Genomic DNA, 144,179 nt, shown 5'->3' with positions numbered 1-144,179 from the left:
TTAGCACTAGCTAGATGTGAATGCGCGGTTTCCTCGCGCTATTGAATAATCTAAAACTTAAATAAATCAACCAGATTGCAGTTACGAAATACACGTTGCAAGATAGAATAGTTAACGTTTAACTCCTGTAGCATGTAATACTGTATTATTGCAATGACAAGAATCAGAGTAAATTTAAAAGAAATAGTCAAGACAAAACAACCAGTAGTGAGTTGTAATACTTTACTTCTTCATGTCATTGCAATTGGTATCAGTCTAAACGCATAAAATATTTTGTCACGAGATTGCACATGCAATGGAGTGGTGAATCAGTGTTACTGTACGGTAATCTGTACCTAGAGTACTTGTATTGAATAACAGATCATATCGTAATTCATAACTGTTAAAATTGTACTATCGTGAATATCCAATGCAAACTCAGAAACTCAATGCTAATTTCTCTCATTGTATAAAATATTTTGTCACGAGATTACAATTGCAATGGAGTGGTGAATCAGTACTACTGTACGATAGTCCTGATTCCTACTGCACTTGTATTGAATAACAGATCATATCGTAATTCATAACTGTTAAAATTGAACTATTGTGAATATCAAAAGCAAACCCAGAAACTCAATGCTAATTTCTCTCATCGTATCATCAATTAATATCTGATGAAGAGATTCCTTTACAAGAATTTTAAAATCAGATCTAATCCATAAAATCTTGCAATGAATTTAGTCAATAAAACATTCAATATGAAGCATACATTAGATATGATACTTGTCAGTATGAAATAAAAAAAATTTCAAGATTCATTATTAATAGAGGCTATGTATTTCGTAGTCATATTAAATATCTACATTAAAGTCTGATTCTTTATCTAGGCTGTGCAAATTAGTTTCCGGCGGTCTTCCACTAGTGCGCGGATCACAATTTTCTGGAAAGCTTTCATTTTTATACCAAAACTTTGTCATAATAACGTACACCAAAAAATTCACCAACATAAAGACTGTATAGTACAAAAAATTGATTTGACAGATTATGATTAGTATTCAAATTAGTGTAACAGTTCCAGGTGGCCAATGAAAACACTACAATTGAACTTATCGACTTCTTCTAATTCTACACATTTATAAAGTATCCGATTATCTTGTCATATATTTACTAAAATACCAATCCAAACGCTATCTAACCCTAACCAATGTTTAAAACCAAATTTTATTATTTTATTAAGACGCTACTATACGAAATACCTGCTAAAAAATAAAAATAATAATCAAGGTGACCATTATTAGTATTTTTAGGAATCCACTTGGAATTTACAACTTTAGGATCGTAGGTTATAGCATTAATTATCGTAATCACGAGAGGACCTATAAAACCACCTAAACCGATGGCCAAAAGGTAGAGTCCTGTCATAATCCCTTTTAGCTCCTCTGGCGCTTCAGAATATGCAAATTCAAATCCTGATACAGCCAAAATTAAATGACGGTAAATATAAACGGTATAAGTAAATATTGTACCCGTACATATGCAATCGCAGAGGAGCCTAAAATAAATGTATAAAGCATCTTCGCTACCTGTTACACTTGTGAAAGTTTCTCCTAATCCAATCAACGCAAATTGCGGTATTTGAGCTAGAATGCTAATATTGGCAGATGCATTGAAAACTTTGCCCGATATAATCTGAGGAAGAGGATTTTCATGAACATCTATAAGTCTGTATCGCTCAACAATTCGAGACACTACCATTGCAAGAGAAGCAAATACCATGCCGGTCCCTATTAATGATGTAATACACGTTTATACATATCTGTTTACTTTGACAAAATAGGTACGCCAATTCTATAAAAAAGATTATTAGCAAGATAATTTCTAACCAATTCTCTGTAGCGGTAATGGCTACGCCGAAAATTCTTTGATATAGAGGATACACACCATAATTGACAACAGGTATGAAAATCAACACAGCGATAATATCAAATGTTGTCAACGCTGCCGCCGGTAATTTAAGCTTGCCTAAATATAAATTCATAGATTCCCCTTGCAAAAACCATGTCGTTATCATCTTTTGGTTGTTAAGGTCAACAGTAACATTTAGTAAATGGTATGCATCAAATCACATTACGCTACACGGTAGTTGTTAAGAAAGTCCTATCAATTTAAATATAGATCCAATCAAATAAAGAATACATGAACACAAATAGACCCGAAAGTAATATTAGGATTTCTACCTGGAAGTAAATCATTCTAAATAAGACGATTAGTAAAAAGATAGGTACAACGCGTCCTAGAGGCTTTATTTTTTCTACTATGCTAGCGTCAAATTTCCCTCCATTTTCTTTTTTAGCGTAGTCAAAAAAACTTTTTATATTATTTGTGTCAACCAACACTGTTTTGCAGCCAAATTTTGATTTGAAACTTTGATAAGTAATTCCAATGATATCTCCCAATAACGAACCCTCTATAAATTTAATTTAACATACTTGTAGAGTTATTTCCGAAATTCATTTTATGATTAACCTAATAGGTAAGAGCAATAGCAGTCTATTACATTGCAGTACTGTACTTTGGCTACAAATATCAAATTGTTGCAATGCGAAAGAGAAAGCAAATTACAACATGCCAGTTAATCCAATTGAGCCAACTACACTTTAAATATTTCAAGACAAGGTAATTTATCTCGAACTAGACAACAGGCGCTTACTTGGATAAGAATTTCGATAATAGTTTCGAGGCAAGGCGAATATAGTAGTACCCATTACAAGAGCAATAGCAGGAATCATATATCCATAGAAAAAACTTACATTTTGCTGGACATAAGCTACTACTGTAAAGGAAATGAGTGCCCCAACGTTGGTAAAAAAGTAATACCAAGCAAAAAATCGCTGAATATAGATAGGATTGCAATTTTCCAATTGTCTTGCACCAAATGGGCTTATAATTGATTTAACTCCTATTCAATAAATCACAACCAGATTCAAATTTCAGATTTAGTAAGCAGTACAACAGCTTTGTGGGTATAGTTACCATCCTTAATTTATATCGCCTATTATAATATCCTAAATTAATTAATCAATGCTAAGAAATAAAGGATACTTATATGATAATAATAAGCCTATATTGCACTACCAGTATGTAGCAAAATTGTAACCAATGAGATATGAATACCGTTACGAATCTAATACTATAAGTACTAGGAAGCATACAGTAGCCAGTAAAAATTTTACTCATAAAGAGTAAATGTTAGAACATAACTTACGTAAAGTTTTAAATTAAATTAGTAAGAGTTAGCAAGTTCATACTTCAAAATATAGTTGTAAGATGCAAGCTATAAGTATTAATTTAGCCGAAATCGATGACCCTAATTATTTAAAATTTCATTACAAATGTGTCTAGATATGATATTTAAGTGACGAAAGATATAAAACTAAATGCAATTGGTCGATCAATTAGCCATAGCTGCAAATCTACAGCTGTGGCATAATTAATATAGAATCAGACTTTCTCTTTGAGTACATATATTATTAACAACACCGCTGTTTAATTTTAGTAGCGTTCATTTCTCGACATTCTAGAGATGAGGCTCAAGGAATAAAATCTCTAATGATAATTATTATAGAATTGCTTGATATAGATCTTTATGAGCATAATCTTTACCTCCACTGCCTGCAGCAACTAAGAATAAGCCTAGTAAATAAAAGGCTATTTTTGCACCATTGGAAAAAGGATCACTAAATGGGATAGTGACTGAAAATATAGCCATAACACCAAGAATGTATGCTAAACTGCCAGCATACATCATGTTATATTGTCCAAGAAAAGCATCTGCAACACATCCACCAAGTAGCGGAAATGCACAACGAATACCGGTGAAGATAAAATTTAATGTTACCGCTTGCGGGTTGGTGAATCCTAGGTGAGTGTTGGCAAATAATATTATATTGGCAGCTACACTACTTATTGCTATAGAATCGCTAAATTCCGTTAGTAGAATGCATAAAACTACCAATTTTGTTCTTAGAGGAACTTTATCATCATTGCTTTTTCGAATATTGATTTTAATAGTGGGATCTTCAAGATCATAGACATTACTAGGCGAATAAAGTTTGTCTACCAGTGATGATGATTCTTCAGAGCTAGCTATTATAGGCTGATTATCTGCCATGTTAGCTAAATGATTCTTATTCGAATCTAGCAGATCTTAGTTTTGAAAAATAGTTCACCGATTCTTACAATTATCGGCTTCATTACTCGAGTGAAAATAAAGTAGAATCTGGTTTGAGCTTGTCAAATGTTAATCAGGGATGCCCTAGTATATTGGAAGAATTAGGAATCAAATTTTCGATTTATCAACATTTTAAAGCTTTTCTAAAGCTAAGTGCTATCATAAACAACAAAATTTCGTTACTCCTTCCTACATGCTTCTGTAAAAAATAGTACGCTTGCGATTATTGTGTAAAAAAATCATTATATTGTAATTAAAATTACTGAACCAAGCATTACTGATAAAATAGTAACATGAAGATAAATAAAAAGAATAAAATCATTACATTTAAAGATTCTGAGAGAATTAAACATCCTGTCTATGAATTATTAATACACTTCAACACGGGCAATATTTCTTCTTCGTAATGCCTAATTAAGCTACACTTAAATTAATCTAAACTTGTACGTTTATGTAGATGTAATATACGAAAATTTACAGTACATTTCTTAACTGACATTAACAAACCTATGAATTAACTGTAATCTACTCTGCTGAAAAGACGAAACCAACTTTGTAAGGAGGATGGAAGTATTTATACTTATAAATCCTTATAAGTACAACGATCTTGTAGCCATTATGAAAATAATCGCAGCTGCTTTAATTCTAGTTAGCACTTGACTAAACCGTTTAGATAGAACGATCAAAACTCATCCCACTGGGTCAAAAAAGTTTAATTAATAAGGTGGGAATTTTCTATCTACGATAGCCGCCGATAAGGTCTATTGTAATAAGAAGTTGGAACTAGAAGTAGGAAGTTTAGTCTATCAAAAATAAACCACAGCAATACAATGTTTTAGCATAGAAATTGTTTAATATTTTCTCGGTATTAAGATATCAATCTATACTAAAGAGGCATAATATGACGCATTACGCCTAGAAGGTATAAGGTTATTATGTCTTATGGCTATTTGATAATTCTAGATAAATACAAGAGACTTTTGACATAAAGTATTTTACGTAATTAGCCTTGAACCAATAATTGTAGCTTATGGATCCTTTTGGCATAATATAGTAATTAATTATGCAAGCCTAAACTATTCTATAGAGATTTATAAATAAACATGAAGGGGGATTGTCTTTGTCATCACCTTGTAAAGTGAGGACACAATAAAAGTCTCCTAACGTGGCCAATCCTGCTTACTGTTTTAAAGCCATTATAACTAATTCAGTTAAAAAAATTATAACAATATTATTGGAAAATTCTAGTGATGAAATATAAGTGGTACTATTAAAATCGATTTTCAATTCTCTAAAATAATAATTTTCCTATAGTTTAGCCTAGCTAGGTTAGTCGCCTGACACTTGTTATAATTGAAGAAATCCTAATCAAAATATTGCAAGCAAAAGCGGAAAGGTAATTGATTGATAGAAAAAGATTTTGTAATGGCTGACAGCTAATGTGTAATTATCACTTTTCTAGAACTTCCTGCAATTAAAAATTACTACGAATGAATTTATTACAACTTCATTTCTCATACGCTGAGATACATCTATTACACATTTACCGTTAAATTGGCTGCGATCGCTGTACAACTTTTAGTGTTAATGAATCGCGATTTCCATGATAAATTAACCTGGTCTTTACCTTTTGTAACTTCTTATACAACGAAAGATAATAAACACATTTTACTTAAAATATCAACTAGTCGACGTTTTTATTCACAATGATTAAAATAATAAAAAATGCTGATATTTTAGCGTTATACAGTCATCAAGGCCACCGTTAATATTTCATATAGTTAGGATATACTATGTACACGTTGTATAATTTCGAACATTGTATAATGGCCACCAATGCTTAAATTTAGGCTATGGAAAATAATAATCCTAAAATAAAGTCTTTTAAAAATTACAATTTCTTGCTATTTCTATTACAAATGCATCGATCATTGCTCACTATCTGAAGTGCGAAAGATCGTCTCCAATACTAACTTAATATAAAAATATCAAGATTGGTTATTTCTGTAATATAACACTTCGTACACTACATATTTAAAGTATATTTTAGTATTAAAACTTAGCTATTATTACACTACAGGTAGCATGTTTACTTCTACTATCAAGTATTAACGTTTTCCTCTGGTATCGATAATATGTTTTGTGCATCCAAATCAGGCACTATCTCTTCCGTAGTTAGTTTATGGGTCATATATGAATTATCGTCTTTATACCAAAATGTTGTCATGGTTACAAAGAGGGTAAAGTTAAGCATCATGAAAGCTAAATTAAATTAAAAATAAAAAGACCAAATTATTGTTAAGTAGTCATGGAACAGTATTTAAAATTTTATCTTTAATCATATACAATCAAGTGTAAATGGTAAAATTGCAAAACGCTACAACTTTTAGATACCTGCAAGAAAATAAAAATAGTAATCGAGATGTCCATCGTTAATATTCTTGGGAACCCATTTTGAATTAGGGACACTAGGGTTATGAGTTATAGCATTTATGATAGCAATAACTAAAGACCCTGAGTAACTGCCGCAACCGACAGCCAGAAGGTACATTCCGGTAATAATCCCTTTAAGTTCTTCTGGTGCTTCAGCATAAGCGAATTCAAATGCTTCCATTTTTTTTAGCGTTCCCAAGTTATTCAGTGCATAGATAAAAATGCATATATTTTTTATGCTCAAAATTTTCATAATAACCATTTCTCACAGATATTCAACAATAAATAATAAAGGTAAAAAAGAATATTTAAGGTCGTAGGATATACCTGTTACACTAGTAAAAGTTTCACCTAGTCCAATTAACGCGAACTGGGGTACCTGAGCAAGGACGGTAATATTCGCAGAAGCATTGAATGTCTTACCAGAAACTGTCTGAGGTAATGGATTTTCGTATACATTTTTTAATCTGTTGCTTTCAACTATTCCAGCGACAAGCATAGCAAGAGCAGCAAATACCATACCGGTTCCTAGTAAATATAATCTGTATGTAAGTAAAATCTTACCTGTAACATCTTAGTAAATATTACTGTCAAAGTAGCTCTGTTGGCATAAAATTTGTTACTAACCCATCCTTCGAAATCGGGAAATGCGTTTGCCAAATATCTTTTGATATGCAGGGTACACGCCATAATTTACAACTGGGATAAAAATCATCACGGAAATAATATCAAAAGTAGAGAGTAACGCTACTGGTAGCTTGATATTGCCTAGCTGTAAATTCATGGATTCCCCCTGTATAAACCATGTTGTCGACATCTATTCAGGATATGAAACCAAACGTAGGATTAAGAGATTTCGCAAAATTTTGTCATTCTTAAACTTATAATTGTATTAGATATAATACATACATATCGTAAACAATTATTGAATTAGGCAATAATTTCATTTGAAATACTTAAGAGCTGTTGTTTATAGTACGCATATTTATCGGTTTTAGACTTCATTATTTACTATAAACATATAAATATAATTTGACTGGAATAATAGTAAAAGCATTGTTTACAATAATTTCCATTATAGCGAATGTGCTTAACATTAATTAAAGATTTAATAGCACGAACTAAAGTACCGAACAAAAATAATCTCATGCTGCAGGATGCTTTTCATACCTGAAAGTAAACCGTTCTAAACAAGACTATTAGAAGGAAGACGGGTATTACGCGTCCTAAGGGCTTGATCCTATTCACTTGATGAGCATCAAATTTTCCCCCATTCTCTTTTTTTGCGTAATCGAAGAAACTTTGGATATTGCTTTTATCAATAATATTAGTCCGCTTGGAGAGTCTAACTTTAAAACTTTGGTATGTGATACTTAGCGCTTCTCCAAGTAACGAACCCTCTGCAAAAAATATTAAAGTAACAAGAGACTTAGTGATGGAATCAACTTATATATCTATCTAGCAATAATATAAAGTACAAATTTGCTTAGAGATCGAATATTATCAAATGGAGTAATACTTCAATAATGACGTGAAAATTATTAATATTTTTTCTATCTTGATTTTAAGTTAATTTGAAATTCTAGTCAAGAATTATGAAATATTTACTTGGAGTATAGAGTTCGTAGTATTTTCGGGCTGATGCAAATACGGCCACGGCTAATATCATAGCAATAGAAGGAATCATAAAGCCATAGAAAAAGCTTACATTTTGTTGTATGTAGGCTACGACAGTGAATGAGATTAGCGATCCTAAATTAAGAGAAAAGTAAAACCAAGCAAAAAATCTTTGGACATAAACTGGGCCGCAACTTTCCAGTTGGCTTGCACCAAAAGGTGAAATATTCGATTTAATACCTGATCAAAATATACGTAGTACAACATTAGGACAAGAATATATACGTAAATTATAAATGCGCAAAGAAATGACATGATTTCCTGCCTAACTTTGAATATAAGCTATCAAATGAATACATAAAGCATTATTGTTATCATTCTGCTTTCAATTTATCTTTTAGTACATCTTCTCATTAGCGTGAATGTACGCACAAACTTATCATGTGCTTAAGTAGAAAAACAAGGAAATTCCATCGCCGATACGATCATCTTTTGCGATACGAATACGTGTAACTAATTTAACTTTATTAATCACTACGTATACTACCCATATATTTTTATTATTATGTGCTATCGTTCCAGAAAGAATTCACCCCCCTCCAAAAAAAAAAAATAAAATAATACGAAACTACTATACCCCAATTATACAATTACGATCGAATTCGTTTTATATAATTCTATGTGTCACTGGGTTTCTATTGATAGACCTATGTCGCTCGAGAATTGAAAGTCCTAGCATGGATACAGATATCTAATGAAGTTCTGAATAAAATCTTAAATGTAGTCTTGTATCGCTTGAACCCAATTTGCTAAGATTGACGAAGCTACTTATGAAGTAACTAGACTAATTTCTCTAATAATCTATGAATTGATATGATAGGCAAGTTAGCAGCGACACTGTTATTATAATTTTAGTTTGTATATCACGATAACAATTCCAATTAGGACATTACTATCAATAGAATAATGCAATTAGTAACTAGACTAATTTTCTCTAATAGTGAACGAACTAATATACTAGGAAAACTAGCAGCGATACTCTTATTCGAATTGAGTTTGTATATATCATAATAATAATGTTAATTAGAATATTATTATCAATAGAATAATGAGTTAGCAACTAGATTAATTTCTCGAATAGTGTATAAGAGCTGATACACTAGGGAAATTAGCAGCGTTACTCCTATTCCAATTTAGTTTAAGGATGTACATCGTGAGAGGAATTTTAATTAGAATATTTTTTATAAGTAACAGAATAATATAACTCGAATATCTATTTTAAAGAGACCCTTTTGATAATTGTTATGTATTCAATCCTAACTAGTTTCTAAGTGTATCATATCCACACTATTAAAAAGAGAAGTATAACATAGCAAGATTGAATAGGTTCAATTGATAATAAACTGATTATAGAATGATTGGTTGAAGATCACTATAATCTATTTATTGTGGAATATTAATGCAACCGTTATTAGATCATAATCGTTCATAGCATATTCATCATAGTCAAACGGCTAATTCATTGTATATATATTATTAATACAATTAATTGATACCGAATGTCTATTCTTTCGACTAGACAAGTTATCAGAACAATTTATCTTGGAAATGAGATTCATTCAATCAATGCCATACCTCCAGTCCCTATTGCTACCAAAATTAGACCAACAATAAAATAAGATGTTTTGGCACTGGTAGAGAAAGGCAGTTGATAGGGCACTGTCATTAAGAAGACGGTTAAGATACCCGCAATATAAATTAGGCCACCAAGATACATGGTGTTATACTGGCCAAGATGGGAATCCGCTAAGTACCCACTTAATATAGGGAGAGCATAACCTGTGCCAACGTAGATAAAACTTAATGTCGCTGCTTGTGTATTCGTAAAGCCCAAATGTGTATTGGCAAATAATATAAGATTGGCAGCAATACTATAAAATGCAATACTTTCGGCAAATTCGGTAAATAATATACACAAGACAATAATTTTAATCCGATTCGGAATAGACTGAGCATCTTTGGAAGGATTCACGATCTTCGCTTGGACAGCTTCATCGCTAGAGCTAATATTAATTTTGGCACATTCTTGCTGTCCTAGTAGAGTGGTTGTTTCTGTCGGTGTTTCAGCAGACATGGCCAATCAGTCTGCTCATCAACACAAGTTCAAGTTAGTAAACCTTGAACTTTGAAAGAGGAAAACTTGATCAATTCTATCCAACCATAACACTTTCTCACCGAGAATGTAGAATCGCAAGCTATTTCCTGCCACTCTAATGGAGTGTCACCGATAAGATAAAAATTCGCTCCAATAATCTTTGACCTCATTCTGCTCACGTGAGTCACGTGATGGAGACCAGCATTGCTGATCTGATCACATGTTGATGTGAGTGGCGTTGTGTTGAAGTTGATTGGTGCAGGACAGTTCTATACTGTACTGTAGTAGGAGATGACTATCCTGAAATATAATAAGGGAGTGCCACGATGAGTGCAAGACCGTTATGGATATAACTACTATCGACTAGTAGGTAATATGGCCAATCCAAAGATAGTCATGGTGTTGTCGTCCTTCTTATAGCTTTTAGTAATTTATAACTGCCTTTTTATCCCTGTGTTAACCTTTTCATTCACTGGTACAATAATGTTAGATAGACACCAGGTAGACGCGTATTTGCGGAGAGGGAGTCTACTGGTTGTCAATTAAAAGCATGCAAAGTGCCCAAGGGTATTGTGTATTCTTATATTCATATCATGGATGATTTAGCAAAGGTACTGTATAACATCGATACCTTGTATCGACAGTACACCTTTTAATTAACTTAATGCAATGACTCCTTAATTGACCTCTATCTCGAACAATTATTTGGTTGGGCCTGCTTCGTGTACCTTGAACAGGACTACCTGGCCTTCATAAATGAGGACTACCTGCCCTTCATAAATGAGGACTACCTGCCCTTCATAAATGAGGACTACCTGCCCTTCATAAATGAGGACTACCTGCCCTTCATAAATGAGGACTACCTGCCCTTCATAAATGAGGACTACCTGCCCTTCATAAATGAGGACTACCTGCCCTTCATAAATGAGGACTACCTACCCTTCATAAATGAGGACTCCCTACCCTTCATAAATGAGGACTACCAGCCCTTCATAAATGAGGACTACCAGCCCTTCATAAATGAGGACTACCTACCCTTCATAAATGAGGACTACCTACCCTTCATAAATGAGGACTACCTACCCTTCATAAATGAGGACTACCTACCCTTCATAAATGAGGACTACCTACCCTTCATAAATGAGGACTACCTACCCTTCATAAATGAGGACTACCTGCCCTTCATAAATGAATGCCAAAGGATATTCTGTATTCTCGTATTACATGAACGAATTCATTCATGAGTCATCAAAGTACGTATTGAATATTATGCAAAATACGCCATAAAATAAAAATAAGAAATGCCTTCTACAATCACTATTAGGTATCGCTATCATTGTATCGTAGTTTATTGTAGGCGTTGATTTCAGTACTAAAAAAGTACAAAATCGTCAAGGTGAGCTATTTATACTTTGTAGATCAGTGTGTACTTTGAAACAACTGCAAGTTAGGCCCGACATTTTATATTCATAATGCTCTACCATTTGATTTATTTAATGAATACATTGATTAAAAACAGCAACAACTTAAGGAATAGCGCAGGATGTTGATAACTGTGGTAGAACTCTACAGGAAGGACGAGTACGCTGTATGGACACTCTGGTAAAGGCTTAGCCGGAAATTTCTTTTACCAAACAGTACGGTAATAATACTGTTACAGTAACTACTGTACAGTACGGTACAGTATCATGGAATGGACCATGATTTCATGGGCGTGGCGAGCCGTATCTACAGTACGGTGCTGTACAGTGTACAGTACAATACTGTACAGTTGACACTGGAAACAGTTCAGCCATAGTGAAGCCCTTCATTAGGTCTTTCAATTTGGCTCAAGTTTCGCCTATGCAAATCATTACAACCTTGAGCAGTTCGTCCTTGATGTTTTTATTTATTTTTACTGCATTATTGAGTTCTTTCAGTACGTCGGTTTCAAACTATACTCTAAATTACTATTACTTTCATCCAAGTAGGGTCCTTGGAAACGGACAGTCGGACACCCTTCTGAAACTGATGAATAACAGTGCAGTACAGTACAGACAGTACAGTACAGTACTGTACTGTACAGTACAGTACAGACTGTACAGTACAGTACATGTACAGTGCAGTATGTACTGTAGGCTTGCCATAGGTGAGCTGGAAACGGACTGTCGGACACCTTTCTGAAAATGATGAATAACACTAGTACAGTGCTGTGTGCATTCACAATACTGTATACAGTACTGTACACTCAGGTACAGTACAGTATGTAGGCTTGCCACAGGCCACCTGGAAACGGACGGTCGGACACCTTTCTGAAAATGATAAAGAGCAGTACAGTATAATATACTGTAGCTTTACAGTGACTGTACTGTTAGCGCTACACTGTACACTGTACAGTACTGCCAGCGAGCGTGCGTACTAGACCTGTCAGAAGTTCGGTTCGGTTCAGAACCGAACCGCTTTTTACGACTGCGTACTGATACTATGGCCTGAAATTGTAGCGAGGATAGAGTAGCAAGTCGATGGTACGGTACAGTGTCGGATAGGAAAAATAAGCTTGGAAAAAGAGAGACGACGCCGCCGCTACTATTCAACACTTTGCCAAGAGACAAAATGGTAAGTGAGAGGATCGAATGGATATTCAGCTCTTTCTATTTTCTGGAGGAAAGACTCCATCATTTTATGATAGATTAGTGGAATAGCCAAGTCATATGGATCTAATGATAGGTTTTTCTTCTTTCTGACTAGTCCGGATTTTCAGAAATAGAAATTTCTGGTAAGTTAGTCTGCCAAAATTGGCATGGGCATTCATAGCCGGCCATGTCCGCAAGGGCATTAAATCTATTGCTGTTTATGCATTGCTTGATGCCAATGATTGTGATCGGCTATTTTAAAACCCTTAGGGATAGTCCACTAATTCTATTTATCCATCTAATATTAATCATAAACTTAAAATGCCGTAATATAGACGTTGAATACATAAATCAGTGATGCTCAATTTTCAACGACTAAGTACATGACGTATTACAACGTCCACACCCAAAACGTTGTTTATCTCTTGGCAGAAATCCACCAACTTGGTGGTAGTCAACGAGAGAAAGGGTCTCATAGCAAGTCATATGCCTCATCATGAATGCCTTTTACTTTATCTTTTAGATTTTAAGGAAGCTTACTCACTTTTCGATAAGAAAGGCGATGGAAAAATCGACTCTGCTCAACTAGGGGACGTTTTAAGAGCCTTAGGGATGAACCCTACTCAGGCAGAGGTGACCAAAGTTGTCAAAGAGATCGATCCCAACGGTAGGCTTGTGCTTGCAATCAATGTCTATACAAATTGAATAACTATTTCAAAATTGGACCTTAACAATTGGAATAGCTTGGTCGATTCGGTAGTTAGGCAATCAATCGATTGTAATATGAAATACAATCAAGGGGATGCTTGCTAATAATGTACAACATACTAATCGAGAAAAGGCTTGTTACATAGTAATGAATTAATTCCATGCCTGTCAAGTTGTAGTCAGCGGTCGTAAAATGAACATCAATCTGATCAATCTTGCTACATACTAATGTTGAATATAACGGCCGTTATAGGTGTTAAAAGAATCAGCTTTGAAGAATTTCTACCAATCCTTCAGGCTTCACGGCAGAAGCGTGATCAAGGATCTCTGGAGGACTTTGTTGAGGGTTTACGTGTATTTGACAAGGATGGCAATGGTACGATTAACTCAGCGGAACTTCGGCATGTGCTGACCAGTTTAGGTAACGCTTTTCGTTAAATAAGTGAAAATAGAATGCGCTTTTCCTTGAATAAGTGAAAGTACAATGCAACTCAATTTGTGTGATAGCACAACGTAGTATTCTGTCTATGTTGTGACTCCAATGCGAAACGGTTAGCTTTCGTATTAACTAAAGTAAATGTTGTCGGCAGTAATCGTTCAATCTTTCACAGTAATGTAATATAGTAAAAGTTGTTATTGTATTGTGTAACATTTATCACGATGATACATTTAGTTGCCATTTGAAGATGGTAATCATCCGCTAGAAAGACGCGCAGTTAACCGTCAAAGAGTTGTTGTATTCCATTTTCTCTACTTTTTGAGATAGAGTAAGACCAAGTCATTGAGTAACGACAATTACCGAAAACCTCACATCCTTTTGAGCTACATGACGATTTTAATGAAAGATTGCAATCTTTTTGCCCTAATTAAGGATCACTGTTGGCTAAATCATTTCATAATTTCACCAATGTAGGAGAGAAATTAAGCGATGATGATGTTGAACAACTATTGAGTGGTGTCGACGACTCCCAAGGCATGATTAACTACGAAGGTAAACGAAATTTTTTCATTTGCTATCAATTGAATCTAAAGTTTTCAATATTTTCACTGTATTTTGTAGATTTCGTCAAAATAATTATGGCTGGTTAAGAACTTATTCTACTAACTGGGTCTTCTTTGTTTGTGATTTTCATTCCATTATTTTAAAATTCTAAGGCATTAACATGCTTGTAGTTAAGCAGAAATCTGTATTATTTCGATCGGTTTTAATAACTTATATAACGTCATTTTTCTGGTTTTACTTTATTGCTTGATTGGTGTTAACTAGAAGCAGTTCTAGAAATAAGGTATCGTAATAAAATTTCAGTTTTTTCTATCATAGCATATGGCAGTCAAAATAAGTTTACTTAACCGACATTACAACAAAATTGAAAACATCCTTTTTGACAAATGATGACGACAATATCTGGTGTTGCTCTATTGGAAAGAGTGGATGTTGTACAGTATATATACACTCTTGTCATTATATAAAAAATGAACTTTTATCGTTATTGTATAACTCTAGTGCTATAGTCATATTCGTATCCTTATTACATGCATGTGCCATCTTGAATATGAGGTAAAATCTATTTAATACAACAAACAATATCATACTTTAGGGAGCAAATCATTCAGTTAACTGTTAGCTCGCCTGAGCTATTAATGATCCTAGATAGCTTGGATGGAAAATGAGATCCTAAATCTTAAATTAATTAGTTTTATCACACAGTTTTCAACGATGAGTTCAAATAACGTTCGTATATTACGCGCATCTATCGTGGCATGTCACCATATTCTTTGCTCTTCCAATATTTAAAGATTTCCTGTTTGCAAGACGTCAGGTGCATGCTTTTCAGTTACCATCATAGTGGAAATAATTGAGTTTAAATTTGCACACGCTATCCGCCACAAATCATGAACAGATTTGCTAGCTTTTGAAGATAAGTCGACAAGCGCCTTAGCACTTGTAGCTAGATCAAAATCGGCAACATATTCATTATGAAACATTTTATAACTACACGAGATAGATATACAGCTTTCTGCATACAGTACGTATGGTACAGTACATAAGTATGTACATGAAGGGAGAATCAATAAAATTTTTGAAATTTTGAATTACATAGAAATTACTTTAGGTTATCGCCCATGATAATGATCATGAATTTTAGAATATAACGTTAAATCAAGTATCTCTGTATAACAATAATAATAAGTACAATCATGATAAGCGCACTTTCTTTCTGGTCGATGTTACATCGGTTTTGCTATTGCAAGATCTTGCTAAGGTGCGGAATGCGTCGGTTATAAGGTGAGAATAACTCTTCAACAAATGTTGGTAGCCTTCGGTTTCAACGATTTCCAAGGCATGACTGAAAAAGATATTTAAAGATGTATGACGTCCATTAAGCCAATAACTGTATACCCTACCCTTACTAATCGTTATAGGTTAGCGATATGGTATTACCTGTTAATAAACTCCAAAACATTTTGTCTTAGTACTTCAGAATTATGCATATCGGCAATAATTAGCACTTTAGCCGCATTCTCAACAGTCAGGTTATTTGATATGGAATTTTCACATAAAGATTTTAACCTTTGTAAATCGTACTGTCAACCAAAAGGTCAAGAGGAAAGTGAATAATTTGCCCTTCATACTTTATATTCATATATTGAAGATAATTTTATTGAAAGCAGATATATTTCCGAAAGCAGCAGTTTATGATGCTGTACAGTAAATTACCTTATCCGCAGCCGCTAATATTTCCGCGGCTAGATCATCGATGCGCTCTGGTTCTTCCCCAGTGTAGATGAATTTGATCATCTCTTCAAATACATCGCTTTCTATGTCAGATACGTCTACTGTACCCTGTCAATAAGGACGCGATGATTTAATGATATCTTTTAATTATGCGTGCACGGTACTGTCGATTAATTAAAATCTTCCCATATTTATGATAATGTATCGATTGGTAAGTTTTGGATACAACTTACTTGGCGTTGCTCTTCCATACAATGCTTGAACATTGCATCAAAGACAGGCGACCTAGCTGAGATTTTTTAATCATACGTGGAAAGATTATTTCAACAGTCTACAACGTTGTGTATTCTCTTCGACACACAAATCTACAAAACGTACCGTATACAAAGTATGAAATTTGCTAAATTATTATCATACGCATACCAAGTTGGTCAACATTGCTAATTTAATGATGAAATGGTACCATATGACTATTATTATAATAATAATAATAATACTACTTGCAATACAATCAGCTCAATATTAGGATCAAGTAAAAGGTGTGAAATTCATGAACTCGCGATCGTTATCCGATTAGCACATACTATAAGTATCCTTATTACATAACTAATGCACAATTAAGTAGCAAAAAGGCAAACATCTTACCAGCCAATATGGCTTTATGAGCTTTCAATTGATCCTTTCCAATATTAAATGTGATATCGGCAAATTTTTTCGTTTTAAATAATTGATCCAAGTCTTGTGCTAATCGACATTTCGGTACTTCAGCTTCTTCTGCGGTAAAACGACCATCAAGAGTGACAGGATCAGATACAACATTGATCTAAAATGTTGGAAGATATTTTGGAAAATCAATCTACGTAAGAATCCGTCTAGGAACGAAATCTTAAAGCACGGTATTTTCGACTTAGCCATGTTAGAGAAAGTAGAGGGCAAAATTATGTTAATACTACATAAAATTGTATTATTTTACGATATCCATGTTGTGATCGAAATAACACAAAAACGTGTTACGAGTAAGGTAGATCATGTTACTATCAATGATAAAAGGAAAATGCCTTGATGTACGCCTTGCTACAGGGCGGATTCATTACTCTATAACGCATCAATCATAGAAGCATTGAATATCCCTTATAACTTTTCATGAACAACGATTACAATCAAGCCATGGTAGTTGTTTTGTGATATCAACTCCAGTCTCACTTACTTCACAAAATAAGGTTAGATGATCGTCGATTAACAATCCATACGATGTATCCATTAACATATCACGACGCACAAATTTTTTAAATCCCCAGTCTTTTCCTTGGACAAATCTGTACGCACGTTGGCTTTCTGTATACATACAAGAATGGAGAGATGAACCAAAAATTGATCATCTGTTTTATTGATTCTAGCATAAGGACGCGTATCATTGTATCCTATCCACTCGAATTGGAATATTCTTAGCAGTAAGTAAGCATGATTGCCTCAAGTAGTAATGAAGATAGTCACTAACCCATCGCTCTGACTTCCTCTTCGTTACGACTCAAGATGGAAAACTTGAATTTAGCTCGAATTTCTTTCTTATTGCTATATAATAACAATAGGTACATGGATAAATAGTCTTTACTTTCCTCATCCAATCCCCGCGGATTAATTCTCATGCACCTACATGACAGCAAATAGAATGATAGCGAAAATAGATTATGCAAACATCCATGTTAACACTTGGTTCCTACACGGTCTCATTCAATTGGGTGTGATTGATTCGTGTGCTTGTCAGAGTATCAACTATCCTTCATACCATTCTAATTTATCGGGGCCAGTTGTAAAAGTTGAACTTTTCAACGTTTCACCAGTTTCTTCACGACAATAACTAAAGTTATTAATTTTCCATAGATATGTATAGCGATCCACTGTCATTTTGGTACAGCACCAATTGTCCACTTGAACATTTCCTGCCATAGCTGTTTGAGAGCAACTTTTGAATGTCTATTGATGTGTGGTAAGATAAGACGAAGAGACCATGAATATTTCCACTTTGTTGTATTATTTTTATACAGTAGTTTGATACTGGTGTCATAAAATAAACTAACAAACTGTGACACATCGGTAGACAACGAAAGACAGACACTATCCATGGGCATGAAAATGTTGTACCTTTGTATGATTTTCGGTAGGAGCCGGAGATGGGATCTGAGAAGAATGACATCTAATGAAAATACAGTAGAAGAAATAATCAATTTAGAATGACGATCAACATTATTATTTTTATGATGCATAAGACTGGATTGTGTTTGATTGTATAGTATCATCATGGATCAGTTTACTATTACGATAGAAAAGATGGTGTATGTACGAGTATATCCAATTGAATGGAAATGCTAGTAAAGATATCGATCTCGGTAGGATTAATGGATCTAACATGACAGGATCGAAAGGATACTTGTATCAACAGCTTGGCAAGTCTCTTTTCTATCCTAGTGTATTGCTGGTGATGACGGAGGGAATCCAGTGTCATGATGATGACAAAGTTTGGCATTGTCGTTGTATCGTGTAGTATCTAACCTTGTCCTTTTCAGTAGTAAATGATCAGGTAGTTTGATGATTGTTGTGTTGTTGTGCATCATTTGACACGCTGACCTGGCCATCATCGATGATTGAAATCTCGAAAGACTATCAATAAATTGATTGTATTACAAAATGTTGCAGAAGCATACAAGTCAAGGATTGTTGATAGGCGTCAAAACGATGATTGCAAGACCAGTGAAGAATGTCCAATGCAATCATGAGCAACGCATTTATATTAGCCAAAAGTTGGCAAGCGTTGTTCAACTCTTGACTTGCATGAACTTGCCCAGTGATTGAAATCAACTTGCAAGTTCATGTCTCCACTCTCGACAACGATCAATCATCCATCAATGACAACGACTACTTGGCTATCTAGCATCAACTCCTTACCCAACTGGTAGACGAATTCAAATGTTAATCAACCCCGATATCCTGAAAATCATGTAGAAAATGGATTAATCAAGTAAGTTGGATTCCATTCCACTGCTACGGACGGAAAGGCTTCTTCTTCTTCTTCTTCTTTTTTTCTCTTGCCGGTCAAAACAACTCAACCCGATGATTCATTATTCAATTAATTATTAATATTATCTTGTATGGAAGGTGTGTGGATAGTAGGGTGACCCACAAGGGACAACAGCATCTCGATCAAGTCATACCAATGGGCGTCAACGGTTGAAAGTTGAAGGGCCAGTTGCAGTTCAGTACAGTACAGAGTGTACAGTACTGTACAGTACAGTAAACAAAAACGACATTCCAACCATGCTACAGTACAGTACTGTACTGTAGAGCACTGTACAGTACTGTAGTGTAGGGTGACCCACAAGGGACAACAGCGTCTCGATCAAGTCATACCAATGGGCGTCAATGGTTGAAAGTTGAAGGGCCATTTGCAATTCAGTACGGGCCATTTGCAATTCAGTACGGGCCAGTTGCAGTTCACTCCAGTCCAGTTCAAGTCCAGTACTGTACTGTACTGTACTGTAAACAAAAACGGCTTTTCAATCATGGTACTGTACTGTACAGTGTACAGTACAGTACTTTACTCCATGGACTACAGTACTGTACACTGTACGTACAGTACACTGCACTGTCAATCTACGGTATTTTTACTGAGTGAGCAAGTTGCATTCCATTCCACTGCTACAGTATGGATGGAAAGGCTTCTTCTTCTTTTTTTTCTCTCTTGCCGGTCAAAACAACTCAACTCGATGATTCATGATGAATTCATTATGATTACTATCTTCTATATGGAAGGCGTGCGGATAGTAGAGTGACCCAAAAGGGACAACAGCATCTCGGTCAAGTCATACAATGCACGTCAATGGTTGAAAGTTGAAGGGCCAGTTGTACTGTACCGTCCATCGACGGTATTTTGACTGTCCTGTACAGTGCACAGTACCATGTTCTACAGTATACAGTACTGTAGAGTAGACGGAGTAGGGGACTGACCCGGACTGTCTATGACGTCTACTGTACAGTACAGTATACTAATCCTTTCGATTTGGAAATGGCAAAGTACAGTATAGGTGATACAATTATACAGTATACAGTAGAAATTACAACGGTCTGCCCTAACTATTCTTACATAGACAATATCGACGGAAAATTCAGCCCTCGAACTCCATGTTACATTTTCCCTTTTTCTCTATCGAAAGAGCTAAAGAGAAAATAAACATGCTTGGCCACTGTACGGTGTACGCGTATTTCAGGAAAATCAACCACAGTTACGCCTGTTCACCACTTCAGTACACTTTCCACATTTTCATCGCCTGGTCTCATCTGGTCTGCATCGGTACGGTTGAGCGTCATACGCTCCAATTCTGACCTTTTCATCCCTACAGTAAACATGTCGTCCAGTACTTGTATGACATGTTAGGATTTGTTTCCCCCCTGGGGTAACGGGGCCTCAGCTTTTCTCTAGTTTGATCCCTGTGATTCGTGTATTTTAACACCCGTAGGGTGGCGGACCCCATCCCCCGCCCAGAGCTTTTTTTAGAGATACTGTACCCATCATGGGATCCCCGGGCAAGACTGGCCACCACACATCAGGCAAAGCATTTCGCCCTGAGGCTTAATTAATGGCGTACATGGCATGAATCCATTTGCCAAATCAGGGACTACTTCACCATTCGTTTCCCTGGTCAAGAAGAGAGGGAAAAAGATAAAATGATTGTTGAGTAGTCCCAGAGTAACACGGGAATGTCATGATATAAACTACTCGATTGCTTGTTTCATACAGTAATCTATCATCCATGATTAACCTCAAATGGACACCTTGTCAACATTGTCCCCCCAAAAGTACAACGAGATTAAGCATGTTTCGGTCTTGATTGGTAAATACGTACAGTAATGATAGGAATAAGAACATCAATCCAGAAAGATCAACAGTGATTCAACGATCCGTCCAAATGTGAACATAAAATAGATTTATTTATGCACGGATCAGTTCGGATATACGAGTAGGGAAGTCATTTTTGCATGCAAAAGTCAACAACGCTTCGAAAAGGATTGCATATAGAGAACAACAACAACCTTACAACTGCTAAATACCATGAATAGACAGTTTTAAAAAAGCACTATGGCTTGATACGAATCGTAATTTACAATAAATTAGCTTGACTAATAAATAATTCATGAAATCATTCCTTTCGTGGAATTGTCATTATAGTAAAATCTATCGCTGCATGCATTGATCCACCCTCCTAAATGAGCTATCACTAATCGACTGTATTTCTACTCCATTCTATGAATTCTACTAATAAATAAAGGCCAACGATGATGGTCTTTGGCTCAATCAATACAACTGAAGACAAGATGAACGATAAATATCTTCCTACAAAACTTAATACTTGGATAGAGCTCAGCCTTGTCAATAAATACTGATTGTAGTTGTTATATACATACGAGTATCAGTGACAGTAGAAACGATGGGCGCCAAGATTTCTTACTAAGCTATGATAGCAATAAATCAATTTCGATACTGAAAATTAAGGCTAGAATTCTGATGAGAAAGAAACTTGAATCGAACTCTACCTATGATCTTAACTTCGGATAATCTCTGTATTAAACTGATCGATCTTTCTATTGGAATAGAAATACTTCAAGCTTTGATTTTCATTTATATTAATGGCTCACTCATCACTTTCAATGAACTTGCCATTCAAAAATCATTGAAAATTCTCTTGTACATCACTTTATATCTTTGCTTACAAATGGTGATGAGATAGTAGCCGGTAATTATAGTAATATATAATACAAATAGGATATGTGGACAAATTTTGCAGCTAGATAATATGCTCGTTATATTCTTCCAATCTTTATACGATAACCGCCTTGTTGAATTGTAAGGATCAAAGGAAAAGGGATTTGTAGTTTTCATTACGGGCTAATCGAGTTTCAAGCTATAGTTAAAAATCTCTATTAAGATAAAATGGATGATGTTCGTTGTTATGTCGGTATACTGCTCAAATCTAGTGTAGTGATCTATGCAAAGAACGCAAGTCATAATTGAACACTAGGCTTGGAAATTGGTCTCCGTATCGTCTTCATTAGGATACTGCATTGATTGATTATAACTATTTACCAAAATAGGGGAGGACTAAGCAAATATTTAAAATAGCCCGATAATAAACTTAAATAAACTAAAAATCAAATCACATTAATGCGAATGTCCGTGTGTCACGCTGTTAGTACCAAAAGGTGTAGGACATTGATAGAAGAGAGTACCATCTTAAGTAGAATTAGACCTGAGAAAGTTCGGTTCGATGGTTTCCCTTTGTAGCATGATTTGGATTATAGAAGTGAATGATGATCTATTTGAAGAAATGTATTCAGTTTGATGACTAAAGTCAAATTGTACCTCATTATGCTGTCATCAATGGATTGAACGAAATGTATTTAAGAACTGTGGAGATAGACAGATATTAGCGATGGACTTCACTTCACTTTCAGCTGGGAATATTTTAGATTTTAGACTAGTTTCTTATACTAATGAATTATTGCTCTACTATTCCTAAAACCTTGTAATAAAAGCCTTTTAGAAAATTCCATTTGACTAGGACAATATTGGTGAAATTATTTTTATTATACGATGCCATTTCTATTAGATTTTAGATTTTAGACTAGTTTCTTGTAGTACTTCATTATGCTCTACTATTGCTAAAACCTTGTAATAAAAGCCCTTCTGAAAATTCCATTTGACTAAAACAGTATTGGAGAGATCAGCCTTATTATACGATGCCATTTCTACTGGATTTTAGATTTTAGACTAGTTTCTTGTACTAATGAATTATTGCTCTACTATTCCTAAAACCTTGCAATAAAAGCCTTTTAGAAAGCTCCATTTGACTAAGACAGTATTGGCGAGATCATTGTTATTACACGATACCATTTCTACTAGATAATAAAACAAGAACGCACTTTCTTACTTCAAGTGGTGATACGTCTATAAATGACTATGAAACCTAGCCTTACCGATCTGTTGAACCCTCCATCAAAAATCCTAATCCTTCATATCGTTGCAGTAACACAGATTAATAAATACAATTGGTTGATAAGAGCCAATTTTATTGAGGTTATTCAGCACACTCGAATAAGTCTATTCTGCTTGTCCTTACATATAAATCATTTAACATACGCTAATAGAACAAGAATTGCACCACAGTGTGGCTTTTTTTTTCTACGCTACTCAATAACAAGCAAGTGTACAATCAAAGCCGTTTAATAATGTACACAGATAGTCTAATTAGTATGCCAATTGTAGTTAGTGAAGAAATCAAACTACGTTATGCTATCCCTGCAATTCTATTTTTTGAAAAAGAGGTCAAGCTTACATTATTTTCAAAGCAGAGCTGGATGCAACTAAGTGCTACGCAAATATGGACCATTCTCATCTCCTGAAAACTTACCACCTATTTCTTTTGATGAGAAAGAGTTTGGAGGATCTTTTGCTTCGGAATCAAGAGTATCATTTTCTGAATTATTCGCTGGAGTTGAGCGACTATGATCCTTATTTTCCTTTTTATTAGCTACACAAATTTTTCGAAAATTAGTATTATTTGGTAAACTGTCGCGCTCTGTACATTCGGCTTGGTCAATGGTGTGATAAACATGCACTTGTACAGCAGAATAGTCTCCGTTCTCGTTATTCGATGCTGTATTCATTGGCTTATGTTGCGTGGCATTAAGGAACTTGTTTTTGGCTTCCTTACTTTCGCAGAATGGTTCAGCGCGAAATCTAATGTCCCTATTGCCCGAATTCGCTTTCACGACATGCAAAGCAATGTATCCCTTTAACTTGATAATTTTATCGTATTCATCTTTGTCCTAAAGGGAGGACATAACCGCGTATTCAGAGAAGGAAAATAAACTGTGAAACTTTTCTCTATAAAGTGTCTACTGTGGAAAATAAGTGGCGACACTGTATTTGATACATCATTTACAACACACCACCAGAAAACTTACCACAAATACCAAATTAACATAACTTCGACCGTCTATTTTGAAGCAATTTCCTTGAGGTGCAGTTACCTCTTCGCCAGCTAGAAAATATATTTTGTCGTCAATTTTGTAAGCTAAGCGATTTATTGCTGAACGCTTTCTACAGCTATTATCTGAACAGCACTTGGGGCCGTCTTCTGTAGGTGCAGGAATGTTTACAGATAGAATTTCAAATGTACCTAGCGGCAACAAAATAAATAATTATAATTAAATGAATTATAAGCTTAGATCTGTGCCTGTAAAATCATAAATAAGGAAATTACTTTTAATAAATGACACCCTGTTCACATTAGCTTGGAAAGCCTGAACACTGTGTCAACAACAACACTAGGTGATATAGCGTCAGTTATAGTCTGCATTGATATAAAGTATGGCCGAGTACTAAAATGAAAATTCCTATGTGTTTTCCGAAATGATGCTGATTAATTTTCAACGTTTAAAAATTAAATTAAAATCTATTGCAGATCGTCGTCGACTAAGCCATATTCCTTTTCACTGCAATTGAACAAAATTAAAATGTGCCATCATTCTATAAATGAATAAGAATGATATGACATTTTTATTTGTAAACTGATTATCGAAATAATTCTGGCTTAGTGTATATATGTACATTTAGAATATGAACATGAAGCTCAAATTTGATTAGGTGCTCTCATTGACTTATAGCAGTCACGCTATATCCAATTTCAGCTTATTAGCAAGTTCTATGAACGTGCAAAGCTTAAAAATAAAGTGACTTTGCACCGAACTGCTGGCAATTCCATTTGCAAAAAATTTTGGGCAAGATAGCATTTAATTTACTTACTTTAAAGAACGCGACTGTATCATCATAGACTATATAATGTTAACTTGCTGTTGCAATTTGCTTTTATTTTGAAACTGGTTCAATTTTGCTCGTACTTCATGAATATTGAAGCAATACTAAAGCGATCGATTGGACAATATTAACTTACTTTTGCCTACAAGATGATCTTCAACATACATGGTCTTCAATGTGTTATCGCCTTTATTACTCTTGTCGGGTAATACTATCAAATATCCTTTATCGCTAGCCTGTAACTTAAAGTACTTAATTATTTCAGCGCAATCGATTTCATCACAATTCAAATTATACACGGTGCTAGCAGGTCCGTTACCAGCATCAGAAGGCATGATTATTTCCTACATATTTCCAAAAATTGAGATTTAATATAGTATCATGAAATCATTATGAAAAGATTACATCGATTCTGGTTTAACATCTCATGTCCACGGTGGCCAATTCAAAAATGATTTATAGTAGTGTATCATAATATATAAATTAATTGACGCCATTATAAATTCAAATGGATAACTTTATTTTCTTCTACAGTGTAACATAGGCGTATAATGCTGTTTTATATTCAGAGAAATAAAGCAATATAAATCTACAGTATACGACAGATACAGCAGGCAATATGACTCGCATACCAAAAAATAATCATCTAATCAATTATAGAACACTGTAGATATCTATTTTGAAAACATTTACCCTTAAGGTAAAAAGTTACGCTGAATTAAAGAGAAAAATACTACAGTATAATCTATAGAACCGTCATTAGGACTGTTAGCCTCCACTACTTATTACTGGAATTGGGTTTAAAGTCATAAGCAAATAAAATCATCTGTGTCAATAGTAAATCTGAGATAAAATGGGCTCGTACAGCTAGGTAGTCAAGACGAGGTGTTCATCTTCAATTGAAGAACCGCATCGAAATTTTACTAATGTTTCATGGTATGCGTAAGACAGTTTCATCATATGTAAAAGTTCAATCTCGTTTAAAGTAGGTATGAAATGCAACGTCGGATTTATCAAAAACTAGCAAAACTGCAACCTATTCCTGACAAGAATATCATTCTGTACTTAAAAATAAAACTAAATAGAACACGAATAAGTACTTACGAGTATTTTCAGTGGAGTAGAGGTTGAATTTTTGGAACGGATTAGAGATGATCTGATCAACTCGCAGGTATTGCTTATATACTTTTCGGCTGAGCCGCGATAAACGGTACGGGACTACTTGTTTTTAGTAAATAAACGTATTAATTCCTGATCTACTGTAACTCTATTAATGCTGTATGTATATTTACTTTCCCTATATTTACCCACTGTTGTGATTAAAAGCAGATCATTTAATTGGTTATAATTAGTTCCCAGGTAAAAAATACCTTCAATTACAAAATATTTTTATTAAAGGTTGACGTTGAACACACCAAACATTCACTTTTTACATCCGTCAGTATTGGTATCACTTTTGATAGAAGTATTAGTAAAGCTATTAAATAAATTTCACCTAATTTCCAACTTTAATTTATGTAGTATATGCATCCGTTTTAGCAATTTCATTTGTCTTGAATCCGATAAATCAAAGTATAATAGTCCGAATACAGGGGAATCTCTAATCCGCATTAATTTTCGTGCACCCTTTTTTATGGGACATTCCTTTCAAATCAGTATCAAAATGAGTTATGATTGTCAACAAAATTTCATCTGTCTTGCCCTTGGTCGGAATATTATAAAATTTTTATTTGTTTAAATTTCGATCTTTTCCATTACATCATCGCCAGCTTTCATTAAACGAAGTGTGGTTATATGTACTATTTAAAAATATGGCAATGCCTGGTTAGTGATCTCCCGTAGAGATATTATAGCTTACCCTCTATTAAGATTGTTCGGTAAAGTACTTGAAATTAACTTGATTCGCCGACTAGCTGAGAAACAGTGTTGCTGATTCTATTAGTCTCGAGTTATTGGAAGTAAAGGATCGCGAGTAAAGAAAGCATAACAAGCGAACAAATTACTCGCTCCTCTCCATTTTCAATTCAATCTAAAATCTTGGCATATCCATACTGTAAAAATACTGTTTTAAAAGGATTGATAATGTTATTTGTCTCTAATCATTGCATCTTAAAGATCACACATAGGGTATGATTTAAAAGTATTACCGCGTTAATAAGAGTATATGACGAACACATTAATTGGTTAATTGGTATATGAATAACGCTACAATAAAAAGGCATCTACACCAACATTCTCTTTGAATCTATATTTAAACTCTATCATAATTTACAATTGGAGTGAACATAGGCTTACAGTAAGTTAATCTAAATATAGATCGCAACTTTATTTATTCATAGTTGGTATTAATTAAATCACATTTCATGAGCGTCTGAATTCAGTAATGAACAAATGAAGGACGCGAAACCTTCAGTGTTTACTTTAAATTTCTATCTGCAGAATATTAAATATTACGTAGGTATAACATGCATAATAAATACTTATTACTAGAGGTTTTGAGTTGATCAAAAAAGTTAATCTTCAAATCGAACGATTTTAATGGCGCTTATGTCTAATTTTTGGTAACTTTATTGGTAAGTAGGTGTTCAATAAGCTATCGAATTAGGCAAATTAAAAGCAGGATTTTATATGAGAACGATGAAAATCCTTTATAGAAACAAATGAATTATTTGAGATTGATTTGATGCATAATGCATTATTCGGTGTAAAACCTTATAAGCAGAATATTAAACGCTATGATTAATTGAGATTGATGAACATAAACATTTTTAGAATGTTTAGCATGCAATTTTTACATCTTGGCAATAATAAATATTGCCACAGTTAATTTATGAATATAAATGGCCAGGGTTGCTCCTAGATCCAAGTCTAAGTAAATATAAATAAATAGTATCTTTATAGGGCTATCATAATACATCTATTTTCTCTATTCTCGTAATTGCTAGCTGGAAAAATCTACATTATGATGCCTGCACGCCATTACTTTCGTAAAATTGCTTTTTATACCCTCTTACTATTTGTACATTGAATTCCATCTCACAAATTTTTGGATGTTTACTAGAAATTAAGGCTTTGGCATCATGTAGAGAATTACAGTCATTATTATGCAATGGATCGCACCATAAACTGTATTTTAATTTATTATTAATTGAACGATAAAATTAATAAGATAATAGTTAGTGATAGATTGATCAAGATTAGAGTTGCTTCTGCACGATCTTTATCATTTCTTAGTACTCGTAGCTTGATCAAAATAGAATCATTAGTTGCTTTATTGGATATCATACTACTCAGAAATTTACATCTACTGAAATTAAGATATGGTTTTTGCTATTATAAATAGCTTAAGGAAATGTCATAGCCCTTCGTGTATTTCCTAATTGAGACAAGACATTACAAACCGCTTATTTATTTCTCGTACTAATAATTCAGCGTTACTTAGTTGTTAATTTTTAAAACATTTAAGCTTTTTTCAACTAATTTTCTTTGCATTACTATTCATCCATGTTAGTACAATAACTATTCTAGTGGCAACAGTCGATAAAATCAAGGCTTATCATTTTAGCACTTTAAGCCTGGAACAATCTTCATATCTTGCTAGTTAAAATAATTTTAGACAATTATCCATAATCAAATGATAAAATGATGCTACTTAACTCAATAATTAATGATTTTAGCCTATTAGACTGATTGCCATCTTTCATCCATTCCTGACTAAGATTACAGGAAAACAATAATTAATATTCATTATAGACGATACAATAATATCTAGGTTGGCACTGTCGTTCTGATTCTAGCATTCTATACATCTTGCCAGTATTTGGCTTTCATTCACGATAGCACTTCTAAATGATGCGATGTTAATCGACTCAATATGCAAGATTCTAATTCAACTATTACCATCTTTCTATCTTGCTAAGTTTGATTAGCATATTATTCCTATTCCGATTTGAGCTACGTAATATTTATGATTCCACATTTCAGGCATGATGCGGCCCTTACAATGAAATTAAGTTGATGCTGATCAGGATTCATCGACAATATAAATATTCGGAAGTTGGAATAGTCACTATTACTGGCTGAAATTATCGTATTATTTAATAACACCACCAAGACGAATAATATCATCGAATGTGATGTTTTGCTATTCTAACACATTAGTCATACTTTCATCTTTGTCATCTATTGACTTTGAAAATTGTAAATGCAGTTATACTTAGGCCCTAAACAGTTCTTTATACATTGATTTGAAATTTCTACCAATCATAAAATATAATTTGCCGTTAATCTACCACCGGAACAGCTTTGATTCATAAATATAAATGTCGGTTTAGCGTTGTTTCTTTAGTTAATCGATGCATAAAGTCGATATTCAAAATCAAAAGGAATCTAGTTTTAATGCGATAACTTTACATGCGTAAATTATTTTAATGATCAATATTTCCTTAAAAAATAAAATCAATAGTAACAAAGACAATTTTTACATGATGCAACTAAAAAATATTGACATCAGTTAAGAGCTCTCAATCTTGGATTTTATCAGTTATGGCCTTCCAGCGATAGATATTCGCCCATAAGCCTAATTGTCTCTGTCTTGGCTATCTGTATTCCGAGTTGAAATTTTATGGTAAATTGGCAGGGCGAAGTAGAAGTTGTATTAAATTAAAGAAATTATTATTAATAATTTTAATATTTTTCTACTGTTTCCTAACCGCTGTTTAGTAGAAAGCGCTAGACTGAAATCCCGACAGAATTTTAGCCACGGAAAGTTGGCTAAAATGGATGTTCATTACCAATTTTAAGAATTTTTATTTACTATTTCAATTAATTTATTTTATGGCATTTTTACTATCCAGATCGTAATATAAATATCTTTGGCAATTGGACTAGTTATGAAGTTTTAATAGCAATAAAGTATACCTGTATGCGTTGATCTCTTTTCCTTCTAAATTGTCAATACTTATAAATACGATAAGAAGCTAAACTGAGTTGGATTGCAGTTATGGTAAAATGGCCAATGTGGGTGTTCGAAATTGACCTTACAGAGATTAGATTAATTATACAGTTCATTCTTTCTGGATTTTTATCTATTAGATGTAATATAAATTGATTCATAACCTACGTAGTTGCCTAGCTGTAAAATTTAAATGCTGTTGAATTACACCGGAATCTATCGATATCTTCCGATATCTAAACCGTCTATATTGGTAGGTGGGTTTGCAAGCTATATTGGAATTAAATACTGCAAAAGATAACGAACAAGGAAACGAAAAGATTAATCTATTTAGTGAAAATACATCCTATTCTCTACGATACCAATCATGAGGGTTTTTCTGATGTTAAAAAAAGGATAAAATATGGGATTTTTTCGAGGAAACATTAAGTATTCATGGTAAACAATTTAACGGTTATGAGAGTAGTTTACATGGAACATTCTAATCTAAACCTCGGTTTCTAATAGGGGAACTAGTAAGAAAGAACAGGAAAAATCAATCTATCACTTCAATACTAATCTGCAAAGTACTTCCCACGATCTTATGTCATGAATGATAGCTTGAATTTGTTCTACGGAAATCCTCTTAATACGAATCCATTTCTACTTGGTAATAAAGAATGTACCTTCTTATTCAAAGTGTTGATGTTCATCTGTAAATGACTATGAAACCCAACTTTAGCAATCTATTGAACCCTCGATCATAAATCCTAATCCTTCGAATCGTTGCAATTAACATAGATTGATAAACACACATAGTTAATAAAGCAAGTTTTATTGAAGTTGTTCAACAATATTACAGTCGCATAACTCTATTCTACTTATCCTTCCATATAGGAATATTCATTTTACAATAATAATATGTTCAGTATAAGCTAACAGAACTAGAATTGCACCGCCTTATGCCATTTTACTCTACTCAATAATGAGCAAGTATGCAATCAAAGTAATTTAATACTATTTATTGATAATCTAATTGGTAGGTCAGTTCTTGGTAATAAAGAAATCAATATACGCTTTGCTATTCTGGAATTGTATTTTTGAAAGCAGGTTCAGTTTCTACGAAGGGCTGTATGGTTTAGCGTAAGCTCGTTAAAGATCTAAGTATCCTTCTATGTCAATTACGGTACCTTATTAGCATGAATTGAGATCCAACTAACACGACGTAAATAAGAACAACTTATTCCATTAAAATATAAAAATACGATTTGAATGCCGGAAGATACTCAACTATGAGAATATTTCCTTTTGCAACGATGCAATCGGTCGTCAATATATCCTTACAATTCAATTGATCTTCTGTTAATTATAGCCACTAACATAGCCATTTACATCAAATTAACTTCTATAGATGTTGAAATTTGATCGTTGTTGTAATTATATATATAATTTATTAATACGATTTTAGTATTATGCGGTATCATTACTACGACTACATAACAAGAGTTAGTGAGTTCTGTACACTAGTCGGTTTTAGTTAATCTTTTGATCACCAGTCGCTTAGAACGTAAGTTTGTGTTAGTGTAATAATGGACAAGTATTTCATACCATAACACCGTACGATGAAGTATTTCTTGGAGAAAGAATCGGAGTATCATAGCTGTTGAGCAAATTTTCCAACGGAGTTCAGAAGATTAAAGCACTCAATCATACAGGCCCTCTTTAAATGTATTGCTTTCTTCTTCTAGTGAGCCATTTGTCTGAGAATCAAGTATATCCGTTGTTTTATCATTTTTTGAAGCTAGACAACTACAATCCTTGCTTTGCTTTTCATCACTTACACAAATCCTTTCAAAATGAGTATCACTGGGAAAATACTGGTTAGATCCACAATCGGCATCTTCAATAGTGTGATAAGTATGTACGCGTGTAAGACTACAATCGTCGTCATCGCTATTCGATTTTGAAATCTTTTGCTTGCATTGCATGGTATAAAGGAACTTGTTTTTGACTCCCTCTTTCAGGTAGAATGGTTCATGACGAAATATATAGATATTCGAATTCAAGTCTATCTTATACAATGCAAAGTATTCCTCTTTTTCCGTAGTTTTATCATATACATCTTTGTCCTAAAGGAAAGACATGAACGTAAGGTATATTTAGACAGCGAAAACAAATTGTGAAAACTTTTTTGTAAAGTGCTTACTGTGAAAAGCACCTACTGGTATTATATTTGCTATAGTATCTACGATACAGTATTATAAAAACTTACCACAAATACCAAATTGACATAATTTCGATCTTTTATTTGAAAGCATTTTCCTTTCGGTGCAGGTGCCTTTTTACCAGCAAGAAAATACGTTTTCTTATGACATTTCCAAGCTAAGCAATCTACTGCAGATTTATTTTCACAGTCATTACACATATTTTTGTCTTTCTTTTTAGCTTCAGAAAGATCTGTAGACTGAATTATAAATTCATCTAAAGTCAAGAAAAATAAATAGTTACAGTTAAATGAATTATTAACTTGGATCAATAGAGCTTGTAAAATCGTAATCAAGGAAATTACTTTTAATAAATGACATGCTATTCATATTAGCTTGAAAAATCTGAATATCAAAACACTAGTTTGCATAGCTTCAGTTCTAATCCACATTAATATTAAGTCTAGCCTAGTCTTTAAATAAAATTTCCTATGTGTTTTCCCATGTAAATCGTCGACTAGCCTATATTACTGTAATTGAACAAAATTAAAGTATAGCATCTTGCTACAAATGAATAAGAACTACATGACGTTTTCATTTTAAACTGATTATCGAAAGGATTCTAGCTTAATGTACGTGTATGTTTTCTAAAATATGAACATAAAGCTCAAATTTTAGATAGCGATAAGACTAGCTTATAGCAGTTATGCTATATCCAATTCAAGCTTATCGGCAAGTTCTATTAACAACGACTTTGCTGATTGGTATAGGTTCGATTATACTATGATGTAAAGCTTAGCGCTAATCGCCAGCCATTTAAAATTAGTTTTGATCAAAATAGCATTTAATTCACTCTCTTTAAAGAACCGTGACGACGTTATCAGAGACTATATAATGTTTGAATATTAAAGTAATACTAAGGCGATCGATTGCACAATGTTCACTTACTTTTGCCTATACGACGATCTCCAACAAACATGGTCTTCAATATTTTACTACTTTTATATTCTGGTAAAACGGTCAGATATCCTTTATCGCCAGCACGCAATTTAAAGTATCCAATTTTGTCAGGGCAATCGATTTCATCATCATTCAACTTACGTGTGAGGTTAGCAAATTCGTTATTCGTATCATAAGGCATGATTATTTCCTAAACATTTTTTCAAAATGGAGAGTTACTATAGTAATACGAAATCATTATCAGAAGACTACATCGATCCTGTTTTAATATCTCATATCAAATCTAGCCAATTCAGGGAAGCTTTACAGCAGTCTATCATAAAATATGAATTAATTGACGCCATTGCAAAGTGATAACTTCATTTTTTTTATAGTGTAATATGGTGTAGGATGCCTATTTTGAAGAATATGTCCCGGTAATATATATCAAGGTTATAGTTCATACTGAATTAAAGAGAATAAAACTATAGTATAAACTATGAAACTGTCATTAGAACTGTTAGCTTGCACTATTTATTGCTGAAATTGAGTTTAGAGTCATTTAAAAATTAAATCGTCTGCGTAAATAGTCAATCTAAGGGAAAATTGGATCGTAAAAATCGATAATCATGACGCAATACTCATCCTTAATTGAAGAACTACATACAGATTGAAATAAACTGCTAGCTGCTGGTATGAGTAAGAAAATAGAACATGAATACTTACGAGTGTCTTTGCTTTTAGTGGAGATAGGGTTGATTTTTATAACAGGTGGGCAGTAAATGATACGTCAATCGCTGTTTGTAATCTAATTTATAGGCTCTCAAGCTTGATTGACAATAGGGGTATCTTATTTTTAAATGCTTGATTAATGAAATTCATATAAATTTGTTATTGTTTACCTTTCCAGCATTACCCTCCCATTTACCCTCTAAGTTTTATCTAGAACGAATGAAATGATGAAGGGATGGAACTTCTTTGTATTTACTTGTGGAACAATTCTCAGAACTATGTGATGAATACTTCAGTTTCTATCTTTCCCCATTACATCATCGTCCATTTTTAAATGCCACGTGGGGAATGTAAAGTTCAGATGTGATGAATATTTAAATTTCTATTTTTTCTATTGCATCATCCTCCATTTTCAAATGTCTTGTGTGGAAACATAAATTTCAGAAACGGATGATGTCTATTTGTAAATACTGCGGTGCCTAATCGGTAATCTACGGTAGAGATAGAAAGAAATATTAAGTGCTACTGAGCCAATCCATTGCCGCTCTAGCTTACCCTATACTGTCTTGAAATTGGTTTGTGTAGTACTTTATTAACTTGATTTACTGACTCACTGAGAAACGGTATTGCTGATTCTATCATTATGTAATTATTGAAATAAAAAATCGCATGTAAAGAAAGCATCACCAGTGAGCCTATTACTCATTCCTCTCAATTCAGCATTCAATTTACTATCTTGGCATATCCAGACTGTATTCTCTATTCGATCTACTATCCAGACATATCTATGCTGTAAAAGTAGTGTATAAATAAATTTATTTAAAAGGGCTGGCGATGTTATTCGTCTCTCATCATTAAAACTCAAGGATGACACCAAGCATATTCAAAAGTGTTACCGCATCATTATATTGCTAACATGGTATCCTTCATGCAAATAAGACTCTAATCAATATAGCATCACCATTACCGTTCACTTTAATTGAAGTCTACCTTTAAACTCTGTCGTACTATAAACTTATATTGAGTGAAGAATTATGAATTTAAATATAGATCTCAACTTTATTTATTTACATTGCGATAATAAATGCAGGAATGAGCTTAAGAAAGACAAGAAGTCTGCAATAATTTTAAGTTTCAATTAATAATATCGTCACGGTATGAACCACCGTAATGAATAAATGACTAATTAATGGTTAACATATATATTTTTGTAGATAGCTGATAATGACTTACAGTAAGACCTACGGCAGTTATTATTTTGTTACAGTAAATTATGCTGTACTGTAGTAAGAGTTCTCATAAGGAAACTAATGTTAATTGACTATAAAGTAGTATTATTTAAGCTCGGCAGATAGTGGAATAAAGGAGAATCCTATAGTTGATTAAGGTAGAAGCAAAGAGATTCTCAATCCCGGAGACTACAGTAATTTAGAGATTTGTTTTAAGTTATCTTTGTCACATAGCTGATTTGTGACAAATATCTTTAAATATTACTGCAGTGGTTAACGGGAACAAAAAATACTCCTTCCGTAAGGTTTTATACACGCTCAAGAATGTAGAATTTATAGTTAGTGAACTCTTATAGAAGTTTTTACACACAATTATACCCTACTAGCATATGAACAGATTTTTCTAAATATGTAGATAGAATCATGTTTAACATAATATCTGTAGTAAAATATTAATGTCATGATCAAGTTTATTTTAGCAAAAAGTAAAATTTTTTTCTAATAGGTTTGTCATCATCCTTAACGATAGCAGTTCACAGTTTTATCTTCTAAATAATCTCTAAGTTACCTGTATATATAGGAATGATTGTATAGATAGCAATAAATTTCATTTATACTTTTACTGAAGTATTTGATATAAAAATAGCATTGCGATATGTCTACTTTGGGAAATGGTAGTGGTAGACAGCCATTTCATAAGCTTTTGTATTGGAAAAAATTACAAATTTCACGTGAAAACGACGAAAATCTTCTATATAACCAAATGAAAATGAATTGATTGACACTGGATGTATTATGCCAGCGTAAAACCTTTTATCATTCCTTACCACTCGTAGTTTGATCTAAATAGAATCGATGATTGCTCCATTGGATATCAAAGTATTCAAGAAATTTCCAGCTACTGAAATCAACAGACGATTTTTACGATTATAAATAGTTTTAAGGAAATAGCATCGCTCTTTGTGTATTTACCTTGGATATGGCATTACAAACCACTTCCGACATACAGTATGCGCCAAATTCTTCAGTCAATAGCAACCATAACACGAAAATTTATTTCTGCTTCTATACATGAATTATTAAGCACTACTTTATTCTTAATTTTGATTAGCAAATAAGCTTGATTCAACTCAATTTCTTGACATAACTAGAACCAAACCTTCGACAGGTGTAAGTACAATACCTATTCTAGTGACAATGATGGAAGAAATGGAGGCTTATCATTGTAGCACTTTAGACCTGTAACAATCTTTATGTTGTGCTGATTGAAAATAATTCTAGGAACTAACCGCTACCAACATACGCTAATTTTTCAATTGACAAACAGGAAATAACATGGAAATTTATTTCTCGTATTAATTATTTTTCTAAGCGCTACTTTATCTCCAACTTTTATTTGCAAATAAGCTTTTTCCTACTTAATTTCTTGACATTACTATTGATCCATATTAGTAAAATGTACATTCTAATGATAACAGTAGATGAAATCAAGGTCCATGATTTTAGTACTTTAAACCTGGAACAATCTTCGCATCTTGCTGTCAGATAATAATTTTAGGGATAATTATCCATGATCAATCGATAAAAATGGCGTTATTGAACTTGACAAAAATGATTTTAAGCCTGTTAGACTAATTGCCATTTTTCCACTATTTCTGACTGAAATTGTAGAAAAGCAATAATTAAAATTCATTGTAGGTGGTGCAATTGTATTTAAGTTGGCTCTGTAGTCATGATTTTAGCATTCTATAAATCTTGCAAGCATTTAAATCCCTTGCCGGTAAAATGATCGATTGGCTATTATTTACGATTGCAGTTCTAAATGACAAGATAATATTCGACTCCATAAGCGAGATCCTAATCGACTATCACCATCTTTCCATCTTGTCGCTTAAATTAAGACAAATTTAAATCCCTTTAAAATAAATACTCTTTCAGCTCATGTTTATGATTATAGCATTTCGTGTGAGTACTGTCTTTATATGCAGCTGGTTAATGACAATTATCAGATAATTATAAATTATCATACCGGTGAAATAATCATGATTGCGTTGGTTGGCATGAAAATTAACGTCAAAACATGTTTCGATGTGCCGGCTAATTTACGGCAAAGCCATGATTAATTATTATCTGGCTGAAATCATATAATCTGATATGATTTCTACGATAGCTGTATTTCAGGCACATAAGTAATTACGCTAATGGTATCTAGTCGGTTAAATAAATTATAGTACAGATAATCAATAAAACTCGTATAAGAGGACCGGCTGTTATTTTGGTAGTTATTCAATATTAAGATAGCTTTTCAGATTATTAGATGTCTCCAATGTTGCCCTTTAAATTTCAGCTTGCCAATTATTCATTATCGAGTACTAGATAAATATTAACCCGATTTGAGCTGATTATTATTGATGATTTTGCATTTTAGGCTAGTTGCCATCTCAATGTTATCTTTTTCCGGAAATAAAATTAACTTGATACTGATCGTAATATATTGATAATTTAGACATTTGGAAGTTAGAATGATTACTGTTGCTGGATGAAATTATTGTATAGCAACCACCTCATCAAGACGAAATAATGTCATTAAATGTGATGTTTTGCTATTCTAACACATTAGCCATGCTTTCATCTTTGTCATTTATTGACATTGAGAATCACATGGGAGTTATAAATTGTAAGTACAGTTATCCTTAGGCCCTAGATGATTACTTTTACATTGATTTAAAATTTTAACTCACTATACAAATATAATTTACCGTTAATTCACTACCGCGACAGCTTTGATCCAAAAATGTGGATGGCATTTTAGCGGCGTTTCTTTATCTAATTAATGCTTAATGTCAATATTCAAAATCAGAAGGGTTCTAGTACTAGTACTTGGGACTAGTTTTAATATCTGTACCTTTACATACGCAATTATTTTAATTTTAAACATTTCCATAATTAAAATAAGATTAATAGTAATAAACAATTTTCGTTTGGTGCATTTGAAAGAGATTGACATTAGTTAAAAACTTTCAATTTTCCATTTTATCAGTAATGACCTTTCAGCTATAGACATTTGCCCACAAGCTTAATTATCTCTGTGTCGGCTATCTGTATTCCGGGATGAAATTGTACGGTAGATTGGCAGGGTAAACTAGAAGTTGTATTAAATTATAGAAAGTATCATAAGCAATTCTAACATTTCTCTATTATTTCTTAACCGCTGACTCTGGTAAAGTCCTCAACTGAAATCCTAATAGAATTCCAGCGACGGTAAGTTGGCTAACGTGGATATTCATTAGTAATTTCAAGCAATTATATTTATTAGTTCAAGCAATTTGTTTTATGGCGTTTTTACTGACTAGAAGGCAATATAAATATCTTTGGTAATCGGACTAGTCATAACTTTCAATAGAATTTAATTATATCTACAAGCGTCGATCTATTTCCCTTCTACAGTAAATTGTCAATACTTATAAATATAATAATAAGCTAAACCAAAATAGATTGCAGTTATGGTAAAATGGCCAAAGGGGTGGTGTTCATAGTTAACCTTACAGGGATTAGATTAATTACACAATTTATTCCTACTGGGTTTTATCTATTTGACAGTAATACAAATCGTTTCACAGCGTATGTAGTTGCTTAGTTGTAAAATTTAAATACGGTTAAATTATATCGGAATCTTTTGATATGCTCTCATATCTATACCATTTTTATCGGAAGGTGCGTTTGCAAGCTGCATTGGAATTAAATAATGCAAAAGTTAACAAACGAGGAAAAGAAAAGGCTAATCCATTTAGTTGAAAGACATCCTATTCTATATGATACCAATCATGAGGGTTTTTCTGATGTTAAAAAAAAGGATAAAATATGGGGCTTTATCGGGGAAGCATTAAGTATCCATGGTAAGCAATTTTAATGATTGTAAATGCAGTTTCTAAGAAACATTTTAATCTAAGCCCTAGTTTCTAACAGGAGAATTAGCAAGAAAGAATTGGAAAAATCTACGCGATTCTTTTCGTAAAAATGCCAAACTCACTTCGCCTAAAAATTCTGAACCAAGCGCCGATCAAAGTAACCCCATATCCATGTCTTATAAATATGGCGAGGAAATGCAATTTATTTCATCACATATAAAACCAAGAGGGTAATACTCAAATTCTGTGAATTAATTAAGCAGATTCATAGTTGAGAGTAAGTGAATGTGGCCAAGTAATTAATATTATTAAAATTTAAATTTAAAGAAAGGAATGTATTTATAATTTCAGTAGTAGAATTTCCAATTCGGATGACGGCCAAACTGAGGAAAGTGCTACATTATGGGATGTACTAGTATCTGATCAGAGCGATAAAGAAGAGCCAACCATGGAGATAGCACCTCAGAAAGTAATTCCATCATTATGTGGTACTAGAAAGAGAAAAATAGCAGTTAAAACAAATGATCGAGGCGTGCAAACAGATACTGTAGAAGTGAACGATACAAAAGCAGAAGAAATTAACTTCTACGAAGGAGAAACAGAAATGTTAAAATTTTTCGAATCGATCGCCACCGTCACTGGCCATTTTCCACAAAGAACTCGTAGTATTATACGCTTTAAAATTAGCCAATTAGTTTACGAAGCAGAATTACAAATCCACCCTACCGATTCTGCCACTTTATCAACACATGGTAACCTTTAAATTTTATCGCACTACATATACCATACAGTATCGCCAATGAAAATTATTTTCTACTAGACCTTTTGGCTCGGGATAGTTTCAATTCTCCTTATCAACGATATTTAGAAAGGAGCTGATTTCATTTGCAGATATATCATATGTTGTAATATAATATATTAGCATATTCATCAGTCGATGCTATGGATATACCAAGAACTCATACGACTAAATCTTTTACTCTAATGATGGAGATTGATCCACTCGTAAAAGTAATACGGTAGTTAAGTTAGCAGATTTGTCATGATTTTTAACTTCGAATCTAGCGAACAAATCTTACACATAAATAGAACTTTGTATTGCACGTATGCTTTATAACTCTTATCGATCAATAACATTTCAGCTAAACAGATGTTTATATTTTTGACTGTTTTATCGACAATAACTATACCGAAAATAATTTTTATAAGTTCGGTGGAGTACCTAACAGTGCTTTAAAAATCGATTCCAAATCACAACATGATGATGTAAGAAGAATAAAATCCTACTTGTAGCTTTCCTTCATGCTGTATTGGCTATTAAAGAGGAAGTGTAGTAGCCTAAATCTACTATTTGCTCCAATTGTTTGTAAATAAATCAAAGTTGGAATATTTAATCTTGTAGAAAGCGTACAGGATGATAACTAACATATTTATCAATGTTTTAACGATATAAAGTGTCCAGAAGTAAATAAAATTTGAAGTAGTTAATCATATAATAAGTATTCAGGGTGATAATTTAATATCAAAGCTGATCTTTTTTATAGCTAATTTGACGATATTTGACGCGGAAACATGTCATGAATAAAAAATTGCCTGGTAAGTCATAAAAGCAGAATTCAAACAGAAGTAGATATAGCTTACCTACTGTACTTGCGTATATTTGTACTTCGGATTTTAAACCTATTCATACCATTTATTGACAACCGGGTTCTTTTTTGGATAAACTTTACTGATCGTACTTACGGTATTCCTCCTAATCCTAATCCCTAGCTCATATTTTATGGTATTGATTTCAACTAATTGCCGTGGTTATGTATTTTTAAAGTATATTAACACCTATATACTGTAGCATAGACTTTTGTGATTTATAAAGTATTTTTAGATAATGGCTCAGTTAGGGTTTCCAAACCCACGTATGATATTGCTTGCTTTCAGCTTCTTTTTCTTAACTTTACTCATCGTATTATGCTATTGCTCCTGATCCTAACCGTAATCCCTAGAAACTATTTCATAGTAGTAATTTTAGTGAATTACAGTAGCTTAAGATTAAAAAGTATGCTAGTAATGTAAAATAAAGCAATATATATTATACCGTAAAATGCTGGCTGAACTTAATAAAGTAATTGTTAGCGATGATTTAGGCTTTCGAAACTTATTCATGACATTGATTGCTACCAGTTTCATTTGATTCACTTTATTAATGATCGCATTAGGCTATTCTTCCTAATCCTATCCGTAATCCCTAGACACTAGTTCATAGTAGTGGTTTAATATTTTAAAAGTATGAAGGTAATGTAAAATAAAGCAATATATACTGTCTAGCGTTGGCTGTGCTTAATAAAGTAATTATCGACAATGATTTAGGGTTTCTAAGCTATCCATGGCATTCATAGACTTGTAATAACCACTACTATTAGACTATCTTTCGCTACTCCTAAATTGATTTCAATGAGTAGATTTGGCTAAGAGTAATGTTGATTATATGCATTCAATGAGTTGCACGTAGATCTAAATAAAGTAGAAGCAATCAAGCAGCTGATAGATCACTGTTTTATTCAATCAAATATTCAAGAAGGAACGTCTACGATCTCGCTAGACATTGTGGAAGTGCAGTGCAATATGAAGTGCTTGATGTGCATCCATCACTTTCTTGGCTTCAGTAATTACTATATGAACTAAGTAAATATTTCTCTCTCTCACTTAATCAAATCACCTAATGTTATTTTGCATACCTATGCTGTTGACATGATTTTCAGATCCATTTCCCCTGACACAGAGGGTATCCATCTTCATGCTGTTTGTGTAAATTCGGCTTAGTGTTAACTTCCAATGTCAATCATTGAATTTCTCATACTAACTTATCTAACGCTAAGGTAACAATTTTACCTAGCACTATTTCAATATAACAACCTATTTACTAATCATAGCTAATCATAAAGCAGGCATTCATAAATTCCACCTTTACTTCATGAATAATTCACATTTCTCACGGAATTTTCATTACCACCAGTAATGATTGTTTAATCCATTTCGGAATTTTTTTCTATTCTAATTTGGTAGTAATATTACTCAACGTTATGCTGTAGCATAAGTATTCTAGCATAATCATTTTCTTATTTTGATAGTTGTTAGAATTACCTAGCTTTGTTGTAGCTAGTAGATTCGATATAGTGTTGATGAGCCGGAATAAAGGTATATTCCCGTAATAGCGCAGTTTCTGTGTACTTTTTGCTTTAATGATTGACTTTTTAAAATCTCGATATTACTCCATCTATCCACCTTGATTCTTACAACTGTTCAACATATCTAGCCCTAATGAATTAGTTAACAAAATGGTTGACTCTATCTCCGATGTGCAATATCTAAACTGTAAGACTACGAACTTTTTTATTATAAACTTTATTGATCATACTACAGTATTTCTCAAATCTTGATCCTAAATCCGATCTATTGAATCTATCCTAGTAGTAATTTTAGCAAACTGCAGTGATGATGTATTTTATAAGTGGACAATTAATATAAAAATAAAGCACTCTATGTTATAGAATAGCAGATTATGCTTAAGAAAAAAATCTTAGATGATGATACTTAGGGTTATTAATAGCTTTGGGCTAATTATTACTACAACAGTAATAGAATCTTGCACTTAACCTAGCCAATTATTTTTGATAAAAACGAAAGAATGCAAATAGTTTGTAAATTCTCGGCTATTCTCCATGGATTAATTAGACCCAGCCATGAATATCAAAATCATCTTGATCACAGTGTTATTGATCGCCATAGTATTGGCAGCAACGATTAACAACGTGCAAGATAGATTGCTTCAGGAAAATATCAATGAAACATTCGAATTACAGCTCTTACAAGAAGCGATGGCTTTATCCAACCTGAAAATAGCCATCAAATATTTGGAAAAAAGATATGCCAATTTGGTCCGTGGTCTCTGATCTACTGATGAGATAGAAATCAAATCGGAAAAGGAAGAAACTAAATCGGATAAGGAAGATACTCGAACACTGGCCAAGTTGACAAAGCCTTTAAAAATGAAATTTAAGAATTAAGATAGGGAGTAGAAAAGCTGACAGTAGGAAAAGACAAGATCAATCCAGAACACTCATTCGTTTCCATGATATCACATAGTGATTAACATAGCAAGTTAGTTGACCTACCCAGGCAAGGCAATCGATATCGTAGTAGACTAGCAAGTTCCTTTTTCCTCTAGACAGCAATCATTTCCGTAGCTTAAGAATGGAATCAAGTAATTCTACAAAACATTGAATCTACTAATTTTGCCTCATTCCATACAACTATTCTATTTCTACTTTCAACGAGGATATAGCTCATATTAGCTCATTTTAACTATCCAATAGCATGTTGAAACTCCAAAAGCTCCTAGACTAGATAGAAGGAAGCTTTTTTTGTTTTCGTCCTTTCATCAATTCTACTAAGTAATTCAAAATGACTTCAATAAGATATAGACTTGCTAGTTTCCTTTTTATAGCCTAATTAGCTTTTGACATCTATATAGCTCCCATTTTTGAGATAGCCTTTATTTTTTAATATGTATTTCTTTCATCAATTCTATGATTGGTATAAATTAGAGAAGCTATGAGTTATACTCTATCTTGTTAACGACTCTGGTGTTCGTTTGATGTGGTAAACCAAGATATGTTGCTGTTAATATAAAAGCCTTATTCCCATATTTACGTCTTCTGGTTTAAATAGAGGACGTAATATGATCAATAGAGTTTATATAAAAGTAGATGCTGTTGGCACTGTCGTATTGATTATCATGGAGAGGTTTAAAATATGGTTAAAATATTATTTCTACGTAAGGTACAGCTAAACTTTAATTCCACCTAGCCAATCACAGTTTGTCGTAGCCTGGTATAACATGGCTAAAGTTTTATTTCTATGGCCGCTAGACTATGCACCAGTCAACTTTAACTCTATCGATCCAATCGCAATGTGTCAAAACTAGAAAAAATAGTTGGGAATAATGGCCTAGACGGTATTCCTCTTGCCGTATATTGGAGATAAGTTGTTAATGAAAATGAGCAATGCATTAAAATGGTGATGTTATAACTACGATTACTGATAGGCTTTGATACCTTTGACATCAATCACTACCATTTTAGATCATAAATGAGGGAAACCGAAATATCTAAGATTGAGCTAATTAACATATAGTTTATTGCATGGTAAGGTAATAAATTAATCAATCAATCAATCAATCTTAGGACAGTAAAGAGCTATCGATAACAAATGGATTCCTTGATGGATCCCCTTTTTGTAATGAACAAACATCGACACAATTTCCTATCAATTTACACATAGTAGAACTATTTCGATATTGAAAACTGCTCATAAGCTTTCATTGAGGCATGCTATCCATAATGAATTAATTCAAGATTTCTACATGTTAATACAGAATAAACTTGCCCAAGTCAACGATAAATAAAAATCTGTATGCTACCAATAATGAATTAATTTAAGATTTTATTTATTAAATAGACGATAAACTTGGCTAAGTCAATGATAAATAAAAATCTGTATACCGATAATAATGAATTAACTGAAGGTTTTACATATGAATTATAAAAGATATACTTGCCTAAGTAAACGATAAGTTAGAAAATTTACATGCCATCAATAGTAAATCAATTGAAAGTTTTAAATATTATTAAAGATAAACTTGCCTAGGTTAACAACAAGTAATAATCTTCCGTCAAGATTATGGACAAGATAAAATGGTTTAAATCGACTGGAGAGCTAATGCTAGCCTAGATAAAACGATGGCCTGTTCCGTTAATGTATGGAATTTACCATCCAATAATTTTAAGCTAATTCAAAAATGACATTCTTTTCTATACTTCACTTGCTATATTCATCTCAATGGTGATGATTACTCTACTTATTAGAGAAGAGGATACCAGCTACACCTATCGCCATTATCTGGATTATTTAATTGGTAAGATGGGCTAATATATGAGTTTATTGAAGTCAGTAACGGCCAATTTTATTTTTTTCCTTTCATCTTCTTCTTCTTTCATATTCTGATGTTCTTTTTAAAGCAGCAATTTCGCTTTTCAATTGATCAATGACCGATAATAAAGTATCAGAGAATTTTCGATTACTTTTAACTTGATCATCTAAGAGGGAAAAACGATCGCGGAAAGAGATCATTTCTGTCTGCAGAGAATCCTTGCTTTGAGCTTGTTTTAGATTGGCTGTTATCCAAGTAACATTTCGCTTGCAGCTTTCAAGATCTTTTTGCAGTTTTGCAACCCTAGAGCTAACTGCAAGGACAGTAGCATTAGAGCTCCTTTGATGAGATTCAATAGTCTTTTTCAAAACAGCCAAAGTGGATTGAGTTTGCTGAGCTGTAGTAGTTAAATCAGAAGATTGAGCATATCCAGATAGCTCAATATCCTTGATTTTTTGGCATGCTTGAAGAGCAATATAAGGAGGCATGTTGTTATGAGGTCGATTGCCTCCAGCATACCTCATACGAGCACTGCTAATTCCAAGATGATAATAGCCACCGCCAGAGTATCCAGGGCCCTCATTAGGTGTATTTCCTAGTAAGACACCTTCGCCAATAGCCCCATTCTTGTTAACTCGAAAATCATGCTTATGATGAGGCATTTCATTGATAGTAGATCTATGTTTAATTTCTCCACCTTTTTGACCAGTACTATAACTTGCAGATTCTACTCTACCGTCATAACTTCGACCACGAAATGATCCAGCAGCAATGACAAACCGACCTTCAGCTTGGACGTACTTTTTCCATCCTTCTGGACAGCTACCTTCAAAATAAGCAATCTGTCCTACATCAGTAGCCTGTGCTGCAGGTAGTATTTGAAACATTTTACTCATTCCACGATCCAACAAGTTGAAACCTTGCGTTAAAATGTTCAAGGTTGATTTTGCAACAGAGAGAGTTGCATCTAAGACAGGTCTTACGATTTGCTCTCCGATAATCTCTCCTGGTGTTTTAGGAAGTAATTCTATGGTTCCATTGTATTTTTTGATTAACCGACTACCAGGTATCAATTCATTATTGCTGACAGTCGATGGATTCTGCCAGCCTTCATGTACAAGATCAAGCGATCGCATCATCGAAGTGTTCTCCTGAGCTAATTCAGAAGCAATTCCTTTAATACAAAGACTCATATTGCCAGCCTGAAAGGTAATATCAAAGTAACAAGAGTAAATGAATGAGATACTTTTATTTTGATATCATTTTTGCCTAAAGGCATGGAAAGAAAGACTTTACTAACGTCTCGTTATATAGATGGCATGATCATTTAGAATCTTAAACGAAATTGATAGCTTAATGCTTTGTATTGATAGACATTTTTGCCAGGGCAATAACAAAATTTAATATTGTGGCAGGTAGAAAGCAAATCTCAGTTCAAACACGAACATCATTTTTACCAGGATAATACGTATTAACAGGTTATAACATTAAAGATATCTTCATCTAATTCTGATATTGATGCTTGCTTAGATAGAATTAAAACTAAATTTATCAATGCGTTAGACAATTTAGCATTCATCAAAGTAAGAAAATGTAATTAGAATAATAAGAAAATAAAATAACTAAATCGACGTAGATTCATTTATCATAGAAAGTTTCAATGACAAATTGGAGTAGTGCTGATATTGATAGGTGTTAATAACATGATATCTAATTAAATATGTATATCTTTCAATATCATTCAACATCCTCTAGGAATAATTTTAATGCCTGTTTCCAAAGAAATTTTTTAGTACCGTAAAATCGAGTTGCCTTAGCCAAAGACTGAGACTAGACAATATCGTAAAGTATGTGCTGCAAATTGCGCCTATAAAAGCCATCTATAATATTACTGTTACTATTATTGAGAATCTTAAGTCAATTTAGTATTATATTTAGTTATTATGCATAAACATGAAAGGGAAAAAATTAGAATAAATTTTCTGCATTAGGAGCACATTAGTATCAGAATGGTAAAATACTGCTTTAATTTCGATGCTGTTTGGTTAGCATTTTGACATAATACTCCGTATAAAGCTAACTTTGAAGGCGAAAGGATGATCGTTTAAATCCTAGAAAACTAATTATTTATTGAAAAAGAAGGCATTTCGTATTATAAATGGGATAAATAAACATTAAAGAATATCGTATAGTACGGTATGCAAATTGCGTTTGTAATCCCGATGACGATATTTTTTGCAATCATAGGCACTAATTATAAATATATACAGAAAAATTAAAATGAAACTTTATCGTTACTAGTCAAACAGCCAAATACTGCTACCGTCTCAGTGCAATTTGATTACGGCTGTGATCTAATATACAGTATGAAATTTAACTTTAAAGACGAAAGTGATGCAGTTTAAAATCTGGGAAATATATCATTTATTGGAGGATGATGTGTTTTTATGTTACCATGGGGTGTACAAAAAGGATCATGATATTCTATCTCAAGAAAAGCAATGTAAAATAAAATGAATGGCTTATGACATAGATGAAATGCTTAATCATCAGCTAGGAAAATGATGGACTCGTGAATCATAAAATTCTATAAATCAAGATAGTTTCCACTTACAACTAGCTAATTGTAGTTCTTTCTTGATTCGTAATGCCCAGAGTGTTAAACAGGACGTGGTGATAAAATTATAATTAGTAACTTGAACTTCTTCATCTCCTTTTATATCTTTAGATGGCATCTTTGCTGCGTAAACAGTGAAATGAATCATCACTCAGTTTTAACTTTTGTTTTCATAAAGGAACATTCCATGCACTTTCGGGCACAAAGTGCAAATATTGCTGAAACATAACCTTCCTGGATCTCCTGTGATGTTTCGGAAGATGGTGTGATTACCATAATTGTAAGAAATGACAAGAGGATAACTGGTGAAAAAGTAATCTTTCTTGCTAGGTGTGTGAATAGAAAATTGTGCACAGTTATAGCGTGTGTAACGACGTGACTAGTCGAATAGTCATGATAAAGTAGAATAGATTATAAAGCGTGCAAGATTACCTTGTAACTTGCTACTAGGACTAATTCACTCGATAGATGCACAAATATCGACGTTATATTACTAGAAGCACAGCAGGAGATAATATTTATAACGCGAATGACTAATAAGAATATCTTACTTCTATGTTTATACTAATGTAGTTCTATGATATAATTTAATAAGAATGTAAACAGATTTACACAATATAAAATGTTCAATATAGATTATACATACATACGAATATATGGAGTTATGCTACGGAGTAGTGAAAATAACTTAAACTAAGCTCATAAGCAAATACAGTAAATTGATCAGCTATTCTATCATAATATAGACTAGTGGAACCACCCTCATTCTACTCCGTGTACTGCACAGTATGCAGTCTGTATATATCTATACTTTTTACTTTACATTATCACCTGTTACTTCGCACTGAGTATATGATATGCATATGACTTAATCTGATTTTTGCATTTACACGAATTATTACATTTATTTCGGATTATTCTGATCAGTATGGATATAGATATAGTTATAGATATAGACATAGACCCTTTAAATAAATAATTGATAAGCAGCGATAAATAGCTAAAATTCAAAACTTGCCTTATAACATATCGATGAAACTGAACTTTCCAAGTGCTCTGATTTGCAAATATCTTATCATTGTTTCTATAATAAATCGAATCTTCCCTACAAGGATAACTAATAATAATTAATCTTTCAAAGGTTCTGCAAAGATTTTCTTCTCTATTAAAATATCAAACTGCATCTACAGTACAACAAAAAATCAGCACTTTCCTTGAGTACCCTAGCAACTGCTATATTGTTTCTGAACATAATACTATATATACTGAAATCATATACAGTAACATCGATCGATGTTCATTAATACGAACAAAGTCTAAAGGCATAGAGTCAATGGAACAGAACTCCAACAAGAAATACGAGAATCTATAGTTTCGTCTTTTAATATTCGCATTTCTCTTGAATACAATCGTTAAGTCTAGGTAATGCAATTTTATAGCATTATCCACCTAAGTAGAATATATACGATGATTAATAACGAAGAAAAATTTTAAAACTGTGATAAAAATTCTAGGACCTAAACGATTTTGTTAATAATTAAATAGACTTGTAGTTTATCGACCGAAGCAACTAGCTATTGCAGAATGTATCGATATTTAAAGGTTAAGATACTATACTAATACTACTATTTTTAAATGTAAATACTCTAAAGAGATGATAAAGGAAAATAATATTTAACTAATAGTAACCAGCTACAGTGACGCTTAATCGGAATCTATCTATCTCATATGAGATGATTTAAGCTCACGATCATGTAGGAGGTAAGTGAATCTTAGCTTACTATCATATCTTCCTGGATTCAATCAAATAAATGAAGTATCAGTTAAGATCTCCTTTATAGGTTGGATTTATGAATGCGAGTGACATAGAAATGGAGTAACATACGCATATAATCAATTAGAATGTTAACATTTTTAATCACTTAGTGATAGAGTAAATTACAGTAAGAAATTATATCATCTACTTTGATGATAGCTTGTTGACAATTATTCTATAAGAAGTAGTTTCCTGTAAATGACTACGATCCTCCTTCATATCTCCATTTTACTCGTAGATATTATTTTATTTATCTGAAGCTTAAACTGATCCGTTGGCTATTATCCAAGTGAAATCATTATAATATCGATAATTCGATTCTAAAATGGATTGCGTATTTCTTAATATTTATTTCAGTATAGTGTATCTATATCTCATTTTATGCTAAATAGAGAGGTAGATTAAAGTGATTGGACTAGAATAACTCATCTGCCTAGACTAGAGATAGGGTAATTTGCCACGAAATCGATTGTTTCTTTGAACTCACTAGCCGCAAAACTATGTCAATTTACTGTTAGTTACTTTGAGCATTTGCATTTGATTTATGTGCTGTACTACGAAGGACTATTTCGGGAGATCTCTATATACATATATAGGGTGTTTAATAATATTTAAAACGCTAACGTTAGAGACAGTTAATCTCTAAATTGATTTCCTAATTTACCCTATTCATGGTGCGTTATGACTTGGGAGCAAGTAAATTTGTGCTAGTTCAAGGATTGATATATGTGATAAAGTGTCTTCTCGAGAAGCTTACGAGAATTGCAGTTTCTTGTCAACTTTACTTACTGCATACTAGGTTCGCCTAATTATAAAGTACTACCAAGGACTTTCTCGGGACGATCTCTATATACAATCTTACATACAATTTATCGATTCTCCTACAATCCAATAATCTTAATCTTCGATATATTTGGGGCTTGTCACACACCACTAGTGACAAAGTAGTCTACACACGCCAATCCTTGCGGAGAACGCCACTTACTAACTTAAAGAGGCGAGATTAGCTATATCACCAACTAATTCAGTTCCAACAACCGAATACTATGGTATAATTATAGCGTCACAGATGATGTAGACGAGATAGTCAGAGATTTACTATCATTTATTACTGAAGGAATCTTGGCACCCAAGATTATAGTCTTCACAATTAAATATCAATTGAAAACTAGTTGACTATCTAACCGACTAACGAACTAAAAAGGAATCTTCAGGCATCAGCCTTTTATAGTCTCGTCAGAAACTCCTGGTGCATATAATATAAAAGTATCCTTTTAAAAATAATTATAATTTGGACGAGCTTACGCATCGTAACAGGGCTATACTACAATCGAGTAAAAATATTTTGTAACATGTTGAAGCGTTTGTTGAAGAAGTAATCGGAATGCTGCAGCTGTGGAGACCAACAACAAACTTACAAAGTTGAGAACAAAGGCATCTATAAGATCAACGCCCTTGCTTTCCTAACCTAATGCAGGATTGGAGAAAGTCAAAATTGGGCGTTGCATGTGGGAATGATGGTTATGAATTCATAATTAGTTTTAAAATATGATAATTTGAAACGTGTTCACTAAACAAAATCAACGATTCTGATAGGCTTAGACTGTCCTCTTTTAATTATGCTTAGCCACCACGCTTGGAGCTTATTTGAGCTAGCGAAGGATTACAGGTGGAGGACTATCATGATCAATTGATGGTGGAGCTTTCCATATGCCAGTTTCATCAAATCAAAGTAAGATATTGTATTACTAACGGAGGAGTATGGGATATTTTCATCATAATAAGAATGATTACAGCATCAGTCGATTATATCATAGAGATTGAATAGAGTTCATTACAAATAGTCATCATTGCTACGCTGTCTACCATGATGATTGGATAGTAAAGTTGGAGAAAGAATTACGTGCGGATCAGTAAACAAGTAACGGACTTATTAGGGCAGTTATTATCATCAATACCAAGTTAGAATACACTCTAACAGTTTGATGCTTATTTCGGAAGGATTTTTGTACTCTCTAAAACTGTATACTGTAATAATCCTTACAATAACGACTTTTCGTAGTCAAAACGATAGATATTATGCTGTTTGCATTGCTGAGTTCTTATGACGTGAATAATGAATCCTTTTTCTGGAGGTTAGAATTACAGTATAACAGGATGGAGTAAATGCTAAGTTGCAAATGTAGATTTTTGTTTTACTGTAGTAAGCGATGATAGAGCTAAGGCAAACAATTCCAATTTCAACGATTTTTTTAAAGTCGTTTCTAGTCTCATTGGATAATTATTGACAGCTCTTGCTCATTTGAACCTCAGTAAGAAGACAAGACTTGCTCTTACTTAGCTCTTAAAAGAAATTCGTATGGGTACTAGTCTGCTTTGCTGCTGATTATGTTTTAGCAATCAGCTTGTAATATAGCTTACAAGGAGTATTAACATACAGTTTTTCAAGATATTGTATAGGATACGAAAAAATCTTTCTAGCTGCTTTCAATTGACGTAAAATTGCAAAGTATCGACAGTATTTAGAATCTCACTAGTGTTGTTAGTTCTTTTTAATCCTAATGTTCTAGTTCTTATTTTGAATTTTTTCTTGACTAAATCAATAGGTAACATGTCTGTATCGAATCAAAATCCGACTAATAACAACGAATATCAAGGTTAGCCCCTCAACAGCATCAATAAAGTACTACTACATGTATTATTCCTTAAAAAAGAGCACTGTTTTGATTGTATTTATTGTCCTATTTAGCTAAGAGATCGGCAGTATTACGTGCTATTTGAGTAGCTAAGGCTGCTATGTTTATGCTAAACATATTTTCGTTAGGATGGAATAGAGATTAGTTTACACTAGGCAGATATTCATTCGTGGTAATTAGGAAAACAATGATTCATCGATTATTTCTAAAACATTTTGAATTGCAATGCATGAAGTAGAAGAACCGCTGTAGCTTTGATCCGTATGTTGCAACTCGGTCCCTTTAACTCCTTGAACAGAATATATGCCTTCCATTAGTTTTGAGTCATGTTAGATGCAAATTTACAGTAGGAGCCGTTATAGCATCCTACTCGTTGCATGCTGTTATAATAGTTTTTCATGAATATCTGTCTTCTATCCATTAATTGTGCATAGAATGTTTGCAATTAAACTTTCTCCATGTTACAGATTTATTACGACATGTTATGAAAGTTCCAACTAATCGCTGCATCATCAGGCAGAATTTCCTGTACAACATCTGCAGTCGATTACAAGATATCGATCAGTGTGGAGGCCACATTTGGGTTCATGGCAAACGAGGCAGTGGTAAAACTGTTGCAGTAAGCCAAGCAGTTAGAATAGTAGTAGAGCAAAAGAAAGCTTTTCACCCAAATGGCGTATACTGGATCACAATCGGTAAGCAATATCATTTTGTTTGTAATAGAAATGGTTAAGCTAGAAAAGCATGGATTGGTGTAGTCCTACAATTATCGCTATCAAAAGCTCCTTGCCTTGGATATATCTGAGATAGTCGATTTGAATAAACACGAATGGTGAACTAGTGGATTATTTTTAATCGTTATGTCGGCATAGTTTCCCAGCTAGAGCTCCTTACTTTAGATATACGTATGTTAGACCTTGCATTTAGATTCATTCAAATGAAGAACTAACGGATTATTTTCAATCTTTATGCTGCCATACTTTTACAGCAAGAACTCATTGCTTTGCATATATTATATACCCTACATTTGGATAATCTCTAATGGAGAACGAGTGAATTATTTTAAATCGTTAAGCCGGCATGCTTTTCTAGCCAGAGCTCCTTACTTTAGATACGTTTACGACCCAGTATTAAGATAAATTCTTATGGAAAACTAGGAGATTATATTCAATCTTCATGCCGGCTTACTTTTCCACATTTAAACATGATATGTGTTCATTCCTGTCTTGTTTATTTAGGAAATGCTAAAAATCAGCGGTTATTTTTAATTTTGGAAAAGTTATGCCTCGAACTCGGTCTCCAAGGCATTGATCTACCTCAAAAATTAGACGATGTTGTTGATCGCCTAAACCGTTATTTCCAAGGTAGTTAATCATTCATTTATAGTTCGTAATGCAGCTCCTATCTTTACATCAACGAGTTCAACGACTGTGCAATGTGCATCCTTATGGACGTACTTATCCATTTTTGGTCTTGATTTTCTTGCAATATGTTTATCCTTTTCCGGCATTGCATTTTAATACCGTGCTGCATGCTGTTTTAAGCGAATAAGAATAAATCGCAAGCTCTATTTATCTTCGATGATGTACAAGAAGAATCCAGTCTACAGTATATCCAGTTTGCAAAGAAATCAGTCATTACAGCACCTTGGATAGACGATGAAAAACAGGAGACATGGACTTGTTTACAATCACCTGTAAGTATTGATACGATTAAAATAACAACATGGAATTAGCTCTGCCACTGAATTTGTTCAATCTCAACAGTTGGGTTGATATTGCCATATCCTCTAGCACATAAATTAGTATATCCTTTTCGAATAGTAGAAATTTCGTGTGGGACTTCCATTAAATTCGTTTCATTTCAACAATGCAATTAATTTGGCCATGTAATCTTGGGATTGATTTATATAATATATCCCGTTTTAAATATTAGAAATTCCTTGCTTAGGAGCACCTAATAACAGTGTCATCCATTGGTGTATTTAAATAGCGTTGTCGATACACTTAATTTCATACTGGATAGTGCAGGTGATAGCGTTTTCGCCGTATTACTTCTTAATGATCTATAAAGATCGTAATGTATGCTTTATTTATTGCTCCTGAAAGCAAGACTAAACTAAACATGAAGTATCAGACTTAAGATTAACTTTCTTCAACTAGTAGGGTTGTTAGGTTAGACTACATTTAGAGAGAAGATATAAATTGTCTTACAATATGTTTCATTCACAGCCAGGGTTAACGCAAAATGAATCCATGGAAATTTTAGCACTATATCAGCCTGTAGAGGTTATCCAACGCTTAAGTTCTGAAAATGTAGTCAAACAAGCTGTTGAAATATACCAAAATCTACCAATTGCAGTTGCTATTATGGCTGGACTGAAATTAAAGACTGTCAACGAGTGGAAAAACCTTGTAGACAAGTTACAAATTGATGAAGAAGATGAGAATGAAGAATGTGATCTCCGTCCACTCATTCAATTCAGTTTAAGTCAGATGGAAGAAAAAGATTGTCAATTAATTCGATTGCTTGGTGTTTATAACCCCATTCCCATTCCTATTCAATCAATCTACTGTCTATGGAGACAAAATCAAGAAGATACGATCCAATTACTGAAGCGTCTGGATGAAAAGTCTCTGCTTCTGTATCAAGACGATGATGGGTAGTTATACCTTATTTGATATATTATTCTTTATCCATTACCTCATTGAAGAGATCGGTTTTCAAGCCAATACCTACTTTTATTTTTAATAATAGATGCATCTACTTCCAAAATGCAGTGATCGACTATCTCCAATATCCTATCGATGAAGAACAATCTCAAGATTCGTATATCAAGCGATTAAATCAAACATTAGTAGAGCGCTATTTACAATGTTATCAAGGCGATTGGAATGCTTTCAAGGAAGATTCTTACTTTTTTGATCACATAGTAGACCATGCCATCAAGGGAGATTGTTCAGCTAGTTTGGAAACTATGATGGCAGACTGGAGCTGGATTGTATCGAAATGGAACCTATCCAGTACACAGCAAGGACTTATTACGGATTTAAAAAGCTACAAGAACTATTTATCACCCGTTGATGAGGTATCAGAAATCATATTAGAGAGTCCGTTGCAAGTGAAATACGGCCATAGTTTTAATCAGAATTTCTTTTTGTCAAAATGTTAATCCATTGCTATGGCGTCAATTTTTACAGAAAAAGAAAGAAATTAAGAAAATTTATAGCATCATGAAAGAATTTGGTTCCTATTTGAGCTTTAAAAAGATCGATTTGATTCAGTTTCTCCTGTTGTGTAGCAGTCGTTATAGCCTCTATCGCAATAAGGCCTTGAAATTAGCTGAAGAAAAAGCGCAGATAGATCATTTGCCCTATGCCTACATTGCAAAGTAATTACCTAGAACCGATATTATCGATCATTTTTCATCGTTCGTTAATTAACTTCTCTTAAACCCTGATGAAGGTATCCAAAATGGAAACGATGGGGTACGGGGTATACGCAAACGTTCATGGATTTTTCCCGCAAGATCACTACGTGTAGTAGCGATATTGCTGATCGATGCTCGACACCTTATGAACGTGGAGGGGTTTTAGTTCCTGCCACCATGAACAATAAAACTGAAGAATGCGAAGTTGTGGTAAAGTTCCTTTCATAGCTATAGCTAACTAAGCTGTTATGTCTCTGTTAGGCAATAATGAAGTTCAATTATAATTTGGTGTAGCTAACGGTGGTTAAGGAAGATGATGAAACAGATGAGGAATTCAATATCAGCAGTAGAGTTGAAGTTAGCAATCAATGGGTTACACAAATTCGAATTGGGCCTAAAGGACATCGAGATGAGACGATTTGTTTTGCCTTTGCCATATCCGAGGTAACCTTCATCTGTTGGACTAAATGTAGAGAAAGGAAGTAATTCATTTAACAGAGTAGTCATTTAACCTACTGTAAGTCTAAATTTGAGCCTGACTTAGGTTGATATGATTGCCCTTTCGATGACGGCTTTCTCCTAAATGTACCAACGTTCAGAAATTTTGTCATATATCTCTTGGGAACATGTATCAAAATGATTCACACATATACGTACTTTATGCAGTGTGTGTATTTTAAATTAAATTAAATGCAGTATCTCTTTGCAACATGTGTATAAATAATTCGGATATACATGGGCGGCACTTTGCTTAGTCAGTAGAATATATAATTTCGAAGGCGTTTTTATTTTCAGTATCGATATTCTGAAATTTTTCTAAATAGCTCTTTGCGATATGTACAAATGCGATAGATACATGTACAAACTTTATGCAATTATTGTAATTTGGAAACTGATATTCAGCCATTTTTGAATTAAATGAATAAAGTGGAAGGCAGATATCGGGCAATACTCTGACACTTGGAAAGTCTTCTATGGTTATGGCAGAAGGGAATACGAATTTGAAGACGAGGACGGGAATCATAATCCGTCCAAAACTTTAGCTAACCTTGAATTTCCAGCAAAGTGGGATCTTGACGAGAAATGGTACATTTTAACGCTGGCTAGCGATAGGAAAAGTATTACAGTAAGTCTGAATTTGAAACTTGTTGCAGCAAAGATCATTTTTAACGGTATTCATCAACTCTTTACATACAAAACGAAGCATTGCATATTACTATTTGGTTCCACTCTAAATTTTTTGGATATCTACTCACAAGATTGCATTTTGCCTATGTAGAAAAGAGTAGCTGTGTTGCATAACTTATTCTGTTATGATGGCATTCGCGTAATACAGTAGAACTTGTTGTTAATTATTAAATTAATAGATTTTGATGAAATTGATTTAAAACCATGTTTTATCGCTTTAAGATGCCTATCATGAATGAGAATGTATTTAGAAGGACAGAGAAATCAATTACGTCTGATAATGAAATCCAAGCATGCAAATACTTGGCAAATGATACCAAAATTATGTTCTGGTATCATTATGGAAAGCCATCAGAAGATCTTGCTGCGACCAGCGCTATAGAGGTGGGTAATGAATCCTGTATTTACTGATACAGTTAATTGATCCATTTTTTTCAGATCAACGCATTATTAACCACAGATAAAATAGCAGCACCAGTGCTATTCTACTAAATCATTTATCCCCTTGTAAGATTAATTATACAATTTTAATAGTGTTAAAATATCTTAAAGATAAACTTGTTATTATGAAATTCATCAAGAGAATCGACTGTACGCTATTCATCTAATAGTCGTTAAAATATAGTTCTTGCTTAATGTTCTTAAAACTCTAGTGTGTTAATAAATGTGAAGAATTGTTATTAGCAAAAAGCTAAGCTAAGCTAAGAAAGGGCTGTGAGTTCATCTAATTGGCAATCGTTGTAATTAATACTATAGGTATGGCAGGTTGATCCATTTGGACACCAATATACGTGTCGTGTTCAACAAAATATTCAATATGCAGACATGATATCATTCGATGGAGCACAAAGTGCCAATCAACTTAGACTCTTTCGTGTCGAATGTGTTATAAGATTGCGTATCTATACCATTTTATGGTATAAAGGCATTTCTACCAATACTTCTGCTATCGGATTCTTGTCCAGCGCATTGAAAGATAATCGAGAAGATTTTGTTCCTTCCTTTAATCATCGATTCAAGCCCTTGTATTCTCATGAAGAGGGTATTATTGATTTGGCAATATCTGATGTAGAGTCTTACTTAGCGATTCTCAATATGCAATTCGAAATTCTGGTAAGTTTTCAATTTATGTAATTTTAATTTTACCACGGGACTTGTTAATTTTTACCGTAAACCAGGCATTTTTCAAATACATATAATGCAATTCCTAGAAATTTATAGCATACAGTTATCAATAACTTTAAATAAATACAGTAATATCTATAAAAAGTTGACCGGAGATTGCTAGGTTTACGGTACTTATTTGTACTTTATAGTACATACCTTAATTCACTTAAATTAAATATTGGATTGAAATAGATCTTTAATCCTAGCCAACTCGGAACCAAGCCTTATAAAAAGCTTTTTAGTGCCATGGGAACCATAAAACTATTTTTCTGCCCGACGACGGTTGATTTGTATACTTATAGTAATGATAGCCGAGAAGCCTACAAATATATAGTCGTAGGTAAGGGAAAAACTTTCTTCCTCCAGTGTACACGTGTTGATTTTAAAACATTCGAGCCATCTATTGCTACCATTATTATTCGAAAATAGAAAATAATGATGACACCTTTACGAATAAAGAAAGTACCATTCCTTGGCGACCTGCAAAACGTCGAAAATTAACGAAAGGAGAGAATGAAGATGAATATTACTCTGACAGCGGTAAAGATGGGGATGGAAATGATGGAAGTGATGAAGATGAAGACGATGATATGGCAAGTCAAGGGTATGATGCAAATGATGAAGACGATATTGAAAATCGGAGTGATGAAGATCCAAATTTTCCAGGCGCAGTTAGTGGTAAGAATAGCAATAGGGCGATAGGATACATTCGTGCAATACTAACGGTGATAATCATGAAATGGTATCTAAAAATAGTCACTTCAATATATATACGCAAATATTCAGCTTCAAACAAACCTTTTACATTTGAAAGTTATAATTTCGAAGGTAACCATGATGATCAATCTTCAAATTATGATGAATGCGACGATGAAATGATGGATGATGATGACTGTGATGAAAGAAGTAGTTTGGCGGAAGAAAGTGCAGATGAAATAAATAATAGGAAATCGAATAAAGAGGAAATAGTCTATTCTTCTTCTTGTTGTTACATCAATAACATTCCTTATGTTGCAAAATTGCTCGAGATGAAAAAGTGGCGATTAAAATTACAGGTATAATGATGTTAAAACATTTATAATTTCCTTACGGAGTCAATTTTTTTGTATACTTAAAATTAAAAAAATGATATTCATGAAATAACATTATCTTCATGGTCTAACTTTAAATATTTCTTAGATTTATCAAGGCGAGGAATTAGAAGAATTATCCAGTCAAGATTTCGATGACCATAAAGCTATTAGTCAATTCTGGTGCTTTCTCTACGATGATTTAAATTCGGTTATTTTAATAAAGCAGTGCCGATCCTATGAAGCGAGTGCGTTGTATAAAGATCGTTGGAATCGTCACAATCATATTTCTATTCGCCAGGTACTGTCCATGTTTCTCAGAAATATTTAACTGGAAAGGTGATATTGCCAACCAGATTAAATGTTCATCTTGAATAGTGCTATTGTTCTGCTAGTTTATGTTATAAACGATATTGATTTGCTGGAATGATTTACGAACGGAATGAGAAATATTCTTTGAAAGACATTTTTTGCTATATTAGCACCATAATTATTTTCTTTACCCATACCGCTATAAGTCTGAAAATTGCTTTAGCTTTTTGAAGTAATTTACGCCATTTTAAAGCCATCTCATGTTAGATTAGATGTCACACAGTTTTTCCTATGACATGCTATAGTAATCTATATCACCTTTGCCAACGGAAATGGTTGCAAGTTAGAAAAATTTAAATTCTTTTAGAGCAATCATGTGTTAGTTTTATTGCTTTTCTTCCGGTATCAGATTGTGAGATTAATAATTAATTAATCTACCTTTGTGCGATTGTAGTTTAATAATCTGCAGAGTATCGATAAATGTTCTTGGTTGGTAGATGAGCTACTAGTAGAAGGAGCAACGATAGAAGTTTTAAGCTCAAGATACAGAAGGGCGGATAGTAAATATCTATTTATTATAGATATTCAGGTAAAAGAATAATATTTACGATGCTGTCATTCAGTTTTTATCTTGACTCATCGCGCTAATAATAACATAATATAATATTTAATCTTGCAACTCGACTTTATTTAACCGCTATGAAAATAATATTTTATTATTGTAGCATTCTGATGGCACTAATCAGACTGCGGTTATGGGTATTCAGCGCGATAATGGAAAACTGGAAATGTATTACGACCCTAATCGAATCCATCGTAAAACACAAATTCTGCATTTCGACGATTCTATCTTAGCCTTACAACAAGAATCTTTCGATCGTCGACGGAATCTTATTAGGGCAAGTTAGATTAGATTTATTGACAGATTTATAACGTAAAGTAATTTCTGTACTGAACAGATACCTTTTGGGTTATTTCATAAGTGGTCAGTAGTATTAGCTATAAGTCAGAAATTTATTCTTTCAGGCAATTGTAAATTCCAGTAAAATGCATTAGTATATTTGGTTTCCATACTAAAACAATTACTATCTTATTCAATATTATTTCTGTAGTTAACTGTAGCAAAATTAAATAGCTATAACAATCATATGGCCAATCTTTCAATATTTTTATATCCGTTAGAACAGTTATTCATTAATAAATTATATAGATGTACCGTAATTAAGTTTTACACGTGTTAAGCTTTATATAAAGCTTTAAGAATTGATTCCTGTAATGTACGTTTGAGCAGTATTAATTTAAATAGTGCACCAGAATGCTATCTTTGTGCTTTAAAGTATTTATCATCCGATACTGGCTACTATTACAGAATGCTTAGGCTGTAGATATTTATTATAATAATTTCAGCTATCGGTTTTTGACCTGATGATATTGCAACCCTGTAGTAATCTATAATATCTAATCTTTCCTATGAACTTGTAGCTCTTCAAATTAGAAGATAATATTATGGAGACCAAACTATTTCAGTCACAACAGTACTACAAAGATGCTAATGGATTTGCTTGTAAAATCAATATTGGAGAGACGGAAGCAAATATTGTAACGTCTAGTTGGAAAAAGGAAAATATGATTAAGAATTTTGGTCACTACACTACAGACTTATTTGTTCGTACAGGCTTGAATAGAAAACAGAATACGATTAATGAAATTGGAATATCAGTACTATCATTAATTTTCTTTTTTATTTGTCTCTTCTCTCGACAGATGAATTACGCTAGTGATTTGGATGGCTGCTATTTCATACAGAAAGGAGAAGACGTGATAGTAAGAATATAATCGATTCCGTTTTTAACATCTCCTGTTTTATAACAGAAATATTTTTATGTTTATGTTCAATAGATGATCGGTGCAGACGGTAAACTCAACGTCAAAGGATATCAAAATGCCATTAGACATTTTAATCTTACTACCAATTTATGTTGGAATAGTAGTACTGAATCTCGATTTTTCATGGTAGTGGAAAAATTGACTTGCAAGATACAATTGTACGATAAAAATACGATGCAGTTAGTTCGAACTTTCCAATCTCCATTACTATTTGGACAACTAGAGAAGATTTATGTAAATCGCCAGCAGTCTTATGTCATATGTCGATATGATTCTCATTTATTTTACATTATTAAATTAATCAAATAAATTCTTGAGCAATGTTATAGAGAAAAACGTTAACTTTTCTATCTCTTAGATTCGACTCAATTTGTAAAAATAGGATAGCAAGCTAAGGCTTACCGGCTACATGATTATTAGGTTAAAGCATTTAAGATTGGATAGATTTTGATTTAATATCGTTGTTGTTAATAACCACAAGATTAACCATATTTTCTCTGATTGTATGAGTTATTCAAATTTCAAAAAATGAAACTAGTTAAACATGGTTATACTTCTATAACCCCTAATTATGGAAGTATTTGTCAACAGTTGGCTGTATCGAGTTTTTAACCTATGTTCGTATTGTTTATAAAACAAAATAAATTGAAATTTGCTATTTTAATCGTACAGTGACTTTCCTTCATTAAAAATGAATGTACTTGTACTTTTTTAGTAATACTGCTGCATTAACTAAACTTTATGATTGTATTAGATAATGAAATGTACATCTTAATAGACAAGCTTACAGGTACTACTAGTTAGGTTTTAATTTTGTTGATTTTACGCTATCTTCTTTGCCGCCTTGTAGTATCGCTTACTCTCATTATTATTATGGAGATTTATAGTCGCTACTACTAGATTAGATGGAATACAGTACAATGCCAAAAAAGCCATTTAGCAATAGCTGGAGTGCTCGAAGAAAGTATTAATTTCTTGTCCCAGATCTAGCTTGATATTTGAATAGAGTATTCTAAGCAGAAATTTTAAATGATGCAATGGTTACCCTTCAGTTAGGACGTAATTCTAGAAATAGGGATAGGAAATGTATCATTGAAGTACTCTAAATGTTTGGTTAGATCGATGAGGGTTTTATTATAATTAATTTTAGATATTTGCTATCTTATATTAATCATCCTCTTTAGTATTCTTAATAATCACCTTCTATTTTTACCGAGATATTAATCTTTTTTATATTGAATTAAGTACTAAAGCAACCGTAGCGATATGAATTAATATCGGAAAAGTCAAATATTTCATAACAGTATATCCTAAGAAATTGTGCTGAATTTAGTTTTAATGGGCCTATAAACAAATCTATTCCAATTCTTGATCGGATGAAGTAATCTAACTGCTAAACCGTATAGATAAATGCATTTAATAGCTTACATTCTAATGGAACAAGTGATATTTTATTACATGATTCATGATTACTTGGATGATTAAGTTTAATAAATTAACTGATCGAGTCAACATTAACAACTAGCGTAACCATATTCGTTGAGTACGGCTTATACAATCATTTTAAATGAATTAATAACATTCAGCAATCATTACTCATCTATAGCATTGATTTAACGATTATATATAGATGTTATTCGTTTTCTTGTTTGCAACTGTTTATACCTGTGTTAGAGAAGCAGAATTAATAAATTTGAAAGATTTTCCAATTTAAGATTCATATTTTATGTCCCGTTTCTCAGTTAAGTTATTAATCACTTTACCGTATTTATTAGACAAACCTTCCATTTTTCAGTGATTAAGAAGGGCTAAGAGATGTTTCAGCTGGAGCAGAAATATCTGTCGACTGATTTGCTTCGCTACTGGTCAAACTCGTATTATCGCCTTCTGCATCTGTAAATACAGAATTGGCCTTTGTGATAAAATAATGATACCATTAGTGTTCCAATTTAAGAAAATTCACGGTTTTATAGTATATCAAGATTTAATATATTGCTTTTTCAGTCGTTATTAGTGATAAAATATCGTCAAAATAATCTGTTCATCTCATTCAACTTTAGAATGTAATATTTACAGAATTATCGCCTGTAGAAGATAAATTTTGAGACTCTTCCGTCATGGTAGATACAGAAGTGCTATCATAAAATGGGTTATGATTCCTGACAGTAAAATACTAGAATAAATTGATAGCATTATTCATTAGATAGCAGATATTAGCCTTAAATATTATAGCTGTAGTGATCGATCAGTTTGCCGTTAGTAGGGTAGAGAGTTAAGTGTTGTTTTCGACTAATTAATTGACTTACATCAGCTGCGCTATATTGAGGCTGTGAAGTCGCAGTTAGTGGCGGGTTAGAATTATCTACGTTAGTATTGCTGGCATCTGCAGTAGTATTATGCTCTTGTGGTTGCCTATCGGAAGACTAGCAATTTTTAAAGCAATGACGCATAACCTGGTTAGTTTCGATAAAGAACCATTGAACTACATTAACATCTGCTTCATTGTACATCCTGTACTGTAGGTAGCTAGAATCTGCATAGACAATGTCTACAGATCAGTCCTAGGAGAGTCGTTTGTGAATCACTTACTGGAGAATGGTTCTGATTCCTCGTACCAACCACGTTACTATTCGTGTTAGTATCCAATAGTGATATATCAGGAAGCTAGAATTTTGGAAACAATTGATAGAAATTTAGCTTATTTCAGTACAGTTATTGTAGTAGATAATATATCACTGCTTACCAAGTGATGCAATGAATATTGTGGGTGTAAATAACACCATGGTACAAAAGTTAGCCGGTGCAGATCAAATTTTAATTTTATACTACGCCTAGTTTTAAGATGGATATTAACTTTGACTATGTTTGCTACGTTAGAAGAAGGACAATTTTTTTGTTAATAATTAGCTAAGAATTGTTAGTTAAAGTAAAAATATTCATTATGCACATGTAGTCCTTTTCTATTCTATACTGTAGATATCTATGTAGGTAATCTTCTTGGATCAATAATACTATTTGAGAGTATTGGATAGCTTACGGTACTCAATGACAGTTAAGTTATCATTCGTGAGCTAATTGGAAGTTGGACATGTTGAGAAATGATGGAATTTATTTTATCTCATATAGATGGTATTGCATTGCATATTGGACATATTCAAAATCTGACGTAGAAGTGCAAGTACTGTACCATTTCTTATACTGTTCCTTTATCTTGCAATATCAATAACAGCAAGTTAAAAGAAGCACTGTGGTGTACTAGTTGGGAGTTTCCTATACTGTTTCTGTATCTTAGAAACACCAACAACTATTGTAAGACCCGCTTCTGTTACATATATAACGAAGGATTAAGCTTGATAATTCTAGACTTCTATAATGTATTGATGATTCTTAGTAAGTACGTAGATTAAATAAAGTTAAAATGCTCAATTACAATATAGTTAATCCTTCATTGTTCGGGAAAAATTAGCTCTTATGGATGGATATCGATAGTAGTCGATTAAATGATTAAGCAAGTGTTGTTATACTGAAATATTATAAATCAATTTTAAACAATTTAAGGTAGTCAGTTCTGATTGTATTCTAGTTGTTTACATCAATTTCTTATTCGTCATCTTTACTACCTAACATACTAATATTCCTAGAACGAAATGTTTACTGTATACATTTTGCATAAACTTACTCATCAAAGTAAAATGCCATCAATACCTACGGTGATATAGGCTACTACCTATCTCAACTAATGGCTTGAAATAATTCAAGTTTAATGGTGACTTTGAAATTCGTCAACAGCGTGAGTTCTCTCACTAGAAAGTCTCTTCAATTCGTGCTAGATATACTTTTTTTAACTAACCTCCTCAAATCCAGCATTGTTCGCGGCTATAGGCATCGGCATCCTCGGCAGCATAGGATGCATTAAACTGTGATCAGCAGTTAGTATAGAAGCAACTCTCGGATTAGTGTTCCTTAAAGCATTTTGTAGAAATCTAGGTATGGGTAAACCTTGCTGATTATTACATCTACCACGTCCAGGACCACCATTGAGGATAGATCCAGGCGCTAATAGTTTTCGACGAAATGTAAGGCTTGGATTTGGTATAGGATTCCGCAGGGGTTCAAAGGCAATGTGCGTCTTGCATTGATGAAGATGACGAATTAATGGATCGTTTTCCCTGTTCGATGGAGCATTTGTATTTCTTATTTGATTAAAGCCGGAACTTTGGTGCCCTTGATCAGTGATGAATTCCCTTCTCGTACGAGTTATCGGTGGCGATGATTCCATTGACTCTTCATTATCCGACTTTTCAGCTTGATTTGGTTGAGATTCAGGAAGCGTATTCGATTGATTCTGTTCATCAACGGTTGATTCAACACCATCAACATGGCCAGTTTCATCATATCTCGATGTTCCTTTTTCTACTTTTTGGTTGTCTACTCTGCTATCATGGGTATTATCTCCCATGGTTTGCTTGGATAGTTTACGAGGTATCTCTTCATCGTTGCTTGATGAAGAATTTGCTGTTGAAGATTGAAGTGATGTACTAGTTGATAAATTTGTTTCAGACATGGCTGGACTATTCATGGGAAAGGATGAGATTGGGTCGTCGATGTCAGCGCTGTACAGTTGCTGATATAGGTCCCTTATTAAATGCTCTTGGTTAGAGCTGCGAGTTGAGTTTGCACGAATTAAATTCTCAAGGTCACTATCCCACAAGTCTTGTACATTTGAAGGCTGATTGTCATCTTCCATTTTTATTCTGCTGTCTTCACCATTAGCGTTATTCAAGTTAGCAAAAGTTGTTTTATAGATCTACTCTCACTTGGGTGCAATTAGAATAGCTCATCGTATTGCAATCAAAATTATTAATAAGGGCTGGAGATGGATAGGATGAGATTTTGCATTGACGCTTTCATCGTGCAAACATTGAGATGAGTTGCTGTTTGCCATTTCGTTGACTATATTTGAATCGATGTGAACTATATGGCTTAGGTCAGCAAGTGAAAGAAAGGAGAGAAAAGACTTATATGGTATCGAGCCATAAAAATACATGGTCATAGATGACTTTTTGCTACTATATCGATAAAGGAATGGATATCGGCGGGTGCCATGTACAGATAGGATGACTATAATAAGGAATGGCGTTTGTGGAGACATCGATGTGTCAAATGACAGGTTGTAGAAATCAGCCGGTATCTTTTTTGATGATTGTCATTACCTCAGTTCACGATTGGTGGCTTTCAATTTAGACCAGTAGGAATTTATATTATGGGAAATAATTGCTCCTGCTCGGCAATGTAGTTGCCAAGGGTTATGATTAGTTGATTTTGATATTAAATGCCTGTAACAGAAGGCCGACAAGAAATGATGATAGTGATCGCGATACGATTTATATACGCGTATATCATGAAATGTTTCTAGCGCGTATATCTGCAATTTTTTTCTCTCGAGATGAAGTCGATTTTTGCCCGACGTCGTAGCTATTTCAATACTACTGCTAGTTCGTTTTTATCCTTATTGAGTGATGTTGATTTGAAGAACTTGATGTGTCTGCTATGATTAGAAACCATGAAGAGTAGGTATAATCAACTATGCGGTTAGGTAGCTGGAAGGACTTTGGTAAAATGGAGTCTATCAGGAGTCTCTTGATGAAGCACATTTCCCTTTATAGATGACTAGTTTTATGCTTACGGAAGTTTTAGCCGTCACAGTCTTTTTGAAGCTACTATATTTATAAAAATTTATGATAAAATTTGGATATTGGATTCTAACAACTTTGAAATTGTAATTTAAAGTTGATATCCTTGTTTCTATGCTGCAACAATCCATGGAGTATCTTAATGGTTATTGGATAAACTAATAACAAGAGAAACAATTTGCATATGACTAACTACCATTTTTATGCTATATCCTGCAATAGAACGGTAACATTGCATGTTGCAGAGATATTCGTATACGATTATTAAATTAGGAGGATAACCATTTCAAATAAAGCTTATACCGTAGTTACCATAGCAATTTGATTGTACCTTGTAGGCGTGAAGTATCGCTATCGTATGGGAGGAAATCGTCTAGTATACTACGGGTAGGAAATAGATAGCGATCTCTGCTTCAAGGTATTTTATATATGCTGTCATCATTATTGACAACTTTCTGAGTAGCTTTTTGATAATTGGATAAACGAATAAGTAGAGAAGCAAGTTACACATAACCAACTACCGTGTTTACACCATATCCTACGTGTGAACGGTATACACTTTATATTAAATTGAAAGATGTACTGTTAAGTCGGAAGGATAAGTATTCAAAAAAGACGAATGGCGTAGCTGCCTTTGCGACTTGATTGTGGCTTGTAGGAATGAGGTATTACTATCGCTTGGGAGGAAATCATCTACTTTACTACGGGTACAAAATGGATAGTGATTTCTGCTTCAAGGTGTTTTTACATGCTGTCATAATCAGTGGCAATTTTTTGGAGCATCTTTATGATTACTGGGTAAACGAATAACTTGAGAAGCATGTTACACATAACTACTACCATGTTCACGCCACCGCTTACGATTCAACGGTATAACTTATAGAACTATTTCTACTCTTAATACTACCCTTAGTAAGCAAGACATACTAGCAATCAAAAGATGAATAGATTGCCAAGTGTAGCGCTATATTAGGATATAAAAAAATCGATTCTTCGACCTATTCAATGCTAAGGGCTGGGTTTTGTTATTAATAGATATGGACAACTTGATACAAACTATATCGTCTTTTATTTATAAACAAGAATGGACGACTTATACTACTTGGTGATTTATTCAAAAATAGGAATGGACAATCCCGGTCTACTGTGTAACCTTTTCTTAGCAATTGGTTTGTAAATAGCTAGTATGGCTATCATTGCTGCATGGTATTATTACATGATTGGCGTCTTCGATCCGGCGAGATAAAGATGCAAGCGATTCTTGCCAAATGATATTCAATATTGACAGTCTACAAACGAATAGATAATCACCAGGGCTTTATTAGCGATTACTCTGATCCAGCGCCATAGACTTGATGAAAGGCATATGTGCAATATTGACTTTAGTCATGTTTTGCTTGCAAACTTGACTCTATTGACTACAGCATGTCAATAATAAAATTCATGTTACCCAACGCTATTGCAGTTGTAATGACGATGAATTCGAGGGTCAAGACTTATTGCTACAGTAATTGATTTTCAAGTCATCGCTGATGCATAGCCTTTAGTTAGTCGATTTTACTCGCAATCATACAAACTTCTAAACACGATATACTACAGTATAGGAGTTGTTGAGTGCTGCAGTGGCTACTTCTCCTATCCTATTCTTGATCTAGTATAGGAGTTTTGACTACTGCAGTGATAACTCTCCCTATCCTATTCTCGACCTGGTATAGGAGTTTTGACTACTGCCGTGATAACTCTCCCTATCCTATTCTCGATCTGGTATAAGAGTTTTGACTACTGCAGTGATAGCTCTCCCTATCCTATTCTCGATCTAATATAGGAGTTTTGACTACTGCAGTGATAACTCTCCGTACCCTATTCTCGATCTACACGTAGTATAGGAGTTTCCCACTACAACTCCAGTTGCCTCTCCTCGAGTCCTAATATTCAATTCTTGATATACTCGTATAGTAGTAGAGGAATTGGACTCTCCTCTAAGGCATGGACATGAAACTTGAGCTAGCAATATTAAACTAACGCTATCACCGGTACATTGTCTTGTTTACTATCTATTGCAGTTGCTACTTTGAACGTCCAATTCTCGATATAGTCTAGAAATTTGAACTCTTGGCTAGCGACTGGAAATCAACCTGAAATTAGTCATACGAGTCGTCTCTCTACCTACAGTAATCGCTGTCTACACGGTAACCATGGATTATTCCATGTTCATGCGGAGTAATACTGTATATGTCATATACAAGTCTACGACTACCATTGCTACACTTCATGTCCAATTCTGGATAGAGTATCGCAATTTCTGCTCTACACTAACGATTGGACATGAACTAGAAAGTCAGTATGCCGCCATCAACTCGTCCAAAATTGGCGATCTGCAGTACTCGCTGCCTACACGGTAAGCATGGACTATTTCCATGTTCATGCGGGGTAGTACACAAGTCTCTACGACTGCCATTGCTACTCTTCATGTCCAATCCTGGATAGAGTATAGCAATTTCTATTCTACAGTACACTAACGATTGGACTTGAACTAGAAAGTCAGTATGCCGCCATCAACTCGTCCAATATTGGCGATCTGAGGGCCTATCTTGCTGGATCTAATTTAGAACTTTGTTGAACTTTTCATTAGGCACTGGAAATCAAGTTGAAACTAGTCATACCATTCGTCTCTCGACCTGCAGTAATCGCTGTCTACACGGTAAGCATGGACTATTTCCATGTTCATGCGGGGTAGTACACAAGTCTCTACGACTGCCATTGCTACTCTTCATGTCCAATTCTGGATAGAGTATAGCAATTTCTATTCTACACTAACGATTGGACTTGAACTAGAAAGTCAGTATGCCGCCATCAACTCGTCCAAAATTGGCGATCTGCAGTACTCGCTGCCTACACGGTAAGCATGGACTATTTCCATGTTCATGCGGGGTAGTACACAAGTCTCTACGACTGCCATTGCTACTCTTCATGTCCAATCCTGGATAGAGTATAGCAATTTCTATTCTACACTAACGATTGGACATGAACTAGAAAGTCAGTATGCCGCCATCAACTCGGCCAATATTGGCGATCTGCAGTACTCGCTGCCTACACGGTAAGCATGGACTATTTCCATGTTCATGCGGGGTAGTACACAAGTCTCTACGACTGCCATTGCTACTCTTCATGTCCAATCCTGGATAGAGTATAGCAATTTCTATTCTACACTAACGATTGGACATGAACTAGAAAGTCAGTATGCCGCCATCAACTCGTCCAATATTGGCGATCTGAGGGCCTATCTTGCTGGATCTAATTTAGAACTTTGTTGAACTTTTCATTAGGCACTGGAAATCAAGTTGAAACTAGTCATACCATTCGTCTCTCGACCTGCAGTAATCGCTGTCTACACGGTAAGCATGGACTATTTCCATGTTCATGCGGGGTAGTACACAAGTCTCTACGACTGCCATTGCTACTCTTCATGTCCAATTCTGGATAGAGTATAGCAATTGCTATTCTACACTAACGATTGGACTTGAACTAGAAAGTCAGTATGCCGCCATCAACTCGTCCAAAATTGGCGATCTGCAGTACTCGCTGCCTACACGGTAAGCATGGACTATTTCCATGTTCATGCGGGGTAGTACACAAGTCTCTACGACTGCCATTGCTACTCTTCATGTCCAATCCTGGATAGAGTATAGCAATTTCTATTCTACACTAACGATTGGACTTGAACTAGAAAGTCAGTATGCCGCCATCAACTCGTCCAATATTGGCGATCTGAGGAACTTTCTTGCTCGTTGAAATCCTTCCTCGCCACCCGACAAACCCTAACATTGACTCAGCGGCGGCAAAGTGAGCATACTGGAGTGTAGGCTCATAGACTATCTTGATACCCGATACTCAATGCTATGGACTATCGTACTACAGTACGTCATGCAGCAAGTGGGTCATTATCAGGGTGCTCGTTCACTACAAAAACGTCAGTCTAGGACTATTCAATGCTGGCAAGTATTTCGGAGTCTATGGCAAGTACGCAGCACGTCGTGTCGTAAGTGTCAGTCACTGCGCTAATGTACTGTGTCACTTTGGACCACGGTACTGAAGCGTCCGCGGGTGACCCCTATCCAAGAGTGACACAGTATGTTGGTTGAACGGACTTGGTAGGCGTCAATGCAAGTACGAACGTACTGTAGCACACTGTCAATCGGTGCTTCAGCTTGCAGTATGTGTCACTGTGTCAGTGTGTCACCTACAGTACGAGCAGACCTAAACAAGCAGCTGCAAAACTTTGGAAGCAAATGGAGATGATGGCTAACAAGGCCAATTGCATTTCTTGAATTCTCATGCCAAGGCTGCTGTAGGAAAGCTTTTCAAGGATAATTTGAACACCATTGAATGTCAATTTAACCGAATAGAATAATTAGTATATGGATACTAGTGGATTGATCTAGAATTTTATTCCATCTTTTACTGCAACGGTGAGTAAACAGACACTGTACCGGTATACCTTTGGTTAAGGCAATGGAGTACACACGGTGTTGTTCTGCTGCTTCTTGTCTAATTTGCAATAGTATTCTCTCATGTTATCATGCTATCAAATACAAAGTTTTCCATTTGCTTTTGTGATACTGACTTGGTCCTTTGATCATTTCTATAGTTGAGCAGAACGGATTACAACTAGACTAATCCAGTGTAGAGTATGAGCGCAAGGCCACCGTCGAAAAATTCATCCAAGCGTTGGCATTCATCGTCGGATCATCGTTATCATGGGGATGCTGCTGGTAATCAAAATGACGATGAGAAGAAATACCGTGGACGTCGCGAAGTTGATGCAGATGGCCATGCAAGTTATAGTAGAAGTGCAACGAGGCATCAGGCACGCCATCAATATACGGCCAAAGACCATCCATCAAGTAATCCAGGTTGTTATTGTGGAAGACATTTCAACCGCTGTTTGTAGACTTATTACCTTCGTTGGTTGTCAAAGTAACGGGCAGTTCCTTCCTCTATCATGAACAATTGATATCGTAGACGCTCTAGTATAGAGTAAAGAATCCATGACTATCTTTGCTATACTTCGTTTTGCCTACAGTATAACTTGACTCCCAGAAGTAATTTGGATCGTCACTGATATTAGTATTGTTGTAAAATTCTTCAACCTTGTTGGCTTGAAAGCGATCCCCTTCCTTGTCCATGCACTGTAGTTTACTTGCACTATGGCTTGATTTGGACCAATAATCCACGTTGTAACTATGACTATTATTGTAGTAACATCATTTAGTCATCATTTAGCCATGGTATTGTAGGCTGTAAGACCTACCAAGGTAGTTGTTAGACTAACGAGGAGTCGTTTCTACAATAATGGAACAATTATAAATTACATTTATAATTAGGCTGTTCGATCTTGTAAAGTGGAAACCTAGCATGTTGATTGTCAAAGGTACAAGTAGTCATTTGCACAATAATGAATAGTTTAGATGTTATCATAAGCATGTAACCAAGGACTGCCCTTTCCATCACGCTTACTTTGTCGACAGTATTACTTATTTCACTTCAATATGACATATTAGACGGTTATCATAGGTAGAATAGTTAAGGTAAACCATATTAAATAGATAACCTGCTCTGAGAATGATCCTTACGGTTTACTTTTGATGATATAATGTATGACTACTCTATTTCAATGCAATCCATTTATAAACAATGTTGTATTTTTAGGGCTAGTGAAAAGAGCTATACCCACTGTCGATGCTATTCCTCTCCAGAATGCTGAGATATCACGATTTTTAAAGACTATTGTTAGTAGTGACGATCAGTTATATCGTAAAAAAGCTGCTATAGGATTTCAACAATGCTGTCTGCTGCCGGAATCGATCGAGGTAAAGTCGAAATATGAATACTCTTTGCTATGGATGGGTGCTACACAAACAAACTGAACGTTCCGTCTACTCTAAATCTTGCTTGATTATTGAGACTAGCCAAGATGATGATTTCGTAATCGAAAATAAGATCAAATTCTCCTCTAATTAAACCTAGGTAATCAGAAAATATGCTTCAGCCATTACCAGCTCTTTCGAAGATATTCTATTACATCAAAAGTTAGTATTTGTAATGGATACGAACATTTCTTAATCTAACTAGAATATACATACGGTGTATGAACTTAATTGCAGATTTACAGTAGAAGCTAACAACTTTTCTTTCGTCTTCTCTTGGGATAATAATTAGCAATTCCAATGAATTAAAACAGGAAACGTCGTTGTGCCTGGGATATGTTGGCAAGGCAATGGGCAGAGATAGTCAAATGTAATAGGATGACTAACATTATGCAACTTTCAATATTCAATATTTCCCGATCTTAGCATTCTTTTACTTTCGACGTTACGGTAAACAATTTTATGTAGGTTCTTTGATAAATTACTTTCCAAAGCTGGAGATGAAAATTTACCTCGTCAAACAAATATTTACTTCCTGCAGGCTATTATCAAGGTGAGTTAAAAGCTATCCCTATCTATGTTTTGTAGGATGTGTACACGTAGAGAGTACCTCCAATACAAAATCCATTTTTACATGTATTTATGGAAATAGCTCTAAATTGACTCCTTGCTATCAAATAGTAATAATAGTATTTATAAAGAAGTGATAGACATAAATCCCATATGTTGTTGTTTTGTTAATTAAATTTTTTGCAAATAGGCTTTACAATTAGATGCTACGGAACAAACTTTTCAACCATTGGCAGCGGTAGGAGTCTTAATTAGCTTTTATTCGTAATGGTGATTTCCTAAATATTAAAGTGCATGATTATTAGTTAGCTTATTTTGTAACGTATGCATTGGAGCAGGGGAATAATTTCTGAAATCGATTATACATGCATAAACATGTTTCTCGTCTTGCTAGGTTATCATGAACAAAACTAGAGACTACTTGGAAAGCGCTGATGACAGCAGTAAGTTAGAATACAAATTATTTCCCTTCTAATTTTATCAATTCCAACATTTTTCTCTTCCTTGGACCTTGCCTGAAGGTGTCTTGGTATGCCTGGTACAAATTATTGATGGATTGAAGCATTATAATCATATATTTAAAAATCACTTCAAGGTAAAAATTTTAACGTTGTTATACTCTACAAGAATACGCAACTGTCCTATTAATAAAATTTAGGTATTGAAATTTAATATTTGATTACTTCACGTAATTAAACTTGCTCTCTTGGTTCCTTTGTTATAGAACTTTGTAGACATCTTAATTGGCTGGTTACTGGATAATTCGCAACCAGCGATTGTTAAGAAATGTATTAAAGGTTGGTTATTGAGTATCAAATACTTGATAATATAAATTTTAAAATAAAAAAAATAACACAGTAGTTGTTTCTATTGCTGTTAATAAATATTAAACCGACTTATCTGATATTTTTACTTCAAAATGCAGATACTCTGATCAACTTCAAAACATATTGGATCTTAGAAGCATCATTTTCTTTAAATTTACTGGAACAGTTTGTTGAAGATATGGAAGCCTATGTTAAGGTCTACTTTAATTAACTGAGCGTGTATCTATTATATTTCGATGCAATGATAAATTTAGAGGTCATAGCTAATAATGGAGCTTATCATGGAGCAGTAACAATTGGTCTTAAAAGTGAACAGCTCATATTTGTATAATCTTAGGAATTAAATAATAAAGCTACCACATCAACGTCATATGCTGAACTACTCGTAAAAGTTCCCGCATTGTGCAGGTATGCAATATCTGCTGTAGTTATGCCGTTTGTTTAAAAGGAACAATAATCGTTATCTTATCTGTGATAAAAGCTAGAGTTTGATCGTTTATCTATATTATTTTGGATTCTGTAGCGTCTTTACTATTATTGTTCAATGCCTCCATGCAACCCCGGTGATATCGACTCAAGTAGCCCACTTTCATAAGGTTAAATTCATACTTTATTTTGAGTATTATCAGTAATTTTTAATCTGCAGGACATTGTCCCTCTGTAATACTTGCATTGTTGTAATAGCTTGGTGGACGTATTATTCAATGTGGAAATAGTTATCTAAAGCGTTCACTGCAAGAATGCTGTTTAGCAAGTAAAGTATAGACGACATGAAAAAATTGGATATTATCATAGACAGTACTGTAGATTACAGTCATCACGGTTTGCTAATACTTGAGTTTTTCTCATAATTTTTTTTTAATTTTAGCAAATAATTGCATAATTGTTCTGGCTAAATATCAACAAAAGCACTTTGTATCATTGTGTGAAACCATACTGGATTATGCTTTCGATCAGATGCAGAGCCGGTGGTGTAGATCTTCTGATGCCGCTACCTTGTCAGTATTACTATTTATTAACGAGGTTGGTAATATTCCATAATGGAGCATGTCTAAATCTTATTGCAATTAAGAAATAAATAATGTTTATATGTTATAATTATATCCTGCTGATGTAGGTGAAAGTGATCTCGGTTGAAACCTGGAAATTTTCTTTAATAAAACGTATTAAATCAGTATCAGCATTGATAGAGTTAGAATGCTCCAGCAATATGAAGGTAAGTTAGCAAAAGCCTACAATTGAAATAGAGCACTTTATATAGAGATATACATAAATTGAAATGATACAAGTAAATTTTATGTAGTAATGGCTAACAAATATAATCACTACACAATTCAGCTGACTTTAGCAGTTCTTCTTAGTTTAGAGTAACAGCGTGTTGATTCGTTGCCTTACTAGGAGGTTACATTGCTGTGCTTAGATGGTGAATGGGATATCTACTACTGCCTTCAGTAAATTTTAAAATATTATGGAAATTACTATAATCTTTGTATCTCATTACTGAAGTGTAGAAATTTACATTGTACGTAGTTTCCAGTGTTAGGTCTTAAATTAACATTTTGAGATAGTCGCAAATATGGAACTTCTGTCACAGGTGACGGAAACGATGGAGTAGGAATATAAAATAAATTAAAAAATCAGTCCTTCGTCATTACAATGTATGTACCAATCTATCTAGATTACCTGTGTACTGTACGTTTCATTAACGATGGGTTTAGCTACAACCTTACTGTATTTGTAAAATTGAATCATTCTTCTAATATTAACAGCACGCATTGAATTGAGTACAAGTATAATAAAATTAGCTTTCCCCAAGAACCTTATGTAATCATCGTTATCTATCATTAATTATGCACTGCCTCTCTACCGCATCTGAAGTTGTTTCAGTCAGTACCACTACTGAACCTGTATGCATAACCGAGCTAATACAGGTTGTTTTTGTTCCTAGGTGCTAATGACATTACTGAATATCTACGTCTCGTTACTTTTGGAATCCTCCGATTGTATCAATGACGATATATTTAGGTAGTTCTATGGTGATAAAAATTTTGCTTAAAATTGTGTTCTTAGCCTTTGTTTCTATCAATAGTATGATTGTAGATCGTCTAATGTCTCGGGTTAAAGAATTAAAGATGACCGCAGTTGACAAGCTTCGTGGAAATCACGACAGTAAAATAAATCGATCGTCATCTAGTGTAAATCAAGCGATTGAGCATATTGGCACTTCTGATATTGAAAAATCTATTGTCTTTTACTTGCAAATCTTATCCACTAAAGATGTCTTAAATTTAAAGGTAAAATGAAATTCTAATTCTTCTCGAAGTAAATTTTAATTTTTCTCTTTACGTAAGCTTAATATTGTGTCTTATCAGTGGTATAATCTCGAAACCACTAAACCATATATATCTAAGCCTAATAGCTAGTCTGAATTGTTGTAGTTTTCATACGTTAATATATTTTGTACTCAATTCTTAAATAGTAATTATAACTTTATTGAAATTTTAGAAAAAACAGCTACCGTTGCTTTATTTAAAAGCCTTTGAAATGCTTACTGAGCTAGCCCTTAGATATCCCGTGGCGCACTTTACCCTCCTATATTGCATGCATAATTTATGTAAAGAGTAAGTTATCGCTCCAAAAACGAATATGATTTATGCATAAAATGCTATTTATTTGCTCAAGGCAATAAGACGTTGACATGGTTCTTTGATTTCAGCATTTCAGTACTAAATAAGCACTTAAAGGCTACCGTTACCTGCGTTTCCAACGTCCTACGTCAAGAATTGGTTTCAGTGGATAGCAAGTAAATATTGATACAGTTATTGTTACTTCACATTTAGAACCTAAAATTTTCTATTCAATTTTACTGCGTATACTAGAAAGTTTTGTTTAGGTTGGATTCTTGAAATAGCAGATTTAGTTGCACGAAAAGATGTCGATCTACCTTGCAACCTTGACATTGTGGCTAATCCAATACTACCTATACGTAAGGACTTCTACATGATGCTTAATTTTTTAAGCTATATTACATTATTATCGTTTAGCAAATAGTAATATTTTCATTCTTGGACCTTTCTATATCAGTATTCCACACGGAAGAAAGTATGCGTTTGACGGCTACGAAATGCATCCGTAAATTACTGGAATTAAAGAGTGTAACGGTGTCTTTTTGCGCTCGGTAAAGTAGTATACCTTAATCAAAAGTCGCGTACTGCTCGAATTTTTATTAGTAATTAATGAATCGCTATTCTGTTCTTTATCTCGTATCTCAGATTTGTTCAAGAATTGCAGCCTTTATTCCATAGCTTTGAGAACAGTTTTAAAATTCTAATTGAATGTTTACGTCTGATACCTCTTGATGTAGCCACTAGGTAAGTATATTGTTTCTGGATTTATCTATTCAAAGTTGGACGAAATAAAATAAATTTAATGTTTAGACATCCGTGGTCGCAAACTATCAATTCTAACGTATCAGTAAATGGCGCCACCATTTTCGCAATATGTAAATCTTACATGAACAAAACTTCGACTGGAACTTTAAGCCCTAAGCAATTTCATCACATTATGAATTTTATGCTATATGGAAGGAGAGCCGAGTAAATAAATAAGCTACAATTTACGCTGTTAATTTGATGCAGATGTTGTGCTGTCCCATTACATATGCTTTCTATCAGAGACGTTCTAATTTGGATTTAGCAGTAGAGTTTAATAGATTGAATTTATGTCCCTTAACCTATTAACGTCATCTCTTTACGTGTGAATTTTCTAGTGAATTCTTGGAAAACGATTATTTAAGACGACTGTTCCATTTCTCTCAGGGCAACGTTAAAGAGAAGACGTTGTTGCCTATGCTGGTACTATTCTAATGGAAATACTTAAAATAGTATCCTAAGGGATTATTACTGAACTTAAAATCGATTGAGATTTAAATTAAAGCAAATGAAATAAGCATGTACCATTTTTAATGATCATGGTCTGATTTTAATCGTGGTTTATCGCTTAATTTGTATGACAATGTAGCAGCTAAATTTAGTATTGCATCTTATATAGATCAAAAAATATAAATATTTTTAGTCCAAAATTTGTTCTATAATGATGTAGTTTGCCAGTGATTACTTCCATTTTTTGTGAATCTTAGATTGATTTATGTAGTTGTTATCGATGGTTTTGGTGTTCATGGGAAACAGCGCAATTTTGTGTCCTATCCCGACTTCGGACACCTTTAGGAAAGGCTCAGGCGGATACTTTTCAAGCTATTGAAGGTATTGGCAGTAATATTAGAACAGAAATGTTGTAATAGATACATTAGATATTAAATGACTATTTTTTAATAGGTGTTTTACGAGAGCTTGCAGCTGATGTTGACAATCAGGCTCAAGTCACTTCTAGTGGATCGCAACCGGCTTTAACCACTATGAGTAAGATGCGATACTTCATTATATTTGGTGTCGATTAAACTTAAATAAATACTTTGCTGATTTGTATTAATATACGCAGAATCTTCAAAGGATGTGGCTGAAAAGAAATTACGAGTAGCATTAATGTTACAGTTTTTTGATTGCTTGGAGAAGTTAATGTATAATGCTTTTGAAGGCTTTGCAACTACACTTGCCCCGACAACGAAGGTAATATAATAATTTTGCATCCTGGTTTGCGATTCTTTTATGAGTCCAAATACCAACTAAAGAAATGACTATTTAGGCTGCTCGATTATTTTTCCGTACGAATCGACCAACTTGTCAGGAGTGGTTAACACACCTTAGAAGACCTGTTGCCATTTTAGCTTTAAAATCTGGCTATCCAGCTACTGCAGTGCGTCAAGGGTTTTCATATCTAAATGGCATTAAAAGTTCAACAGCTCAACAGGTTGATTGGAAAGTAGTTTTTGAGAGATTATAGAAAGATCTTTAACCAAATTTGGGTGCTCACTAAATTCGTTGCGAAATATTAAGACTACTACAAATTGTCTTTAATAGGGATTAGAATTTGATCAGGTAGTTAGTATAGTATCAGATGCATTATGTCAAATGCGTTCCCCTGAATCAATCAAAGGACTAAACTGTTGGCTTCGAGATTCTCCTAATATAGTACGAATGCCATGGATAGCTGGAGGGTACTTAGTGGCTCAGGGAAAGTAGGTTTAAAACTTTTTTTTAACTGTTGTAGAACTACATTATATTTCATGATGCTGCTGTGATTTAGTAATTGCCGCTATTTTCATAACGCAAATAGGTTAGAGTATGCGGCTAAAGAGTATCGCGCAGCGTTGAAAGGATATTTAAACCTGGACCAGCCATTAAGATGCCGAATTGGCGGAGATAATGAAGAAGTGTCAGCTAAAACTCCTGGTTTACTTATACGAAATCAGATAAAATTAGATAAATCGATTGTAAAGTATCTTGTTGATAAGGCAAGTAAAGATTTGTCTATGTGCTTTCAGAATCAATTGAGTAAAAGTAATAGAGCATAACTATTTAAATCTTTTATACATTACAGGTTGTGTCATGCTATATTGATTTATCCGATTGGAACGAATGTGAATCGTGGCTGAAAGAACTATCCGAACTCAACAGTCAATACAGCGATAGTTTATTTCAAGGCTCCTTAGTTTGTGATGAAAGCAAATTGAGTATGATTGAGTAAGTATAATGCTAAATTAATTATTAAATTCTAGCGTAAGATTAGATGTAGTTACTCAATCGTGCTATATTATCTTCCGTAAATGTTAACTATCTATACTTTGTCCTACAGAGCATTAACAAAGTTTGACAGCAAAGATTATGCTGGCGCTAGTAATAGTTTTGACAGCCTACCCTACTATTTACCAAATTCATCTGGACGCTACGGTATACTGTATACAGTTATCAACAATATTGGTATATGTTCTTGTGGTATCGTAATTCTATGACTTATAAGTAGTTTTCTACTACATTTAGAGAATTGCAAGGAGTTGTATAATCCACATCAGTTCCGAACCCAACAATTCATGTATCTGCTGAAAAACTTTGCATACATCAAATGTAACGAGATGAACATGACATCGGCAAGTGCTAAAATTTTACCAAATTTGGATCTTGTGATCGAGTCTATGCATGATCAGATAAGATCGAACGTCATGCCATGGTTATCTCCAGTTGGTCTGGCTGATAGCATGGTTTTAAAGTCGATCTTTCTTATTCAGTCCTTTATCCAAGGGCATGAGGTAGGTAGGATCTCCATTGGCAAATATAGGGTTTAATGTTATATGTTATTTTAAAATATAAGTATGTCATGTACTAACATAGGTTATGTGCTTACATCATCTATTTAGGGCAATATGTGGGGCTGTATGTTAAGTGGAAATGAGTTTTATCAGGATATTTCATTATGGCAACACATTTTACGCATTTCGGATGCGATTTATGATATAAGTAATGACCCAGCATTTTTTGAGCATTTGCTTAATATCAACGTTAGAACGGCACATATTGCACGCAAGCAAAGTAATTATGCACTGGCTAAACGTTTGCTTACAAAGGCGATGTATAGAGTTATTCATTTTGGTCAACAGTTACCAATGGTTTCTGAAGCCTTAGATGATGTACAAGAATTAGTTAATAAACTAAATGACTTGACTTGTAATGATCAGGTAAAATTATCGAACGAAATGATGATATTACAACGTGAGACCGCCAAATATTTAATGGATTATAGACAAGAAGGCCAAGCTATAAAATTATTGATCCACTCTGTATGGCAATTTAACAAATTTTATGAAGAAATTTCAACTTGGCCTGATCCTGGGCGAACTTCGTGTGCAAAATCTTGTATTGCTATAGCTAAACGCTTACAAAATAACCCACAGTTATTTGCTGATATTAATTCTAATGCCGACAGCGATCTTACTAGGGCTCATCTGATAACTTTGAACCAATTAGAGGATAAATTAGCCGTTAATGGGCTTGGTTGGCCAATAGTTCGTCAAAATCACGAAGACAATTCTATCTCATGGGACACATCGTGTGGAAAACTGTTTCATCTTAGCTGTATTATGGCCCCTAGACTAAGTAAAGCGTGGTTTTATCTAGCTGGATGGTGCTATCGCTTAGGTCGTAAGACTGTTGATCAAGCTAGTATTGATTTCTTTCCGCAATTGATAAGACAAGAGAAAGAGAAAATTATATCGCTACTTCCATCTGCATTAAAAGGCAATGAGCAACAGGCTATCTTTAATGTATTATCAAAGCCATACTATTCCGTTAATGCTACCGAAGATGAAATGAGCAGTGGAATTGATGAAAAATCAGTTGTTGAAGGACCTGATCTATGTCGTCGACAACTTAAGTTAGCTTTGCCTTCTCATCTTGTTACTGATTCTACGGATTTAATCGACTCCTTAATTGCAATTTGGCAAAATGCGCGTTCTCGATTGTTTGAATATTATAAGTTATCTGTTGTTGCTTACTTTAAGTACCTCCAAATTGCTAGTGATGATAGTTCTATAACAACTCATAGTATTAAATCATCGGATAACCATGTCACTTGCACCCTGAGATTATTGCGTCTTCTTGTCAAATATTCTAGTGAATTATCTAGTGAATTAGATATCGGCTTTAAGCGAACTTTGGTAATGCCTTGGAAAGATATTACACCGCAATTATTTTCACGTTTAAATCATCCAGAAATTTATGTTACGACTAAAATATGCCAGTTATTGTGTCAGATTGCACAGGAAGCCCCACATTTCGTTATATACCCTGTAGTAGTTGGTCATGCCACATACTCGCAGAATCAAAAGAAGCAAACAACGTCGGAAACAGTCATTAAGAAACTACGCGTACTTGGAAGTGTTCGAGCTAATAGTGGTGCCGGTGATGTTGAAGATTATCAAAATGATGATGACGATGGCGATGTTGTTGACGATGGGTTTGATGATGACGTTGGTGATGAAAAGTTTGCAGACCCACATCAAAGTAGTCAAGAAATAAAAGAGTTAAATATTATGGAAGTTAGTTATAACAAAATTTTAGATTTCTTCCTAAAGCAGCATCATTTGATGGTCTGTGAAGTACAAATATTTGTACAAGAGTTACGTCGTATTACATTACTATGGGAAGAGTTATGGCTTGGTACGGTGGCACAATATAATGCTAGCTTTAAGCGCCGCATACAACAAATTGAGGAAGAAATTGAACGAATTACGAGAAATGAAAGTTTAAATGATAAAGAAAAAGCAGACATTATTCACGATAAGCATACAGCTATAATGAAGCCTATTATTTATGCTCTAGAACAGATTGATCGTATAACGAATCAAAAATCTGAAACTGTACATGAAACCCGCTTTCAGGAACAGTTTTCTTCCAAAACTCGTGATGTATTAAGTGCTGTGAAAGATTCGCTAAATCCACGTGACAGCTTCCTAGCTTGTGGGCAGTTATATCGTCAGTTACAAAAATATACACTAAAGCACTCGAGGTTAAACTTAAATGAAATTAGTCCACAATTATGTAAGTTAAATCCATCTGTTATTCCTTTACCTGGCGTAACTGATTCGTCCACAGATAAAATCGTAACTGTTCAGTCATTTCTAAATGACATTGTCATTTTGCCAACTAAGACTAAGCCAAAAAAAATTAAATTGCTTGGTAGTGATGGTAAAGTATACACTTACTTATATAAAGGTTTAGAAGATTTGCATCTTGATGAAAGAATCATGCAGTTAATTGCTGTTATTAATAAAATGCTGGCACGTGCTGAAAAAATACCCAAACCCTTGTTTCGAGCTCGCCATTATTCTGTCACGCCGTTAGGACTGAAGTCTGGCCTAATACAATGGGTCGATGGAGCAACTGCGCTTTATTTAATCTATAAACGTTGGCAGCAGCGTGAATTAACTGCATCAAAATCTTCACAGGTCAATAATGCTGGTAAGCCTGCTGTTCCTGCCACAGCCCCCGCCGGACAGCTACCATCAGCTACTACGAAACCATCAGAATTATATTACAATAAACTAAAGCCTTTGCTTGAAAAAGAAGGTATTTCATCGTCTGCCCCAAGATCTCAATGGCCAGTATCAATTTTGCGACATGTTTATGATGAATTAGATGCTGAAACTCCGAGTGATTTATTAGCGCAGGAATTGTGGGCATCGTCAATTGGTTGCGCTGATTGGTGGCAGATATTGCAATCGTATAACAGAAGTATTGCCGTTTCGTCCATGATTGGTTACATAATAGGCTTAGGTGATCGTCACTTGGATAATATCTTAATTGACTTAGTAAGTGGTGAAGTCATCCATATCGATTATAACGTGTGTTTTGAAAAGGGAAAAAGTTTAAGAGTTCCTGAAACTGTACCATTTCGATTGACAAACAATATTGCGACAGCGCTAGGCATCACACAAATCGAAGGGACTTTCCGTTCATCTTGTGAACATGTATTAAAAATTATGCGGCAAGGTCGAGAATCATTGTTAACCTTACTAGAGGCATTTGTGTATGATCCATTGGTTGATTGGACGTCAGGTAGTGTTGGAGGTATCGCTGGGGCATTTTACGGCGGTGGTGCTACGACAGATGACCATAAAGGTAAAAAGGAAATGGAAAGAGAAGTTACTGCTAAACTGTTTTCGTCAACCGTTGCCGAAAAGAAAGCAACTTGGTTAGACGTTGGGTGAGATTAAAAAGCTCTTAATGTTTTATCTGTTTCTTCTCTTTGAAGGCGAATTTATGAATTGTTAAAATATTTTGATCTTAGAGAAAGTACTTTTGAAAGTATCAATTTACTGAACCAGCGTCTGGATTCTCTCTGGAACATTTGGCTAAATGCTAAAGAGTTCTTCTTACGAAAGGAACGATTAAAAAAATTGCAGAATTTCTTAATTGCTGCTTTAAATATCCCAAATCATCCACTTAGAAGTGCATATGAGAGGTAATTAGTCTTCCATGTATATATATACGCGTATATTTCATTCACAGTTTATTTTGTAAATTTTAATCGTATTATAAAGTGATTAGTGGAAATAGCTTTACTATTTCTGTTATAACAGGATATTTACGGCTACATCTATGGTTGTCGAAAATACTTTTGATACTGCTGTAATATTTGTTATGTTTACCTTGTCGTAATACCTTCCAAGACTGCATAGCAAACGATATTGTGTTTAGAAGATAGTTACATTGTAAAATTTGTTGCTGAATTGTTAGGGTGATGAAGGCGAAGGGTATCACTTATCGTATTGTTTTCGCAGTGCTTCCAGTATTTCCATAAATATTACATGACGTTTTGTAGTGGTTGTTTATGTAAGTTTTGTATCTATGCTTTTATAGAATTCAGGAATATCAAGAGGCCATAAATAGACGCGATTCAGTTACAAACGAAATTCGTAACGAACTTGAAAATAGCCAGGCAATGCAGACAAGTTTCGAGGTCGTTTTAATGTCACAAATTTCAATATTTATTTCCTCTGGTTTCACCTCCTAACCTAATAACTATGATAATTTTTGTAGACTTCAATTGATACTATCATTAATCATAAGGAAAGACTAAACGATTACGTTAAATTAGGAGAGTTCGGTAAGCATTAAACTTTGCGTTGGTGTCTCGTACTACTATGTATAATATCTTCAGCTATTGTTTCTATCTATAGGTTCGCCTCCTTTCAATGTCGTAACGCATTTTTTGCAAGATATTAGTAAAGCTGAACTAATTTCTCAAGTTTGTATTTAATCTTCGCTTTTTTACATGACACCAGCATTGGATTTCTTATACTTTGTATGTATTAATAAACCTGCAACCACATCCTAAATTTATAACGATAGTGTCAAGAAAAGGAAGACGAATTGATCAGCTTATTTCAACAGCGTAGGAATTATATTAAAACTTCCGTTGATGTTCTTAAAAGTTATGGTAGCATTATATCCTTGGTAATTACGGAAAATTTGAACGTATAGTCGGTATAGATAGCTTAGAGTGGCTATTTGCTCATTCGGATTCTTAATCAAATTTTAAATCCAGATGCCACTCTCTGGTACAACGTATACTATCAATTGCGTGTGCATATCATGGTTGAAGGATATCTTGGAATGCTCAAATATTGCAGGGTGAAACATCATTTCATCTTGTCCAAATGTTGTTCTTACTAATTGATGATTTGCAGTATAAGGAAATGATGGAAAGGTTATGGTTACTATTTGATTCATCTTTGTTGTATACTTACTTATTTATAGGTTTAGTGATATAGTAACCGGGGCGAAAGAATCTATCCAGGAGCTTGATGAAGACGACATATACGCAAATGAAAATAAAGTTGTTGTATTAAAGGCAATACATCGAGGCTTGCGTTCGACATTTAATGAATTCAACCTAAAAGTCAGAAAGGTACCTTTGATATTGAATCAACTTTATTTTATTGTTTTAAAAAACATTTACTGAAACAGCTATTGTTACTTTAGAGTATGGAACTACAGAAAGAACTATCAATTCGTGAGGAGGATACTGGTAGTGTAACAGGAATGACAGCAAAAATCAATGAAATTGCTACAAGTATTAGCACAATCGTTAATGATTTATTTATTATGTGCAAAATGTACTATTAGTAATCTTCTGTTGCATATTTGCAGCCTTAAGTACGGGAAGATTATCTATCCTTTGCGCAATTTTGATACCTATGAGTAATTTATGTGAGCGTATTTTGAAATTGGAGACAACTATAGCAGGTATACAGTTGTTTATTTTGTGAAGTATACATTAGCGAAAACAATGGTTTGACTTGATTCTATTGATTAATTGCCTTGTTTTTCCTTGCCGATACAGAAACGCTAGAAGTAACGAACCTCAGAATTAGCAGCGAGTGTTGGTTCTTTAACACATTATATGATGTAGTATATTGTATATATCAAAATACACTAATTGCGCAATTCCTTCTTTCGGTTAGTTTTATTTGGTATAATGAACGCGACTTTACGTGTATTTCAATTTAAAATTAATGAACATTTTTTGAATTATCTTAGGGTTCCGATTTCAAGAATGATTCTTTGCAGCCTAGTGAGATTGCAAATACTATCAGTGTTGTTTGGAACATATACAATCATATGGAGGTAAATCAATATATCACAATATCACAAATTTTAATTTGTAAGGGACAGCGAGGGTGATAACTGATATGTATATTTTCTGTTAGGACTTTATTGTTAACTTTAAATCGGTTATACTATCCGAAAGTGTTAAACTGGTACAGATACAAAATCACGACGTTTTAACAGCGATAGATTCATTTGAAGAGGTGCTGAATAATTGTGATATTGATATTGAAATCCTAATGCAAATGATAGTCCGGAAGTTATATACTGATGAAGACACAGAAATGGTAAAATTACAGCTTTAAAAATCTTACATTATAATTTCTTATACTTACGACTATTTTAAATTTTATAAGGACATTGAAAGTGTGATAGCAATGATAGATCAGCTACATGACAACTATTCCACCTTTCGGAATTCAGGTACGACCATGATAGTTAGATGAGTCTGTACAAGGAAATGCTTCATTATAATAAAGGATGTCTGTTTCGTAATCGAAGTCTCTTGTACCCATTTTATTTCCCACAGATTCAACCAGCAACCAGGGTTACACGCTATTTGCAGCCTTCGATGGCTTGTTTACTCGATTAGAGAACGAGTATGAAAGTCTGAATCAATTATCCAGCTATACTTTCGATATACCTACTTGGGCTAAATCAATTAGTGTTGTCAATGTATCCCAAAAATTGATTGTAAGTTATTCCTTTTGCTAATTGATAAGTAACAATGAATGGTTAGATACATAAAGAACCTAACATTCATTTCTTCACGCGATTATTTGATAGAAGAATACAAATCGCAGCATCTCACTGGAAAGTCAATTGTTTTTTGTCAAGCGTCTAGTTGCCATGCGCAATTTTTTTAGAAGGGTCAGGTCTTATATTTCTTATACTAATTTAAATGCTGATGAGATATGGGAATTACCTTCAAACCAGCTAAGTCAAGATGAATTCACATTGGAAGTTTTAAGCGATAACTATTTATGGTTTCCAATCAAAGAATTCCTTGCAGAGTCTGTCAAATATAGGACTGTTGGTTATTTATCTAGCCTTCTTAGTAGGTATCTAGTGTTCAGTATGGATGCCATGGATATTAACATTGCGAATGAAGTGGAGAGTCGCTCTACCAACAATGCACTTATCACTATTAATGAAATAGCAAAATATGTAAGATAATATAACAGCTTGCTTCGATATTGAGTAATGATTTGCTTCACTCTAAATTTTCTTTGTACTTGAAATACTATTGAAAGGTTTTGGATTACAGTTTATGTATTGGTACAGTAGATCCTCATGAATTTTCCGAAGCTGTTAAAATAATAGATCAATATGAAGTATCTTTGTCTAGTGAGAGTCAAGCCAGGTATGCCAACTGATTTTAATGAGGACATAAAACCTTAGAAATGATATATCGCATATTTAATGATGCATATCATGAACCTTCCGATATATAGCCGAAATCGACATGATTTGACTGTAGCTGACAGCTTACTTAAAACTTACTGGTTGCAGTTGGCGAGATTTCAGGTTAGAAAAAACGGTTCTGATATCTAAGGATTTAACATTAAAAAATTACGACTGAAACGTAAGAACGAATGTATGTAAAGTTGCTTACAGATTTTGTTTTATTAATGTTACTATCCGTGTTACTTCACCATAAAATTCTTATATAGTGGATGTATGAAAAGAATCTAGTTAAAACTGGGGAAAGTCACGCATCCGAGGTATCTGGTATTCGCCGTAATATAGTTGACAAGTTACAGAAGGTAAGTACATACGAAGAGCAGTTTACTCCATTAAATAGACTAATAATATGTACGTTAACCACAGTCATTCCGCTTGTATTTGTTAATCAGTCTTTGCAAGGAATCAATCTGATTGGTGAGAAAATTAATGATATCCTACTTGGATACGATGCTCATGAATCGGTTATCAGTCAAAAGCTACGTTGGGCTGCAGGTGCAAACCCTTCCATAGCTGCAACGCTTCAAAGCTTTCAAAACAGTTTGGAATCTAGAAAAACGCTTATTTCGGTACCTGATAGAGATATTATTTATGATTAAAATATTACCCCACACTTTGACGTTCGTTAAATCTCAGGACTATACTATGATATTATTACTAACAGAAAGAGAATGAAGCAGTTTCAGAAATGCTTGCTATGTGTAACAGGCTGCTATACTTCGACAATTTAAGAATTAATATCGATCTTCGAATACCTGTTGTATCTGTTTTGAATGACTTAACTTCAAGGTAAGCAAATTTTAGCATACATAATGACTTTAGTCATAACCTAACCCCTGAAGAAGAAAATTTCTCTATTTACTCTGAGGTTATAAATTGCGTAATCTGGACGTCAGTATTAGATTTAATTGGTTGTATGTAAATTTTGCAGATATGAGCAATGTCTACTTAATGTTGACCGCTGTAAGGCAAATATTGACATTTTAGATGAAGCCCTTGGAGAAGATTATGTAAGTGCCATACCCAAAAAGCAGAAGAAATTTATCAAATACCAACTAAGTTTTTAATCCATTTTCCATTAGCACTCGTTAATACAAGAGCCGGTTTCAATGGGCTGGATACAAAACAAACTAAAAGAAACCAGCTTACAATTAGCCGAAAACAACAAAGAGTTTGATCTGATCTTTATATCAATGAAATCATCTCAGGTTAAATTTTTTTACACCGTATATAGCTTTCATTTAAAATGGCCATTATTTAACCTAACATTTTCACATTATCAGGAAACTGTGTCTAACGCAATAAGCGATTTGTCCAAGCTGGTAGCTGAAGAGCAGGCGTTGATAAGCGAAATCCGTAATTTTCTTGATTCAATTGCGCAGGTGTGTGACAATGAAGTATTTTCTTAGGAATTTCTAAGTTTAAAGAATGGATTGCGTCATTTCGATAACTATTATTTAATAGGACGAAGGAGCACAAGGGTCTAACATAGCGCGTTCAGTAATAAATTCTTTTAAAAGCTTTCATGAAACCATGGATTCATGCCTAAAAGATATTAAAAAGTGTTAGTTCACGAAAGAAAACGTATTTACGTTTCGCTGTTCTCGTAATGTGTGTTTATGCACAAGTAAAACCATAATCGGCTAATTAAACAAGTTGTGCACTTTTTATCTTACTAGTGTGTATGCCTAAAGATGCCTTGAATCCTGAAGACTTAAGCTTTCTGAATGATGGTAACTCTATGAAACTGTTAAAAAACCGAATGGAGCATTTAGGGGACGTCATTAAAGGGTATGATCATAGTTTCTTAGCGTAGATATCGAATCTCGACTGCATGATACGCCCCTAAAACCTCTCATCATAGTGATAAGTTATCAATTTATCAGTATAACTAACCGTTCTTTTACATTTTGTTATAGGATTCATAACCAAATTGTCAGTTTGGCTCAGACTTTATCATCCGGTCAGTTAGTTATCTTATCTTGCATGATGTTAACGTTTGATCTGGAGAAGTTATCACTACATACCATGTACTCGCGTACAAGCTGGGTTTACATACAAATACTTATTCTTATATATATATATATATATATATGATATATAGATTCCAGAAAAGATGGTGATCCTAATGTAGAAGCAGAAACTGACTCTATGATAGTAAATACAGCATCCGTAGACAGCGCTCGAGATAGCGGTAATATATTATTTCTAAATCACTTGAAGTAATGACAAGTCATTTTTTATCTTTGTCAAACTTGTCGGATATTTGCAATTGATAATACAGCACTATTCAATTCCCGAAGTTCTGTTATTAAGTAGTAGATGCCTAAAAGTTTTAACAGATATGCCTGCTGATGCTATGTTGTCCTAACACCTGAATTATAGATAATGTCAATAAATCTAACCAACTTGCTAGAGACCCTCAAACTGGCAAAGGTAATTTAAATTTAAGTTTTGCTTGAAATTATGCTTGAATATAATTGCTAACCTTAACAGCTAATGCTGTTAATATGATTTATTCATGAATTGTGTATATCACCATAACAGTAATTCAAGCTAGAAATGTCTATGCTGTCAATGTCTGGTGCCGAGTGAAGGTAAAATTAGATGGGCGTGATATGCACCAGGATAAGAAACTTTCTGTCGCTGAACAAGTTAGTTGTTGAACATATTGGATAAAAATCACATTCGATTATTGCTGTAATATTTATAGATTTCTTTTTCATTAAATTAAACGTACTTTAGGTTGATAAAGTATTGCAGGAAGCAATAAGTAAGGACAATTTATGCAAGATGTACGAAGGTTGGACTCCTTGGGTTTAAAATTATAAAGTTGTCTTGTATTAAACGATCGATTATTAGATTTCCTATTGTAAAAATTAATTATCTCCGACTTTATGAATATTTTCGAATACCTGTAACGCTAACAATAGAAGCGTTGTAAATGGACTGGTGAAATTTTAATTTACAAGTTTTGTATTTAATTTTTGATTAAGGAAGTTGTAACAGTTTAAATGATTATAATTTTAATGAAACAATCGCTTGATAGAATTGGATAACAGGACGAAATTATGTCAAATTTAAAATTTCTGGTTTTTTTTTGCTGAATAACGTAATACTTTCGCATTAATACCTTACTGAATCATTTTACGGAACTAACTGATTAAAAATTATATCTCTGGCCTAGACTTTAGGAGGTATAATCTAATTAGGTAATTCCAAATTATTTTTTATGTCAAACTGACAATAAAAGGTCATATTTAAAAGGTTAGTTTTATTCCTTAAGCAATATACCTTCAAGCGCAGATACATGACGTAAAACTACATAATTATTAGAACAACGATGAAACTATCCTTTATACTGTAGTTCAACTGGTTCTACTTTTTCATCAACACAAGAGTACAACACAGTTTTTGCACTGGCATCTTGACCAGCAGCAGATTTAATGAAATAAACGAAATTTTTTCCGTTGCAAGTACGCTATAGTACTGCACTATAAAATTAAAAAAATATTGCTCAACTTTATTAATAAACATTGTACACAAATACCAGGAAAACTTAAGTTCAGAAACAGTAGGCTGTTGCAACCGAAGCCGTTTTATGACATTAATTAATATTTTGCGACGCAAAGAACATCAAATGCATCTACTGTGAGAAATATTTTAAATTAGTATTGTAAATTCTGCTGATGAGTACAGTATTGCAGCGGCTAAAGAATTATGCTTATAAGGCTATAAAAATTATCGCTTTCTTTCTTAAAATTGCAAAAGAGAAAATCAGTTTCGTCACAGTAAAAATTAAAGTGAGTAATACTCAACTTTATTGATAATTAATTAAATGAATAATTGTCATACCAGAAAAAAATAGGTTCAGTAATAGCTACGATACAATCAGAGCAGGTTGCAGTTACTCGAGCCGTTTTACGGCCTTAATTGATATTTTGTAGCAAATATTATACCTGTGTCCATTCAATCACTACTAATGACAGAAAGAACATCAGATGCATCTATCTATCGTCCGAATTATCGAAGAACAATATTGTAAACTCTGGCAAACTTAATTACTATTAAAGTCAAAAGAGTTTTGCCTATACTATTATAAAAATTTTCGATTTTAATTCCAAAAATTGCTAAAAAGCATAAAGAGTTTTCATTTACGAATCACCGAATTTTTGGACAAGGTCTCCAGTAAAACTTTGCTACAGGTGACGGATTTCGTAACATTGGCATCGATATCTTGCTGTGGAATATCGCCCATAGGAGGTGATACTTTCGAACGTTCTATTTCGGCCGTTTGATCATTTAATTTTTTGATTCTTCGCAAGCGTTCAACCCAATTCAAGGTGTACGACATAACAGCTGCTTGGGGATTATTGTAGACCAGAGTGGCCAACATCTGCACAAACAATATAAACGTCATTACGTTACTACAAATTTCCGTACTAACAGCAAATATATTTATTTCTGTAGGAACTAACATTGTACTGAATAGCCATTTGTCTGACTATATTAGCCAAGGAAGCATCAGATATAACTAATTGTTGCCGTAAATTAAATTCCTCCACTGCTGCTTTGCATTCGTTTTTAACATGAACCATAATGGTGTTTAATCCATGACTAATACTTCTGATAACTATTTCAACAAAATTAAATTGACCCTAAAATTGCAGATAATATAATTTACTTTAATTAGTTTAACGCTCGAGTTGAAACATAACTTATCAACAAATAGCAAAACGGTCACTGACTTACCGTAACCGTTTCAAACTGATATCCTGCATCAGAATCATCATATACGATGGTAACAAAATCATTTCCGATGTGCATTTTCTTGCTACGGCAAGAGGAATCTGTTTCTTTATTAGGCATAAGTGTTGCCACATGAAAAATAACTAGACCAGAAGGTATAACAAAGTCATAGTAATTATCATCAATTTTTGTATTAAATCGTACGTTTTACAACATATGTAGTACCTTGAGTAGTGGCGTCTTGCCATGCACAAGCAAAATTACCATCAGCTCCACTGCGATCAAGACCACCCGTATAAATATGTAAAGTTGAAGGGTTTTGCAAATCGATTAAATCGGACAATTCGTTCAAAAAATTTTGATAATTTTTGGATCCAAAAGTATTCTTTAATATAGCCTGCTCATTATTTTCCTAGATGTACATAATTATTATATCTTGGTATTATAAGCGTGCAGTACTCAAAAACGAAAGTCACAACATTTATGATAAAGCAACTCCTACCTGCCCTTTATCTACATAAACTAAACCAATTTTATGGGTACTAAATGGTGGTATTCGATCGATTTGATTAATTGCTCGATTTAAAACCTTAATAATTAATTTTTGAAGGATTTTAATCCCTTTGAGAATTATTTATTACTCAGAAAATTACACTAGAAAAATTAGTTAATAATTACAGTCGTATACCTCGACATTCGGAACGACTGTTATATTAGAATAGTCCATTCCAACGATAGGTAGTTGAAGGATATGAAACAATACATAACTAGGAATCAAACAGATACATGAATTGAAATTTTAACTCGGCTTTCAGACACTATTATCATTTCCAGCTATTTGCTAACCTTGGTGTAAGTTCATTATGCAAGTCCTCCTTAGTTCGCAACGATTGCCTTATTTGAGCTATTACATTAAAATCAATAGTAAAAGTTAAATCATTTCCTTTAGCTGCAACCCGATCCTCTTAACGTAAGCACACAGATTTTAATTATTACATTTAAGCACCTGATTTGGTTTTAGTATAAGTGGGATTTTCTTCAACGATAGCAGCATTTTCCTCTGAAGCGTCTTCATTTAAAATAATACTACTTTTATTCAAACAGGCGTCATCTACTGGTAATTTGTTTGGTCGCTCATTGTCCAATGATTTTGCTCGACCGGCAGTATCTCCTTTTACATCCTCCTTCATCATGTTGACAGAGATATGATCGCTTGAAGATTCGCCTAAGAATATCTACAGAAATTCGAATTCACACAGTTATATGTTAGCATTGAACAACGAAAACAAGACCGTGCGTAACAGCTTCTTAATGTTATAAATCTTTGTTAATGCTTCATTGAAATTAACCAATTAGCAATCAGATAAATTGGTTCATCAACAAGTCTTACTTGATTATCTGAATCTGGTTGCAACTGTTGCAATCGGCCGCTAAGTTGATCGTATGACGATGATTTAACTACATAAAAAAAAATAAAGTGAGCTAAGAATGTTTAAAAATATTAACAATTAATCATATACTGTACCAGATAAATCGATACTGGAATAATCATCGAATGAATTACTACTCGATACGGATTGTCTTCCCTAAAATTTAAGAGCATGTATGATTATAATGATTATGAAAAGGATATTTATGTGACTTCTTACCAAGCGAGATGCTGCATTGTTAGATACATTTGGGTCAGTCATCTGCTGAAATTTCTTTTCTATATCAGTAGTCTTATCTAATTTGGGATTCCGAAAGGAAAAGTCTTACTAAAATTAAAATTAAAGGATTGGAAACACACCGTACGAACCTGGAATTTGATGCTCCTCTACTTCTCTAATTTTGTTAAATCTTCGCTCGGACTGGCTGCCTTGACGGAAATCGTTCACCTTGGTAAGTTCTGTTAATTCAGGAAGCTCAGTTGTACGATTCTTTAATCCTGATCCTCGCTTCATCGTGAATATATCATTTTCACAGAGGATTTCATTAAGTTCCCGATGAAAGGGCTGCTCACTTAGTTTGTTATTAGTTTGTATCACCCAGGACACATTGCCGGTGGCTCGACGTATTACAATTTCTGCACAACTACAAGATAAGTTCTTACGGTAACCAGTATCTTGACCTTCATATCCGAATGCATCTATAGTTGAACTTGGCGAGATATCCGATGTCCCTTGTTGACGATTTTGTTCTGAAATAAAGCTTTGCTTATCATCTTTAGATGCAGTAGAGATATCAGTAGTCTGAGGACTAGCTCGTGATGTTGTAATCGTAACAACTGATCCATTTATAATGTAAGTCTGTGATAACCCATCACGTAATAACATCTCCATAGATTGCGATCTTTTGCTACAAGTGGGAGAATATGAAGCAAAAGTAACACGGCAAATAAAGTCTAAAGAGATTTCAGTCATTTCTTGATGCAACTGTCTAGCTTTACTGACGGATAAATTTCCTTTTGTTGCAGGGTTTTTGTAGCTTTCCGTGGCGACAGTTAAAGGAACCATTGTGTTACTAACATTACTTACATTAACCGTAACACTTCTAGGTCTATTATCACGAGAGATGTGACCGGCTATTAAGGCATCATCCATCTGCCTAAGAGATGTTGAACGCCGAACCGAGGAACTACTGGAATCTGTGGACTGTTGGTGACACTCAATTTGTAAAGCGTTCATAAGGTTACCCGCTAGAGCTTGGCGAACATGAATATTACACTTTGCAAACCAATTAAGAATAACATGATACGATAAAATAGCAATAAAGTGAGCGTAGCTATATGGATTAGCAAGGGGGACCAGAGTAGCGATAATGTTCATGTAATCATCTTCCGATAAATTACTATAGGAGTATCGACATGTAGTTAAAGCGGAGAAAAATTCTAGAATAGCTTGAGCAACTGATGTTGAATGCTCTAAGCTTGCAAATATACGAAGTAAAGCTGGCACCTGTTTCAATGTTACATCTGGCATTTCTAAAAGACATAAAGTTAATGACCTAACGCATAAATCAGCTCTCTTTTGACCTAATCCATTCTCAAAGCACTTCACAAGTGCGCTTTGCGTACTCACATCTAGGCGTTCGTGGTAACATATAATTACCTCAAGAACACATGATACACATGCTCGAAAATCTTCCATCGATACTCCATAAGGGACGCCTTGAATTCGGCGGAAAAACATTTCATTATCGTTAATCATTAAGTGTAGTGATCTACAAATTGAGTTTAAGTTCTTTCCACTGAGAATTAATTCCTTATATTGCAATAATTGTTCCATATTTTTTAAAACGATAATTAAAACAGCCCAATCGCGCTCCGTTTCTAAACAATGTAATATCGCATTTGTAGCCTTTGCATATGATATTTTTGCCACTTTCCACAATTCATACCGATGATCTGCTTGGGTCGCGTCTATGACTTCTTCCCTATCTATGTTTTCATCTACTTGAAATAGTAAATAGGGACTAAATTGAACAATATCTCTACCTTCGACCGTTTTCATGACACCCACACTTCCACGATGGTTTATACGCAACTGCAATAGCCATTTAAACACAGTACAACGCAACTGACAAGCAGTTAGTCCATTAAATTTCCGTTGATAATGCAGCAGTAAGTGATCTAATAGGATGTTATATATCTTTTGTGCAAATTCCGGAGGTTGTCTGAGAAATAATTCTTTAAAAGCATCAATTAGACCAACGATAGCAAGATTGACATCCTGTAGCAACATCTCCCCATCCTCCACCACAGCGCTTGTATCGATACGGAGGTACGTGCAGACTATACATTCCATAGTATTGATAACATCTGATCTTATGCGAGCATTCGAATTAACTATGATATCAATCAAAAAGTTGATCACTACTACACGAACCCCATGATCTCTTTCGTCAATAACGCATTGCAACAAGCACGGGCCAACAATGTCTCCAATAATTTCTTCTTCGTAAATAGATTGATGCATACGGTAAATATCAAATAGCACACTAAGCATTTTACAACGAACTTCAGTCCGAACATCAAATTTAAAATATTTGTCCATCATAGCAGCTAATTTACCTAACCAGTTATCGGTAGTAGGGTGAAGATATTGAGAATGGTAAGAAATTTGAACTAAAACACTACTTGTAGGTCGAGTATCAGAGTTGGCTTCCAATATCGCAAATAACTTTTTAGTTGGGCCATTGTAACTATTGGACTCATAGATCTGCTCAATATGTGTTAAAATGTCATGAGTCACCGCCGTTAATCGTTCATCAGACAATTGCGAATCTTGACAATAACGAACTAAAGATTCAATGATATCTAATAAAATATCCCACGTAACAACTTGTAAGTTGCTGCTATATTTCTTGATCAAACGTTGAATTGATATCGCAATTTCATACGCAACAATAGGCTGATTACAATTAAGAACTTGTAAAAACGACGGAAGAACAGATGTAGAAGAATATTTCATGGCTTCAACACTGCGCTGACCCCATAAACAAATACCAATGAATGATACTGCACCTCGTAGTAAGTTTATGTCTTGATAGTTGTCACTGTAATAGCAATATCAGATGGAGTTCACTAACAGTCAAAAATAATTATCATTCCTCCAAATGTCGTACTATGGGTAAGCAAATAAAAATCTCATGAAATTTTACCTGTTTTGTAATACACAGCACATAGTATAAATGCTGCTATGACCCAGATGAGAACCAATTAAGTTTCTCATAATCTAAAAGCAAATAGATTATATAAATTGCAAAACACAATTGTTTTCAATAATAAACTTAATCTAGTTTAAAATTGAAGTTAATTCATCTTACTTGCCAACTTGAATTTGCAAAATCTTTTAAATTTACCACACGACATAAGACGGCGACTAAGTCTTCTAAGGCATTACTAGGGACACTGCTATAACGAATAACTGCATCCAAGACATTCAGTCCCTCCTATAAAATTGTACGTGCATAAATCAAATTTTAATACATCCTATTAGGGATCAATATTTTGCAGGCTATCTTAACGGTTGTTATAATTACTACAATACTATCGATAAAGCTTAAGCATCTCAGGAACCTTCAAATTGACGGGATTTTCAGTTAATCGACAAAGATAACATATTTGGCTGTAAATTAAAAAAAACCATGTTGTCATTTCACTCATTAAAATAAAAACAATTTACAGTAATTATTACACTAAAATACAATGAAATCCAATTTAGATGGCCTCTTACCTTAATATATTTTCTACTTCATTATCATCGAGACAGCAGGAATTGAACCGGAAAATATTAGCGACAAATTGTAAGAAATTATGCGCTCTATGATTAAGAGCAGATGGAGTTAAGCCAGATGTTACAACCGGATTTTATGGTAATTATTAATCGTGCAATAAAAGTGAAAACTAAATTGAGTGAAATTGTAATAACAAAAAAATTTCTCTACATACTTTCCAAGTGATATAATATCCTTAGTTAGTATACACAAGAAAGGGCCTAAAAAAATGAAATAGGGAAAAAGTATTTATCTTTGTCACATTTACAATTACTGTTTCGACCTAGTAAATCACATTATCCTTTAATGATCCGTTGTGTGAAATGAAATAAAGTAAAGTTTTTTAAGTATACTTATTCAATGTTAACTTACCTATCTCTTCTTGAAAGTAGCTAACATCTTTTCCACAATTTGTTAAAGCTTTTAACATCTCAAGCCTAATTTTTAATAAAAATTTAATATAAGCATGATTCATTCTATTTAAGTTCTAGAAAGGATGGTACTTTGAGTTATAGAAAGTATTTTACAAAATTACGTATTATATGTATTAGATAAGCCAGTCTTTAATGCATTATATTTACAAGTTGCCATACAACGCAGCATATATGGACATAAACCAATTACACATAGTAAATATTAACAGTGTTGTCACTTTAAACATTGTCGGAGACGTTAATTACCGATATGGCATATCCATACTATCCGTTAATTTTTCTTTGATAAATCTAAAGAAATACAGTCGAAGGATTTCCAATTGATCTCTCTGCATATCAATTTAAATAAAACATCAATAATTAGAATAGATTGTGTTTAGTTCAAACATATAATAGAGGAGAAAGTAGTTGATATCGTTTTTCGTTCAATCTTTCAACGTTAACGAATACAATATACGTATATTAACAACAGCAGATTGTAAGAATGTTTCAAACGGTGAAAGATCATTTAAATAAAACTACATCGAGCATTCAATGAAATGCGTTGGTATCGAATTAGATATTTTTCTCAGTAAGTTTTTCCATTAAGATTTGGATATTCTCCACCGGCTATTCAGTAGATACTAGGTCTACAAATCATAGTCATCTCGATGTCAATTATTATTACAGTAAAGTGTGTAACGTTGATACAAGTCCGATAAGTTAAGCTATGTTGTACTTGTATTCCTATAAAGACTTGAGCTCTAGGATTGGCTATTCCACAGTAATAGAAATATTTCGCACCATATCAAGCAATAATACTGAACTATTTTAAGTAAACAAATCAAATTCTATCTATCTACCCATGATTTGAATACTCTAACCAGTACGGTATTAACAAATGAAGATAATTTTCTTAGAATTACTCCACCTATTCACAACATTCAATTTGTATATGTCGCATATATTAACCATTAGTAAACAAAGTAAAGCATAATTGTTAAGCATTCACCTGACTTAAGATTAAATAGTTGACAAACAGTAATGCTTCCTGGCGATTTTCAATAGAGAAATTCTTAGTTAAAATAATGTCCTTCATAGCTTCCCATATTGCTTCAATTCCAAACTAGATACAAGTCGATCATACAGAATGTTAATAGATGTGCAAAACGTAACAGGTCAATTACTTTATGATTCAGTGACACAATGTACGGAGCAATTCTACTCATCCACAACATGTCTTTTCCTTAATCATTGCATAGTAGAAAGATTAACTGATAGACAAAATAATACGTGTACCTAACTGATTCAGTAACACAATCTAACAATTCAATTCTATTAGTGTATAGCAAGCCTTTTCTTCAACCATCATAGCTCGACTCTACTATTCTATAGCAAAGCTTTTCTTCAATCATAAGAACTCTATTCTACCGTGCAGAGCAACTATTTTCTTCATTCATAACAACTCCATTCTACGAGTATAAATAAAACTTTTCTTAAACTACTACGAGGCAGAAAAGACTATACGACCGATTCAGTGACACTATCTAACAAGTTAATTCTGCTAGTCCATAGTAAAGCCTTTTCTTCAATCATAACAACTCAATCCTACTAGTGCATAGCAAGCCTTTTTCTTCAACAACAGCAACTCTACCAGTCTATATAATAAATCGTTTTTTTCAGCAATATTCTACTCGTCTATCACAAATCATTTTCTTCAACAACTCTACTACTCTATCGCAAATCGTTTTCTTTCAACAGCAACTCTACTATGTCTATAGCAAATCACTTTCTTTAACAATATTTCAACTAGTCTATAGCAAATCACTTTCTTCAACAATAACAACTCTACTAATCAATCGCAAATCACTTTCTTCAACAATAACAACTCTACGAGTCTATAGCAAATCGTTTTCTTCAATAACAGCAACTCTACTAGTCTGTAACAAATCGTTTTCTTCAATAACAGCAACTCTACTAATCTATAGCAAGTCGTTTTCTTCAACAAGAAATTCTACTAGTCTATAACAACTCATTTTCTTCAATAAGAAATTCTACTAGCCTATAACAACTCATTCTCTTCAACAACAACTGTACTAGCTATAGCAAATCGTATTCTTCAACAAGAGCAACTCTACTCTGTCTATAGCAAATCATTTTCTTCAATAATATCTCTACTAGTCTATAGCAAATCATTTTCTTCAATAATATCTCTACTAGTCTATAGCACATCATTTTCTTCAACAATATCTCTACTAGTCAATAGCAAATCGCTTTCTTCAACAACAACAACAACTCCACTAGTCTACAACAAATCATTTTCTTCAATAATATCTCTACTAGTCTATAGCACATCATTTTCTTCAACAATATCTCTACTAGTCTATAGCACATCATTTTCTTCAACAATATCTCCACTAGTCAATAGCAAATCGCTTTCTTCAACAACAACAACTCCATTCGTCTACAACAAACTTTTGCTACCATCATTGCATAGTAGAAAGATGAAATGGATTAATATTGTAAACCTATTATCAGACTGACTCAGTAATATACGAGATCGAACAAACCTTTTCTATCTTGTGCTTTTGAATTACTTTTTGTAAATCACGTAAGGCTTTGATACGTTGAGTAATGGATGATTCAGGACCGATATCCTACAGGTAAAAGGAATAAACAATTGTACAACATGATCTTTGCCTACAAGCCATAACGATGACTATTGCCTATGCTAAGAGATTGAATATGATTATCCGACATAGCGATAGACGCAATGAATTTTTTCAACAGGCTGCATCACCTTTAATACACTGACAGAGCAAACTATCGTTTCTAAGGGTGGACTCTTTGCAGATTGGCTATTTTCCCTTGCAACATTGGTAGTTTGCCTGATACCTAGAAAATGTTGTAATTTATTTTTAATTGATTCTTTCCGACCAGCGTTTCGGGAATTATTCCCGCTTTGATTTCCACTTTGATTAGGGCTGGAATCCATTTTGAAAGTGAGGATGACCACGCAACAACACGTTACAACATTCACGTCAGCGCTACACGACCGTCACCCGATTGCGATTGACACCACGTCAAATGGATGCTTTAGACTGGCTTGAGGGATCTTTAGTCCCAGGTCATGGCGGTCATTTTACCGCTGAAGATTATCGCTTTAAGAGCACCATTTATTCAAGTACAGCTCCAATGGTATCGATCACTACTAATTTAAGGGTTATCGCTTGGATTCTGCCATCAAGGATGACTTCAATGGGGAAGAAAATCCACTTACTTTCAATGATCTCTCTCCACTCCAAAATGATAGTAAAAATGATAATGCGACCGTGATGAATATCCGCTGTACAGTAGTTTGCAAGGCAACCATTGAATTCCATGACCAAACATGATTCAATAGTGCATACAACTGCCTATTAGTAGAACATTGAAGTTGGCATAGAGAGGAGTTGTCCCGCATAGAGCCACTGCTACAGAAAGACGATAGGATGGACATATTGGAACATGGCATCCTTCGAACATAGCCTCAGAGAGCTAGCAATTTCGATTTTAAGTTAAATGTCAAGTGGGAATGCTGCTCTTGATCATTTATGAGCCATTAGCTAATCAGATTGCTGCACTACACTTTTCTTTTTGTGCTGTTGTAGTGCCGTAAGTTTAGTACTTGAGTTAAATTCTGAATAAAGTCTGGAATTACTAATATGGACTCCCGTAAGCTATATTACTTGCGTAGTTGAATGCGATTAGTGGTTCTTGCTCGGGCAAAATATGGTAATTTAATGCCTGTGATTAGCGTGTGGAAGCGTGATAATGTTACTACTATTACTAAATAGGTCATGCGCTAGGATTTATAAGCTTAGATTGTAATAAAGCTTAATTTGGCTTTTAAATCCAGTTAGACTGATTGAAGGTGGACCCTTAATAATGGACTTACTACAACTGTATAATATGCATCGGCAAACTACTATACTAATTTGCATGTCATCGATGCGGCGCTACTTGATAGTCCAAGGTCAAGGACTAGAATACAAGCAAGTTATATGGTAATTTAATGCCCGTGATTAGCGTGTGGAAGCGTGATAATGTTACTACTATTACTAAATAGGTCATGCGCTAGGTTTTATAAGCTTAGATTGTAATAAAGCTTAATTCGGCTTTTAAATCCAGTTAGACTGATTTAAGGTGGACTCTTAATAATGGACTTACTACAACTGTATAATATGCATCGGCAAACTACTATACTAATTTGCATGTCATCGATGCGGCGCTACTTGATGGTCCAAGGTCAAGGACTAGAATACAAGCAAGTTGCAAACTCGGAGAAGAACCTGCCCCTTTTACACTCTACAACAGTCCGTACTATAGCATTATGGCATCACAGCTTGGTGCCTTTGACTACTTGTAGGACTTGTAGGACTACTAACTGGAATATGATAGTCATTCCGATTTTACCTAAAGGAATGCTCATAATGATAACTTTTACCCTTGCTTTTACCTATATTTTTACCCATGCTCGATGTATTCGTGTTCTGTATATACTTCTACTGTTTTACTTTGCATTATGCAGTATATAGATTTGCTGTATTCATATTATAAAATTCCAAACTTAACGTACCCTTTTTTAAAAAGACGTTATAGTCTACACGAACGATAATTAATGTATTCAACTGGCTAGCTTGAAAAATGTAGGAGAAAAATAAAATACGATTCACCACATTCTATCGCCCAAATTCCAAGAAATAACTTTATGCATTGCTTATACAGCAGCGAATCCTTCATTCCTGTATATTGCATGCAATCGCTGTCTATATAATTCTAATTATAATAATTTTCGATTCGTGGACGAACAGTGACAGTCAGCGCAGCTGGATGCGTTGCATATTTACCCATACGATAGTGGGTATCCATCCACGCAGTATTACTTACCTATTAGGCTTTACTCAGAATAGTGTGCAGCACACTAACCCAAACCTTTACCTTAAATCAATGATTATATTTATTATTTTATTATTGGTATACAATTTGGCATCGTTGCACGGAGGTGATTATGATACCAGAAGGAATAATACAGCCTGTGAGGTTTCGGAAGATTGAGTGTTCATCATAATTGTAATAAATGATCAAGAAATTTGTTTATTGAAAGCAGAGTCTTTATTGCAATGAGTGTGAAGAGAAACCGTGTAAGGTTATAGCATGTATAACGATGTAAATTTGTCGAATAGTTGTAAAGTAGAATAGGTAAAGCGTGCAAGCTTACTGTGTAACTAACTGACCTAACTAACGAAATTGAGGCATGAAGATAGCTCTTTTACTACGCAATTGGCACAGCAGGAGAAAATCGCTCGTAAACACGAATGGTTATTAAGGATATCTTACTTCTATGTTAAGGTAGTTCTACGATATAATTCAATTAGAGTAGAAAGAGATACCCACAGTGTAAATTGTTAATGTAGATTATATCTAGATGGAGTTATGCTATAATATAGTGGAAAATCACTTTTACTAAGAGTAGACTACATATATCTTATTGAGAAGCATACACGACATACCCGTTGTGTTTGCTCATGAATATCACGGGTAATCTACTCGAAATCGTCTGGAAGTTTTGGGATCATTGTTAATTTTTGGTCGTCTTGTATACTATCATCTTCTGTTCTTAAAATACTAGTAGATCTAATTTAAACTAATTCATAAAGGGTTAAGCTCAAATCAAGCTAATAATAGACTTCTAAGTATTCGAGAGAAATTTCGATGGCAGGGTTACGTCATTGCATTCTTAGCATATCCAGCATTGCAATTCCAAGAAATCGTCATGCTAAATTCCCAGCAATTACGCTAATAGCTCGTGACCAGAGAACTACGAAAAAATAACTTGCTCATATCATAGAATATAGTATAGGAATTCCAATCGTTAACCTGAAATTGAATAGAAGTGATTAAAGCAACGCGTCATCGATGCAATGTACATCTATATTATGCTATCGTTACTGGATGATTTATTGTTGTCTTTGAAAATAAATGTGATCAAAAGATCCTTAGGTAAAGAAGTTTTCCTACATAATCCTATTCTGTTATTCTAAATGAAATCTAAAAGAGAAATTGATACCGCCAGCAAATAGCGATTTTTTTTTCATATATCACGTAAAAGATTCATTTCATTTCAGTTGTACATATTAATTACAATGATAAAACTAAAATAAACGCTACCTTACCAAAATACCAATAACGGCTTAAATAAAGGTAGATAATCATACCAATGCGATCTGAGTTTATGATGATAGTCCCAGAGTATGACATAACGACATAATCACCATGATGCCATGAAGTGACCATTTTATTTTTAATTTTATGCTGGTTTTAATGAAATATCATCTAGGTAGTTTGATTGTCCATGCAAAATCATGACAGTATTTATATCAACGAAAAATCTGTATTACCAACATCTTTGATAGAGAAATGCAGTATAGCAATTAAATACTTACAAAGTAGTATTTTTCTAATTTTAAAAGGCTCTATCTTACTGTCATTGCTTAACTTAAAGTTTTAAATTTTTGCTTTGCAATAATAAATAACAATATGATGTAATCCATTGAATTGCAGTTATGTATCGGTAATGGTGTACAAAGGCTAGGCTATGAGATACTTATTGACCAAAGTTACGCCTACTTTTCCCCTAATTTCCAGTACTTCTCATAATATTATTAAATTTCACCTTATTACGAGAAATCTCTACCAGCTAGTTAATAATACGTTAACTCGATGAATGATAAATGAGCATGCATATAGTTAGCTAGTTTATGATAATTCATAGGTAGATAAAGGTAGGGTAGTCTCAATAAAATCTAATTAGAATTTTCTAATTTGCATAAACAGTGCATAGTTGGGCAAATTGGACCATAGCTAAGGTGATTAGAATCGCCTATATAACGATGAAACTTTCTGAGAAAGGCATTCTTTTCTTCACTAATTCAACCATCACCATCATGGAAGCAATAATGACTACATGCCATAAATCTGGACCTTCAAGCCAAGCTATTCCTAATCGTAGATCATTTTTGATCTCTGATAGCAAGAAAACGAGTAAACTTATGATTAAATGCCTAGTAAGTCGTTCATTGATGCGTAACTTACACTAAAAGTCTATTTTTTAAACGTATGGGGTAAAATAGTTTTCTATCCTGCTCAGTTTTAGTTCTGCTAAGTAGATAATGCGTTCTTCATAAATCATAATGCTATCTTGACGGATTATAATTATGAAAGAAAATTTTCTAGTTGAATACTAATACATAATCTTTTCGTCGGAAATAAGCTAGGTATATCTAATATTAATTCTCGATATTTTTAATAAACCGAAAGAATTACTACAGATCATATTTTTCAAAATATCATCACTAATTTTAAATCTGTCGCAGTGCGCTGCTGATAAGATAGGTTATAAGCGTATATGTATGATATACATAAATCTCATCTCAACAGTTTTCTATCCTGCTCATCTTTAGCTCTGCTAAGTAGATACTTCGTTCTTCATAAAACTTTCACAATCCCATCGTGGCGGATTATAATTATGAAAAAATGTTTTCCAGTTGAATACTAATATTTTATTTTTTCGTCGAAAATAAGCCAATCGTTCAATCATATCTAATATTAGCGCTCAATGTTTTTAATTAGCCGAAAGAATTACTACAGATTATGCTTTTCTAAATATTGCTAACTATACAAGAGTAAGCACTTTTTTACTTATAACAATTTAGATATTGATAACATAACATATATGTAGCACTAGCCCTACCTACATCAGCAATATTGTTTCATGTTCTATTTCCGATACCTAATCTTAAGTAAACCCAATGTAATCGGTGTGCCATATTATCTAATTTCACGATAGGTTGTTTTAAAGCTGATATATTTCGTAATGAATCATGTACCAACAAGTAATGCTACTGAAATTTACCAAGTAGAGAATGAATTCGTGCAAAACAAGCTTTGTATCGATCCAGGAAAAATTTCAGCGGATACTGTAAATAACATTACTGCGAAAAACGAGTGCACTATTTTGGAACAAAACTACCTTTTTAATATACAATTTCGCACTCCAGATGGTTGCTTAGTGCGTCAAAGTTTTAGTTGCAAAATTTGCTATCCAGTCAACTGCCGCGTTATGGAAATCAATAGTACAACATGCGGACTCTTCAATGAAATGGTTTATTCGTCGCACTTTCGCTACTCAAGAGGCTGTAATAGAATTAGTATATATCGCGTTGGTTGTACAAGTAAATGTGGAATTTTTCCAACGGATTTGCCAGTAGCAAGAGCTCATTTAACATATAATGGTGAACTTGATTACATTTCTACGAAATAATACTAGCTAATATTTATCTCGAGTGTAATTAGGCTTCAAATAAAACCTACTGTCTAGAAAAATTATTAAAACGGATTCAGCCAATTTATACATTATAATTATAATATTCATGAATTTAGAGTTTCGAAGAATTAATTTATGTTTGTATCGTTGTCTATAAATCGATAATTTAAGCACGATATCGGTAAATATAATGGATGCTAGCATTACCATTTTACCGTGATAGATAATCGCTAACAACGAAAATTTCATTCATTTATGTAAATCATCTGATCGCCTTTGTACAATTCGTTATGGTTACCTTTCATTCAGTAAATTATTCCTGGATATAATACAGTATCAAAGAGAAGAATTTATTTTTATTGCTACTTTTATCATATTTATTTTACTTCAAAATATCCATTCGACATAGGCATTACTGTATATCGTGTATCGTTTCTTCTAATTGCTTTCATTCAGTATTTCGAATTTTCTCGAGCTTATCGAAAAGGCATATTCGCCGATGACGATATTTTATTGGTTATAATTTCTTGTTAGTTAGTTCTGAACACATTTTAAGTTGCTAATTTATCAGATATCGAATAAATAATGAGCTACGCTATTTTGTTTTCTAAAATGATCGCAATTACTATTCTCCAGAGATCAATAGTACTATCTAAAACGTAAAATGTGCTACACAATTATGATTTCTCTTTTTGCTTTATGCCAATAATACTGTATACGTATGTTCAATACAATATTTCGTCCTTATTGGTACCTTGCTCGCAATATGTAAATAGTGTTTCACTGTGACAGTAGATTTGAAAAATCTGTGCTGGTGTTTCCGTATAATGTTAATCCTCGAGATAATATTGGTAATAGTAAACAAGGTTTACTTTTTTATTAACTTATAGATTTCATATTTTATTGCATTGACTGATAAAATAGGGTGATCTGTTTAAAAGTTAATAAATGTCTTTTTAATTATAAATTGCGGTTTAATATTTTATCGTTTCACAATTGAATCAATCCAAAGACAAAGGGCTTACCATCAACCGAGTGATGCCAATTCTTTATTTATGATTCAAATAGTAATTTGAATTAACTATAACTTTTATCCTTGCTTTTTATCTATAATTTTATCCCCATATAAGGTATTCAAGGTGAAAATTACTAACATAAAATATAGTTACTAGCTTGAATATACCGTTTATACTAATAAAATCTAAGCTCGATGTAATTTGCGTTCTATACTGTAAGTACTGGTACTTTTTAATTCGCATTATATATTATATACTGTATCTACAATAAAAGCATTTCAGAAATAACAGCCTTAGTTAAATAAAATTTTCAAAAAGGCACTTCTTACAACGTTCAAGAATACTAGAGAAAATAAATAATTACTACGAAAATCTGTTCTAATGTATTCTGAGCTCAAAGTGAAGTGAAGTCGCTAATGTGAAGTCATCTTCCCAGTTCTTAAATATCTTTCGTTATATTCATTTACGATACTATAATTAGTTACAATCATATCTGAATCATCAAACAGGATATTTTTCCTTAAGTATCTCATCATTATATCCTACAATAAGAATCAATCTATTTAAATATCTCTACTCTTCTATTAATGTCCAACACCTTTCGGTGCTAGGTATCTTCGCAATTAAAGTGTATCAAGCTACACAAATCTTGTATCATAATTAGTCAACTGGCTAATATTAGTAAACAGCAATTTCTAATATAGTAGTTAGCAATCATCTAATATGGTAGTATCTATTTTAGTAATCTAATTATATCAAATGTGGCTACCAATACAATCAAATATAGCTATGATTACAATCGAATAAGGGTATATCACTGCAATATATTTGCTGTATTCATGTCCTACAGTAATAGTCTTGGAATTATAATGATGATTATAGAACTGTAACATTCTTCACTTACTTATGTTTTTCGAAAAGTCATAGTCTATCCAAACGGTAATTAATGTATGCAAGAGGCTACCTTTAAAATGTAGGAGAAAAAATAAAGTGCAATTCGCCACTTTCTATCGCTCAAATTTCAAGAAATAACTTTGTGCATGGCTTATACAATATAGAATCCTTCATTTCGGTATATTGCATGTAATCGCTGTAGATATAATTTGTGATCGCAATAATAAATTTCCGATTAGGAGATGAACAGTGACAGTCAGCGCAGCTGGATGCGTTACGTATTTACCCGTACAATAATAGAATTAACTCCATATTACCCATTAGCGTTTACTCAAAATAGTGCAAACAAACCTTATCCTAAGCCTAAAATAAACCTCCTAGTTAAACTATCGCAAATATTTAAATAAATGATTATATTTATTATTTTATCATTGGTGCACGAGTACTCGTATACTTTGGCATCCTTATACAGAGCTGATTACAATAGAAGAAGCAATGATACAAATGATACAGCCCGCAATGTTTAGGAAGATTGTGAGTTCATCATAATTGCAATAACTGACGAGAGCGTAGCTTATTGAAAACAGAGTCTTTATTGAAGTGAGTGTGAAGAGAAAAACGTCTAAGGTAATAGTGTATCCATTGACGTAAACTTGTCGAATAGCTATAGCAAAGTAGAATAGGTAAAGTGCGCAAGCTTGTCGTGTAACTAGTTGAGCTAATTAACGAAATTGATGCGTGGAGACAGCTTTTACAATGTAATAAGCACAGCAGGAGGAAATCGTCTATCAATACCAATGGCTATTGAGGATATTTTTACTTCTCTGTTAAGGTAGTTTTATGATATAATTCAATTAGAGTAGAAGGAGATTTCTACGGCGTCAATTGTTGAATATTATAGATTATACCTGGATGAAGTTATGCTATAATGTAGTGGAAAATAACGTTTACTAAGAATAGACTACGTGTATCTTATTGAGAAACCCACACTACATACCGTCTGTGATCGTGCATATGTCGTTTGCCGTATAGATATCTCGAGTAGCATTGGTCTTCGTGAAGTTTCGGGAGCATTTTTACTTATCGGTTATCTTGTATACTTTCATCTTCACTTCTAAAAAATTTAGCAGATCTTATTTGACTTATTCCTAAACTTTGAGTTCGCTTTATGTATATAGATAGCAATAAATTTCATTTATACTTTTACTACAATATCTGCTACGAAATAACATTGCTGTACTGTACAAACACCGGTACTGTGATCCTTCTATCTCTTAATAAGCAACTCCCGACTTTTTATATTCTCGACGGCGGATTATATCGTAGGGTGCCTGCACAATCTACAATACAGTAAGCCTCTCTAAAGATTGATTTCAATGATCGCTGGTTCAATATAACTAATCTGCATCATACTGTCGACACGGCGCTAATCTTAACACTTGCCAAATGCCAGCACTGTGCAAGTAGTATCGCAGTATTTCTTCACTTCCTTAAAAACTCTCGGCTTATACCCTCGACGGCGGATTATGCCGTAGGATGTCCGCACAATCTACAGTACATTCTCTTCCTTAAAAACTTCCGGCATTTTATACCCGCCGATGGCGGATTATACGTACTATGTCTACACAATCTACAGTACAGGAAGCCTCTGTAAGATTGATTTCAATGATCGATCGTTTAACATGGCTAATCCGTGTCGTACTGTAGGAGTGTGGGTACTGCTCTAATCTTAGCATTTTCCAAATATTAGTAATATGCAAGCAGCGGTACAGTGTTCCTTCTCTCCCTTCAAAACTTACGACGGATTATGGCGTAGGATGCCTGTACAATCTATAGTACAGTAAGCCTCTATCAAGATTGATTTCAATGGTCGATTATTTAAAAACATAGCAAATCTGCGTCATTTGAATTAATATTTTTGCTACAACTAGCTGAAACTGTCCTACTGGAGCGTTATACCCTTAAGAACATGTCTGGTAAAAAAATGAACGTATTTACATATTTTTTTCTTTCTTTAGATATGCTCTTAACGGCATAACGTACCAGTAGGACAGTTTCAGCTAGGTGTACAAAAAATATTGATTCAAATGGTTGGGCTTAACGTGCAGGTACTGAACGAATCTTCGCCTTTTCGAATTGTCAGTACTGCACCGTACTGTAGTAGCACCAGCGACTTCTAAAAACTAATACGTTATTACGTTAGTCGTAGAGAAATCTCCAAGTGGCATAGCATTCCTTCTTTAGTAGCCCCTGATCTAAGTCTGGTTCTTCTTCCTATCTCTATGTTTTCATTGCTTTGTACATAGCAGTCCAGATTGCTTGTAGTTGGTGTTAAATTCCATAGTAAACTAATTTGCAAGAACGGAGGACTTTACTGCTCATCTCTTTGTCTGCTCGAAACATTCGGAGCGGAGGACTTTTCTACCTATCTGTCTGTCTGTCCCAACTGCCACGCATATACTGTACTGTACACTGTACAGTACCAGTTCATATGGCAGTCTACAGTACACTGTACTGTACTGCTCTACAGTATTATACTGTACAGTACTATACGGCACAGTAGACGTAGCTCTTAATGCGAACTTGCGCAGTCATTTTCTTTCATTAAACGGGATTTCCATGGAGATAAGATGACTCTCTTACGGGCAAAATGTATCATTGCAGGTACTTTATCTTTTTTTACTCTGTACTCAATTCTACTTCATAATTGTATGATGAAGTAAAAATAAATGGTAGAACGGTTAAAGCGAGTGAATTAATTTCTAGAATTATGATCTACCTTCGTTGCTTCGGTTTTGACCGCTTCGTTGAAGTGTTCAAGTTGGATACGGTCTAATCGAAACAAGTCGTTACTAGTGTATCATCATCATGCTCATCCAAAAATTGACGTCCTATTTCTTGCACAACAGAAAAGTTAAATGATCTGAACCTGAAAGAAATATGATAAAATGATCCGTTAGTATTCTTACACGCTCTTAAGAGGTTATAAAGAGGCTATATATCGACCATAGTTTATTGCACAGTTTTAGCTTATGACTAGATGCACGCTAATTGAAGCTAAGAAAAAGTAACGTTGTTTTTCTTCAAGTTGAAATATTGTGTCGTACAGTATACGTAGCAATAAAATAATGATTGCGGGTGCACCATCTTATTTTTCCTTGGCCTAATTGATCGCATTGGTGAGTGTCAATTATTCCATGTGGATGCTCGATCCGTCACTGATATTCGTTATAAACTGAAAACTTATTTTACATATTACAGTAGTCAGCTTGGCTTCCTGATAATGATCATGAATACGTAGTCCTTTTTTTTCAATATTTGAGTTCTACGAGTGATACAAAGTTATGGAAACAAACTTCTTCAGTGTCAATTTCAAAATGCATAAACGAAACCTACGGCGCTTCTTTATTCGGATGGTTTATGACACTGAAGTTATAAGCAGAAAATTTCTCTCGAATGTATTTTACAATCAACGATTCCACTTTGCTCTACCATTTCGCGAAATGAAATTATCAAATAAGAGAAGGATCTAAAATTGAATAATAATTTCTTAATAGGTGATGACACCGTCGGTAAAAGTGCTCTAACACAAGTATTCCACAGCGATGGAACTCATTATCCTAAAAATTATTTAATGGTACGTAACCTACAGTAAATACTAATTTCCATAGATAATGATATACACGTATGATAATTTGCAATTAGTTTCTAAATCAAGCATTTTCTGTTACAAACAAGCATACAGTCGTACATTTTCATATTGTAAATACATCTTTTGGCTTAATCTCTACGAAATAAGATACCTAATCTTTGTAAATTTACTTAATTGCTGTTCTTATTCTACAGACAACTGGTATTGAGCTGATTGTCAAGAGCATTACCGTACCAAATACAAAAGCAACTGTTGTGAGTAAAATCAATACAGTACTAACTCTATAACACTGAACAATGTTATCTTCTAGTATCGCTTATTAGTCCTTTCTGTAACACAAGTATTTCTTTCATTTACTCATTTATTCATAATATTAAAGGAATTATATATTTACGACTCCGGTGGCAAAGAAATGTTTTCGGACCATGTAATATCTAATGTAAGAATTGCTATATCTATCTAAATTTTTCGTATAGAAAATTTCGATCATAAATGTTTTTCAAAATGATTAACATTATTTAAAACTGAGACTATATTAATCTTCTATATACTTATAGTGGGATGGAATAGATGTTTTTCTCCTCGTATTTGATGTCACCAATCCTCAATCACTTATAAATTGTGAAAAGTGGTTGGAAAGGATAAAAGATAAATCGTACAATAATCATTTAATGGGTAATATATTGAATTATTTCTTCAGAAATCAAATATACTTATTCAATTTTGTAGTTTGAACTTTCAGAAACTTTGAAAAACTATTTATTTGCCTTAATTAATATGTTATAATTTCTTAGGCGCGGTTGTTGCTAACAAGATTGATTTGAAAGGACGTCGCGATGTGGATACTAACGCCGGCAGCGAGTTTGCTAAGAAACATAATTTGGAATACTTTGAATGTTCTGCGGTATGATATGGTCGATTAATTAAGTTCCCAGCTTTAAAGAATTAACTAACATTAAACTCGTCTAATTTTTTACACTAAACAGAAAGAAAATCTAAATATAGAGGAGCCATTCAAAGCTATAGCACAATCATTTCATTCACATTATGAAGAATGTTTAGAAAAATTTAAATGTGTCTGAAAAATGGAGTGTTTTAAAGTTTTACTTTCAACTGTAAATACCTCTAAGTAATATTGAAGTACGTAAAATGCTAAGATAGTATGAGTCCATCTTATTGGAAGCCCAACTACATCAATTACCCCTAGTAACATTATTGCAGTTACTATACAATTTCATTTCTAGTGTTATTAATTGATCATTTGTTTACAACAATTTGCGTGGCTAATACAGTAGAAACAAGTAAAAGTTAATAAAATAAATGCGCTTTTACTAAATATCATCGCTAATTAAATTACTTGAAAAAAAATTAATGAATGGATAGATTAGATTATTCTACATGAAGTATTATTACCATAAATATGGTAGCAAAAATGAATACAATATTAGTAATTTCATGAGGTAATTTCGTAAAAATCTAATACTGTATCTAGAAAATTAAACAATAAGTAACAGATACAGGATCTCTGCACAAACATCGGTAAACTACGCATATTTCAAGTGTGCAAAGAATTAAAAACAGGATGTAAATAAGTCGCGTAAAACAACATGATTGCATCTAGTAGTATGTCAAAAATGGGTATAATAAATTTACTCGTGTCCTTCTCACGTCTTAATTTTCGCTCTGGAACCTATGCGCGCTGCTTAGATTAAGAGCTTGCAGTCACTTCTTCGTCCAAGATCAACTTCCTGCCAAGGTTTGTAGCCTTTGTAGGAGTTTCCTGTAAGTGAAGTTCTTTGATGGGCTTCTTGTAACAGTTTCTACATACCGCCATATATTTATCAGTTCCCCCAATGACTTCCACCTGCATACATAGCATTATTCACGAAATGTTGTAAGAATAATACATTAGCACAAACATACGCAAACTAAAGTTACTTAACTAAATAGCAATTTACAAATCAAGAATGCACTAAAAGTTGTCAAATTTGATAATTTTAGTCACTGTACCGTTTGTTCACTACTTAAACGCTTCGTAAAAGCTCCCTCCGAATAGCAAAGCATGCATACAGCACTTAGTTTCATAACATCTTCAGCTAAGGGAATCAAATTTAGAAAATCTCCAAATCCCTATTTGCAATTGATGAATAACAAAAATAAAATTAAATTACACAAAGAATAAGATCTAATGGACAACACCTTAATTATAATGTAGCTATAATATCCGTGATGATATCTAAATATGGGTGTAATACCTTCCTTTGAAATGTTCCATCCAATGCAGCAACAATAACTAATTTACCCTTATTAGCCATGTGCTCAGCGAATGGCACCACATCCGGAAACTGTAATGTAACACAAATAATCGTTTATAGTCGATCGAAGTGTTGGCATTGATTGATACACTAAGATATTGCATGAAACTTACAAATTGGCCTTCATCAATACCAATTACACCGTAGCTTTCTGCTTGAGATTCGATGCTAAATAAATCATTAGACGAAATCGCTTTTGCAATTTGCCTAAGAAAATATTGTTATATTGTTACTCTATTAAAAATGTAGTTCATATGGTGAATGAAATTTGAAGTATACATGTTCAATTTTAAATCGTTACTTGTCAAAATAAATTGTAGCCAATACGTTAATCATGAATGAAATACATACACGACTCTGTAATGTTTCACAAAGTGAATTTAACATAGCCTAAAACTACTTCTATTCTATGATTCCCGTAACTAAATATCTAACAAGAATATATTACGTAAGATATTTTCAGATCTGAATAACTTGAATTCATCAATAGTACTGAAGAAATTCAAGTAAGCATTAGCAAATACTCGTCTATGAGTGTGTCTTCACTATTGAATACTAATCATAATTGTACTATAAATACTTACAGATCATGCGTTGCTACGCCATCCTTGTCGTATCTGTTATCATTTGCATACTTAATGATTACACAAGATTGGTTGCCAATCTAGAGGAGTTGGGTTAGCAAATATTATAAGAAATTGACCCGAATACCACAATAGACACAACAAGTAACAATATTTTAGTGACAGTAAGACGAAACATATAAAACTAGATTTATGCTAGAATCGACGCTAAAGATACAATGCACTATAAACTTCAAATTTCAAACCTGTAATCTTCTGACACGGCGCATCAATTCTGTCCTACATTATCCAAATAGAATATTAAAAAAAGAGGAATTTACATCAATGCCAATGTTAGAATAAACAATAGTCATGTTAGCAACACATAAATAACATAATCGCGAAATATAACCGACACCAATGTATCCATTTAGCGTTTGCTAATAAACAGAATTAAACTGCAGCATAGATGTGGTTCAATATTGCAGGAGAGGCATAAACTACAATAAATTTCTACGAATTTCTTTTCTAGGCCATTACTGGACTGCCAAAGATTAGCACGGAGAGGGGTAGTGAAGTTTTATTGTATTCAGTGATTTTATTAGTAGCCTACAACAATAATTAGAACAGTACCCTCCCGCATTATTATGACGTCAATATTTACAGAAGTCGAGTCCAAACGTTTTACTGTAATGACTGCAATTGCATTAGCTGCAATTCCATCCAATTTAATCCGTAACCTGTAGACAGTATACAGTAGAAACGCTCTATACTCATGTCGGGCCTTCTACTACAACTTTAATATCAATTGAAGTAAACTAGCCATCGTGTACATCAGTATAAGTACGTATAAGTAAACAATGAATTAGCCAACATAGAACAATCAAAGTTCGACCTTTACTCATTTATAGTAATAGGGTTACAACTGAGCTAGCTATTGTAATGCAATTTATAAAATTTTAAACAATGCATTGTGTCAAAGATGCCAAGCCGTATATTACGCTAATTGCTGAATTAAATTTGATATGAAAATAACGCGCGAATAGAATTCGATTGCATTATCGTGGTTTAGAAGCTCAAATCGTGCTGTCTAGGTAGTAGTATACTTAATATTGTAACGATTTAAAGTAAAAAAATAATAATATCAGGTACGATATTCAAATAAACAGTCTATTACGATGAAGACTATTGAATATAGTATAATTATTCCATGTACAAAACAGTAGAACCAGTAAAACCCTAGCAAAGCCCGTAATGGATGTATTGAGCAGCTTGAATAATTATAATTATAATGGAAAAAAAATTAATATCTCTCACTATAAAACTATTGAATTGAGCGATTGCATCGTGGCTGAAATTATCAAATATTCGTATATATATATATAAAATAAGAACTTTTATATATATTATATATATACTGTATATATAACAGATATGGTCATAACAATATTCAGTGAGCACAGCATCGATGTCATCATTTCATGCAAGAATGTCAACACTACGCAGCACATCTTTCAATCATCATTATTAGACTTACGTTTTTCCGGAGAACATCGGGCCAAGTATTAACTAGATTTAAGAGAAAAATATCAGAGTCAAACAGTGATGTCATAAGATTTGGGAGATTTTAATTCATAACTTATACGCATCTATGCAGCTTGTGATCAAGACAACTAGACTATATTTGAGTACAAAAGTAAAACAGGGCATCATCATACAATGGAGACAGTAGCTACATCGTTGTCCCACCCATCCTTGAAGAGTTTAAGTTAGTTCCACTTTGACTGTCCTCCTGTGGCTATTCACGTACATAACGTATCTACAGACTTACTTGAATTCTTCCCGAAGGGCTTTGTGGAAAGATTGGCATATATCCATTTGAAATGGTAGGGCTATGGCAGCTCATCATCTTCTACCTGTTGATATCTTTATCCGTCGTATGGTTCTTCTCCAAGTCAAGTCATACACCGCCGGTCACTATTGCAGGCTATACCCAATCTCCTATCTACAGCAAAATCAGAAGATCAATCAGCTAGAAGAACTACTGTATAATCCATCGATACTACAACCAAGCATTGGCAATTTGCTTACACTATTCTGCCTTGAACTTTGCTACAAGCCTCCCGAATGGTAGGGAAAACTGCCTATGGCAACTTGCTATTAAACGTTGTCGTGGATCAATATTCGTATTTGCCGCACTTTACCTTATCTATCCCTATTATTATCAGTCACATGATCAGCTCAATCGTCTAGATAAGACTGGCATCACGTGGTTACTTGTAAAATGGCCTTGGAGCCACCGTACATGCAGCAGCGACTGATAGTTTGTATAAGAAACTTGAAAGAATTCGAATTATTCCATACTGCCTTAAAAAGTAATAAAATATCAAGCGCCAATTGCTTAAAAAGAAAGGAAGGAAAGAAAGACGGACGCAAAGTGGCTACCAGTGCAAAATAAATGTGGAGGCGCTTCCTTTTCCCCATCGTTCTATTACACGACATTAATGAAAGCGTGTATCATGCTGTAAAAAACAGATTTAGCAGCTAATTCAGATGTCAATCGCAGATAGGGTGGTATGTCGTTACAGATATGCGATACAGTTGAAATGACCAATAAAATAATTGGCCTCCCCATTTTTACACCAGGATAGTCAACGACCTCTCTTTCTTTTCTTTCTTTTACGTGCTGAGTCTGTACAGTATGTGGCAAGGACTACTCAATGTTACCGGTAGGATTGAGTAGTCCATGTCTGTGCTCGGTATCTACAGTCCTATCACGGATACTAGTAGTAATGTAAATCTATCTAGTTCATCGTTGTCTTCCAGGTATCCTTCAACATAGAACTCTTTCTCTTTACTTTTATTAATTGAATACATATTTTCTAGCTATATATCAACTTTTCTGCTGCCGGCTGCCTCAAGCTGGCGCGCTTTTTAGCCTAAGGTCAATGATCACTGCGGCTGCTCCGTAAAAGGATGAAACTCTTGCTGTCGAGCCCAAGCGCGCTCGATTTGACCCTATGCTGGTACTGGTGATGGTAACAGCCAGTCAAAAAGCTTGACGAAGTTACGTCATGACAGCGGGAGATGTGACGATGTCACTCAAGTTGATAAGACCACAATTAAAGGGGCGTGGCGTGCCCTTTAAGTGCTTGAAAGATATCAGTGTTGCCTTAATAAATGATGTCTTTCAATTTTGAAGAAATGTGCTTTAAATTTGCCTCCAATGCCATACAGACAGATCAGTATAAAGTAGTCCTTGTCTCTGGCACAGCGTACTAGGGTAGTCGTAGTTTTAGCTTTGGCCATAGCCGCAATACAGGCAGATGGAAGAGAAATGCTTTTACTGTTGAGTATTGCTATCATATTGGTCGATGAAAACGACTGTATCATGCTGCACACAGTCGACTGCTCAAAATCGACGTAGCAAGCGAATAGCAGCGACATGAATTTCGATGTCCATTGCGGACAGTATATGTCGTTGTAGACATGCGATACAGTTGAAATGATCACTAAAATAATCGGTCACATTTTAAGCGGAGTAAATGACCGTTTCCTTTCCAGTCTCTTTCTTTTTAAGTAGTCACTGACATCCAATGTGTCCTCATTCTTTAACTACTGTATCATTCCCGTTGTAGTCACTCTACTCAGTCTACTTCACAGAGACGCTGTTAACACGAAACCGGTTAATTTATCGCGTTGAATCAATTATACGCTGTAAAATATGAATAGCGAATCTACCCTCGTAATATCGAAACAGATACTTTACTGCATTACATTAATTTTATGATGTACAGGATTGAACGCTGCTAAGTATTCAATTCACCCTGGTAATTTCAAATCTGTATTGATATTATTTCCATCCTATACTACTTTATTTACAGCGGTAAATTGCTCGCGTCAAATTGTACTAGACTGCTATCAATAACAGCGGATGGCAGTGCAATGGTGCACGATTTTGAGAACTCTCTCTTCCTTTATACATTCCCATTCACAACCAGAGGGGTAAACAAGAAAGAGAGGGACGGGCAACGACTGTACAATAATAGTGTACATTAGGCTTACTGTAGGAAGCAGAAGTAACCTGTCCAATGCCAAGGAATGTGCGGCCTTATTAGCTAATATCTCCTGATCATTATATGATTCTACTGTCGAGACAAAGATACAAACATTGACAAAACCAACTTCTTCCGACACATTTGCCCAAGATATCTTTGGTACAAGTAATCGCTGCTAGTACTACCTGTGCTGGATAAGTAAGGAGGGTACAGTAAAAAGTGAAGAGTCCCATCGTGTAGTCTGACTATACAGTACCGTCAATAAAAATAAAACAAACTTGCTGTAGAAATTGAACTAAAATACCGCAACTTTCTCATTAATATTTATTTATATAATTATTTATTTTTTTCCTCCATTGAATGGGCATGACGTCATGAGACGATCAGAAGCTGGCACTGAATACGCAGTCGTGGTAAACAATCAATTGATGAAGCGATGAAGATCCACCATGACCCAAGTGCGCATGCACGAATCAATTGAGGTCCAGTAGTTGCTATAGGGACAAGCAAACACCAATCGTCTTTTAGATCAAATTCACTCCATCCAAATAAAGATGTCGACCAACGTTGAACAGGTAAAATAGATCATCATCATTATATATTATCGATTTATCTGCTAAAATTGGATAAAACAGCATTATCTTACGAAGAGTTCCAACATAGTGTTATCAGGATGGATATGTAGATTGGATTTATAATCATGAAATTCAGTGAAGGAAAAGATCATGACTAATCATTTATATCGTTTCCAATACCAAAACAGACTAGACTGCTCAATCATTATAATAACTCTAAATTCTTAATTTCAATATATTGACTTAATTTTAGAGATGGACGTACATTATCATTACAACAATGACACTATTTCAAGATACCTTTCCTTATGATTGATTATTTCTGTTTCTGTTTCTGTTAATGGTATAAATAAGAGGTATAGAGGTGGATGTTATAAAGTGCGATAAATAGGATATTCATTTTTAGGATGACATGGACAACAACTCACCACAAGAGACAGATACACCATTAGAGAAAAATGTTGATACTACGAATGCTGAAACCGGTGAAGATAGTCCCCTTCAAAACGATAACAATGAATTATCATCACAACAAGAAATCCATCCAGTAGAGAGCAATACTAATGAAGTTGTCGCTGAAAGTAACGTAGAGGTGGCTACTACTCCGATAGCTAGCGAAAATGAACCTCACGAACAAGTAACTAGTGATCCAACAGAAGAGAATGATGAATTGAAGGAGGATGAGAATACGGTAGAAAATTCTAAAGAGCGTTCGGCAAGTCAACAATCCATTCACAATGCTGACGTCGAGAAAGTGGAAGAGGGTGTGAAAGAGGACACACCAAATGCCAATGATGAAGCCGTTCATGATCCGACTTCAGATACTGATAAAGCTCAACAAGGTACTGTAACAAAATATACTAATAGTTTGATACTATTCTAGAATAAAGGATTGCACAAAATATACAATTAACCCTCATGTATCGTAAATAGATACTGACGACACAGGTGCAGTCGCCACGGAAAATAGTAATAATGATAATAATAATCAAGATACGACTGAAGAGTCTCCAAATGATGCAAAAGATGTTATTGCCGATTCTAATGATGTTGAACAAAATCAGGAGTTACATAATGAAGCAGATGAAGAAAATACAGCAGAAAACGAGAATCAGCATGAAGGTGACGAAGAAAAGGTAACGAAACAAATTTGATTATACATCTTGGCTAAATGAATTGTATTCTTCTTATAAATAATGTCGTGTATGATACTTAGGAACAACACGAAGACAGGCCTAACGAAAGTGGTCGCAATAGTCCTGCAATGCTACCGTTAACTGAGAAATTAGATGAAGCCGATTTTACCGAAGAGCTAGAACCACGAGAGCTAGTGGAAGATTTAGATGCTAGGCAAACCCCTACTTCTGATTATTACGATCAAGACATGCATAGCATTAATGATGGTAAACTGTTTATATTAATTTTAAATGGAAATGTTTCTATAAGCGTTAATATATATTCACTAAACTTAGATAAAATTAATTGCTTCGGTAATTATCGATTAAGAAAAACTTACTGTTTAATTAATCAGACATTATGGAAGGGGAAGAAAGTGACGACGAAGATGAATATAATACCAGTAAAGAAGAGATAGAAGAATTTGAAGTTCCAAAATTTGATCGAGCTTTCCTTCTAGAACGGTATCAGGTAATGCTTTCTGATCGAATTAACTATACACGTACATGTTTTGCTGAATAATTGTGCCCAAAAAAAAGCAAACAGAATCTGCTTATAAAATCTAATAATTTAATTAAACTATCAATTAGAGTTTCTCTTAGTAACCATTTCGTCATTTACAGATGGCTTTTACAGAACGAGATCAAGTTAACGCTATGAACTTGCAACTGCAACATAAACTAGCGGAGCACTTTCGGAAAAAGAAGGTAAGATCCAAACAACAATTATTCGATATTAGTTTCACAAATCATTTCTCACATTAAATTTGTACCCGAAAGACTGAAGAAAAACAAGATCTAGATAGAAATGTTACCGATCAAGAGCAAAGATATTTAAAATACATGTGTAAGCTATCGTAAAATATGATGCTAACTCAGATTTACGTAAAATTTGATTGAAATATAATAAATTGATAAACTGTGATACTTGATAAACTTACGTAATATTTATCTTAAATCGTTACAGCGACGTTAGAAGAGCTACATAAAGAAGAAACAAGAGTCAAGGAAAATATCCAAGAACAAATTGAAGAATTGGTCAAGAAAAGAGACGATAAACAAGACAAAGTATCGCAAGCAAGGTAATTCAATAATTCACGTAATGAAATCAAGACAAGAAATTTTGTTTTTCAGTGCTTACTTTCTTCCTGATCATTCAGAGCAATAATATTACCGATATTCATTATCAACAGGAATGAATTTACGGGTTTCAAAAAGGAGGCAGCCAAAAATGCTATAAACAGTCGATCTGGTAAGGCTATACCACAGAAAGATATTGATCAATATCTGGCTCTTGAATTACGTAAAGATAATGAAGTTATGCAAGTTCGGTTGGAAAATATCAAATCCAAGAATAAACTAAAGAAGAGAGAAGTACAGTTAAAGCAGAAAGAAGAATTAGCAGAAGGACTACATTTAATCGATTTCGAACAGCTAAAAATTGAAAATCAAACGTATAATGAGAAGATAGAAGAGCGCAATGAAGTAAATATTATAGACACTAGCTATATAACTTTAAATCACTTTCACTTTATGAATTTTTTCCCGTTTTCGTCGGTAAATAAATGGTATACTCCGATAATAATAGGAAATATTGAAATTGCGTAAGAAAATTACTAGTACAGTTCAAGTTTTAACACATGTAAAAGAAAAGCTGCAATTTGTTCAGGTATTTAAAAGATCAAATTTTCAACATCAAATCGCTATACAACGCTTGTACTTGCTATTAGATACATAACATGGTGCAAAACTAAACTACAATACAATACATATCTAATTCAACATAGGCGGAGACAGGTGACTTAAAAGATGATCTAAAAGAAGTTGAAGTCCATGTGGCACAGGTTTGAATGCCGTCTTAATCATTAACAGATTAAAAGCAATACTGTAGATATTATTGGTAATCTAAAATTGATACCTAAATTCCTCTCCATGCTGTCTACATATACAGAAACGAGATATACTATCACGCAACAAACAAGTTAGAGATGCTCTGCGGATTGAAAATGTAAAACTACGTGAAAAGTGTGGTTTATTGGGTAATGAACCACTATTACGAGATTATGAAGAAAAGAAAGATGAAGTAAGTTTGTTAACTAGATAATATTCTATAAGCGGAGGAAGTTAATTGATTCTAAGGATACCTAGGAACGAGATCCACTTTTCTAGTTTTTATTGATTAAACTCATGTTTTATCCAAAAAGGGAGATTATCTGCTAATGCGATTGGAGCAACTGAAAATGACTCATGCCGAATTAACTCTAAAATGTAATGGAGTCAGACAAAAAATAGAGCAAGCTAGAAGCGCACCAACGTATGGCTGAATTCATTATCATTTTTTAAATTTCGAATTTCTTGTTACTTTAATGTATTATAGCTTTGTTATAATAATTATTTTACTCCATGCAAAACAACTAAAATCAAATTTCAATTACTAACTTCACGTAAATAATTATCATGCTCAAAAGTGTGCATATATAATCTACACATAAGAAAATAAAAAGGAAATTGTTAATTTTTAAATGGTATTATAGGTATTAGTGTAGATAACCCATTTCTAATGACTACTTACAAAACCTATGCCAGATCAAAGAAATCTATAAAAGATATGCTCGCAGCTACACTTAAAGTCTCTAATTCATATGCATAGTATGGCTAGAGGTTAGATAGGAAAACACGTTTGCTAGATAATTACTTTCTATCTACTGCTTCCGATATACATTATATTAGTAACACGTAATAACTACCTAACGGACATTATTTCCTCATATCAGAAATTACTATGGAAATAAACTCGAAAATTATACTTAGGCCACTGCATGCCTTGCAATACTGAAAGTTACGCTAGTAAATTGTTGATGACATACAGATATAGTAACCATCCATACCCACTTAAATTAGATTTTTACGTACATTTATATCTCAACTCTCAATAATCTCATTGTTAATAAGCTAAAATAGCAATCAATTTTGACTGGATATACTGACAAGTCTTTATAAACTTAATCCTCGACGCCTATGATCCAAAAACCAATTTTTTAAACTGACCATTTCAAATTTAAATTTTTAACGACGAAAGGTTAATAACTACTACGAGTAAACTAACAGTATGAATCTACTGCCAGTTTATCCTCCCCATCATTTACCTATAGTACGACTTTAAATACTAACGATCTCTTACCGTCAGTTGGAACAGTAATACTACTGGTCTGCCTTAGACTAAACTAATCCCAAACTTTACTAAAAAATTAGTCAATTTAAAGTAAATTTAAACAAACATTACGGTAATTATCAGTTTATACCGTAGACAATATTATAAAACTATATATTTATCTATAAAAGAGTATATAATATCATGGTGTCACGGTACGAACTACCGTGAAGAAATAGATATCTAAATTTGGTTAATATAATATAGTGATATTATATTACAACTAGTTACTTACAATAGGAATTACTCTAATTATAAATGTGTTACAGTAAATTTATTGCTGTGCTGTAATGTGTGCTGAAATGATTCTGTGAATGGACATATTGTAGTCCGACTGTGAAAAACTAGTTAGTAGATGTTCTCACCCAAGTATTTTTATAAGATGACTTGTGAATGTTAGCTGCTGTAGAAGGGTATATAAACCCGTCAGATAGTTGAATAAAGCAGTTCTCAATTGTATAGTTGTTTTAACGTAGGATCAAAGGCGTCTAAATTCTTGTGAGTAGGGATACTGAACCCCGGAGACTATAGTAATTTAGAGATTTTTTTTACGTTATCCTTGTCACGAAGCTGGTTTGTGACACATGGATAGTGGTATTCTCTACAAATGCCCAAGTACGCTATCTGACGCAGATTAATTAGTTCGTTATACACGATAGTTAGCCTATTATGAGGCCTAATAATGAAAATTTACGGTATCAGAAAAAGAGAAATAAGCAACAATAGGACGACAGTTAAACTTTTAATTGATTTTAAATTATATCAGTTTTGGAAATCAAGAAAGCACAATTTGAGACTCAGCAAATTGTAGATTATGAATGAAGACCTTTGGATTTGCAGAAAAATGGCTTTGCTAATCTTTATTAAATAGTACGTGTAGCATCTGAAAGAATTATTTGACTCGCATTTTCTAGTAAAATATTATAGTAGAGAAATCTTTATCAGTTTATTTAAAAGTTAAAGCTGATGAGTGTATTCTGAATTAGAAACTGATGCATCTCAATTTTTAGGAATTCGTTTACCATATTATAACAGGAATTTCGATCATCTATAATGAAGAAATAGTTGATGGCCAATTTATCAATTATTGGTGTCACCTTAGTCTGGCATGTAGAAAGCTGGGTAGTAGGTGTAAACATTAGGCGAACAATTAAAATTGCATTGTTAGCATTGATACCTTAGCTATAAGCGGTGAATATCCGGTTGGTATATTTTCTATTCAATATAAATGACCGACAATTATACATTGTTATAGCACCTGTATAATCTTAGAGTTCATTTTTAGTGGAGATCAAACCATTTGAAGCTATCTCAGTGGCTAAATTCATCGTTTTTCAAATTTGGGCGTAAGTTAACTTATCATTTCCCTTATTAGTTATTTTTTTGCATATTATTATTTTTTCTATAGTTCATTTTAGCATACAAACTGTCGATTTACGAGGACTACTTTTATCAAAAGGTGTACACCTGTAATTCAATATTTGTTATTCTATAGATTGATTTCAAATTAATTATTGGCTTTTACGGTTCAATACATTCCATCATCCTTCAGCTTCAATGCAATTCAAATATATTTATATGCATTTGAATGCAATTGTTTTAATCCTCATGAGATCAAAAGTGATTACTCAAATTGCAAATATTATTTGTAAGTAGCGAGAATATTGCGCACGTAATATTGATAGATTGCGAGAATTTCATCTACTTTCTATTCTATTTCCCTTACGCATTCTTACTATTAATATTAGTCTGTGTCTAACATTATTTGAAGAAAACACGATTAAGATTATTTTATTCCTACAGATACGATTAAACTCAGATCTAATCACCGATAATCGGTAATCTTTAGTCTTTAAATAGATAATTTCACTTCCCTTTCTTTCATTATATCATTAAAGGCAATTTACGATTACAAGAGAAAAGCTTTGGTAAAATAAAACAAAATGTTAGTGAAGCACCAATTGTCTAGCCAAATACAGAATTTTTCTCGCAAAATTTCCATTTTTAGTATTAAATATTATATCTTTAACTACAAAACATGATTGGGCTTTTTGTATCCGTTGATAATTCTATAAAACCCTAAGATTTTTTATTTTGCTTTCTAAATGACATGAAATTTATTATGCCATTAAAATCAATTTCATTTCTATGAAAAAAATCTATTTGCTGTAGACAATCACTTTCGAAAGCAATTATATACGTTTTATTTTATAGTTGATCTACTACTAGTAGCATGCGCAACATCATTCGTTTATTTTGTTCGCATCTATTCTTAAGGTTAGAACCGTTCTTAACAATGACTGTTTATAAATTACTTATACAAATTAGCGATCTTATTTAATATTACGTATTAAAATAAAATACAAGAACAATTCTGAATAGTTTTATTTTGGAAACCCTTTGAAAATATAGGAATATTTTAATCTGCTAGCTCTAGGAAGTAAACAATATTAGTATTTGCAAACATACTCTTCTTACGATGCTGTAGTTTGTACATAATTATTTTACATTCCTTATTTGTGCCCTAAATCTGACACTGGGACAAAAATTAATTAAAATTAGAGAATATGATTGATTTGAAGCAGGAAATTAGACAGGTGACTTCAGAAATAACTACCGCATCTAAGTGTTTACAATATTTACCCTTTATTTTAGCATAAAAGGATAACACGGATATATGAAAGTTTCTAAACTATGTTTACTTCTATTTAATATAACCATAAATTTTCTTACTTATGATCAATTCTGGGAAAAGTAATAATATCACAATGAAGTCATTACCTTAAATACTGTTTAAATTAACACGTATTATTTTATACGAATAATGGTAAGATTTATTAGTGGAATTAAACCAATATGAAATGCTCGCGATCTATTGTAGCAGGATTTAGAGAAAATTTTATGCAAATTTGAAGTGTTTTTATCAATACTGATGTAGAGCCTATAAATTCATATATGTGACATTTGAATTATTATTCAGTAGAGAATTCATTGAGCTAAGTAATAATGAACTTAAAAAGTTTAGCGTCAAGTTTATTAAGGTTCACTTATATTGTAGCGTCTCAATTATAAAAATGAAAGAACGCCAAAAAATGCATTTACCATCAAACAATTATTGTAATAAAAATACTTGGTAAGATTAGATAGATAGGATATAAACTGCATTGAAACATTTCCTATCAATTAAAAGCAGGATCAGTTAGATGAAATAAGAGATCAAGGTCAGATGAATTGCACCATTGTTACTTAATAATTACTCCCAAACAAAGGTGATGTATTTCGCTAATCCAATTTTGTTGTCTCGATTATATATTAGACAATTATCTTATTGTTTCATTGCTTATTAGATTAGATTAAAAATTATCTATCGTTTTATACTATTATCTATGTATCGGCTATGTCCGATTCCATAAAGTACCACTACCGATACCTAAGACTACGTTGAGAATTGAAACGATATCTGATCGTTACTAGAAATTAATGAACATCCCATCATACGGTAAGCTTAGGAATCAGTAATTGGTAAGATTACACGTAACAGCTTGCTATGTTGGAAAATAGTAGCAATTTTACCAAAATTCACCTACTAGCGCGAATGCTATTGCTTTACTTGCAGAATAGTGTATTCACAGATTCCTCATCGTATCACTATAATACAAAAACATGAACTAACTACGAGATTATACCGTAACTAGGCATTTCAAGAGTTGACATGCTGCCGCCATTAACAAATTGCTTATACTTAAATGGTATAATTACAGCCCGATGCTGTCGTTTTTAAGCTCAGGCGATAAACACTCTCAATTATCTATTGTTAATCCAAGGTTCAGCTTTATGCACAACCAGCATAATAGACAAAGATAAATGATCTAGTTTGAATAAACAACACTAATTGCTTAACTAAAAAGATAGGTTGTTGTTAACAAAAACAATCAATATTAATAATATAAATTAAAAGCAATTTATTTTAATGGATAAAGCTGTAACAGAAATATTTTATGGCTGTAACCAAAGCAAGCTCATTAAATTTCGATGTTTTACAATGGTTCAATTTTCTAATACTTGTAAAGTAAACTTTTCCACCTTCACTTTAAATTACCTAATACAATCGATTACTATCATTTATTGATATTTTCATGTGAAGTGTAAAAAATTACTGTATCTTAAATTACAATATTCTTTCGTTATTGATATGATGCTGTAGCCAACAACGATATTTATGCGATGATAATAAATGGTACAAATTGGAAGGGTGACGACAAGCAATATTCTTATTTTAAGAAGTGATATTATTTCATGACTTAAAGATTATGCTAAGAAACAGAAATAGTAAATAAGTAATGAAAGGTACTTATACGTTCCAATTTTCAAAAGTAATAATTGCAGCTTCTAGCCTTTTCTTTATCGCAAACACTGCTATGAATAGTAATAGTCTGTTGCAATATACAAATTTTGATATCTTTTCAGCTTCGAAAATAGATAGACCCATAGATGTAGATTTATTCGATGGTTAAGGCAAAGCATTTAATGATCAGTAGACATTATTGTATAGCCGACTTTAGCTGATCTATGTTAGTTACGGATAACCGTTATTAATGATTTAGGATATGACATTATGTTTTCAAGGGTTAAGATTGAAGTAAATTGAATAGATGAACAACAATTCTGTTCTTTAAATAAATCTTGATTTTAACTCAGTGAAAAAGACCATTTAAAAACATTACTATTATCTCATCAATGGAACTAATCATAGATTGAAAGTTTTCTTTTTGTGATAGTAAAATTAAAGAATAATTCATTCAATTGTCAATAACATCATAAATGAAAGCGGTAACTATTTTAGCTGGGAACTTACCTTCAATAATTATGTTGTACAGTGACATTTCTATGGTAGTAAGAATTACCATTATAATGGCGACTAAAAGCTTAGTCACTAACATGAAAATATAAAGATGACTTTGCATAATTGAAGATTCTATGAAATTTTTAAGGAAGTAGCTGAAGTATTCGATATACACATTTGACATTTGTATTATCAAGAAAATAGTTGGTAATTCAACTTGGCTACAATTTTAATATTGGTATTTTCAAAATTAATATAATTAAGTTTGTATGTTCCAGGAATCTATCAATCGGAATTTCTACCGTGCCTCAGAACAGTACTACTGGAGTCTATTTTGATATAATATTTAAAGATCTTAATAACAGATACCTTGTGTCACCATGAAATTCGATCAAAATTATAATATGTTTAGTACGCTTTATTTAATTAGCTTAGGCATACTATTATTTTGCTAACAAAAACGTTGATTAAAGGACTATTTTAGATAAACTGCAAATGATTCTTATATCTAGTTGTATGCTGAGAGATTCCAAAGCTTAACAGTTTTTAATAATTTTTTATCGTATAGTTTTGAGACACTTTTCAAATCTTGTAGCTATAATCGAATACTTAATAAACATTTATTAAAGATTTATGTTAAATTTAGCGTTTAGCTTAGAGAGCCACATTTTATATTGATTCAGTGTATACAGTACTACGCGGGCTATAATCTTTAAGGCAAACTAGAATGGCACGGAAAAAGAATTTGATATAATAATAGAAGGATTTTAATACAAATATCGATTGTCATCATTTTACAGAATATAAAATACAATAATTATCGAGAAGGAAGTTTTAATGACTGGCTCCATCAAACTATTTTACAACTTGCTTTATAACAGACTCAAGCAGGCATATCTTCCATTTTTAATTGAACTAGGAGTAAATTTGATTTGAAATAGCCAAATTCGTGTTAATGATCTTCCTGTTTAAGATCAGGAACTACTCGAATAGCCCTGTTAAGATCATTAAATAAATGAAAATATTCACCTACTCTTGATAAAGTAGCTATGACTTGAATTAAAATTTATAATGAGGAAGTAATAAAATTTGGACAGAAAAAAGTAATCTTTATTAATAGAAAGAGTTATTAGTGTTATTCTACAATGATTAATTAACAGAAATATCTATAAAGAGTATCATCCTGCAGGAATATTTTTCAAAGTTATTAATAATCTATTTACTATGTTTTCTACTTTTTTCTATTACGAGTGTACGGAACAACGGTGATTTCTGCCGGTGAGAAATTGCATTCAGTCAGGATTGGAAGTTAGATTTTTTTCTTTCTCATTATAATTTTATTTGTGCAAGCATAGTACAATTAATCAGTTGAAAATAAAATGCATGCTCTTGAATGTTATGTCTAATCAAGCAGTTAACTCTTCTAATGAAAGAACAATAGCTCATATCCTACAGCAACTCTTTTAAATTGTTTACGGTAGCATTAACAAATAATCATTTACTCTCTTATAAATCACTAAAAATAGCTTTCTATTAAAATATCTATCAATAAACTGTTAAATTAATAGTGGAAGCAGCATTGATTTTATTTAATTCTTACTTGTAGCCGACTGAAAGCTTAAATGATAAGTAATCTTGGAATCTGAAAAAGCGATTAAATTTTTTGGAGAGAAAATACATTCACGTAAATTTTCACCCAGCAATATCCAACTCTTTATTTTTTCTTGCGTAGAAAATGTGTAAGGTAAAGTATAAACACGGCTGATTAACTTATATTAAATCTTGCTTTAGAAACAAAATAACGATCATGCTGGAGTAGTAGAATTATTGTACAACTGTTGTTGGTAGTTTACATACATTAATTTGATAGATGAGCAGCAAAGTAATTATCTTTCGAGATTCGGTTTTTGCAACCATTTCTGAAGATTTTAAAATCGAATCATGAGTGAATATCGTCAGATTTTTTAATATTTTGATAATATGGCTACGACAGAATTCACAAGAACTTTTATCAACTTGAGTATGAAACCAGAAAGTAAATCAATTTAATAGCGATTACTAGTTTCAGTTTTCTACTTCCTTATCAATCCTTTGCTTTTAAGTTCTATTGTATTTATAATTCGGTGTTCAAAATTAATAGTGATAAAAACTCTTGATTTTATTTTCCGAAAACATAAATTTGTATTCCTAAATCGAAAGATAAATCTGCAATTAGCGATAGATGTCAGGTAGAAGGATTTAAAGTACTAAATTACTAATTTGATAATATTTCAAGAATTCCGTATCTGATTTTGGCATGATCTATAGACTCTATTAATCACTCTTCCCGTATTATTATTTTTATAACGTATAATTAACATTTGTATTGCTTTGCTCGATATCGTTACAACTGAGACTGAATCATTTTAGATACTTATTTTATAATTCTACATTAGTGGAGGTTTTAACAAGTAATCCCTAATAATTATTTTGGATATCATTATTAATTTAAAGAGTAATTAGATCTTTAAAGTTATTTAGACTGAAATAAATAATTCTAGAATTGGAATACGTACGATGAAATAGGTACTTGTAGATTAAAGATAACGATATTAATTTTCACAAATTTAACATCATAGAAAACTCTGTAATAAATAAGTTATATCACTCTTATCGCATCGTATTAGGAGTTAATTGGGTAAGAGAAGAACAAAGATTCTTCTTTTAGGATAGAGTATAGTAATATAAATAAGCAAAGTCATTCGGCATACATTTGAATTAGTTTAATTTCAATTCAATTTAACTTCTTTTTTAATTTCTATTTGTTTGATTAATGATTCTATATTCTGTATTATTAACTTGCTCTACTAGTGTTAGATGAGTAAAATGTCTCTATGTGTTAAATTTTGAGCTTTCAATTAGGAATTGTGATAGCTATAGCTAATAAATTATTATTGCTATTAGAAGGTGAATATTGCGTGTTTAATAATGTAATAATCAGCCATGAAGTTATGTACGCGAAAATCAATCGAGAATTGTCTTTCAAAATTTAATTTCTTGATCAATTTTATATCTATATCTAATTGTTTCTAAAAACTTTTTTTAATCCATACATTTTACAACATAATGTTTTAAATCTTATTGTTTGACCTTACTAAAGGACTGTCTACATTTTTAATATGCCTGCTTGTCCAGCCAATTCTCTCACATGTACTTGAAATAAGGGTGGGCATTATCCCAGGTGTAAAAAACGATCAAGTAATCAATGGCAATATTCAAAAATAGATATTTCCTTTCGCAAGCGATATAAACCACTATACTTGTAGTATAAGTTATGATATTATTGGATTAAAGATAATCCATCACCACGAATCTGCAATTATTAACATTAATTACAGTACGATTGGAATTATGCAAAGTTGTTGTCGATAGTATTAACATCTAGATATTTTATAAAAAATGCTAACGTCGTTGGTTATTAATAGTTCATTAACACTGAATAAATGTATCAAGTTTCAATTCTATTTAGGTAGTACCTATACTAGGCTACAATAGTTGTGACAAATAGAATCACATACAGTATGAATACGCTTAAAATTAATTTTTTCAAGTGTCTTTCATCAATTTAAAATAGAACTTCGTCTTTTGAATTTAGATAATAGATCTGGATCAGGAATAGAGTAAAAATTAGCTGTAAATTTATTATTGATTAAAGCACAAAAGTTGTCATTAGATCTTTGTGTTAAATGATTTCTTTTGCTTTTGTTATGGTAAAAATTAGCATGTATGGCTGAAAGGAGAAATGATTATAATTTTATAGTTAAGGGCTTATTACGGCTTCATAAGTTGCAAGACGTTTGCAATGGATCTCTTTCTTATTTTGGAAGCACTTCACTACACTTTTAATTCTTTCTAGAACTTTGCGACATGTCACTTGTAGATTATTATATTCATGATGGTTTACCATATATACTTTAATTCGAAATTGTGTAGAGCTATGGGCTGTCTGTAATATCTCATACTTTGTCAAGCACGGTATATGCTGTTATCAATATCAATAGTTGAGCAAGAAATTTACGCGATTTTTATAGACTTATCTTTTAATCAATGTCTCCAAGTAAATATTTAAATGCACATAAATCGATCTAGTTTCAAGAATTAATTTTGGAACGCTACAGTGCCTTTATTGTTATTTAAATAGCTATTATCAAGAATTGATAATATCTTTATCCATGATCTTTGTGTAATGCTGCTATTTTAATAATTGTCTATACTGTATGTATCATTGCTAGGCATCTACGCGCATATCTATTCTTTAACATGCTTCTTTTATATGCATTGCATTGCAGTTAGCATTCTATTGACCGTGATAAACGTATTAATAATTTCGCTATTGATAATTATAATAGTTTCTGACAAGCATTCATTAAACATAAATTAGGTTATTCAATATAATTAAACGACAAAATTGCTAAGCAAAAATATCAGAATTCCTTGTAGTGCTTAGGGTTTTTTATCAGTAGGGAGTATAAACCAGCAGGATTTAATTGAGAATAATTATCGATCAAGAAATACAATGAGATAGATTTACTTTAGGAATAGATTCTGCTTATTTTTTTAAAGAACGTATTTTTGGGGGAGAATACTCTTATTCATAGCCTTGATCAATATTTGAATGATTAAGCACTATTTTGAAATTGATTATCTATTAATCTTAACTTATTCCAACATCATAAGGTACACTTCAAAAAATAAAATGCTTTGTGCTGACTTGAAAGAAATTTATTTGGTGCTGCTTCCTCTATTATCTGAGCACAGTATTCTAGCAGTTGTAGATTATACTTACTGCCAAGCTTTTAATTACAGCCTGGGGAGGTTGTCGCTAAATGATTTAAGTTTAAGATTGATGCATCGGAGTCTCCAATTCGAAAGTTAATTAAAAAAAGTAAAATGTAGTCTTAAATGATATTAAGAGATAAAGCATGGCTTAGATACTATCTAAATATTACAAAATCTATAGGGATGAGGTAATAATATATTAATTCTTACTGGATTCCTGTTAAAATTAAGACGGTATTAGTATTGTATGGTTTAATCCAAGATTTGTATCTGACTATTTCTAACACACTCTATACTCTAAAATTTTATTTTACTCTTTAGGTCAATCAAGATTATTTACTTCATCAAAATTAAAACTGCTATATCATTGTAGATCTAAATTAATTTAGGAATTAAGGTCAAGTATTTTTTAATCATTGAAGGAAAATAAGGTACATAGACAACGATGGCTTAAATTGCACTATCCAGCGTTGCTACTTCTGTCAGTACCGGTATGAATTTTTCTAAAACAAATCTGTTTATGATTACGCCATTCTTGCCTAATAATCAATTTCTAGACTATATTATTTGGTCTTTGATTGGCATTCTTATCATCTTAACTAATCTATGTCTACTACTAGTCATACTTTATCGAAAATCTTTGCATACTAGTACCCATATCATTATGGCAAGTATGTTTGTTGGTCATATCTTATTGGCTCTTTTCTATATCTTTCCAAATTTTGCAAATCCAACTCATCATTCACAATTACTATTTTGCTCGATAGTCAGTGTTATTGCTGTAACGTTAATCGCAGTAATTAATCTCCATTTAATGGTGGCTAGTCTCGACCGGCTAATGATGATGAAATTATTCCGCTATCGTCGCCATTATTCCGGTTATCGAACAATAATAGTTATCATCGGTATCATTTGGTTTTTCTCTATTTTATTAGGAATATTGCCATTATTTCTTTATCGCTCTATCCAATCGAATAATTGCCAAACATGGCAGATAATTTCCTCATCCCACGAAATAACTTTCCATTACGTAGTTATAGTATTTATCTTTATTATTCCTATAATTGTCATGGTGTCATGTTATACCTGCATTTTTAAGATGGTACGTAGAACGATTGATCATCATTATCATAGGGATGGTAATTGGGTCGGCGGTGAACATCGTGTGACTTCTTTTAATCAACGTAAAGTCTCGATTACTTTAACTATGACTATGATTTTATATATCATCATGTGGTCACCATTTTTTATATGCTATATAATAGCCATTAATCCATTTATTTTGAGCAACATCCTTAAAATGGATGATTTTTACATGGCCTTGAAGATAGCCCAATATCTAGCATTTTGTTATCCTGCTGTCAATCCGGTTGCTTATGCTTTACTCTCTAACGAAATTCGAACAACCATTCGAGAATCCATGCGCAATTTTGCTAAAGTTTCACCAATTGCTTAAATAAGGTGAAGATTTTCTTCGTCACGTTCTTACATGTATATTGCATACGAGTAAGTTAGATAGGTATGTATATTTTTTTGAACGTAGTTCTAGTAAAATTTAGTTCATTGATTTGAATTGTTTGTCATTGTATTACTTATTTTTTTATTGTATACGGTACTTGTACCAAGATCTAATTTTAATGATACTTTTGCAATATTTATTCATCATCGATCAGGTTGTTTTCTTGAACTGAATACGTGCTTTTATCAAGCTGTGAATGTAAATTTATTAATGATATTATCATTACAGTACTGTCAACAGTTGAGAATTGTTAAATCTGTAGCTTTAGCCAAGGTAACGATACCTAGATACAAACTTGTTGTAATTATAATTAGTGGCAGACTCTCTTAGATAAACTCCATTTCTGCTGGCCAAATTCAATAGCAGTATTAATGTTCATTTTGAGTCTACAGCATCTATATTCATTCTTCATGCTGTCGATATCTAATTCTGTCATTTCAGATACTCTATAAATGTGTGCTAGGTATAATAATGTTGAATAAAATCAGTAGTCGGTTTTTAAATTTCTGCCCGATAGAATGGCTAAGTGGCGTAACTGCATGAAAACGGTAAGATTATAGCAAGTCGTTTATATCTCATCCGTTCATAATTTTGAGTTGGTTTAGCGAGGAAATCGCCGTTTAAAGGCTATTGAATCATGTAGAATGATAAAGAAGGAATTTATTGTAGGTATCTATAGATACCTTACATGTTCAACGCACTATAATCTGTAATATACAGGTCAAATATTATAATGATACAGCACAGTATAATTGGATATTGCAATCACAATACCAACCGTTGGTATAAATAATTAATTAATTAATAATTAGTCGTTGGAAGAATTTTATTCTTTTTTCTGCTTCCAACTCCCACGTGTTAGTCAAGCCTTGAAGAGGAATGAACGCCACAATCCCACCCCATCCCCTGCCCGTTTCTAAAATTTTTGAAAACTTATGCGTATTGCATATACCTTGGCAGACTTGCAAGCGTTATGTATTCGGAAATGATTAATAAATCGGACTAAGCCATATGTATACGCGTATAATATAATATATTCGATGCAAAGTAACATGCGTGTATGTGAATTCATGCCAAGTCAAAAATTTAAGTCCAGCTTGACATGATGGCAAGTTTCACCCATAAGAAACTACGATAGTTTAATTTCGTTTTAAACGCTTTAAATGGGAAAAAATGTAGCTAAAACTAACGTGCAAACACAGTAGTTTATACCGATATCTAGCATATGAAGTGATTTTTATACATTAATCATTGAGTTAAATGTATATGTTACGACCATTACTTAGACTGATTTTGTCCCCTTAAGATTGATTATGGCCAATGCTAAGACCTCAATCATTCCTAACATTGGCCGGACATTCTTAGGAATGATTGCAGCCCTACTATTGGCCACGAGTCAGGTCTAGCCATGACCAATCTTAAGGGGACAAAATCAGTCTTCGGAATGGCCGTAAAAACAGATACGAGTGGATAGGAATAAATTTGATTTCTACTTTTATTAAAATAGCTGATATGAAAATAACATTGCTGTACATTAGCATAGCAAGCATCCAATGCTGATTCGAATGATATGAATTATGCAATTTTTGAAGCAAATAATGATTTTTTAAATAAATCATTCTTCATCAACTTGAATCAAAGTCTATATTTCAGTTCTATGAGAAAATGGCTGACGAAGAGTACGGTTTTTGTATTACTACTACTGTCAATTGGACGACGAATGCTGCTCCTTCGTTGGTAGTATTCCTTAAAAACATAAAAATAATTTCAAACTGTTCTTCATTTAATTGAGCTAAAGTGTGTATTTCTGTCCTACTATCAATTTACTGTAATGACGAATGCCACTCCTTCGTTTTCCGTTATGCCTTAAAGAATAACAGAAAATAATTGAATATCGATAATGATAAGAAGAACTGTAATACTTAAACTATAGAGGTGTTTGATGGTGATGTAATTAGAAAAGGAACTAACAACTAATGAATGAAGGCTAAAGACATTTTTAGTTGCAAGTGCACGAAAAGGAAACGCAGAAATGGCGCTGCAGCCGCTAATGGACACAGAAGTATAGACTATAAAGGTATCGAACCGAACCGAACCGAACTCAGTCTACACAGAACACCAGTACAATCCGTACGTCCTGTCATCCTTTTCTGTGACAGTACAGGCCGTACTACAGTATGTACTGTAATGCTTTCCACTGTAATTCGGCCGTACAGTACCAGATCGACTGCCGTCTCCATCGCTACGGCTAGTTCGACATTGGTTCGGAGGCTTAACAGTCAAGATATTTATTTAGAATATTCGTATTTTGGGTCTAAGCAACGATTGACTCTTGTCTAACAATCAAGAAAATGATCAATTAGTGGATGAAGGTTATTGGATATCCATGCTTTAACTTGATTTCTTTCTTCTTTCAACCATCACCTTCAATTTAGGTAAGTGGGAGATGGAATCATATTTTCTTGCAAATTGTTTACATTACAAGTGTGCAGTTGCGATTTACTCTTGTTTAACAATCAAGGTAATGATCAATTAGTGAATCAAGGTTATTGGATATCCGTGCTTTATCTTGATTTCTTTCTTCCTTCAACCATCACCTTCAATTTAGGTAAGTGGGAGATGGAATCATATTTTCTTGCAAATGGTTTACATTACAAGTATGCAGTTGATTGACTATCACATTATTTTTCATGAACACCATCGAAATCAGTCAATACAGTCAAACTAATACATACTTTTCCATACAATCGAACTGTACCATGTTATAAAAGGACTTTATCGATCGGTTCACGTAGCTTAGGCAGCTATCAGCTAGTGCAAACTTATTGATAGTTATCTATTTATACAATACATCAAGTGGAATGCTTACTGTACATTGATCACTCATTTCTGTGGAATTAAAGTCTTAGCAAAAAGCTTCTGCTAATACTAAGGCTGATTCACTTACAGCGTCTTTACAGCTTGTAATGGGATCAATCTTCTTCAATGCTTTATCTATACTCGTACTAATATTAACTACTCAATATTGATATTGCTTACTGATACCATCAACATCTTTACTCAAGTTTTTGAAACTTTCCTTGGCTTAGTATTCCGTTTTGATGATATTGATGGTTATTTATTACAGAATGCGTTTGGAATTGGTGGATACAAATAATAATTTAGCTAATGCTAACAGCCAGCCATCAACTGAAGATACGACTCATGAAGACTCCTTTACTACGGAAGGTGATCTTGAATGTGCTTTAGTATCATATTGCTATATATTATTCAGTAGTAGATATCGTGATAATGCAATCCTTTTTTGCTCTATTTAGTTACTTAGCAGAGCTTTAATATCAATACCATCACTGCTACTATTGTGACCATACTGTACATTTAAGATACTCTAAGTGCTATGAATAGTCAGAATAAAATATAACGTAGTATACAATAGATGCATAAATACCTCGTTTGTAGACTATGCATATATCCCTTGATATTAAGAAAATTTGCTTCCTCACGTTATTACTATAGTATTCTAAAGGACATTATAGATTGTTTTCATAGCCTTTTGTTCCTTACTATATTGATTTAGTCGGAAAAATGGGGAATACGGAACCACTCATTAGTTAGTTGGTTATAATATTGCAATTTCCAAAGTATTCATTAGTACGGGTTGTAGTTAACTGTGTAATTACTTGCTACACCTCTTCTCTTTAACTGAACTGATTCTTCGAATTCGTATACGTAGTGTAAACTATAAATCTAGATATACAGCAATCTTAAAATGCATTTGCAGTATTACTACCCCATTTTCATCGACGCAAAATAAGAAGCTGTATGCAGAACAAAATTATATTATATTATGTCGTAATCGATTTTTAGAACCCTTCATTCCATTTTAAATGAATAATACAAGTTATAATTTGCTTCATTTAAACTTCATCTTACAGGAAGCCCAGAGAAACATGTAAAAGAAAATTTTTCTCTTAAGAAAATTATTTTCGGAATAGTAATTGTGATTTGTACTGGAGCATCAGTTTGTGCAACATCTCAATTTGCAACTATTGCTTACACCGATTATAACTTTACTTCAACATCTCTTGTGAACTGGTTAGTAACATTTGCAGTTGAGGCAGTAAACTTTAAAACCTTTATCTTAGTAATCTCTGCTGTTTGATTAGAGTTTTCTTTATCGTAGTTACTTTAACAGCTAATAACAAGTTTATGATAGTTGTGTAATTTTTTTCTTTCATTTGTAAACTTTAAAAGGTTTGCTGGATCTGCTTTTATGATTAACTACCCATTTATTGCTATGATATACGGATGTTATGGACGTAATCAACGCGAATTATATAGGCATGTTATGAGTATTTTTATGTATTGGAACTATAAAATAGCTGAGGTCTATGATTCGATTATAACTATTTTAATGGATTTATGGCTTCTTTAGGAATAAACTAATGTGTACTATTGCATAAGTACATAGCAAGTCAAAGCTAGTTTATATACTATCTGGATGCTTTAGTGTTAGTCCGCTTTGTAACGACTTATTTAAACAATAACCAAGTGATTGATTGAGATCAAAATAACAGATTTGCCAAGTAGTTTTTGAACTTCAATCTATCTGTTCAACTTTTTGGATATTTAAATTTATTTAGGGAAGCCATTCTAGTCTGCGGCAAAGAAGGGTTTACTTATAAAGGTGCCACTAAAAGAATGCTCGCGTTATCAGTTTTGGCTTCCGCATCAATTTATACTTATTACTCCGCTTTGATGTTTACCTCATCGACAGATGTTACAGCTATATATTCGTCAGCGACAGCGTTTGTCTATGTTCTATCTTTGATATGGCTAAAAGAAACGTTCGTGGTTTTAAGGGTATTGAATATTCATAGATAATTGTTAGATTCTCGTAATAACATTGATGCTTATAAACGATATGGCGTATTCCTACTTCTGACAGAGCTAAAAGTACATAATTGTATTAATTTAAATCAACAATGGATCACGATATTAATGTGTTGAAGTCGCGTGGTGTCTCATTGACACAGATAACTAATTCATAGCAATTACATTCCAATTTGGTTGCAGTATTTTTCATTTAAATACAATTGCGGGTTGTAATATTTGCATACCCAAGTGAAATTCGTTAATTTGCTGTTATCGTTTTTCTAACATATTTAGATGTTAGCTGTTCTATTATCTATAGTTGGTGTTGTATTGGTAGCCTACTCTGAAGGTTTAGGTTCTTTTGCAGCTCTTGGCGTGCTGTTGACTGCTGTCAGTGCACTTTTTGCAGCATTTTTCAGGGTTGGTACCTTAGTAAAGCTAGATAGAATTGTTGTGATTACTCTTGCATTAGCAGGTGACTCGATATAATCATTATTTGGTAACCTCTTTTATACTTTGTCAGATAATAGAATTCATAATTAATTTTATTATCCTATTAAGCCTAAAACCGAGATTAACATAATGTATTGTGAGCATTAGCGTTCGGTACTGTAATAATGGAAGCTATTAGAATGTAGTAGATTTATAAAAGGATTTCATTTCTTTTGATAGGTTTTAGTAAAAAGAATCGTCGCTGGCCCTTCAATATCACAAACTGCGATGCTTCTAAGTATTGTTGGCTTTTACACACTGATTACTTTATGGATTCCCACATTGATTCTGCACTGCACTGGAGTTCAAGTGCTATCTGCAGCTAGTTTCCCTTGGCCATTTTTTTTGATGATTTTCTTTCATGCCCTGTACGATTTATTACTTTGCATTGGCATCGCCATTACTTATCCTGTTTATGCCTCCATGGGCCCGCTGTTCGCTATTCCTATGAATGCTGCGATCGATGTTTCTTACCGACAGGAAGTTTTTAATATATACAAAATCTTAGGAACAGTACTACTGATGGTTGCATTTATAATCTTATCAATACCAATACCTAAAATGATTGCATTTTCAGCGAAAGTGCGCAAAATTGTTACCTTTAGATCTTGTAGACAATAATTAGTTATATTTTAGATCCGACCCCTTATTGAAGATATGTAATACTGTACGAGACTTTGAAAATTTTCTGTTTAAGTCTATTTATATAATTTATTTTTAAATTATTGACTTCAATACCACAATTTTATGGAATATTTTATGGTACTTATATGCACATTGCACAAGTTAGATATACATGTATATTATTTCATAAGTACTCGTAGATCACAGTAAAATTTATTGTATTGGTTTAAATTATTTATCTTTCTATTCCTTTTTTATATGGTATTTCTATCAAGATGGAATTTCAATGATACGATTGCATAATTGTCAATCATGTTGTTTCCTGAGCTGAATGCTTGCTTATTATCAAGCTGTTCAAGTCAATTTACTAATTATATTATCATTACTGTAAATTGCTTGATAATCGTGAAATCTGGAGCTTCAGCTATGGTAAAGAAACCTACCGTAGATACTAGCTTGGTGTAATTATTGACACACTCTTTCAGATACACTCCATTTTTGCTGGTAAAATTCAATATCGGCGCTATTGTTCATTTTGAGTCTATCTATATTCAGTCTCTATACAGTTGATGTCTGATGGCGTGATTTCAGATATCCTATAAATTAGGCATAATAATGATATTCAATAAAATCAGTAGCCATTTTTTGAATTTCCACATAATAGAGTGGCTAAGTTGATCAACTTTGAAAATAATATGATTATGGGAAGTTGTTTACTGTAATTGTAGAGTCATTTATAACTCATCCGCCTATAATTTTGAGTTGGTTTTGCGAACAAATTGTCGATTAAGACTACTGAATAATGTAGGATGATAAAAAAGGAGGCTTGCTGTAGAATCTTGAGATACGTGGCATATGCCACGCACTGTAATCTGTAATATGCAGGTAAAATACAGTATTATAGTAGTATAGAATAGCATAATTTGATATTGTGATCACGGAACTTATCCATTGGTGTAAATACTTAGTCGTTAGAAGAAATTTATTCGCATGTATGCTTCCAACTCTCACACGTTAACCAAGCCTTCTAACATACGTAATCATCAGTTAAAAATACTTCGTCGAAACACTGCTACTCTGCTGTTATCTTTCTCTCTGTTTCCTAGCTCATCATTGCCTTTAACTTATCTTCCAGCCGAATAAAATACTGATGATTTTATCGATAGGATAGGTAATGACTGTGAAAAGTATTCATTCACTCGTTTAGGAATATCTCTTTCAACACTAGGCCTTGACAGTTGTTTCTTTTGATCTCAGAAATAAGTAAATTAAGTCACGAAAATTGCCATTCGGCGACACCTAAAATAGCTACTGGATAAGTAAATCGCTCATCTAATAATACCAAAGAGCTAAGTAATGACTGATTCAATGATGAGTCAAATGAAAATTTCCTACGATTGAATCACAAAATGCAATGTTAACCTTTGCTTTACTGCCATTCGTTGCGGAAATGAGCGAATTGCATGATGGAAATAATCAAGCAACGCATCAAAATGTAAACACACCAGAATTGAAGTATATGAGTAATTCAGGTATTACAATACCTATTAACATTACAATTTATCATTATTTGAGTCAGTAAATTGCCCCCTAAATCGATATTATTAGCACTTAATAAAACTTTTCTCTCATTTTTCTTTAATCCTGTGCTATCTTACTTGTATAATATCATTCAATATTCTGACTAATAGCCTTTTTTTTATATGATGTGTTTAGCTTTCTAATCAAACATTACTGGAAAATTAGATGTTATTTTTCTCGGTTATTTACCACTTAGGCCACTATTTTAATAGGTTCATAAATTGATTCCTTGTCGGTTATTTAATGGTAAAAACTGCCAGCAGGTGTAGCTTCCATTTGATAACTGCATAACTACAATATTAATACTCTCAATGCAAGTGTTAATGAATTATCCACAAAATTAGCTCAGAACTGTAACTATACCTACCACCTTTTGCACTTGATTAAATTTGTGTAGAGAGTATCTGTGAAATACAAATTACTTTTAATAGCACTTGAACTAGCATCAACTCTTTTATTTCTGTCTTAAAGATACCGGTGAGGAAAGACGTAAGAATACGTTAGGTATCAAATCCTCAATCATAAAGGCTATTGTCGGAATTCTTGTTGTAATCAGTGGCTGTGCATCTGTATCTGCCTATTCGCAGTTTGCAGCCATTGCTTACACACAAAGTACAATTTTACAGCAACCTCTATGGTGAATTGGTAATTAAGCAAATTCATTCCTGAGCTTTGTACTGATATATCTATCACGTTAAAGTGACTTTTCTATACGGTATTATTGAAGATACGACTACAGGTATATTACATTGTATACTTACCTATTTTATAGGTTTTCTTGCTCTGCTTTTATGGTTAATTATCCTTTAGTCGCAATGGTTCTGGTTTGCTTTGGCCGCAATCACAAGGATATATATATAGGTATTTATTAGATTTATATTCAACGGATAGAGGAATACGTGCATTTCAATTATAATTAGTGATTTATTACACATCAATGATAGTTTTGAACAATATAGCTAAAGTGTCAAATTCCTACAGCATTTTCCAAGAAAAATATCTAACTCTATCTGTAATGATTTCCTTCATTCACTGATTTGCTATCACTTATTGGATTATATTATAAATTACAGAGAAGCCATACTTGTTTGCAGTAAAGACGGATTTACCCTTAGAAGTGCAACTATCTGAATGCCATTTGCGGCAATCATGACTGCTTCAGCAACTTACTGTTGTTACTATGCTCT

At 33.3% G+C, this 144,179-nt stretch overlaps 15 protein-coding genes across 15 annotated transcripts; 7 read left to right on the top strand and 8 right to left on the bottom strand.

The window, feature by feature from the left end:
• Window positions 1-1,203: 1,203 nt before the first annotated feature.
• Window positions 1,204-10,394, bottom strand: TRIADDRAFT_31599 (uncharacterized protein; the record flags this gene model as incomplete). Its single annotated transcript, XM_002116781.1, has 6 exons — window positions 1,204-1,448; window positions 6,971-7,171; window positions 7,271-7,460; window positions 7,814-8,043; window positions 8,252-8,500; window positions 9,896-10,394. 6 exons carry the CDS (start codon window positions 10,392-10,394, stop codon window positions 1,204-1,206), a joined length of 1,614 nt encoding a protein of 537 aa, XP_002116817.1.
• A 2,613-nt stretch (window positions 10,395-13,007) lies between these two features.
• On the top strand, window positions 13,008-14,824 carry TRIADDRAFT_60842 (expressed hypothetical protein; the record flags this gene model as incomplete). The annotated part of the gene is made up of 6 exons (XM_002116837.1): window positions 13,008-13,010; window positions 13,143-13,170; window positions 13,551-13,694; window positions 13,989-14,156; window positions 14,649-14,726; window positions 14,796-14,824. 6 exons carry the CDS (start codon window positions 13,008-13,010, stop codon window positions 14,822-14,824), a joined length of 450 nt encoding a protein of 149 aa, XP_002116873.1.
• Window positions 14,825-15,932: 1,108 nt separating this feature from the next.
• On the bottom strand, window positions 15,933-18,419 carry TRIADDRAFT_50945 (uncharacterized protein; the record flags this gene model as incomplete). Its single annotated transcript, XM_002116780.1, has 8 exons — window positions 15,933-16,083; window positions 16,179-16,321; window positions 16,455-16,580; window positions 16,706-16,761; window positions 17,118-17,295; window positions 17,680-17,807; window positions 17,971-18,122; window positions 18,259-18,419. 8 exons carry the CDS (start codon window positions 18,417-18,419, stop codon window positions 15,933-15,935), a joined length of 1,095 nt encoding a protein of 364 aa, XP_002116816.1.
• Window positions 18,420-23,127: 4,708 nt separating this feature from the next.
• Window positions 23,128-25,676, bottom strand: TRIADDRAFT_60840 (uncharacterized protein; the record flags this gene model as incomplete). The annotated part of the gene is made up of 4 exons (XM_002116779.1): window positions 23,128-23,225; window positions 23,933-24,350; window positions 24,489-24,703; window positions 25,478-25,676. The coding sequence occupies 4 exons, from the start codon at window positions 25,674-25,676 to the stop codon at window positions 23,128-23,130; spliced, it is 930 nt and encodes a 309-aa protein (XP_002116815.1).
• Window positions 25,677-31,977: 6,301 nt separating this feature from the next.
• Window positions 31,978-33,619, bottom strand: TRIADDRAFT_60839 (uncharacterized protein; the record flags this gene model as incomplete). Its single annotated transcript, XM_002116778.1, has 3 exons — window positions 31,978-32,403; window positions 32,547-32,755; window positions 33,427-33,619. 3 exons carry the CDS (start codon window positions 33,617-33,619, stop codon window positions 31,978-31,980), a joined length of 828 nt encoding a protein of 275 aa, XP_002116814.1.
• A 5,504-nt stretch (window positions 33,620-39,123) lies between these two features.
• Window positions 39,124-40,049, top strand: TRIADDRAFT_60838 (uncharacterized protein; the record flags this gene model as incomplete). The annotated part of the gene is made up of 3 exons (XM_002116836.1): window positions 39,124-39,274; window positions 39,345-39,516; window positions 39,614-40,049. 3 exons carry the CDS (start codon window positions 39,124-39,126, stop codon window positions 40,047-40,049), a joined length of 759 nt encoding a protein of 252 aa, XP_002116872.1.
• Window positions 40,050-45,319: 5,270 nt separating this feature from the next.
• Window positions 45,320-46,465, bottom strand: TRIADDRAFT_60837 (uncharacterized protein; the record flags this gene model as incomplete). Its single annotated transcript, XM_002116777.1, has 1 exon — window positions 45,320-46,465. The coding sequence occupies one exon, from the start codon at window positions 46,463-46,465 to the stop codon at window positions 45,320-45,322; it is 1,146 nt and encodes a 381-aa protein (XP_002116813.1).
• Window positions 46,466-51,415: 4,950 nt separating this feature from the next.
• TRIADDRAFT_60836 (uncharacterized protein) lies at window positions 51,416-53,773 on the top strand (the record flags this gene model as incomplete). Its single annotated transcript, XM_002116835.1, has 4 exons — window positions 51,416-51,437; window positions 52,312-52,362; window positions 52,869-53,096; window positions 53,640-53,773. The coding sequence occupies 4 exons, from the start codon at window positions 51,416-51,418 to the stop codon at window positions 53,771-53,773; spliced, it is 435 nt and encodes a 144-aa protein (XP_002116871.1).
• An 844-nt stretch (window positions 53,774-54,617) lies between these two features.
• On the top strand, window positions 54,618-61,764 carry TRIADDRAFT_60835 (uncharacterized protein; the record flags this gene model as incomplete). The annotated part of the gene is made up of 17 exons (XM_002116834.1): window positions 54,618-55,063; window positions 55,159-55,489; window positions 55,602-55,792; window positions 55,867-56,041; window positions 56,126-56,275; window positions 56,760-56,957; window positions 57,242-57,403; window positions 57,776-58,132; window positions 58,379-58,526; window positions 58,616-59,241; window positions 59,366-59,557; window positions 60,023-60,157; window positions 60,294-60,471; window positions 60,811-60,845; window positions 61,051-61,233; window positions 61,333-61,392; window positions 61,468-61,764. 17 exons carry the CDS (start codon window positions 54,618-54,620, stop codon window positions 61,762-61,764), a joined length of 3,864 nt encoding a protein of 1,287 aa, XP_002116870.1.
• A 1,489-nt stretch (window positions 61,765-63,253) lies between these two features.
• Window positions 63,254-66,202, bottom strand: TRIADDRAFT_60834 (uncharacterized protein; the record flags this gene model as incomplete). Its single annotated transcript, XM_002116776.1, has 4 exons — window positions 63,254-63,367; window positions 63,762-63,878; window positions 64,045-64,119; window positions 65,306-66,202. The coding sequence occupies 4 exons, from the start codon at window positions 66,200-66,202 to the stop codon at window positions 63,254-63,256; spliced, it is 1,203 nt and encodes a 400-aa protein (XP_002116812.1).
• Window positions 66,203-69,491: 3,289 nt separating this feature from the next.
• On the top strand, window positions 69,492-90,821 carry TRIADDRAFT_60833 (uncharacterized protein; the record flags this gene model as incomplete). The annotated part of the gene is made up of 68 exons (XM_002116833.1): window positions 69,492-69,546; window positions 69,781-69,849; window positions 69,984-70,047; window positions 70,182-70,245; window positions 70,475-70,543; window positions 71,067-71,168; window positions 71,836-72,061; window positions 72,858-73,018; window positions 73,176-73,237; window positions 73,544-73,628; window positions 73,836-73,883; window positions 74,040-74,088; window positions 74,167-74,240; window positions 74,370-74,442; window positions 74,571-74,668; window positions 74,810-74,880; window positions 74,996-75,068; window positions 75,157-75,226; window positions 75,341-75,495; window positions 75,590-75,688; window positions 76,421-76,497; window positions 76,562-76,766; window positions 76,978-77,093; window positions 77,189-77,275; window positions 77,352-77,458; window positions 77,517-77,574; window positions 77,745-77,843; window positions 78,242-78,326; window positions 78,611-78,734; window positions 78,807-78,890; window positions 78,970-79,097; window positions 79,449-79,606; window positions 79,705-79,861; window positions 79,969-80,111; window positions 80,224-80,318; window positions 80,409-80,674; window positions 80,783-82,288; window positions 82,496-84,126; window positions 84,175-84,384; window positions 84,783-84,882; window positions 84,963-85,029; window positions 85,103-85,170; window positions 85,275-85,379; window positions 85,556-85,632; window positions 85,683-85,833; window positions 85,908-85,998; window positions 86,076-86,171; window positions 86,269-86,384; window positions 86,466-86,552; window positions 86,636-86,821; window positions 86,891-86,957; window positions 87,064-87,227; window positions 87,321-87,701; window positions 87,788-87,897; window positions 87,989-88,061; window positions 88,208-88,300; window positions 88,391-88,567; window positions 88,663-88,787; window positions 88,930-89,008; window positions 89,081-89,206; window positions 89,282-89,380; window positions 89,463-89,562; window positions 89,678-89,789; window positions 89,918-89,961; window positions 90,103-90,192; window positions 90,384-90,434; window positions 90,546-90,652; window positions 90,744-90,821. The coding sequence occupies 68 exons, from the start codon at window positions 69,492-69,494 to the stop codon at window positions 90,819-90,821; spliced, it is 10,323 nt and encodes a 3,440-aa protein (XP_002116869.1).
• A 1,327-nt stretch (window positions 90,822-92,148) lies between these two features.
• Window positions 92,149-101,411, bottom strand: TRIADDRAFT_60832 (uncharacterized protein; the record flags this gene model as incomplete). The annotated part of the gene is made up of 22 exons (XM_002116775.1): window positions 92,149-92,394; window positions 92,477-92,656; window positions 92,751-92,890; window positions 92,973-93,159; window positions 93,250-93,336; window positions 93,436-93,514; window positions 93,594-93,711; window positions 93,754-93,982; window positions 94,138-94,205; window positions 94,273-94,333; window positions 94,397-94,473; window positions 94,546-97,283; window positions 97,389-97,462; window positions 97,554-97,679; window positions 97,807-97,855; window positions 97,964-98,050; window positions 98,179-98,224; window positions 98,376-98,440; window positions 98,684-98,766; window positions 99,429-99,542; window positions 100,987-101,073; window positions 101,217-101,411. The coding sequence occupies 22 exons, from the start codon at window positions 101,409-101,411 to the stop codon at window positions 92,149-92,151; spliced, it is 5,136 nt and encodes a 1,711-aa protein (XP_002116811.1).
• Window positions 101,412-111,294: 9,883 nt separating this feature from the next.
• TRIADDRAFT_36591 (expressed hypothetical protein) lies at window positions 111,295-113,676 on the top strand. Its single transcript, XM_002116832.1, has 7 exons — window positions 111,295-111,355; window positions 112,249-112,328; window positions 112,538-112,597; window positions 112,723-112,782; window positions 112,901-113,018; window positions 113,138-113,247; window positions 113,330-113,676. Exons 1-7 carry the CDS (start codon window positions 111,322-111,324, stop codon window positions 113,423-113,425), a joined length of 558 nt encoding a protein of 185 aa, XP_002116868.1. The 5' UTR covers window positions 111,295-111,321; the 3' UTR covers window positions 113,426-113,676.
• Window positions 113,677-114,051: 375 nt separating this feature from the next.
• Window positions 114,052-116,790, bottom strand: TRIADDRAFT_31584 (uncharacterized protein; the record flags this gene model as incomplete). Its single annotated transcript, XM_002116774.1, has 7 exons — window positions 114,052-114,207; window positions 114,354-114,473; window positions 114,599-114,688; window positions 114,772-114,865; window positions 115,243-115,322; window positions 115,488-115,521; window positions 116,759-116,790. Coding segments are annotated over 7 exons (606 nt in total), but the record flags the coding sequence as incomplete, so codon positions are not given.
• A 23,268-nt stretch (window positions 116,791-140,058) lies between these two features.
• Window positions 140,059-141,408, top strand: TRIADDRAFT_31648 (uncharacterized protein; the record flags this gene model as incomplete). The annotated part of the gene is made up of 3 exons (XM_002116831.1): window positions 140,059-140,283; window positions 140,590-140,715; window positions 140,968-141,408. Coding segments are annotated over 3 exons (792 nt in total), but the record flags the coding sequence as incomplete, so codon positions are not given.
• Between the last annotated feature and the right edge of the window lie 2,771 nt (window positions 141,409-144,179).

The sequence above is a fragment of the Trichoplax adhaerens genome, genomic scaffold (genome assembly GCF_000150275.1).
Source record: "Trichoplax adhaerens TRIADscaffold_18 genomic scaffold, whole genome shotgun sequence".
In the NCBI taxonomy this organism is placed as follows: Eukaryota; Metazoa; Placozoa; class Uniplacotomia; order Trichoplacea; family Trichoplacidae; genus Trichoplax; species Trichoplax adhaerens.
Note: the sequence above shows the minus strand (reverse complement) of the source record. Positions and strands in the feature narration are given on the sequence as shown.

Bases quoted from the DNA above. Each gene is read 5' to 3' on its own strand.
- TRIADDRAFT_36591 (XM_002116832.1), top strand. From the start codon at position 111,322: ATGACTCTCTTACGGGCAAAATGTATCATTGCAG. The intron at 112,329-112,537 runs GTACGTAACCTA...CTTATTCTACAG, and splicing joins ATCCTAAAAATTATTTAATG to ACAACTGGTATTGAGCTGAT. The intron at 112,783-112,900 runs GTAAGAATTGCT...ATATACTTATAG, and splicing joins CGGACCATGTAATATCTAAT to TGGGATGGAATAGATGTTTT.